Source organism: Castanea sativa, chromosome 12 (genome assembly GCF_040712315.1).
Source record: "Castanea sativa cultivar Marrone di Chiusa Pesio chromosome 12, ASM4071231v1".
NCBI lineage: Eukaryota > Viridiplantae > Streptophyta > Magnoliopsida > Fagales > Fagaceae > Castanea > Castanea sativa.
In genome coordinates, this window is record NC_134024.1 from 21,316,069 (window position 1) to 21,460,247 (window position 144,179).

A 144,179-nucleotide genomic window follows, 5' to 3' on the forward strand; every position below is an offset into this window, starting at 1 on the left:
CTTCAGCATAGCAAAAGCACAATATCAAAAGCTTAACATAATTGGGTATTTCTTTCTCTCCTTCGTATACCCATGCATGATTTGCTTAATAAAAAGAAAATATGCAAAGAAAATAAAAGCAAAAAGATCAAAAATGCCTTATATATGATTGCAAGCATGTTTTCTAGGAGATGTGTGAGTTATAGGATGTATCTCAAAGGTGATAGTCCCCATCAAACAGTTATGATTGTGTGTGAGTTAAAGTGATTTTCTCATATCTCAAATCGACACAACATAGAGACATTTATGCAATCTTGCGATGTTTTCACACACAACACGTAATATTCTTTTGCTATTTTTGATACATGTGCAGGTACAATGTGATTTGGCCATCACAAGGTTTACATGTGTTGATGTATACTCACTAAACTGTCTTGATTTGTTTTTTAAATATAAAATCGGTTAGACTTGTTTAGTGTGTAAGTGTGTTTGTTTTTGGTCCATGGGCTTAAGATTGTTGTTAAGAGATGATTTTGAGAGTCTAATATGTTGATTGGTTCATTGGTTGAGTTGCATGCGTGATTGCATTCATGTTTGTATTTTTCCCTTCTTGAAAAACTGTTTTGAAAAGCCATCTCGACACCTTCTTGACGCCTCTCGACACTTGGCTTATCTATCGAGCTCTTCTATTGCATCTTATCGTAATCTCGACACCTCTCGATAGCTAGGTGGATCAATCGAGAAAGTTTTTGTCCTCTCGATAGCTTCTCGATAGTTGTTCGATCCATCGAGGTCTGCTCGATACCTCTCAATCTATCGAAATCCTCTGCATGCATTTTTTTTCATGTTTTACATGTTTCTTTTATCTTGTTATCCATAGCATCTTGTTTCATTGCATTCATACATTTATATGGATTATTTGTCCCCCCCTTGATCATTCTTGATCATCTTTATATTTCTCGAGTGAAGCTTTCTAGCTTCTTGTACCCATTGTCAATCATGACAAAAAGGAGGAGAAATTGGAGAATTTGCAGTTTCTTTCTTTAAGATTCTACAAGTTAGGGGGAGAAATACATGCCTTTGTAAGGGGGAGATGTGTTTCATCTTGTTAAGGGGAGTGCTTACCTCCTTGTTGTTGTAGGAGCTACTTTTATCTTCTTGTTCTTGTACCTTAGGTCTTGTGACCATGTTTACATACATTGTGCTTATCTTTAATATATATGTGATGTTGTATGTTTCTTCACCTATCTCTACATGTGTTGTTTCTTTTCTCTCTTTATACACATGTTTCTTTATTTTGTATGCAATCTATTATTTCTACTTCACACAAAGATGCCTTGATATGTTTTATTTAAATTGTTTCAGAAATACAGGTTGTCAAAGTCTTCCATGCCATGAACTTTTTTCTTGCAAAGTTTTTCAAGAGTTTGTGTTAGGGTAGATTTTATTGTATTCAACAAGTGAGTATGAGTTGAGTGATTTATGACTTCTCTCATATGTTCATTTGTTTGTTGTGGTTTTTTTACGGATTGCCAAGGGGGGAGATTGTTAAGGACATATTTTATGTAATTGGCTAATCCTTTGACAAAACGCATTTTACTTGTATTTGGGTAGATCAAGGATGTGTTTAATACTCAAATAACATGTTGTTCAAGTTTAGTATTATAGCCATGAAGATTGGACCAAGAAACAAGTCAAGAAAAGGTGTTTAATAAAGCTGGACACCTCCTGGACAGCTGCTCGACAACTTCTCGACAGATAGCTATCTATCGAGGTTTAATGAAGCTCAACAAATGCTATCTATCGAGGTTACGAAAATTAGAATTTTTAGATCTGATTTTTGGGCTAGGCTTTTGTATTTGTGTAGGGTTTCTTTTCTCACAACCCTAAGCATATATAAGGCTTATTTTAGAGGCCATCACATAAGAGAATACAAGGAGAACAATTGCAAAAGGTGACCGAAGCCTTATTCTCTCTAAAAGAAGCTACTACGTCTTTGCGCCTTAGGGTTTTGTAACCAAGTGCTTCTTGATCTTCATTGTTGATGAAGTGAAGAACTTTGCAACCAACATCTTCTTCTCTAGTTGGTGATTAAAGTCGCGTACTGGGATCCGCGCAATTGGTTAGTCACGTACTGGGATTCGTGCATCAAAGGGTAGCGTTCATATATTGAAGAGTTCAGAGGTTCTGAAGCAGTAGAAGGTTTCTGCTGTGAGTTCATCTACGGGGATTGTAAAGTCTAGGGACAAAGGTTTTGTACTAGATCTGAAACTTCTCTTTACTATAGTGAATTGCTTTTCAGGAAGGTTTCCCCCCAGGTTTTTTACTGTGAAACTGGTTGGTTTCATTGGTTTTCCTAGGTCATCATATCTTGTCTTATTTATTTTTCCACTGTACTTAGTTTTAACATGATATTGATGTTTGTTTGTTTTAAAAAGTTTTATACATAATAAATCTAATTAACAATTTGGGTTTAAAACTTGTCAATTCTATCAACCGGGGTCTAAATTTCCCAACAGAAGGCTTGGTGGGTAATGATGTGTTCCACACAGTTATAGAAAGGAAGAACGTATGAAAAATATCAAGGAAAAAGCATGCTACCACCGCATTAAAGACCCTGCACCTACCTTTCTGGCCACATTATTGGGGAAATGACCTCTGAACAGTAATGTTCAACCTTCTAGCTATTGTTTGAAGACTTCAAGAAGGTGGTAGATGGGACAAGTATCTAATTGGGTGATCTGTGCTACACGTGGAAGATGAAAGCGAGAAGAAAAGGGATATAAGAAAGAAAAGAGGCATTAGGAAAGGGGGGATCGAAGAAAAAAGGGAGGAAGAGAGAAAGAAAGCACTGTACACATTATCTTCAATTTTAATCTTTGGTTTAAAGAAAGAAATGCAATACAAGTGATCCTCGACTTACATCCAAGGAGAATTTCCGTTATTTTCATCCATTGATTGCATAGGTAGTGGGGATCTAGCCCACCTATCTATTGTCCAATATCCATAAAACCTAGGTTTCAAGCCCACGCTCTACAAATTTCATTGTATAAGACTTTTTAGGCCTGAACCCATCACTCGGTTGAGTCCAGGTACAAATTGTGCACTTACATATGCCATGCTTTGGACTAGACCAGATATCTGTTATTCAGTTGGTATGGTCAGCCGATATCAATCAAATCCAGGACCAAAACATTGACAAGCTGTAAAGCATATTCTCAAGTATCTTAGGAGAACGAGAGATTATATTCTTATTTATCAGTGTGAGGATTTGATTCTCATTGGCTATACAAATTCAGATTTTCAATCGGATCTAGATTTCAGAAAATCCACGTCGAGTTGTGTATTCACCATGGAAGGTGGAGCCATAAGTTGGAGGAGTATTAAGCAATCCTGTATTGCAGACTCCACCATGGAAGCAGAATATGTTGCTGCTTCTGAAGCAGCAAAGGAAGCTGTTTGGCTCAAGAAATTCCTTTATGATCTTGGTGTTGTGAGAATGGAGTAAGTTCCTATCACATTGTTTTGTGACAATAGTGGAGCGGTTGCTCAATCCAAAAATTCAAGAAATCACAAGAAAGGAAAGTACATTGAGAGAAAGTACCACATCATCCGAGACATTGTTGCTCGTGGAGATGTAGTGGTAGCAAAGATTGAAAGTGCAAATAATCTAGCTGATTCTTTTACCAAAACCTTGCCTCAAAGGACTTTCGAATCACATTTGGAAGCAATGGGAGTTAGATTAGTGCACAATAGTCTTTAGGGCAAGTGGGAGATTGTTAGGATTAGTGTCCTTAAATCCTATTGTATGATGTTATGTATGATATTATGATGACATTATGTATGACTTAATATTGTGATTAATAAAGTCGTTTTATTATCATCTAAAATAATGGTAACATGAATATTGGGACATTATCATATAGCCCATGAGATACATAGTATGTGATTTATGTGATTTAGTCACAAAAGATATAAGTCACAAGTTCTTTGTAAACTCAGAATTTATAGTTTGTAATCGGCGATGAAATTGGGCATTTCATCTGCGAAGGCTATAACGTATCAACTAAGATGATTTGTCTTGATCGTGGAAGTGGAGACTTCTAGTTGATACGTTGATATGTTTTAAGAGTTAAGACATATTGAACTGGACCGCTGTGAGATTTATTGTTCTCCTAACGACTGTCAAATGAATAATAAATCTCACGACTTCTATTTACATGAACTCTTAATCCTGAGAGGATAATGGACCTGATCATGAAGTATAGGTTGCTTTAATATATCAAGAGTGAGATCTAAAGTAACAGTCAAAACGTTAGTATGTTGGGCAATCACATTTAGTGTTAATGGAACATATATTCTCAAGATGGAATTCATAGTCTCTTAACAGAGATATAAAATATTCCCTTGAGATAAGTTTAATGAGATCATTTATTCAGAGAGTTAGGCCTAACCACTTTGGTAAGAAATTACTAAAATATATATTTATGAAATTGGATTTCATAAATATATGATGAATAACCGTAAAGGATTAAACCGGGTACTCAAGGATTAAGATATAGTAATTTTCAAAGTGGCAGTCTATATTTATGACTTTGTATTACTACGAATATTTTATGAAAGGGTTGCATGTACAATAAAGTTTTGGGATATAATTTATTAATAAAGCCTAGAGTGCAATTATATTTATATAGTGGTATTAAATATAATTAATGGTAACTTTGGACTTGTCAAGAGTTGACGGAAAAACCTAAGGCCCATTGGAGCTAGTGTCTTATTGGTCCCTTTTGGTCCCACTCCAAGCCATACACTAAAGCCCAATTGGAAAGGCCCAATAGGCCAGCCCAATTAGATAATTAGTTAGTTATAAAGGGAGAAACATACAGAATTTTTTATTAAGAAAAAGAATTAGAGAGAGACATCATTGTGAAATGGTGTGTATGTAAGAGTGAGACACACTTTCATACTCCCTTTGGAAACTGATTGAGAGACCACACTTCTTAGGCGTAAAGTGGAATTGGAGTGAAAATTAAAAGTGTTCCCAAGTGCTTCTAATCTTTGTTTTAAATTTCTCCACACCAAGGTACGCTATCTTGTTCTTAAATTCTGAAATTTACATAATGTATGTTATCGATCATGAATGAAATAGATCATTATTTGTTGCTTCCACTATGTGTTTTGTATGAGATACAAAACCAGATTTTCCAACAATTGGTATCAGAGCCAGGTTTTCATATCATATTTGTATAATGTGTGATTGAATTTTAGAATTTAAGAAAACCGTCATCCTTGTGTAGACATAGTTTGATAATCATCGTTTTATGAATTTACGTTATTAGCATTGGAATTCATATGGCATGATTCATATATGTAATATATAGATTGAAGTTTATGAAACTTCAAGATGATTTATATATATATATATATATATATATATATATATATATATATAATAGCCATTACAATTCTGCACAGTAACATTCAATGTCTATGGCCGTGATATGCATTCGAAAGGGGTAGTTATTAATATAGGGGTAGTTATTTTCATTGTACCTATATATATAAATAACTACCTTTTTGCGTGTCTTCATTCCTTGCACCGTTTGGCTTGGAAGTGGGAATTGTTATATGGCCGTATATTATATGGCATGTAAGTTATAAAGAATTCATGCATTTATATGTGTTATTTGTTTCCTTCAATCAGTATATGTATGTATGTATGTGTATATATATATATATATATATATATATATGAGCCCATGTAAAGAAGTGTTATAAGGATTCAATGACTTGAATATTAATGCACTTCTTGGTTTATTCATTGCATGGCTTGAAAACTTATTACACTCTTGGACTTTGATGCATGGAGTGCATGGCTTGAAAATGGCTTGGCCATTTTGCATGTGTTAGTCATCTTGGTTTATAAGGATTCTTACAATCCGTATAGTATATATATAATGTAATAGAGAATCATATATTAGATATATATATATATATATATATCTATATATTATATTATATATAATGTAATATGGATTTTTAAATGTAATATGGGTTTACATTACGTTATATATATTTATATATATTAATGCTAGGATTATGAAATTTATTCCTAATGAGATTAGGATTATGTTTTCAAAGTGTCTAGCATTATTATGGTTCTTGATCTTAAAAACCTTTAATTTAAAATATCTAGTGGGAGAGAGATACAAGAGTTGAATCTCACGGTCTCCATTATCAGTTCATAGTAGTGTGGGTAAACATCTCGTCTTGGCGTATATGCCTCGCGATCCCAAAGGAGGGTTTTTATTTCATAGTACTACAAGATTGAACTTACCCATTTAAAGTAGTGGGGACAAATACCTCGTCTTGGCGTATATGCCTCGCAATCCCAAAGGAGGGTGTTTTGTTCCATGGTACTACAAGTTTAAACACTATAAAAAGGGAGAAGAAATGTGGCTACACATGACTCTAGATAATGATATACACTAGACTAAGTGTAATGTTAACCTCCCAAAGGAGCTATGTTATTATTACTTAGAGGCTAAAGGTAATACAGCATATTATTAATGTTTGATAAGAGTTATCATGATAGCACTAATAATGAGAATAGTTCTCAACCAATTAATGTGTTTATAATAAACTTGCTACCAAGGAATTATAAACATGGATTGGGTTGTCGTTGCATATATTATTTTATGGTTTTATTAAGGTTCCATATTATATGCTTATATGCTAAATTGATAATGTCTAGTTTACTTATTATATTCATGTTTATTATTTTCAGATTTATATCATGGCATCATTTAGCCCACTTGTTGCTATTCTTAACCAAAACAAACTGACTGGATCCAACTATGTTGACTGGAAAAGAAATTTGAACATTTTTCTTACTGCTGAAGAGAACAAATATGTCTTTACTCAATCATGTCCTAGCTTTCCTTCATTAGATGCTCCTCTTGAGGAAAAACAGCGATATGATCGTTGACAGAAATCTAATGAGATGGCTAAGGGCTATATCCTAGATCTATTTCAAATGTTTTACAGCATCAAATGCAGGATGTAGAACTTGCTTCGAATATAATGCTTAATCTGAAGGAGATGTTTGGTGAGCAAGGCCGTTCTACAAGACAAGAAACTATGAGGCAAATTTATAATACCAAAATGGCTGAAGGAAGTTCAATGAGGGAGCATTGTCTTAGGATGACTGCTAATCTGAACACATTAGAAGTTTTAGGTGCCGACATTGATGGAGAATCCCAAGTGGATATCATACTCCAGTCACTACCGGATTCATTCAAGGAATTCAGACTCAATTATAATATGAACAAAAAGATTTATTCTTTGTCTGAATTAATGAATGAGTTAGTGGCGGCAAAAGGCATCCTTGGTACTTCTAGTGTTAAAGCCAATGTGGGTGATGCTTCTACTTCTCAACCTAAGTTAAAAGGCAAGGGTAAGAAGAAGAAGAAGAACTCTCTAGAGAAGGAGTAGGAGACTCAATGAAGCCACCAAGGCGAGCTTGTTGTTGTGAAATACGACCGACACGAGTGTTCACGTGACACAACTCATCGCTAAGAGTGTCAAGGCAAGCATCCAAGTGCTGAAGCTGCACCATGATCTCATTAAGAGTAACACCGCCCGCAGAAGAAGGAGCGGATGTGGATGGAGCTGAAGAAGCTAGAGCTGTCACTGTCTCAGTCCGTGGCCGCTTCAATCGAAGCTGGGCCTCACTCCATCTGACAGTCGCCGCATTAATGGCACACATGACAAAGAAATTATCGAAAACAGGAAAGGAGACAGAAAAAAGGCATAGAATCCTCATGATAGTTGAAGGAAATATGAGCTTATCTTTAGACACAATCTTAAGACAATCACAACTGAGGTAGTCAGGATGCGCCACCCTTAGGACATGAAGCACCTCAAAACTAATATCCGAGGTGACTATAATGTGCGTACCTTAAACGCGAGTAGAAAAATGAGGTATTGAATAATCAAAATCATGCATATTAGAGTGAAAATCTTGTATGATCAAGGAAGGACAAGTGACCGGGATGCCACACAGTGACTCCCAACCCCTACTGTGAATGATAGTGGGTAGGTCAGTATCGGAGAAGTCTGATAAAAATGACTTAGCGTTTTGAATGAATGCCTCGTCGGGAAAACTTCTCCAAGAAGTCCTTGCAGGCTTTCTCATCACGGAACTGAAGATGAGAAGGGGTAGGATCAAAGGAAGATACCCTAGAACGAAGAGGGTTTCGAAACGGAGTGGATTTAAGCTTAGGTGCCATGATGCAGACTGAAAGAAGGAGAGAGAGGGAGACAAACAGAAGAGCACCAAAATAATTCAATATATGAATATAAAGAAATGAAGGTGCGTATGCATGAAAAATGCATAAACATGTGACATGCAAACTTAAAAGCATCATGGCCCCAGCCCAATCCAAACCTACCAGCACACAATTTGAAACAAGATAAACACACATCTAAAATGCATGAAATATTGTTATAATGCAAATGCGATGCGATGCATGATGATTTAAAACCATTTAAACAAGACCCATCCCAAAAATTTCACAAAAACTTCATCAATTTTGAAAAACCCCAAAAGTTTTCAAAAAACCTAAAAAGTTAGGTCAAAAGAGATGAGAAGATGAGAGAAATGAGATCATACCAGAGGAAGAAATCTCTCTTGAGACCGAAAAATGAGTGGGGAAGAAGTTTAGAGTGAGAGAGAGGTGTTTGGGAAGGTGAGAGGTCAGAAAGGATCGAGAGATATCGAGGTGAAATGAACTGAAATCGCGCTAACCCTTTAAATAGAAGTTCATAATTCTCGATGGATCGAGAGGTGTTGAAATCTGTCGAGAATTAAAAGGCAGGAAATAGCTATTGAGCTAGCTCTCGAGGATCTATCCAGAGGTTTCCATAGCAAAGAGGCTCGATGGATCAAGAAGCTATCGAGCATCTATCAAGGAGACACAAATTTTCTCAATGGATCGAGGAGCTATCAAGAAGCTATCAAGATTGCGATAAAGAGAAACTAAAAAGCTCGATAGATAGCCTAGCTGTCGAGAGGCATCGAGAAGCTATCAAGATTGCTTAAAAACAGTTTTTCAATGAAGAGAAAAACACAAATATGAATGCAATCAAGCATGCAACTCAACTAAAGATCCAAACAACAATTTTAGCTCTCAAAAACATCTCTTAATCAAGAAAAATGACATGCATTTAGATCCAAAATACACACACACACACACACACACACACTAAACACATCTAACCAATTTTATTTTTCAAAAACAAGTCAAGACAATTTAGTGGGCATACACTAACACAAGTATACCTCGTGATGGCCAAATCACATTGTACCTGCACATGTATCAAAAGTAGCAAAGAATATTGCGTGTTGTGTGTGAAAAATATCGCAAGATAGCATAAGTGTGCGATTTGAGATATGAGTAAATCAATTTAACTCACACATGATCATAACTACTTGATGGAGACTATTACCTTCGAGGTACATCCTATAATTCCCACATCTCCTAGAATACACGCTTGCAATCATATTTTAAAGCATTTTGATTCTTTTTGCTTTAATTTTTCTTTGCATATTTTCTTTTAAGCATATCATGCATAGGCATATAAGAGAGAGAAAAGAAATACCCAATTATATTAAGCTTTTGACATTACACTTTTGCTATGCTGAAGCATACCAATGTCATTTCATGATTGGCGGGCAACCGTGGTGAGATGGTTATATATATCTTTCTCTTAGGATTTTCTAATCTTACTCATCACAAACACGAGCCACAAAGCTCACTTGCTTAGTTGTGCATAGAGATGCTCATCTAAGTTACAGGCTCATTAGCCATTCAAGGTACACAAGTACCAATGTGCACAAACACACACTGTTTTTGTATTTTTTTATTTTTCAATTTTTTTATTTTTTATGAAAAAAAAAATAAAACAAAACTGAAAACAAATAAACAAAAACAAGTTAAACAAAACAATGCATAAAAATTAGACTGATTCAAAATAATAAAGCAAAACACACAAGTAATGCAAACACAAAAAATAAACAAAAAGAGAAAAGTGACTAAATCACTTCGAGCCTTTTTCCTTTCACACCTTGGAAGAACCTTTCCTTTCTGCGAATCCTTGAACCGGCGGAGAGGGGGAAGCATTGCAACCGTTCAAGTTTGAAAGGAACATGAGGGCTTTGAGGAGATCAAAAGAGGATGGAAACTGACTCAAGTTTCCCGATGAGACCATGCTATTGCTATGTTAAGTGACTAGCCACTTATAGCAATTAGGGCGAGTATGTCCAACGGCTCCACAATGATGACAAAGATGCTGCTTCTTCTCTTTAGACTTTTGAGCATTACTCTTCTTAGCCCTAGGGTTTTTGGTTTCTTTCTTAGCAAGCTTAAGGGGTGCTCCTAAGATAGATTTACCCTTGTCTATGTTCTCACTAGCTATCACAGTATTAACATCATTGTCCTTAGATTCAACATTGTTAGCAAGAGAAACAAAAACAATATTACTAGAAGAAGAAATATTAGGAGAAGAGAAGTCATACCCTAAACCAGTTCATTCAGAAGTAGACTTTTGCATACTGAGCATCTCATCAAGCTTTGCACTTGAAGTCCTCTCCAATAGAACTCTGACTTAAAACAACTCTGCTTCAAGCTTCTTGGTCTTCTCAACCAAGAAATTGTTTTCAAACCTCAATGCTCCTATAGTCTAATTGGCTTCATCAAACTTTGTGGAGATTTCTTCTTGTTCAAGCTCCACATCACTGAGCTTCTTGGTGGCTAACCTATACAACTTCTCATGCTTTTCAAAGACCTTGTATAACTTTGCATAGGCAGTATGGATGTCATCTTGTTCATCTATCTTCTCAAACTTTGACTCCACCAAGCCTTCTTCTTCATCCACGTCTTCTACAATCCCCTCAATAGGATTGATAGTGGTAGTGAAGGAATTTAGGATTCCGTCATCCTCATTTTCAGAATCATCCTTAGGTTCGATGTCGCTCAAAGTAGCAGCAAGTGCCTTACTCTTCCCGATGGACTTGAGATAAGTAAGGCACTCTTGTTTCATGTGACCAAATCCTTGACACCCAAAACACTTGAGTCCTGAGGGAACAATGTATTGACCGCCATCTCTAGCATTCTTCTTTCCTTTGTCTTGGCTCTTAGACTGAGAAGAAGTAGATTGCCTACGGTCCTTGTTAAAGTCCTTCGCATTGGCATTCTTCATGAATTAATTTCTTGAATTGTCTAGTGATGTAGGACTTCATTTTAGAATCTACATCATCTAAAGACTCATCTGTGTCACAGTTCTTGGCCTTCAGCACCATGCTCTTACCCTTACTTAATTTCTCAATCCTTGTCAAACTAAATTCATAGGTCTGTAGATTGCCAACCAGCTCAGTCAAAGGAATCTTGTCAATGTTCTTTGATTCCTCAATAGTGGTGATCTTGACCCCTTGTGAAGAATTAATTGATTAATTAACCAAGTTTATTAATTAATCAAATTAACATGCAATGTACGTGGCAGCACAAACAAATCACCAACTAAAATAACATGCAACGGAAAATAAATTTGACAAGGTGATTTATTTTCTAATGGGTAAAACCTTTAAGGCAAAAACCTCACCAGGAGATTTTAAAGTCACCATTCCCAAGAATTCACTACTATCACAACAAGCGGTTACAAGTAAAAGAATCTCAGTACCTTATACCAACCTACAGTTGAACTCTTACCCCAATACCCAATTGGACTTGTTCTATAGTGACAATCTCTCCTTTTAATGCACAGCTCCCAGTACGTGACTAACCAATAGATGTGTAGATCCCAGTACGCGTCTTGATCACCAACTTGAGAATGATGTTGGCTGCAAAATTCTTTAGTTCATCACACGATGAAGATCACGAAGTTGCTTGGTCACAAAACCCTACGATGTACAAACACAGCAGCTTCGTCAAGAGAAGGATGAACTAGGGCAAACTAGGTTTCCGATCACAATTTGCATGAATAACACTTTACTTCACACTTGTGCAATTGTGCTCACTATGACGACCCTTTAAAATAATCCTAATATATGTTGAGAGTTGTGAGAAAAGAAAGCCCAAACACATACTCACGGATTGGAATGAAATCAAAACTGAAAATCTGATTTTCATAATTCTCGATAGATACCCTATCTATCGAGCAGCTGTCGAGGTTCGAGCTTAGATAGCTTTTTAAATCTTGATAGATACTAGATTTAAAAACTAGCACTTTATTACTTGATTCTTGAACAAACTTACATGGCTTTAACACTTGAACTTGAAACCTTGTTCCTTGAAGTATTAAACACATCTTAGATCCACCCAATTACAAATAAAGTGCGTTTTGTCAAAGGATTAGTGAATACATGATGACATATATTCCTAACATAAATCACATATGTCCTAACAATAACCAATAAACCCACCACTAACATTACTTGCAAATTAATAGCCCACATTGTTGGTCGTGGATATTCTCTCCGCTAGAAAGTTGGAAGTGTGCAAGAACTATGTAGTGAAGAGTGAGGAGAGACAAAAGAATATGGGCAATGTATGTTTTAGTAAGTGTGGAGTCATGTGTATATTGAAGTTTAGATGTCATTCATATCTGCCAATCAATAATATAAAATAGGAATACAACTGGCCGAGAGTTATAAGAAACCCTTTAATAATTGTCATAGCCTCTGTACTTAGCTCACAAAAGCACACGATTATCACAATTCTAATTCATGGTTAGAGACATGTACTTAAAGACACTAGTTACCGTAATTATTGCTAACGGTAGATGATGGAGAAAAAAAAATAAGTTTATACATAGATTAACCCTTTAATAATTATCATAGCCTCGTTACTTGGCTCACAAGAGCACTCGATTACCACAATTCTAATTCATGGTTGGAGACATGTACTTGCAAACACTCTGTACCGTAATTCTTGCTAACAGTAGATGATGGAGAAAAAATGATAAGTTTTATATAAAAGTAATAGACGGTCAATCACAGTCTAACTATTACATAGGATAGTTAATAGAGTTTATATGAACCATGTACTTGCAGACACTCTTTACCGTAATTCTCACTAACGGTATATGATGGCTTGACCAATAAGCTCATATTTAACAACCAAAAAGACTACTGGGAAAGCCTTAGGCAAGAATATTTAATGAAATCAAATGAAGCATGATATCAGAACTAGCCTTAGCCCAATCACTAGCCATATTCTAAGTCTGCATAAGATCCCAACCAACTCCTACCTAGTTTAGCTGGTGCCAACACAAGATATATGCCCCCAATTACACATACTCTGGAGTATGGACAACACGCAAGAAGAAGATGGCCCAACCACTTGCCTTAGGAATAGAACCTACTAATAGTTGGGTTTAAGGCCTAATCTATTAATGTTTTTAATTTATTCGATTTACTTTATGAATTGACAAAATTTAGCAACAAAATTGGTTGTAGCCTAAGGCTATAACCTTACTCAATTAAATATTAAACGTTGTCTTAGGAATAGAGCCTACTAACCGTTGAATTGTATGCTCTTTACGCTCTTAATACACATGTCAAATTTTGTATCAATCAAATATTATTTACTATATGATTTCTAAGCTTATATTTTATGCATAATTTAAACTACCAAAACTTGCAATTTAAACAATTTATTGAAGACTATTGATCTTTAATTTTCTAGAAATTTTGCAAGCATGGAAGATATAAGAAGAAGATATGATCCAATGATGGGTTTGTCAAAATTCACCTCCAATAAAAAGATATTGAGTAAAATTGTAGTCTTAGGCTTCAACTAATTTTGTAACTAAACTTTATCCATATTTTAAATCTTATTTTATTTTCCGACTTGTTTTAGGGATTTAATTCATCTTCTTACTTCATTAGTAGAATTTTCATTGGTTAGAATTGTTTCCTTTTCTTGTTAGGATAATAAGTTTGGAACTCCATTTAAAGAACCTGGAATACTGAATTAATTCAGTATTGTATATATATAGTTTGCTTCAGTAATGAAATTGATTGTTGGAGTTTTTCCTTCAATAGCTTGGTGTTGATTCCTGATAACCCTAAGGGTTTTTTTTTTTTTTTTTTTTTTGTTCTTGTTGAAGCCGCAACATTAGCATTATTTGATTAGGCCCCAAGGCCTTAAAGACATCCCACACATGGCCTCCTGGCCATCAATATATAAGAACCAAGCCAAATAATAATGAACACGCCACATCTCTATGATGTGTTTTATTTATTAATAGTTTACAAACTTCTTAGTACTGATTACAGAAATTTATAGTGCATATATAAATAAAATTAACTTTTCCAATTGAAAGCGATATGGCAGGCAGCCTAAAGCCGGATCCTCAAGGATTACCATCTGATCTTTTCTGGGAAGTACTACAAAAAGAAAGAAAAAAATCCAATTTTAATAAAGAAAAAAAAGTGTTTAAAATTACCGAAGCACAGAATTTTGCACTGGTACACACCTTTTTAATGAGGGATTCATAGTATGGTTTAACTTTTTCAACATCAATGTGAACTTTGCTCTTACTGTAGAGATCATATTTGCTGTTATTTGTACAACACAATAAAATCAGTTTAGTTGTCACAATCAGCTGAACAAAAATTGAATAATTGGTGGGGAAAAACACTGATGCTCACAATCAGCTCAATGAGAAATGAATAATTGTTGGGGAAGAACACTGGTAAGAAAGAAAAAAAAAATGTACAAATTAAACAGCAAAATGGAAGCTTACCAGAATAATTTAGACCACTTCAGATTCTCTTTGTCCTCGTCATTCATTAGGTATTGATATCCTCCTTCCAGATGCATTGCTGCAAGATGAACAGATAAAACTCATTATTGTATAAAAACGATTCAAGAATGTTAACTATTTTTCAAATTTACAGGAAAAGATAAAGAATAATACTTACGGTGTAATGAGTGATATCGGATAATAAATAATGCAGCTGGAGGTAGAGTAGTTCCACTTGCCTTAAGCACCTAAGGATTTGGAAACAACATTATTAGTATTATGATTGTTATTTTGGAATAACATATTGTGGAAATTTGAATATGAAAATCTTATTAAAGATTTTTCATTAAAAATTCATTAAAGGTTCAGAGGATATACCAAGTACATGTAATCGTCATGCCCCCATGTCAACAGCACATTTTCAAGTCCACATCCTTCAGAGTAGACTCCAAGTTTAGTGTTGTAGGCAGGATTGTTGTAATCTGGATTTTCCTCGAGATACTGCAATGCAAAAGATTCGAAGAAATTTCTTTCAGTTGACTGACTACATGTAATCATGTCAAACATAATTAACTAATGTTTTTGAGAAGACCTTGCGATAAACAATCGATTTGTCATAAGCACAACCAACAATAAACGTATCTCCTGCAACATCAGAATTCATCATCGGATTGAAATGACTCAAAACAAGAGAAATATATTAACATTTATTTGGTCAAAGAACATTTGTTACCTACAACAGCCCACTGGGGAAGCGATCCAAATTGAGGAAAGTAAAGAACCTTTCCAACATCTGAAATCCATGCAAGAATCAATTATCAAGTTGTTTTATTTAAACTTGAATATATAGGGCCTAGTGTGGGTAGTTATTATCTGATATTATGAATAAGAGCATAGAGCCACTAAGTTAAACATATACAATTACACATTCAGAGAACTCATATTTTGCATGTTAGCCTTAGAACGGAAACTAGGAGTGTGCATGGGGTATTTACCATGAATAAGGGCAGTCAAGTGCAGCCAATCTTCATTAGGATAATCTTTTCTTATAGCTTCAGCCGTCTGCAGCATATGCTGAATCTGAGGTTCATCCAGGTCAGGGTCACTTTCATCCACAAAATCGTCAAGGAGTTCAATGGCTTCCCATATGGACATCTCTGCTTTGTTCAATTTTGCATACTCTTCCCTTGTCCTCTTTACCTGCATTTGCATTGAAAGTTTCATATATCAAATTGAAGCTATGAAGTCCTAAAGTTTAATATTTAAACATTAACTTATTGAAAGTGTACTTACAAAATCATATGTTTGGTTAATATGATGCAACCGATAGCAGTTCTCCACAATGCTTAGCCTCACACTTCCTTCATAATCCCTACCACACATTTTGACACAATTCATTGAATGAGAAACTACACCATTTATGAAGAACACCTGACCTTATAAACAAAGATTGTGGAAGAAAATGTCAAAACCTGAATGATTGGCCAAAGGCATTGGATTCTGGCACAGCAAATTCATCTGATGCATCTTTCGGTATTGCATTGTCTGACACTTAACAAAAGAACACAAAAGTTAGACTCCAATTGAACTAAGCTTATAGACTTATAATAAAATAAAAATTATGGACATTCATGGACAAAGGGAAGTAGGAAACAATAATCAAAGCAGTACCAACTGCCTGGCTCTCAACGGCAATCATCTTGTTCCCACTTAAAACCTCAAAAAAGGCAAACAAAGCAAAGACAAGTACCTTTGAAAGGCCCCAGTCAGATTTATAGGTAAAAAATAAGTCCTCAACTGAAAATAGACCAGGCTTGGACTCCTCAACTGCAAATTTTCATTATCCTAGTGCTAGTTTATCCAAACAAACTTTACCTTAAAATAACTTCTGTTTTGCCGCGTAAACATGACTGTGTGAGTTTCTATCTTGTATTGTATTTACCAGAAATAGCCAAGATATGTATGGGATGTATAATTAGGATATATTTGTTTAGAAAGTATAATTCATTTTTTCTGCCATTGAGGACCAAGTCAAGATATTGGTTTCAAGAGAAAATTATGGGATTGGTTAATAAATCAAGGGATTGATTGCTAAAGAAAATCATGGAATTAAAGCAATCAATATGTAATTTTTATTCAAATCCACTCCTTCCCAACTATTAAATTATTAAATTTTAAAAAAAAAATGATGAAGAATCTTTATATATATATATATATAAAGGTGGGAAAAAAAACCATGATTTAACAATTTCGTTCAAGCATGCAATGATGACAAATCGTATTCAAGACATTGATATCCAGCTACATAGGTCAATCCTAACCTAACTCATTTAATAATCATTTCAAAACCCTTCTACCCTAATAGAATCCATTTATTATGTGAGTGACACAACGTGACCCACATAGCTCGCTTAATATACACAAACACTACTCATTTCAAATGTTTGATAAACCCTTTTGGGCCTTTCCAATTGGCCTTAAGTGTGTGGCTTGGAGTGGGACTAAAAGGGACCGATAAGACACTAGCTCTAAAAGGCCTTGGGCTTTTCTATCAACTCTTAATAAGTCCAAAATTACAATTAACTATATTTAATATCACTATATAAATATAGTTACACTCTAAGCCTTATTTATAAATTATATCCCAAGACTTTATTGTACATGCAACCCCTTCATAAAATATTTGTAGTAATACAAAGTCATAAATATAGACTGCCACTTTGTAAATTACTACATCATAATTCCTTGAGTATCCGGTTTAATCCTTTAATGTTATTCATTATATATTTATGAAATCCAATTTCATAAGTATATACTTTAGTAGCTCCTTACTAAAGTGGTTAGGCCTAATTCTCTGATAACCAAACTCATTAAACTTATCTCAAGGAAATATTTTATATCTCCGTTAAAAAACTATGAATTCCATCTTGAGAATATATGTTCCATCAACACTAAATGTGGCTGTCCAACATACTAAGATTTTGATCATGACTTTAGATCTCACTCTTGATATATCAAAGCAACCTACATTTCATGATCAAGTCCATTATCCTTCATAAAATATTCGTAATAACACAAACTCATGAATGTAGACTGCCACTTTGTAAATTACTACATCTTAATTCCTTGAGTACCCGGTTTAATCCTTTATTGTTATTCATCATATATTAATGAAATCTAATTTCATAAATATATATACTTTAGTAACTCTTTACTAAAGTGATTAGACCTAACTCTCTGAATAACAAAACTCATTAAACTTATCTCAAGGGAATATTTTATATTTCCGTTAAGAGATTATGAATTTCATCTTGAGAATATATGTTCCATCAACACTAAATGTGGCTGCCCAACATACTAAGGTTTTGATCGTGACTTTAGATCTCACTCCTGATATATCAAAGCAACCTACACTTCATGATCAAGTCCATCATCCTTTCAGGATTAAGAGTTCATGTAAATAGAAGTCGTGAATTTATTATTCATTTGACAGTCGTTAGAAGAATAATAAATCTCACAGCGGTCTAACTCAATATGTTTTAACTCTTAAAACAGATCAACATACCAACCAGAAATCTCCATTTCCATGATTAAGACAAATCATCTTAGTTGATAATCTTCGTAGATGAAATGCCCAATTTCATCACCAACTACAAATTAAAATTCTGAGTTTGCAAAGAACTTGTGATCTATATCTTTTGTGACTAAATCACATAGATCACATTCAATGCATCTCATGGACTATATGATGATGTCTCAATATTCATATTACCATTATTTTATATAATAATAAAACAACTTTATTAATCACAACATTAATTCATACATAATGCCATATATAGCACCAAACAATAGGATTTAAGGGCACACATCCTAACATCTATATCTATATCTATATATCTATATCATATCATATACTATATATGATAGCAGAAGTCTTTTCCTACAATCAAGAACGCGTTGCCATTTGGAAAAATGACCATTTAAAATTCTGCCACGTATACAGCTTTTAAGTTAAACCAGCCACACATTGCACCATTTGGCCATTTAAAACTCTGTCACGCTTGCAATTAAAAAAGGATAAATTATATTGTTTCGTTAGGTTAACACACCATTTGATAGCATCTCAGTATAAAAGGAAAAATAACTGGTTAAAATACCTTGCAATACTCCAAAAAAAAAATGCAAGACAGAGAGAGGAAACTGTGTTCATAACCCGCCAATCGCCAGACTATAGCACCGCAACTGCAAGCACATGCATGGAGAAAGAAAAATATATGGGCATCAACACCGTTAGGCTATCTATCTGCCACCATCAGATCATCGAACCAACTCCGGTACATTTTTCTCCTTTTTTTTAGATTCAGATATGAAATATTACTTTATATTGAGTTTTTTTGTTGGATAGGTTTACATTTCATTTTGGATTCAATTCCTTTTTGTTTCGGGTTTTTGGGTTCTCCATGAAAATGTTTGTTTTCTCAATTTTTAGATATTTTTTTTTGTTTTTTTTTTTTTTTTTTCCTATTTTGGAGCACAGAAATCACTAAAAAAATTGATCTTAACAAAATTAAAATCTGGAAAGGTTGTGACTTTAAAACATCAAGAATTTCAATTTCATTCTCTAAATTTTATTTCATTTTTTTTCCTTTTCTTCCTTTTTTCTGTTATTTTCAATTCTTATATGATGGTTGCTATTGAAAGGTAGAGATAGAGTTATGTTATATTTTTTATTTTTGAAATTTAGGCATTAATTATGATTTACATGTGGGTATTATGGTTCAGTCGGTTATGATTTAGGTTTTTTGGTTAGGAATAGTTTTGTTTTGGGTTTTTTGGATGGGAATTGAATTTGCATATTTGGGTTGTTTTGATTTTGGATTTCACCTTCTAATTCAAAGAAAGATGAAGTTTTTCTCTCCACATATCATGCACAATCAGTTATGAACGTATTTTAGCATCACTTATTATTATGTTCGTGAGTTTTGTTTTGTTAATTTGCAAAATTTGTTTATTACTAAAAAAATATGTCTTTCTTATGTTATTTTCAGTCTATTCTATTTATTTATTAAGTCAATTTACCAAGAATATTATTTCATATAATTTAATATTTTACAACTAATTTGTAAACCTAATGTATCATATTTGCCTTTTGTTTTGAAGATATTGGGAGTGTCACCCTTGATTTTAATAGTCAAATCTGAAAGCTTAATTTTGACCGTGTAATTCTATTGAAATTACAAATTTGTTGAGATCTTTGTCAATTACAACACTTAGGTAATTTCCAAGAAGAGTTGCTGGAACATATTGATAGATTAGGATGGTCTAATTTCCCTGCTACTAATCTCATACTCCATATTAGATTTTGTCCATTTAGTGTATTTGTGTTTGAATTGGCTCTGATTTGCATGTTTTAGCAAGAATTTTTCTTTATTGATTGATATTATTAGCCAAATCTGAAGTTTAGAGTGAAGATTTTGTTTAACTCTGTATTAATGCATATTAAGGAATTATTTACCAGAGTTTTTGATCTTGATATTCATATTCAAGCTAATGAGGACAATGTAATCAATACTATCATGTAAGCTTCTTGAGCATCAATAACTATATAATATAAACCCTGTTTTGAAGTCTATAAAAATACTATCGAAAAATAATATTTTTTTTATTATTTTTAATGTTCTTTATATTAACTTTGACTAAGAAGATTAATGAAAAGGTTAGGCAATGGAGTTATTCTTAGAAAGAGGATGTAAATCAGCAGTTTATGTGTATATTTAGTTATCTGATTCCATGAAATTTCAAGTTAAATAAGTCAAATGTGAAGGGAAAAGATTTGAAAATATATCATAAATTTAAGAATCAAAGAAGAGAAGAAATATAGAAAATATACTTTTGCTTGGAAGAATTTCATTTTCACAGTTAAAATTAAAGTAGCAAATTTTTGAATATGACATTTTTTTTTCCTGAATTTGGGGATGAGATATGACTTTTCTTTGGTTATTTTAGTTGTATTAGTTTTGATTTCCATGTTTGAGTTAGATTTGTTTTTGTTGTGGGTTTTTGGTTCTCTCTCAAAATGTTTGTCTTTCTACAATAAACCTTCTCAATTTTACACATTTGCTTTTGTTATATGTTTATAGATTATAGAAATTACAAAAATAGATTGATTTTAGTCTTGGTTTTACATTATAAATAAATAGAGTCTAAATGAAATTTCTCTCAAATTTAACAAATAGATTGTTTCACTCCAATATATATCGTTTGCTTTAATGGGAGAACAACTCTCGCACTCTAATTTTGTTTGGTTTGGGAATTAAATAAGAAAGTTGATTGAAATCACTAACAAATACATAACTTGCATAATATGAATTAAATTTGGTTGATTTATAGTTGGATTAGTATTGATTAACGTGCTTGGTTAATTTTGCAGATACATATGCCGATTTTGGTCGTATAAATGTTTTGTATACTTTAGTCAATTTTTTTTTCTTCTAAAAAAAATGGTTGGATTCAATTAGTTTTTATTCTAAGTTCAATTGACCTATAAAATTGTTATGATTTCATTAACTTTTACCCACCTTTTCCCAGTAGCCAAATAAATTGTTAGAGTTCTTTTATTTTATTTTATTTTATTTTTAAAAATTTTAGGCTATGCTTTGTAATAAACTTGGCTTATTTGTGTTTGTGGGGTCTTACAATTCAGTATAGCTTAGTGACAACATTGTGTTGGGTTTTGAGAGATTTTAGTTTGTAATAGTGAGGGTTCTGAAATTGCTAATTTTAATTTCAAGCCATTAGTGTATTTGATTTGTGGTCTCTAGCATTTTTGTTTTTTAGTGTTTGTGGTTAAGCTTATGATTCATAAAACATTTCATGCACTGGAACTGTTGATTTTTGAGTTTTTATATATAATTTATGGTCTCCACTATTTTCCCCTACCGGTGTTTGTGAGTTTTGGTGTTTTGATTTTTAAGGTACGAATTCTAAATAAGTTGGATACCTGTCAAAATGATTGGATATGAAGTTTTATGTTTTTTCCCCCATAAATTAGTTCATTAATATAATGCTTAATTTCATTTTTATTATCCAAGTATATATATGCTCAATTTTGTGAATTCAGTATGCTACTATAATATGAATGGCCTTCATTATAACCACCATTTTCCATTTTATTAACCACTTATATTCTAGATGAAGTAGAAATATTAAATTGTTAAACTTGAGTTTGGTTTACTCAGCTTTCAAATGTTTTTATTTTTTACAATTCATTTATTTAAACCTACCATTTTTTATGGATTTTAGATAATTATACTTGACTAGCCAGCATACCGTAAATGAAACCCAAAACTTCTTCTTCTTTTTTCCCTGTAGTTCACCCTCCGCCTGGTGCCAAACATATCAATATATATATATATATATATGTGTGTGTGTGTGTGTGTGTGTGTGTGTGTGTGTGGTTTCTATAACAAATATTCAAGTTATCATGAACATTAATGCAATGATGATCCACCATGGGATCCTTGTCCTGAATGGGAACCTGATGAAGGATACTCTACTTAATTCACTTATGGCCGACACAATGGCTTCTGATGTTACAATATTCACTCAAGAGTAAAAGTATTCACTACTGCTGCCATGATTCCTTTGTTGACTACTTTTGGCGCTATCAGCCAAACTACTTTCGGTCTCAAAAGCCGACCTGATTCCCTCCAGATATTGTGCTTCTGTTGCCCCTCACGGGCGCTGATATGAATAGCAAAAAAGTCATTGTTCACTTTTCACTATTCACTGCTTTATTTACTTATTTAAGGGGGGTTGTCCCTTATTGTAAAACTCAGAATCTTTTCTAGGATTTCCCTTAGAACTCTCTCTAGGACTTCCTTAGATCAAGATATCTCACTGATTACACAAAGCTTGTAACTAGAACCAGGACTAGCTTTCAAGCCTTGTACTGTTTACCCTACCGATCCCTGTTGATCACTGTAATCTGTTGCTACTACTACTACTACTGTAAGTGTTTTGCTGTACATTCAATAAACACTTCTGTTTTCAATACTTTGAATTATTTTGATATACAACTGCTTGGCTGGTTTTACTGCCTCTTACTTTCAATTATCATTTACTTTGAAATATTCTATATATTCTGTTGTCTGTTGTGCTTCTGACTTCCGCACTGTCGTCCTTCCCCCTTTATGGTATCAGAGCCATTCTTTCCTTGGCCGATAGTGTTGTTATGTCTTTCATATTCTGTCCGTGTCTGCCTGACCTTGTGATACTTTGTTGTTGTGTCGATCTTGCCGTCGTTGGCGCCACCGCCATTGTAAAAAGTCCCAGTTCCGAACAATAAGGCCCGTGAAGCCAAGAGAGCGAGAAGGCGTGAGAGGAATAGGGTCGATGAACGATATGTGTTACGAAATGCAACGGCTGTGAGAAAAACATGATAATTGAGTGTTATAACTAAGTTAGATATTGATAGGATGTGGAGATCCGACTCCTCTGTTAGCTCTAGGACTGGTTGTCCTCCTGATATTGTGAATGAAGAAGACCTCACTGTTGGAGAAAGTGAGTACCCTGATTTCAAAAAATGGAATATCCCTAAGATTTCTACCAAATCTGTTTATGATCTCAATTGGACTGAAAAAAGTATTTTCTCTGAATATAGAGCTAGAACTGTTGAACAAACCTTTTCTATTTCCAAAAATCATGAAAAATGCTGTTTATTTTCCAAGAAAAATATTAATGAGTTTTTATCCAAGAAAAATCTTAAATATTTACACATTGGTTTGGTTCAAGTTGCTGTTAAACCTTTAACAAGAAAAGGAATTAATGCTTTTGTGCTTATGTGTTTACGTGATGCTAGATTTAAGAAATTTAATGATAGCATTCTTGGCATGATTACTGCTTCTTTGTATGATGGTCCTGTTTACTTTGATTGTTATCCTGATCTTGCTCTTGCTCTTGATGGTCCTAATATTATTAAAGCTTTAACTTTAAATATATTGACTTCTGGTTATGATATGGATGACGGTAGTAGACCCTTTACTCTTATTTACCGAATTTTTTATAGATTGCTTGATTCCCAGCTAACTCCTCGGTCTAGAGGACGTGATCCTACTAGAAAAACTATGTTGATTCAATGTTCCACCCCTGATGCTAAAATCCAAGTCCCTAAAATGATACAATGGCAAACTATTACTCTTCCCAGAGAATGGACTTTGGAACAAGTTGCACCTCCTGTTAAACCTGTTTTTTATGAACTTGATCTTATTAAAATTGCACAATATACTGATGGAACTGTTAAAATATTTTTTGATAATACCAAATGTTTTCCTACTAACAAACCTTTGAGAATCAATAAAGGAAGAAAGTCCTTTGCTGGATCTGAAAGCTTTGTTAAAAGAAATTTTGATGTTGTTAAGTTTTTAAAAAAGAATTTTGAACCAACTGATTTAAAGTTAAAAGGAGTTGCTAGCAACAATTCCCAAGTTAGCAATACCTATTATTAAACTAAACCTGAAAATGATCAAGAAGAAGAAGAAGATGCAAAATCTGATGCTCCTTCCGGATCTGATTTTCCACCTATTGAAACTCCTCCTCCTTTCAAACATCTGCATGTTATAAATTTGATGGATATGGATTTTGAAACTCCTGCTTTTCAAACTGATATGGTTGTTTTAAGTAATGAATTCTTTTCTAAAGCAAACTGTGATAAAAGAAAGTATTACCAAAGTACTTTTGCTCAGTCTGAAAAAGATAGAATCAAAAGGAAATGGAGAGAAAAAATGAATTTTTTAAAACAACATATTTTGTTTTTTGATTATCTTGAGAATTATTATATTTCAAGAAATGAGGTTCATACCAATTACTTGAACGTAATAAAAAAATCTGCTTTTGTTAAACATGATAAAACTATTGTTAAATCTAGTCATCCACCCCTGGAAACTATTTTGATTACTTGCAAAAATGATAAAGAAAGCATTGAGGTGAAAGCCTCTCCTTTCAAATTTGCTGATGATAAAACTCTTGTTTTTGCCATTATTGAACAAAATAATTTTCCTAATGAATCTTTGCATATTATTGGTCAACAGCTTGACCGTATTGAAGAAAAATTTGTTGAAAAAACTGCTGTTACAAAACCTTAGAAACCTTTGATTGATTTACCCAGTCAAAGAAAAACTATTGATTTTAAAACTTCTCAGAGTAAGACTTTTGATTTGGTTAACTCCCAAGGATCAACTGTTGAAAAGATTGAAAAAATGCTTGCTGATTTAAAAGTTAAAACCGAGCAAACTTCTACTTCTAGAAGCGCTGCTTGTGCTATTTCAAGAAATGAGAAAGAAATTGTTTCTGATGACAACACAAATTCTGACTCATTATTTTCTGATTCTTTAAAAAATGTTTTTAATGATGGTTTAAGTTTACCTGAAATTAAAAGAATTTTTGGAAAACTCAATCCTACTTCTTTTACAAAAAACTGGTATTCTAAACCTACTCCTCCGGATTTACAGTTTGAAGAAAGATCTTCTCAAACTCAATTTTCTGTTTCTGCTGATAAATTTTATGAATGGAATATTGATGGTCTGTCTGGACAAGAAATTATTAACAAAATGGCTCACATGTCTATGGTTGGTATTGCATACATAAACAATCATGACAATCTTGATCATCCTGATATTGTTGATTTGCTTGCATCTGGTTTTACTGGTTCTCTTCGAGGTTGGTGGGATTCACATCTCACAGAAGAATCCAAAGAGTCTATTAAACATGCTGTTAAAATAGATACTGATGGTATGCCTATTTTTGATGAAAATATTAACCGTGACGTTCCTGATGGTGTCAATACTTTGGTTTACACCTTTCTTAAACATTTTGTTGGTACTCCATCTAATATTTCGTCCTGAATTTTTGATTATTTGAATAATTTAAGATGTCCTACTATGTCTGATTACAGATGGTACCAAGATGTATTTACTTCCAGAGTCATGCTCAGAAAGGACTTTACGAAGACTTATTGGAAAGAGAGGTTTATTGACGGTCTACCTCCTATCTTTGCTCATAAGGTAAAAAATGAATTAATTGGTAAAAATGATTCTATTGATTTTGATAATTTAACTTATGGTGATATTTTCAGCACTATTAAAAAACTTGGAATTAATATGTGCAATGATGAAAAATGGTTAAAACAACAGTTAAAAGATAAAAAGAAAGCTAAATATGAAATGGGTAATTTTTGTGAACAATATGGTTTACCTCCTATTACCCCTTCTAGGCAAAAAGGAAAAAGTAAACATGATAAGGTTTACAAAAATTATTCCCATAAAAAATATAAAAGATACAGAATTCACAATACATTAATGGCTCATAAACAGAATCTCTTGTGAGAAATATTCTGGGGTCATCATGTTCTACCCATTGTAAATGTCGGACCGCAGAAGCATAAGGCTTGTTAACAAAAATAGAAATTCTATCTGTACAACCAAAGAAATGGTAATCTTTCCATAATTCTTTAGAGACGTCTAGAATTCAATTATTGAAATAACTTCTCCAACATTCAGCAAGAGCGTAAGGATGCTTTTGTGAAACATAAGCATTTCCTTCATACCACTGACTTTGGTGAGTATATCCATTAATGAGAACAAGATGCTTGGAAGGTTGAACATTCATCCAGTTATTCTTTTCCCATTTGGGCAAAGTACTCCAACATCGGATGGAAACATAAGGAGTTGCTGCAACATCTGCAACAGCCTTTTGGATAATATCATGAAATTGGTTAATTTGATCATGACTCGTTAATTCGATGAGTCTGACAAAACCAAATTCAAACAGTTGGGAAAGCGAGAAGGGGTTAATATCAGTACCATCTTCATAGTTAATTAAAAGGCCAGGGAATGGATGGGTCTTTTCATGTACTCTAAGACTACTCCTAAAGTATTTTCCCCATTTCTTTTTCATGCAGTTTTTATTGGGACCATCTAGTTCAACAATGGTAGGGGCAATAGAAACAAGGGTTTTGAAATTTTTAAGCCAAAGATCAAGATCTTTGGTCATAGCCTTGCTTTCAAAAATACAAGATTGTACTTCTGGAGGCAAGTTGGCAACAGCACTTTTAAGCAAAGATTGGTTTTTTAGACTCAATCTAGCAAAATCAGTACCCATTATAGTCATTCTATCCATTAAATGGATTTCCTCTTTGCCAAAGAGTTGACTAATCAGATTTGATTCATCATAATGGTTTTGAGAGTTAACAAGGTAATTAAAAAGTTGGTCAAGAGAGGAACCATTTTCAGTAGTGGGGTCAACAATTTGGGTGGTAAGGTTAACAAGGTGAATTTCAAGTGCTCTCACGGTTTTGTCAAGTAGTTTGTGGTGGTTTGAAGAATGGGAAGCTTGAAGGTTGTCAAGAATGAATTTTATGGAATCTGGTAATTCACTATAGATTCCATTATGGAATTGCAATTCTCTGTTTAGTACTTCCTGTAGAGTGAATATTATATCATCACTGGAATATGTCACCTCTGCCGGGACAAATTCCTGAAGGGATGTTGCATTTCTGGATTTTATTCCAAAAGATGCGCCTTCATGCAATACAAAAGGATGTCCCGCTGGGACCCTTTCGTCTTGAGAAAAGTCCTGTACGGGTGCTTTCCCCTTGTTCCTCTTCTCTGCCGAAGAAGTCATAACATTCCACTTAATAGTGGTAGTATTAAATCTTACTTTCTCCTGCCAAGTAAGGGAGGAAATGGTAAGCCAGTTAGCCATACTCAATAGTATAATGATAGAATGTTTTTTGAAAAAATGAGAGTAAATATTATCAGTAAAATTCTTTTGAAAAATATGTTTCAAAAGCCTGAGTATACTAGTAATATATCTTGGTTGTGCAGGACAATAGGTTTTAGGATGACAATAATCTTTTTTGGGAGTATTGGGGTAGAAGGAAGACTTGTTCCGAACAAGTTTGAACCGTGCTAAGGACTTGGGCAAAAGCCTAGTGTAAAGGATCCTTTTTTGAATTGTAGTATCCATAGGACATTCTTTGGTAAAGATATTTCTTTCACTAAAGTTCTTATCATTATGTAAATTAACAAAATTAGAAGCATTATCAATATGGGTTTCATACTTTGAGCAAAATTTGAATTTTACTTTCTGTCCAAAAAAATCAATAGTAATTCCATCATTTTCAATAAGAAAAGGATATAAAGAGTTAATAAAAGGCAAACCAAGAATCACCTTATCACTCATATTTTCAACAAGCACGGAAGGAATTTTAAAACAAACATTATCATGGCAAACATGAGCATTATTCAATTCATACTTGATTTTCATTTTAGTACCATTAGCAGAAACTAATCTCTTAGTAGATTTTTCAAAATATTTAGAAGGAATCAGTCCTTCTTGAATACAATTAACATCAGCACCAGAATCAATCATAGCAACAACCTCAAAAGCATAATCATGAGCAACAACAATTTTAACTTTAGTGTACCATTTAGGCAGCATATGTTTAACAAGGGACAACTGATTATTTATCAAATTAATCAAGACATGATTAGAAACATTACTAGAAGGAGAAGCTTGTTGATCGGATTCATCTCCGTCTTTTTGCTCGTCATCATCAGATTGGTGTTTATCCATGTTTTTATCAATCTTTAAAATTAACAGTTCTTGTTTAAGATGATCATTATCATGTTGAATAGTTTTAACATCATTTTTTAATTGAATTATTTCTTGTTTAACAGTTTTTATTTCATGTTGAAGACCATTAACAGTTATCTCTTTTAATTTATTTTTATTAAATCTTTTCAGAGTTTTTTCAAAACTTATCGTAGAATTAGGTCTTTTAACCTTATCTTCTTTTGTTAAGTTTTTCAAAAACTTGTCAAGATAATATTTTTGTAAATTAGGGTCTTCAATTATACTTATCACAGTTAATAGCAGATCATCATTTTCTTTGCTTTTGGTTAACATTTTAACAGATTTAATCATATTACAACAAGAATCTCTACAGCCAAGTTTAATATTAGGAGATTTAGAAATATCACTACGAGAGTGATAATCAGAATCAGATGAGGAGGAAAAATCCTCTTCGAAGGAATCAGTTGAAGTAGCAGATTCAAGAATCTGAAAGACTTCATTTTGATCATTATTGTCAATGTTTAACATGTTCAACTTCTTTTTCAATTTACCAGGTTGTTGGTTACAGTCTTTACTGAAATGACCAAATTTGCCACAGTTAAAACATTTACCTTTACCGGATCTTTGTTTATCATGTTTTCGAAAAGCAGGTTTGTTGGTTACCTAATATATATATATATATATATATATATATATATATATATATATATATATATAATCCAATATTAATAGCTTTTTCTTCTGTAAAATCTTCAAAGGTTAATGAGCCATGGTCTTTCCTCTCTTTGGGCATTCATTTATAAGTAAGCATTTATAATCACAAGTAGATTGTTTGCTTCCCACCAAGAGAGTTTTCTGAAATAAGTGAAAATTCTACCACATGCTAGTATAAATTAATTTTTTTGTAGTCTGACTCTTTTATATCCTTTTGTAGGGGACTTCATATAAAGTTGTTGATTGCTCCCATGGTAAGCAACTTTGGGAACTGTGTAAAGAGAAGAATGAACCACTATGGCTTAAAGGGGGAAACCGCTCAGATTGAGCACAAGATTCTTTCTTTAATATTTGTGCTTAATTTTGGTAGAATCTTACTTTAGCCACTTATAGTAAAGAATTAAGAAATCATTTCTGTAACTGCACATGCATTTGAATAGAAACTAAAAGTGTTCATGTATAATTTCTCAGCAAGATCTCAAAATTAGCATTATCTTTGCCCATTAACATATAGCTAAAAATTTGGTTTATAAACAATATGTTTTTTGTAGTTTTTTGGTTGGCAGGTATGTCATCTGTTAAAAAAATGCATATATGTTTAGACTTCAATAGGATTTTTTTTTTTTTTCCTTTTTTAGTTAGTATGGTTTAGCTGATGTTGAATCAGCATCTTCAAGTGCACTTGGTTGGATTGTTTTAGATTTAGATATTTGAGTTAGATTTGGTTTAAATTATGGTATTGGGTTTAAAAATAAATTTTGTATTACATTTGTATTACATTTGGTTTTGTTTTAAATAATTGGGTTAAATTAGTTTTTGGTATCTGCGTATTGTGTTTGTAAATTGTAATTAGATTTGTCAATGAAGATTTGTGTTGGGTGTTTAGTATGTGGTAGAAGTGTATTTAAATATTATTAAAAAAAATTATTTCTAATAAATGTAAATAAAAAGGTTCCCGTACATAGTGTGGGTTAAAAGCTATTATATATACTAATAAACAATGCTGATAGAAAATCCAATTAGATTGAAATTGGATTCTCAATTTTGCGCCACGTGTACTTTTTAATTTTGTGTCACATGAATTATCTAAGTTTTTTATTTTTGTGGCAAGTGAATTATTAGGTATAAAAACTGAAGAGTTTAAAACCAATTAAATTATAAATCACACACACACACACACACAAACACACACACACACACATATATATATATATATAATGAGAAACCGTTCCATATTTTAGAAATGTATTGTTTAAAAAAGTGTAAAATAATACCATGTATGATTTAAACATCCTCTAAAATTTTGGGGTACACACTAGTATATATTAATAGGTAAAGCTTAAAAAAGTCCAATTAGAATTTCAAATTAGAGTCCAATTTTATGTCATATGTCCTAAATTATTTATTTTTAGAGAGAGTTTTATTTCCTAATTTTAAAATCAAATGTAAGACCACATCATAAATATTTATCCGAGTTATTGAGTACAAAAACCAAAGAGTCTATAATAAATAAATCGTTAAAGAAAAAAGTTCTTCACAATAACAAAATTTAAGAAGCAATAAATAAAGAAACATGGACAATTTACATTTTATACTTTATAATATTCTTACAAGAATTTTAAAGAGTTAACAAAAAATAAGAATAACTATCAATAGTATTTAAATTTTATATATATATATATATATATCGTAATTATACTATCCATCTTTTTGTATATCTTTAAATGTATTCATGCATATGCATAGGGTTACAAAGCTACTCTCTCTCTCTCTCTCTCTCTCCATATATATATATATATATATTAATAGGTTACGCTGAGAGAAAATTCAATTGGAATTTAAGTTGGAATTCAATTAGAATCTAATTTTGCGTCATTTGTCTTATCTAATCCATGTTTTAAATTTTTGTACCAAGTGAGTTAATTTAGAGTAAAAATTGGATTTTAATTAGAGTTTATTCTTGTGTCACGTGTCCCATCTAATCTAAATTTTATAATTTTTGTGTCAAATGAGTTAATTTAGTGTAGAAAATGAGGAGTCCAATATAAATAAACTATAAAAAACCTAATCATATAACTAAAAACAATTTAAATTTATATGTCACTTATGTAAGGGCAAAACTTAAGTACAGTACTTAGGTGTTGTTCCTTAGATTCTCCTTTTAAAATTCTGCCATGTGAATTTTTCCTCATAAGATGGAAATGTAATTTTTTAGTTAAGTAGCCACATAACTAAATCTTAAGAGGGGAACCTAAGGAACAGCACCTAAGATACTGTACCTAAATTTTGTCCTCTATGTAATATATCATGATTATCTACAATCCATTACTAACTAGGTTATATATATATATATTAAACCATAGTTGAGAGAAAATTCAATTAGAATCAAAATTGGATTTTGCTTTTGTTAGCTTTCCATGCAAACTAAATTGTTTAGATTTTTTTTTTCTCTGAACTAATGAGTATATTTTTTGTACAGTTTCTATTTAGATATTTTTATGCGAAGATATTGTACGTAACAAACTGTAATTGAGCTAAACAATCTCATACAACTATCCCCATTCAATTGAAGAGATTATTTTACCAATTTATTATTTTATTTTGTGTTGTATTTAGTAGAATTTCACAGACAATAATTGTGAATTGATATTGTATATGTAGATTTAATAGTAATTTTCAAAATTATATGCGTAATAGCAATGTAATGAAAAACTTAGCATAACCAATATCATGAAAATTGCTAGAAAAAACTATATTAATACCTCCAAATGTACTGGCCAGACTATGTCCTATATGTTTAATAACCTAAGCTAATATCAATAGCAACACTACAATTCACCATTCCTATACATAAGCATGGATTGCATACTAGTTGTATATAATATATGGGAACCAACTTAGTCAAACCTTTGATTGAATATTGATACAAGGCTGCTAAGTTGTGCCAAGGTTGTTGAGTTGAGTCAGTTAGTATCGCTGATTAGTTAGTTACTGCATTGTTAATCATTGATTAGTTAGTTGGTAGTCACTAAATCATTGGTTGTAATCATTGATTAGTTGAGTATAGTGATAAGGCTTGCATATATATACCCGAGTATACTCACAAAAAGAGATAAGCAATAACATAGAAGTTCTTTGACTTTCTTGGATCTTATCAAAAATGGCCTAGATATATTAGTGGAGGCTAATCCATTCGGTCAAGCAAGTCTGGGTGCCTGCCTAACAAATTGGCAAACCCGTACCCTAACTCCAGACTCAAGTCTAGTTAAGTTGGACCTCTAAGTAAGGGCCAAGAGTGTTTCTTGGACCTAAAGGAAGTGGGGACTTCCATTCTTCACCTTAGCTCTAGATTCACTGGCGTATTCACTAATCCATGTGTAGGACAACTAGACGTGTCCACACCAAACAGCTCCCAAGAGAGTCATATACATGGCGGATATGGTAACATTCACAAGTCACACTTAAGAACTCTCACAACTCATAGGCAGGGCAAGACCTCTAGAAATCAATACAAACTGTACAACATGAGGCATTGCTAGATATTTTAGGACATTACTTTATCAAAATTAAATAATTTGTTTACATATTTAGCAATATTTCTCTAGCCTCAAATGGTGTCCACATTCAGTGGTCATGGATAGCAGCTTCCTCGCCAAATAATCCAATAAACTCAACAGCAACACTGAGAGCATTCACAGCTGTTAGTACATTTTAAATTAAATATGTAGAAACTCAAAATAACTGAAAATGAATAAAGATATAAGTTATAATAAAATTTGTTAAAGAAAGAGTTACTTGTATGTAAGTTAGATTAAACAAATTAAGAGAAGTTTTCTAAATTAATAAATAATATGTAGGTTATGTGAAGGGTTGGAAGACTACATATATGGATGTGCTATGGACTAATTTCATATGAAGAGTGAATGAAGAGAAATAGTTAAAAGCAAAGAGTATTGTGTGAAAGAGTGAATTCAATAATAATCCTAAATATTTGAGAGATTTCGGGCTAGATAAAGGTGTTCTCCTGGTGGAGCTTTGAGCTTGAACACTTGGTGCAGAAGTTGTTCTAGCCATACAACATTTGTTGGGCTATTGTATCTTGGGGGAGACAAGTCAGAGAATGTCTACACCGGTTACAAAGATTAGCCAACTAAGGGCTTGAATCTCCTTAAAGAGAGCGAGTGTCGCGCCTCAATCCAAATAGTGTTGTGTTCATCTCTTCAAATTAATAATATTCAGCGTATTATTTAGTTTCTCTTTGTGTTGTTTCCATTATTATTGTGTTTGCACCAACAACAGCAGCCAAATAAGAAAGGCTTGTTGATGATAGTAATCCCTCTCCGCCTACATAATCTGATACACCACGAAACACAATACAAGGCACTCCATTTGATAGAGATGTCTGCATAGAGAGCAACAACACCAAACATGTAAACAGACATTCTTTACAAAAACATTTGAATTATCATTAAGTGAATCTATTTTTTTAATTTTACTGCCCATTACAATTGCAACGTCACTTCATCAACAGTTGAGACATTAAATGCTTTGAAAAGAAATTCTCTATAAGCTACATTGTCAAGGTATATATCAGCAGTAGAACCACTAAATCCATATACAACCTTTGTTGTTTCAGGTAGACAATATATCTCATTGACACATTGTTGTAGCTTTACATCCTGTAATCAATTAAACATTTACATCATAATGAACAAAAAAAAAAAACCTTGAATGATATTTTCATCAGAACATATTAATCAACACACATAAGCTATAAAAGGAGATCGGGGGATGATTATACTATGAACCTGAAGTTCAGAAGCAATATTGAATAATTTTGGATCAATTGGAAGCCAAAAAACCTCTTCCATTGGTTTCCCAACATAGTAAAATTGTTACGGAGTGAAGTCTATCATTGCCAACAAGTTCTCTCCCTTCTCAGGGATGTTGAAATTGCCAAACTTCAATTCTATTATATTCTCCTCTACTGACCTGAATTCCTTTACAATGCAAATAAGAGGATGAAAAATGAATTAAGCATAGTGCCAATACTTAACCAGGTGCTTCAAACATAAGACCATTTCTGAACCAAAATATAAGTAGAGTGCATATTCTTTCTGGTAAATACTTTTATTCAATAAAGGCAAACATCATAATGTAGCAGTAAAATCAAACAAAGAAAAGATTAGTTTTTTCTTCTTCTTCTTCTTCATTTTAAAAGCAAGGATTGCAGTGAAAAAAAAAATTCTTTATTCTTTCATCAATTTAATACAAATTTAAACTTTTACCTTCCATGTCCAAGATCCTGTATAGGCAACATAATTTGGGACACTAACATCACCAAGGTACAATGAATCATTAGAACTTCCATCAGTCCCATAATGAACAATTCTTATTGTAACACCCAGTATTTTTTTTTATACCAATTTAATTATTATACTTAAATTATAATAATAATAAAAATGCCTATAATTAAATGGATTAAATTGATCTGGGCCTAAGATATTAAAAGTGAGATATATACTTTGGAATATGAAGCCCAAGTGAGGTGACATAAGTATATATATATATATGGGCCTTGTTAAGCCTTAAAAAAAAAAATAATTAAATAAATAAAACCCTAGCTTTCTTCCTCTTTAGTCACACATGTATTTTGCTGATGGTGCATCCTTTTGCTTCAGCCGACTGTTGAGCTTTGCTTTTCTTCACTGTAGCCGTGAGATTGGAGTGTACATGTATGGTTTGTTTCCACTCTTATAGGAGTCGTCTCTTACTGGTGTACCTGATAGAATCATAGGGCTACTCTATGGTTATTTTAAAATTGTATATAGCCTTGTTAATTCCTCCACCATCTGTCATGCACCTACACTCTTATCATTGTCCAATATATGCCTAGCAACGTCCTTTATGTCTTGCGGCATCAAGAGTTATGAGTCATTTATTAGATGAACTGAGATATGTAATATATGGCTAGAGAATCATCCCACATTTTCAGGGAGGAATAGTGCTTGAAATTGCTTTAGTAGCTAATAGGACAATAGGCATGACTTCATAAAATCTAACCTATCAATATATTAAATGTAGAAGGACTTTTAGGCATACATTCTGATCTCATCAACCCCCATTTATCCTTATATCATGGGAAAGGATGTCCTATGATTATTATTATATTAGACTAGGAGTGATGGATATAGCTACATGACAAGAAAGGATGTGAATTGTAGATTGATGAGATTTCCCTTATTCGGCCATTTTGAAGTCTTGAATATTTATGACTATATCAATGTAAAAAAAAAAAAAGTTTTGGCAGCAATATTTTTTTTAAGTGAATAAATGAAAATTTTTGGATATATTAGTATTGTCTAGGATAAAATTATTTAAGCGTAAGAATAGGTTTTTGAGAAGGAAATTGTGTATTGATAGACCTATCTTTGGTGTTGCTAGGTTCAAATTCTATTGATCTATTGTGATTCAAGGGAGGTTGATTTCTTTTATTGAGCAACTAAGAGGTACGTGGTGTTTGCTAATTTTAGGGGCTTTTCCAAAACAGTGTTTAATTATTAAACTATTCTATATTAAATAAATATGTTGATATTATATATAAATTGATACTTTATAAATGCTTGATGTGTACGTTGAATATTCATTTTATGAAAAACATGTAGGACAATCTAAATTTATTTAAACTTGTATGTGTGAATATATATTTATATTTTGGGAATTATGAATGGATTATTTATTTGGGCATCTTGAATATGTTTTGAAAACCTATGGCAAGTCGTGATTAAAAAGCTCAGTATTGTGTTAGTCCATAGTAAGGGACAATCATACTGCAGCTAGTCCTTAGCAAGGGACGGTCCCAAAAAAAGGGACAGTGCACATTTGGTAGCTCCTTAGTAAGGGAGTATACTATTGAGGATCCAAAAAGGAAGCTCCTTAGCAAGGGAGTGCACCTTTAGGTTCCAAAGGAACCATCCTTAAGAAAGGGAATGAAAATGAGGTTCTAGTCCCAAAAAGGGGATAGCACAACCCTGTCAACGGGGCGTAAACGTTGACCATGAGTAAAGCCTAGGAAATTGTGTTTGTGATGGTATTGATATATATATATATATATATATATATATATATATATATATATATATATATATATATACACTATGATGGCTCACTATGTAAAGATTATTATTTCTTTTATATGAAATATTTGATGATAAAATATTGATGAGCTATGAGTAATGAATTTTTTGTAAGAATTACTTCTTTAAGGTTGTTCCCACACCCCAATGTTAGTGATTTCCACTTATTGAGTTATCTCACCCCCCCCCCTTTATTTTTCCCTTACAGATACATTAGAGGGATTATTGGAGTAAAGATTACTGGGAGTAAACAGTTACGAAGTTTTTGTGGGACTGAAGATTTTATTTTATTTTTATGGTATTAAACATTGTACTGGAGAATTATTTTGAGGATGTTCTTAATTTTTGGTGGATTTAGAGCTCTGACATTTGTGATGAAATTTTAGGTTGCTGGCTTCTTTTATTTAATATTTTTATGGATTTTTTAGATTAAATAGAATTTTATTGCTTTCAATTTTGGGGCGTTACAATTGTAGTATCAGAGCTTAGGATATGATTTTGTAGACACTTGAAAACTGGGTTATGATTCTATAGACTTGAAAATTAGGATATGATTCTATAGACACTTGAAAACTAGGTTATGATCTTGATTTTTTTTTGTCAAAGCATTCGGTATCTAGGTTATGTTGATGAGATATTTTAAATAGTTTTGGCAATGTTACTTCTTATGTTTAATAGTAATAATTGTTGCACCATCTATATTTCTTGATTTCTTTGTTAACTAGGTATCATGCCACCCAAAAAGAAGAGAGTAGCTAATTTCAATAGTGAGGAACCTATCATTAATTTGCGAAGGCCAACCAAAGCAAGGGTTGGTACTGAGGCTGAAGTCACTCAAAACGTGAGAGGTAATGAACGTCCTAGGGTGACACGCATTGATCCTTTGGATGAAGCCGCTGCACGATTGTTGGACAGGTTGACCCAGGTTACTAGTAGAGGTGCAGGTAGGGTAGAGGCAAGGGCTGGTTGCTCTTTTGAGACTTTTATGAAGCAGAATCCCCCTTCCTTTGATAGGAAGCCAAATCCTACAGAAGATGAGAACTGGTTCTTGCAAATGGAGAAATTGTTAGAAGCTTTAGATTGCACTGACTCTCAGAAGGTGCGGTTTGCAACTTTCAAATTGACTGGAGAAGCTGAGCGTTGGTGGAGATCCACTAAAGCCATTTTGGAGGGAATGGACACTAAGAGAAACCCCATCACTTGGGAGAAATTTAAAGGGGTTTTCTATGATAACTACTTCCCTGAAGTGGTTCGAGAACGAAAAGAGAGGGAATTTGCTGATTTGGTGCAAGGAAGTATGACTGTTGAGCAATATGCAGCTAAATTCATTGAGTTATCTCGCTTTGGACCCCACTTAATCCTTACTAAGGCAAAGAAAGCAAGCAGATTTCAAAAGGGGTTGAATGAGAGACTTTGACACCATTTGATTGCATCAGGGGTTGATAATTATGGAAAGTCAGTTAAGAGAGCTATGAGACTAGAGGAAGATTTCAAGAACAATGTTAGGAATGAGAACCCACCTAGAAACACTGGATAGACAGGCTTTTGACAAGGCAATGCTCAAGGTCATTGGAACAAGAAATGATCTGTTGGGAGGTCTGGGAGTAATTCATCATCAAATAGGCCAGAAAATAAGAATCAACCCCAGAATGCTCAAGGTAGAAGTTCGACTTGCCCTACATGTGGAAGGTTCCATGGAGATAAGCCATGTTTCTTTGAAGGAAAGGCTTGCTATAATTGTGGGAAGACAGGACACTTAGCTAGAAGTTGTACATCTCCTCAACAAAACTCAATGGCACAACCTAGAAAGGATGATCAGAGGAGGAAGGTACAAGGGAGAGTGTTTGCACTCACACCACAGGATGTTCAAGCTTCAAATACTGTGGTTGCAGGTATCCTCCCATTATTCTCAAACTTTATTAAAACTCTATTTGATTCTGGATCTACACACTCTTTTATCTCCACTCAATATGCTAAGTTATGTGATAAGAAACCTGGACTTATGGATTATTTATGGATTATGACTTGTCTGTGGCCACACCTATGGGTGATTCCTTAGTGTGTAATTATATGCTTAAATCTTGTGTTATTCAAATTGAGGATAGGGAAATGTTAGCAAACTTGATTTTGATGGACATGTATGACTATGATGTAATTTTGGGAATGGACTGGTTGACAACTTATCATGCTAGTGTAGATTGCTTTAGAAAAGAGGTGGTGTTTCAGCCTCTAGGAAAGCAAGAATTTCGATTTAAGGGCTCTAGGATGCATGCCTTACCCTGGGTGATATCAGCCCTTCGGGCTCAGCATCTATTATGAAAAGGATGCCAAGGGAACCTAGCTCATGTGGTGGACACTAGGAAAGAGGAATTGAAGTTGGATGATATCCCTATTGTGAAGGAGTTTCCTGATGTCTTTCCTGAAGACTTACCAGGGATACCTATCGATAGAGAGATTGAATTCTCCATTGATTTGCTCCCTGGAACTTCTCCTATATCGAAGGCACCATATCGGATGGCACCCACTGAACTTAAGGAACTCAAGGAACAGTTACAAGAACTTCTAGACAAGGGGTTCATCAGACCAAGTACATCTCCTTGGGGTGCACCAGTTTTATTTGTGAAAAAGAAGGATGGGACTATGAGGTTGTGCATTGACTACCGTGAGTTAAACCAGGTTACTGTGAGAAACAAATACCCTCTCCCTCGTATTGATGACTTATTTGATCAATTGCAAGGGGCATAAGTATTCTCTAAGATTGACCTTCGTTCTGGGTATCACCAGTTGAAAATCAAGAGTGAAGACATATCCAAGACAGCTTTTAGGACGAGGTATGGGCACTATGAATTCTTGGTAATGCCTTTTGGTTTGACCAATGCTCCTGCTGCATTTATGGACTTGATGAATAGGGTGTTTCATGAGTACTTAGACCGCTTTGTTATTGTCTTTATTGATGACATTCTAATCTTCTCCAAAAGCATGGAAGAACATGAAGAGCACTTGAGAATTGTTTTTCAAATTTTGAGGGAGAAAATGTTATATGCAAAGTTTAAGAAGTGTGAATTTTGGCTTGATCAAGTTATATGCAAACGTTGACCACGAGTAAAGCCTAGGAAATTGTGTCTGTGATGGTATTGATATATATATACACTATGATGGCTCACTATGTAAAGATTATTATTTCTTTTATATGAAATATTTGATGATAAAATATTGATGAGCTATGAGTAATGAATTGTTTGTAAGAATTACTTCTTTAAGGTTGTTCCCACACCCCAATGTTAGTGATTTCCACTTATTGAGTTATCTCACCCCCCCCCCCTTTATTTTCCCCTTACAAATACATTAGAGGAATTATTGGAGTAGAGATTACTAGGAGTAAACAGTTACGAAGTATTTGTGGGACTGAAGATTTTATTTTATTTTTATGGTATTAAACATTGTACTGGAGAATTATTTTGAGGATGTTTTTAATTTTTGGTGGATTTAGAGCTCTGACATTTGTGATGAAATTTTAGGTTGCTGGATTTTTTTATTTAATATTTTTATAGATTTTTCAGATTAAATAGAATTTTATTGCTTTCGATTTTGGTGCATTACACCTATGATATCAAATGTATCGAATAGGATTTGAACAGTTATACCTACATTCACCTAATGGTGCCACAAAAAGGTCAAGTCTACCACTCATGAAAAATGCTTCACATCAAGTATATGTAGTATGTATTAATTGTAATGGTATTGAAAAAAACAATGGACGATAGATGGAATCTTACTGTTTGCTCTCTAGTCATCACATAAATTACATCTACACCTTTAATAGTCCCAATGTTGAACCTCCTTCCTAGATAATCAACAAAATAGACACATTGGCAAGAAGTTGTTCATTATGTGCAGGCATGACAAATAATCTAGTATGTCTAATAACTTTTTTTCATATTCCCTGAAGGCATTTGCTTATTGATTGTGTGTAACTACACAATTTTCTCAGTAAATCCAAACTCCATAGAAGAATACAGCAAAGCTGACAGTGCAACTAATGCCTTTGCCACAACAAAAAGGCACGTCTATAAAAATGAAATTTTTTTTATTTTTTTTATTTGACACATACAAAAATGAAAGTACTTGACTTTTTAGATTGACTCTTTCTTATGTTGTCACTTCAACTGTTTAAAAGCTTATATAATCATAATTTTTTTTTTTAATTTGGTATTTATTACATATTTACATGTAAATTAAACTCAACTAGAATTCATTGTTTGATTGGAATAAAATAACATTTTTCTTTTTTGATAATTTGATAATTTTTCTTTATGTTTTTTAATTAAATTAAGGTTATAGTTGATGAAATATTGTAGGAAACAAAAAGAAAATTATTCAAATATTAGGTTCTCAGGTAGTGCTATGTATGAAGTGCTATGTATTCTCTGCTCAAAAAGAAAGCTGGGATTTTTGAAGTGGGTTATGCTGAGGCAATGGGTTGCATGAACAGGGGTTTATGTGTGGTGGTCTGTATTGGGTTGGTGTTGATTTCACAACCACATTTTGTATTGGGCTCACTAACCCAACTAATGGTAAAGAGCAAAATCACATTTTTCTATTTTTATTTGTTCATAGTGTTCTTTTAGTTCTTATAAAGAGCTATTTTTAGCAATTTAGTGTAGCATGTCGCATAATTTTTGCCAAAATAGCACATGGGGTGGAGGTGTGATTTACCTAGTATATGCAATTTTAGCAATTTGAGGGGTTTTAGCACACCCAATACTAATGCTCATATAAACTATCCAAACAAAGTATTCCCAAATTACGCAATCTAAATGTAGTATTATCAATTGAATATTAAAAATTATCCAAACAAGGTATTCGCAAATCATGCAATTCAAACACAAGCCTCAAAATTGTCGTATAGTATTTTATACCACTGAACATTAGAGTAATGATGAAAGATTTCTCAAAATTATAGGTCAGTGCTTTTTAATGAACTAATAAAAATTACTTAAAGTAGTGATGAGAGGATGGATATTAGGATGAAGATTTGGATCCTTCTTAACTCATGATGGGGGCCACGTCTATCGTCCAAATCATCCCATTCTTAGCCAACTTTCTTATTAGGCTTTATCGTGCCCCTTGCTCTTTTTTGAATTTCACCATGTCGACTATGGTTTTTCATTGCATTTAGTGAGGATAATTTCATCATTATGCACAATTTGTCTCATTTACCCCACAGGGAACACATTAATACAAATTTGAGACAAATTTGTTACAAATCATTAGGTTTGTGGCGGCACCTCTATGTAATTATTGTATTTTAATGAGGTGTCACAGTCCCTAAACTTTCATTTACAGAAATATGACAAGGCACAGAATTATTTTAAGGGTGTAAAATAGTAAAAGTACCCCATATACCATAGGTCCATAGCCTTATTGAAAATATTTTAATTTTTATTTATTTAATAGGGCTTGATTGAAGCCCAACCCCAATGATAAATCTCTTTCACAATGTGATAAGACATGGGAGCAAATCTTTGTTTGGATATGTGCCCTCAAATCCTATTGCAATATGGACCCTCGGATTGGTGAGGAGCCAGAGATCGTGCACCCTGGTCCCATTGATGATTTAGTGCTAACAAAACAACCAAATCATCGATCAACCAACATTTGGAATGGCGAGGTGAAATATCTAGTTCTAACAACCACTTTAATTTTTACGTTCTCTTTGAATTTTAGCAAGTTCTTTCAAAGTTGTATATCTAGTTCTTTCAAAGTTCTTACAACCGCTATAATTTTTATCGATTTTGCAGGACCCAAGACCACTTGAGTGTCGTGATCGCTTTAAGGAGATGGCAAAGATATCGATGCAAGGCAATTGGGTGATAGACACTATCAAGTTGGTGGGGCAAAAAGGATTGTTTAGGGCCCTGTCCAGAGAGATAGATCATGCCCTAATATCACCCCTAGTTGAGCAATGGCAGCCCTAGTTGAGCAAAAGGTATGGCGACACCAGTGTAATGTCAACCTAAGTTTCGTTTCTCCCATGCTTAACTCAGTTTCACCAATGGGGTAATACTGTACTTTGTGTGTGTATTTCACTCCTATCAACCATGGTTGGAGGAGTTCGGTATATATATTGAGTTGAGCAAGGAAGACTAAATCATTTTTAGTTATTGAACTGGTGCCAATGAGCAAATCTTAGAAGTTATATAGGGAGATCCTCCCTTATTCTAGTGCCTTAGCTTAGGATTATAGTGATGGGAGGGAGTTTCTGAAGTCATTGCTTTTCATATCTGATCCAAAGGTCATCCATTTGGGAATTCATATATGGATGATCTTTATCTAACCCATCAATAACCATTGTTCTAGAGTCATCTCATATGTGGTCTCTGATTATCTCTATGATTACTGTAGGAATCTCCTAAGATAATCAAGATGGTAATTCTTAAAAGAGAATTTGATCGAACTTAGAAATTGTACATTGTAATTAAACTTATACCTTTTATTGATGTTAAAAATGGAAGAAAATTGAAGCCTCTTTGCGACATGGTTGTAGGTGGTGGTTGTGATAGTCGTTATGGTTGCAATCACAATATGCAATTTTCTCTCATTGCAACATTAGAGGGATTTCACATACAACCATTACACATAATATTACCTCGTGATAGTAGTGGTGGTGAAAATGCATTACATGAAGGTTAACATTCCTATACATTTAGTACTCTATGCATTCATTGTTTTGTGGAGTACTTTACAATTTTTATTTTCTAATTTATAGAAACTAGCTTGTCACTACATGCATAGTATGGATATACTTAAAAGATATATGATTATGTTTTTTATGATTTATTTATATTGGAATCCTTGTTTTCTACTCTAAATTAACTCATTTAGCACAAAAATTAAAAAACTTCGATTAGATGGAACATGTGCAGTAAAATTAGACTCTAATTGAAATCCAAATTTTACACTGAACTAACTAACTTGGTTCAAAATTTTAAAAATTTTGATGAAACTATTTAACAATTTGTTGATTAAATTAGAGATTTTACAATATTCCTATTGTTGGATTGGTAATATAGAAAGTCTATCATTGTCAAATCTAGCTTTGTTGTTTTGATGCATTGTATTGGAGTTCCAAGCAACTTTTATGAGGTTACAAATTGTGCTTGATTATTTCCTTTGCATTCTTCACCATTTAATGCATTACTTACGAAACCATAGTTGTTATTTTATAGTTAAAAATTTCATAGTTGTGGTAAATGTTGACAATGGGGGCAGTTATAAACTAGCTCAAACTTCTCTATCCAATGTGCCCTTTTGATATTAGACATAAGTACCTACACGTCTAATATCAAATTTTGTGATGTTTTTCTTTTTCGCTATAAAATCATTTTAATAAAAAATAGGGTAAATTAGAAAGTTGGTTCTTATTTTTACTATCATGTGTCAACTTATGACATTCAACTTATCAAATCTATTTTGTTTTACAAATTTTCTCAAAAAAAATTTACTTAATATGCTACCTTCTTTTCTATGTACAGTTGCCTTCCCCAGTGTTTTATTTTTGTTTTCGAAAACATATACCCCACTATAAATCACTAAGCAACAAAAAAAAACATTAGCTAAGAAAAAAAGCTCATATAAATAAGTGTATGGAAAAATTAACTAAAAAATTCCCAGTGGAACTCGAGTAAATGATTAGGACTGAATTTTATGGGAGCTTAGCTTGCCTTAAAAAAAAATAAATAAAACAATGGAACTCGAGTTCCAAACATTGTACTCAAGTTCTATAGTAGCGAGTACGCAAGCAGAGAGTTCAAAACTAATTACGAGGAATGCCACTCAAATGGAACTCGAGTCTTTGACACATGAGTTCCTGTACATATATTAACGAAATTGCCACTCAAACGGAAATCAAGTCTTTGAGACTCAATTTCCACTGGAAATTTTTTTTCCCCCTACAGAAACAATTCATAGCTCCCTGATATTCACAACCAAGCATGATAACTTTCCAAAAGGTATTTCCCTGTATATCCACTAGAAAAAATTCCCCCCCCCCCATGCAGGGAAACCAAAAACAAAAATGTAAGCCACAAACACTCATTGAGAGGCAGAGAAACTGAAAATGTAAATGCACTTAAATTACATCAAAAGGCGTTCTCAATAGGCATTAAACTATAGAAACTATTACGCTCTCTGCATAAACATAACTTTACAGTGTAAATGCACTTAAATTACAGCAAAAGGCATTCTCAATATATCAACATTCTAAATATGTCCAACCACACTTAATTTGCAGTTCTAATCGTACTATTCAAATCACAAACTTCAAACCAGTACATTGGATAGAGAATTACAAGTACATTCAACAAAAACCAAAAGGTTAATTGTGCTGATACGATGTAGTCAATTTTCCTAAGATCAGCGATCAGCACAACAAAAACTCGTCCATGGAAGCATGCCTAAAAAACATAGACTAATCACGTTAGGAGACAAGATAGTAAACATTAGGTAAACATAGAATGAACAATAATTATTTAACCGTTCTAAAACTTTTCGCCATCTTTCACCTACCTAGTTTGGAACATGACCGCTTGTCGAAGCGCCACGGGACTGCGGACATTTTCTGCTATTATGCCCGAAAGCATGACACTATCCACATGTCTGCTTGGGTTGACTCTCTATCAAATCTGCATCCTCCCTCAACCTTCTCGGTTCTCGATCCTTATTCCTCACTCTATCCATCTCATTCCTTATTCTTAACTTCACTGGTCGACCTTTAGCCCACAAAAATGCTGGATTAGGCAACCACTTTGGCCCCATGGGATCCCTCCACAATGACTCTGACTTAGGAACCACAAATGCATGTGAATAAGTATTAAGGGCATACTCCAAACTATAACATGGGTGAATATGTGGTCGAATCAATGTTTAGCACATCACATACTCTAATTGCATGTGAAAACATGACCTTAATGTTTTGTCATTTCCCACAACTACATGTTCTTTCTAGTAACCAAACTTCATAACTGTGGTTTCCCCCTCTAATGCTACACTAGTTGCTTGAAGTAACTACTTGATATATTGCATGTACATTGCTAAATGCCCTGACATAGTGTTTCTCATATTTACGTCTATTTTCCAACCACATGGACATGGCATATGTACTCCATTTCTTACCCTCCAACAAATCATGAGTAATTTCTTTATGCCTGTCTTGGAAATATTCAACAAGTTTGGACTAAATGAACTCAACCATTGCGGCAATAGGAAGGCCCCGTGCACCTTTCAATACACCATTGAAGCACTCTGATATATTGGTTATCATTGCTCCAAAACGTCTCCCACCATCATGTGACTAGGTCCACATATCCACAAACTCGCTCATTAGGTATGTGTATGGAAGATAATCTTTTTCCCTACCATCCTTCCCCGTCACCTTCTTGTTCTTCCTAATGGCTTCAATTTCCACCTGCTTAATGGACTCCATTATGGTATCAAATCTAATTGTCTGAGTAGCATATCTCGCTTTCAACGTCATTGACTTTAGAGTCGAGTTCTAAAAATGTGTGTTGAAGTTGCTGGCAACATGTCGAAGGCAATATCTATGAAATACCCGTGTTCTTCCATCTCTATCTCTAGGCCAGGCTACAATGGCATTTTTAGACCAAGATGTCGATCAGAAATTATGCAAATGCCTTTGTCAGGTATCACATTGCCAATCGTATCTCTGAGGCATTGTGAAAACCACCTCCAACTGGATCCTAACTCACAATCCACAACAACAAATGCGAGAGGGAATACTTTGTTGTTAGTTGATAGGCCAAAAATGTATTGACTCCTTTGGTAAAAATAATCAATTAATTAACCAAGTGAATTAATTAGATTCAATTACATGCAATAAGCGTGGTAGCAGAAACAAATCACCAACTAAAGTAAATGCAGCGGAAAATAAATTTGACACTAGTGATTTGTTTACAAATGGAGAAAACCACCAAGGCAAAACCCCACCGGGTGAATTTAAGGTCACCACTCTCGAGAATCCACTATAATCAAAACAAGCGGTTATAAGTAAAGGAATCCCAATACCTTATACCAACCTACAGTTGAACCCTTACCCCAATACTCAATTGAACTTGTAATGTAGTGACAATCTCTCATTTTCAATGCACGGCTCCAAGTACATGACTAACTAATTGATGCACGAATCCCAATACATGTTTGACACACCAACTTGAGAAAGATGATGGCTGTAAAGTTCTTCAGTTCATCCACACAATAAAGATCAAGAAGCTCATTGGTTACAAAATCCTTGGTGTACAAAACGCAGCAGCTTCTTCAAGAGAAAGATGAACTAGGACTAATTGTCTCTAGTCACAATTTGAGTGAATAATCACTTTGCATCAAGTTGCGTCACCTTAGACGGCCCTTAAAATAATTCTTATATATGTCTAGGGTTGTGAGAAAAGAAACCCTACACAAATAACTTGGATAGGCGTGAAAGACAGATGCAATCTAAATTTCGTAATTTTCGATAGATAGGTTATCTGTCGAGCTGTTGTTGATCATCAGGCTAAAGTTCCCTTTTAAACCTCAATAGATGCAATCTGTCGAGCTATCTGTCAAGTTTTAAAATACAACACTTCTTCACTTGTTTCTTGAATAGATTTGTATGGTTTTAACTCTTGACTTGACCAATATGTTGCTTGAAGTCTTAAACCATCCTAGATCTACCCAATTACAAGTAAAGTGCGTTTTGTCAAAAGATTAGCCAATTCAACATGACATATGTTCTACCAAGTTCCACATATGTACTAACAATCTCCCCCTTTGGACATTTGGGATAATCAGGATGCGATACCCTCGGAACATGTAGCACTTCGGAGATAAGCTCCGGAGTAACAACTATACATGTACCTTGTACATGAGTAACAAACTGAGGTACAGAAGAATCAAAACTGTGCATATTATAGTAGAACTCCTATATGATCATGGAGGGACAACTCACAGGTATCTCACATAAAGATTCCCAACCCCACCTGTGAATGATAGTTGGTAGAGTAGTGTTGAAAAAGTCCAATAGAATCACGTGGTGTTCCGAATGAATGCCATGTTTGGAGAAGTTCTCCAATAAGTCCTGACGGGCCTTCTCATCATGGAACTGGACATGAAGAGGAGTAGGATCAGAAGATGATACCTCGGAACAAAGAGAGTTCCGGGACAGAGTGGAAATGTGCTTGGGTACCACGCGTAGACCGCTTGAGAGAGAGAGAGAGAGAAACGAAAAAACACCATCACAAAGAGTACCAAAAGAAGGAATGAAAAGGTATATATGCATGAAATGTGCATGAGCATGTGACGTGCAAAGAAAATTGCATCATGGGTTCAACCCAATCCAATCCTAATAGCACACAGGTTTCAAGATATAAACACACATCTATAATGCATGAAATATTGTGAAAATGCAAATGTAATGCAATGCATGAGCATATAACATCATATAAGAAAAATCCAACCCAAAAATTTCACAAAATACTCAACAGTTTTCAAAAACCCCAAATTTTAAAAAAACCCAAAAACTAGGTATAAATGCCTAAAATGCATACCAGAGGAGAAATGCTCAAACAAGGCCGAAATCCAAGAGGGTAGGAGGTTTTGAGCGAGAAGAGGGTGTTTAGGAGGTGAAAAGACAGTTTCTGTCGAGAGAGAACGAGAGAAATGAGATCTGATTTTTGCGCTGAAGCTTTTTAAAGGAAAACGTGTCTCGATGGATCAAGGATCTATCGAGATTCTTTCGAGTACTAATTCTCGATAGATAAATCTGTCAAGGTGCTGTCGAGAATCTGTCAACAGCAAAAGTACCTTGATGGATCAAACAGCTGTTGTAAAGCTATCGACCAAACAGAAACTTTCTCGATGGATCGAGAATTTGTTAAGAAGTTATCGAGACAAATTCTAAATAGCTCAATGGATCGAAATTGCGAAAGAATCTGTCGAGAAAAGAAGTCCAAGGGTCTCGATAGATAGCTATCTGTCGAGGATCTGTCGAGATTGACAAAAAGCAGTTTTTCAAAGAGAGGAAAAACACAAAGAGATGAATGCAACCAAACAAGCTACTCAACATAGATCCAAACAACATATTAAGCTTCAAATACATCTCTCAACAAAAAAATGTAAAGCATTTATGATCCAATACTCACACACATACTAAACAAGTCTAACCAATTTTATGTTTCAAAAATAAGTCATGACAGTTTAGTGAGCATACATTAACACATGTATTTCTTATGATGGCCAAATCACATTGTACCTGCACATGTATCAAAAGTAGCAAAGAATTTGCATGTTGTGTGTGAAAACATCACAATATTACATAAGTGTCTAATGGTATGACAATTTGAGATATGAGAAAATCAATTTAACTCACACACAATCATAACTGCTTGATGTGGACTATCACCTTCGAGATACATCCTATAACTTCCACATCTCCTAGAAACACACTTGCAACCATATTCAAAAGTATTTTGATTCTTTTTGCTTTTAATTTTCTTTGCATAATTTTTTTTCTTTTGCACATATCATGCATGGGCATACAAGAGAGAGAAGAAATGCCCAATTATGTTAAGCTTTAAACATCACAATTTTGCTATACCGAAGCATACAAATGTTTTTCATGATTGGCGGGTTTTAGTGGTGAGATGGTTATTTATGCCTTTCTCTTAGGATTTTTAGTCCTTCCCATCAAAAAGAGTGATATGAGTGTTAAGTACAAGAGATTACTTAATCTTACTCATCACAAACATGAGCCACAAAGCTCACTTACTTAGTTGTATATTAAGATGCTCATCTAAGGTACAAAGGATACAAAGTTTAGAAAACTTTGTTTCAATGGCCATCCAAGGTACACAAGTACCAATGTACACAAAACACACATTGTTTTGTATTTTTTCGATTTTTCTTTTTTTTTTTGTTTTTTTTTTTTTTTACGAAAAACAAAATAAAGCAAAAACTGAAAATGAAGCAAAAACTGAAAATAAACAAACAAAAACATGTTAAACAAAGCATACCATAAAACTAGACTAACTCAAGGAACAAGAAAGCAAAACACACAAGTAATGCATAAACAAAAAGAGGGAGAGAGAGAGAGAAAAAGTGACTAAATCACTTTGAGCCTTTTTCCTTCCACACCTTGGAAGAACCTTTCCGTTTGGCAAAACCTTGATCCAGTGGTAAGGGGGAAGATTTGAAACCGTTCAAGTTTGAAAGGAACATGAGAGTCTTAAGAAGATCTTCAAGAGGAGCAGAAGAGGATGGAAATTGATTCTGGTTTCCAGACAAAATCATGTTGTTGCTTTGTTGAGTGGCTAACCACTTATAGCAATTAGGACGAGTATGCCTTGTAGCTCCATAGTGGTGACAGAGATGTTGCTTCTTCTATTTAGACTTTTGGTTATTTCTCTTCCTAGTCCTAGGGTTTCTAGTCTCTTTCTTATCTAGTTTAGGGGGTGCTCCTAAGATAGATTTTCCCTTGTCTATGTTCTCACTAGCTAAAACAGTTTTAACATCATTGTTCTTAAAATTAACATTATTAGCAAGTGAGACAAACACAGTAGTACTAGAAGAAGCAATATTAGGAGAAGAGAAATCATGCCCTAAATCGGTTCTATCAAAAGCAGATTTCTGAAGGCTAAAGGACTGTTTGGTTTTTTGAAAACAATCATGTTGGGATTTATGCCCTAAAATCTAATTTATTGGCATGTCATAAATAATTAAATTGTTTAATTATATAAGACTATTTATAAATGAACTTATGGGACATTATCTTAGTCCATAAGATGTATTGTATGTGATTTATGTGATTTAGTTACAAAAGATATAAATCACAAGTTCCTTGTAAACTCAAAATGTAATTCGTAGTCGGTGATGAAATTGGGCGTTTCCTTTGCGAAGACTATAATATATCAACTAAGATGATTTGTCTTGATCATGGAAATGGAGATTTCTAGTTGGTATATTGATATGTTTTAAGAGTTAAGACATATTAGTTACGGTCAAAACCTCAGTATGTTGGGCAGTCACATTTAGTGTTGATGGAACATTTATTCTCAAGATGGAATTCATAATCTCTTAACAGAGATACAAAATATTCTTTTGAGATAAGTTTAATGAGTTTGATTATTCAGAGAGTTAGGCCCAACCACTTTAGTAAGGAGTTACTAAAGTATATATTTATGGAATTGGATTTCATAAATATATAATGAATAACGTAAAGGATTAAACCGGGTACTTAAGGATAAGATGTAGTAATTTACAAAGTAGCAGTCTATATTCATGACTTTGTATTACTACGAATATTTTATGAAGGAGTTGCATGTATAATAAAGTCTTGGGATATAATTTATAGATAAGGCCTAGAGTGCAACTATATTTATATAGTGGTATTAAACATAGTCAATGGTAATTTTGGACTTATCAAGAGTTGACAGAAAAGCCCAAGGCCTATTAGAGCTAGTGTCTTATTGATCCCTTTTGGTCCCACTCCAAGCCACACACAAGCGCCCAATTGGAATGGCCCAAAAGGCTAGCCCAATTAGATAATCAGTTATATATAAGAAGAGAAACATACAGAATTTTGAGGTGGTGTGAGACATCATTTTGAAATGGTGAGTATGTGAGTGTTGGATACTCTCCTATTCTCTCCTTGGAAACTGATTGAGAGACCACACATCTTGAGTATTAAGTGAAATTGGAGTGAAGAATAAAAGTCTTTCCACGTACTTCTGATCTTCGGTTTTGAATTTCACCGCTTCAAGGTACGCTTTCTTGTTCTTTAATTCTAAAACTTACATAGTACATATTATCAATTGCGAGTGAAGTAGATCCGTTAATTTTTCCGCTGCACATGTTTGCATGAGATACAAAGACGTATTTTTCATGCATTTTTCCAACAAATCAATCATCAATCCTCACACAATTTTCGTCACTCATTACTCATCATTCATCACACATCACTTAAAATACCCCAATTTTCTATACCCCACCCATTTGGCTCATATTTTCAGCTTCTCATCACTAAATTCTTTTACTTTTTGTGGGACCCATACCTGAGCAATTGGTCAGAGCCTCACTTGTTTCTTGATTTTTTTTTTTTTATAGGTCTAAGATGAGAAAAGCGAAAAGGAAGAAAAAGAAAAGGAAAGAAAGAACTGATGCTTGCAGCGAAGAACAGAAAAAAGAAAAGTTTGTTTCTTGATTTTTTTATGGGTCTGAGATGAAAAAAAAAAAAAAAAGAACTGATACTTGTAGCGAAGAATAAAGAAAGAAAAGTTGAAAACAAATCCAAGCAAGAATAAAGAAAGATAAGTAAACTGGACATTATCAATTTAGCATATAAGCATATAATATGGAACCTTAATAAAACCATAAAATAATATATGCAACGACAATCCAATCTCATATTCAACATTCCTCAGCATAGAGTGAACATAAAATACTATGATTGATTGAGAACTATTCTCATTATTAGTGCTATCATGATAACTCTTATCAAACACTAATAATATGATGTTTTATATTTAGCCTCTAAGAGATAATAGCAAGAACTCAGCATAGAGGATACTATAATACTTAGTCTAGTGTATACCATTGTCTAGAATCATGTGTAACCACATTTCATCCCTTTAACAGGCTTATTTTGTAGTACCATGATAAAACACCCTCCGCATGGAATGCAAAGCTCGAAGCTAAGACAAGGTGTTTATCAAACCACTATAAACCAGGAAATTCAATCTTGTAGGATCATGAAATGAATACTCTCCGCATGGAATGCTAAGCTCAAGGCAAAGACAAAGTATATATTTCACACTACTATGAACCAACAATGGAGGCCGTGAGATCCAACCCTTGTATATTTCACTAATAAAAATTCTGTATGTTTCTCCGTTTATAACTAACTGATTATCTAATTGGGCTGGCCTATTGGGCCTTTCCAATTAGGCTTTAGTGTGTGGCTTGGAGTGGGACCAAAAGGGACCAATAAGACACTAGCTCCAATGAGCCTTGGGCTTTTCCGTCAACTCTTGACAAGTCCAAAGTTACCATTAATTATATTTAATACCACTATATAAATATAATTGCACTCTATGCCTTATTAATAAATTATATACCAAGACTTTATTATACATGCAACCCCTTCATAAAATATTCGTAGTAACACAAAGTCATAAATGTAGACTGCCACTTTGTAAATTACTACATCTTATCCTTGAGTACCCGGTTAATCCTTTTAAAGTTATTCATTATATATTTATGAAATCCAATTTCATAAATATATACTTTAGTAATTTCTTACTGAAGTGGTTAGGCCTAACTCTCTGAATAACTGAACCCATTAAACTTATCTCAAAGGAATATTTTATATCTCCATTAAGAGACTATAAATTCCATCAACACTAAATGTGGCTGCCCAACATACTGAGATTTTGACCATCACTTTATATCTCACTCCTGATATATCAAAGTAGCCTACACCTCATGATCAGGTCCATTATTCTCTCAGAATTAAGAGTTCATGCAAATAGAAGTCGTAAGATTTATTATTCATTTAACAGTCGTTAGGAGAATAATAAATCTCACAGCGGTCCAGTTCAATATGTCTTAACTCTGAAAACATATCAACATATCAACTAGAAGTCTCCACTTCCATGATCAAGAGAAATCATCTTAGTTGATATGTTATAGTCTTCGCAGATGAAATGCCTAATTTCATCACCAACTACAAACTATAAATTCTGAGTTTACAAAGAACTTGTGATTCACATCTTGTGTGACTTTTCACATAAATCACATACAATGCATCTCATGGACTATATGATAATGTCCCATATTCATGTTGTCATTATTTTAGATAATAATAAAATAACTTTATCAATCACAATATTAAGTCATACATCATGTCATACATAATGTCATACATAATATCATACATAGTATCATACAATAGGATTTAAGGGCACTAATCCTAACACTCTTCTTGATCAAGTTCTACTTCACTTAGCTTCTTGGCGGCCAGCCAATACAATTTCTCATGCTTTTCGGAGACCTTATACAACTTTGTGTAGGCTGTATGGATGTCATCCTGTTCATCCATTTTCTCAAATTTAGACTCCACCAAGTCTTCTTCTTCATCTACCTCTTCAACAATCCCCTCAGTAGGATTAATTGTGGTAATGAAGGCATTCAAGATTCCCTCATCATCACTATTATATGACTCAATCTCAAGTTCGGTGTCACTCAAGGTAGCAGCAAGGGCCTTGCTTTCCCCAATAGTCTTGAGATAAGTTGGACATTCTTGTTTCACGTGTCCAAACCCTTGACATCTGAAGCATTTTGGTACGGAGGGAATAGCGTACTGACCACCGTCTTTAGCATCCTTCTTTCCTTTGTCTTGGCTCTTGAACTGAGACAAACTACACTGCTTATGATCTTTATCAAATCCTTTTGCATTGGCATTCTTCATGAACTTTTTGAACTTCCTTGTAATGTAGGATTTCATCTTAGAATATTCACCATCAAAAGATTCGTCAGTATCACTACTTTTGGCCTTCAATGTCATGCTCTTTCTCTTGCTCGATTTCCCGATCCTAGTCAAATCCAACTCATAAGTCTGCAAGTTACCAACCAGCTCTCTCAAAAGAACTTTTTCAATGTCCTTTGCCAACCAGCTCTGAGCACCTTTCTTACAATCTTGGGTTCTGGAATGGTTTCCCCAACGTTAAATACAGAGTTTACTATGTCCTTCAGCTTGGCATAGAACTCATCAAATGACTCATCCTCCTCCATCTTAATTTCTTCAAAGCTCGTGGTAAGCCTTTAACGCTTTGAAACATTAACAACAATAGTCACTTCATAGGTTGTCTGAAGGATAGTCCATGATTCCTTAGCACTTTCAGTAGCGGATATCTTCTTGAATTCTCATTTGTGATTGCACTAAATAACGCGTTCAATGCTCTGCTGTTGAAGTTCGCCGCTTTGATCTTGGCGCCATCCCAATCCGCCGACACTTCCTTTGGCTTGGTCCAGCCAATTTCCACAGCTTACCACACCTTCTCATCTAAGGATAGGAAGAAAGCTCTCATGCGTACTTTCCAATATGCATAGTTAGTGCCATGAAATAAAGGAGGTACAATAAGAGATTATCCTCTATTCATGACAAACAGGAGTCAATGAATCACACAACAAAGATTATCCCTAATCAGAGTGTGCCCGCTCTGATACTACTTGATAGGCCAAAAATGTATTGACCCATTTGGTAAAAATAATCAATTAATTAACCAAGTGAATTAATTAGATTCAATTACACGTAATAAGCGTAGTAGCACAAACAAATCACCAACTAAAGTAAATAAAGCGGAAAATAAATTTGACACAGGTGATTTGTTTATGAATGAGGAAACCTGATGGTTAAATGCATGTTTGTATCGCATACAAAACATACGCAGCGAAAAATTAACGGATCTACTTCATTCACAATTGTTAACATGTACTATGCGAATTTCAGAATTTAAGAACAAGAGAGCGTACCTTGGTTCGATGAAATTCAAAACAAAAGATCAGAAGTACTTGGGAAAACTTTTAATCTTCACTCCAATTCCACTTTACGCCCCAAAAGTGTGGTCTCTCAATCAATTTTCAAAGGGAGAATAAGAGAGTGTCTCACACTCACATACACACCATTTTTCAATAGTGTCTCTCTCACACAATTCTGTATGTTTCTCTCCGTATAACTGATTATCTAATTGGGCTAGCTTTTTGGGCCTTTCCAATTGGGTTTTAGTATGTGGCTTGGAGTGAGACCAAAAAGGACCAATAAGACACTAGTCCCAATGGGCCTTGGGCTTTTCTGTCAACTCTTGACAAGTCCGAAGTTACCATTAACTATATTTATAATCACTATATAAATATAGTTGCACTCTAGGCCTTATTAATAAATTATATCCCAATACTTTATTATATATGCAACCCCTTCATAAAATATTTGTAGTAATGCAAAGTCATGAAAGTAGACTGCCACTTTGTAAATTACTACATCTTAATCCTTGAATACCCGATTTAATCCTTTAAATCTATTTATCATATATTTATGAAATCCAATTTCATAAATATATACTTTAGTAACCCCTTACTAAAGTGGTTAGGCCTAACACTCTGAATAACCAAACCCATTAAACTTATCTCAACGGAATATTTTGTATCTCCGTTAAGAGACTATGAATTTCATCTTGAGAATATATATTCCATCAACACTAAATGTGGCTACCCAACATATTGAGGTTTTGACCATTACTTTAAATCTCACTCCTGATATATCAAAGTAACCTACATTTCATGATCAGGTCCATTATCCTCTCAAGACTAAGAGTTCAGGTAAATAGAAGTCGTGAGATTTATTATTCATTTGACAGTCAGAAGAATAATAAATCTCTCAACAGTCCAGTTTAATATGTTTTAACTCTTAAAACATATCAACATACCAACTAGAAGTCTCCACTTCATTAATCAAGACAAATTATTTTAGTAGATATGTTATAGTCTTCGCAGATGAAATGCCCGATTTCATCACCAACCACGAACTAAAATTCTGAGTTTACAAAGAACTTGTGATTTATATCTTCTGTGACTTTTCACATAAATCACATACTATGCATTTCATAGACTATATGATAATGTCCAAATATTCATGTTACTATTATATTCAATAATAATAAAACAACTTTATTAATCACAATATTAAGTCATACATAATGTCATACTTAATATCATACATAGCATCATACAATAGGATTTAAGGGCACTAATCCTAACAAAATCACCGAGACAAAACCTCACCGGGTGAATTTAAGGTCACCACTCCCTAGAATCCACTATGATCAAAATAAGCGATTATAAGTAAAGGAATCACAGTACCTTATACCAACCTACAATTGAAAACTTACCCCAATACCCAATTGGACTTGTGCTGTAGTGACAATCTCTCCTTTTCAATGCACGGCTCCAACTACGTGAATAACCAATCGATGCACGGATCCCAGTACGTGACTGACACACCAACTTGAAAAAGATGTTGGCTGTAAAGTTCTTCAATTCATCCACACGATGAAGATCAAGAAGCTTCTTGGTTACAAAACCCTTGGCGTACAACACACAACACCTTCTTCAAAAGAAAGATGAACTAGGGCAAATTGTCTCCGGTCAAAATTTGAGTGAATAATCACTTTGCATCAAGTTGCATCACCTTAGACGCCCTTAAATAATCCTTATATATGTCTAGGGTTGTGAGAAAATAAATCCTATACAAATAACTTGGATATGCGTGAAAGACAGATCTGGAAATCTAAATTTCATAATTCTCGATAGATAGGTTATCTGTCAAGCATCGGGCTAAAGTTCCCTTTTAAATCTCAATAGATGCAATCTGTCGAGCTATCTCTAGAGTTTTGAAATATATTATTTCTTCACTTTTTTTCTTGAACAGATTTGCATGGCTTTAACTCTTGACTTGAACAATACGTTGCTTGAAGACTTAAACCATGCTAGATCTACCCAATTATAAGTAAAGTGTGTTTTGTCAAAGGATTAGCCAATTCTACATGACATATGTTCTAACAAGTTAAACATATATCCTAACATTAGTGTCGGTTGCCATTGCAACCAACAACTTTCCTTGATATTTACCATACAGATGAGTCCCATCAATACAGATAACCGGCTTGCAATATTTGAATCCATTAAGGCATGGACTGAATGACCAAAACACATAATGCAAAAATACGATGTCATGTACACTGGTGGGTGTGGTACGATAGGACACCTGGTGTTAAGGTTTATGCCCTAAAATCCAACTTATTGGCATGTAATAAATAATTAAATTGTTTAATTATATGAGACTATTTATAAATGAACTAATGAAACATTATCTTAGTCCATGAGATGCATTGTATGTGATTTATGTGATTTAGTCATAGAAGATGTAAATCACAAGTTCTTTGTAAACTCAAAAGTTTAGCTCGTAGTCGGTGATGAAATTGGGCGTTTCATCTACGAAAACTATAACATATCAACTAAGATGATTTGTCTTGATCATGAAAATGGAGATTTCTAGTTGGTATGTTGATATGTTTTAAGAGTTAAGACATATTGAACTGGACCACTGTGAGATTCATTATTCTCCTAACGACTGTCAAATGAATAATAAATTTCACGACTCCTATTTACATAAACTCTTAATCTTGAGAGAATAATGGACCTGATCATGAGATATAAGTTGCTTTGATATATTAGGAGTGAAATCTCAGTATGTTGGGCAGCCACATTTAGTGTTGATGGAACATGTATTCTTAAAATGGAATTCATAATCTCTTAACAGAGATACAAAATATTCCCTTAAGATAAATTTAATGGGTTTGGTTATTCAAAAAGTTGGATCCAACCACTTTAGTAAGAAGTTACTAAAGTATATATTTATGGAATTGGATTTCATAAATATATAATGAATAACATAAAGGATTAAACCGTGTACTCAAGGATTAAGATGTAGTAATCTTCAAAGTGGCAGTCTACATCCATGACTTTGTATTACTACAAATATTTTATGAAGGAGTTGCATGTACAATAAAGTCTTGGGATATAATTTATAAATAAGGCCTAAAGTGCAACTATATTTATATAGTGGTATTAAATATAGTTAATGATAACTTTGAACTTGTCAAGAGTTGACAGAAAAGCCCAAGGCCCATTGGAGCTAGTGTCTTTTTGGTCCCTTTTGGTCCCACTCCAAGCCACACACAAGAGCCCAATTAGAATGACACAAAAGGCTAACCCAATTAAATAATCAGTTATATATAAGGAGATAAACATACAAAATTTCATTAAGTTTTTCAGAAGAGTTTTCATGAGACCTTTTCATAAGTGTTTTCATAAAAGGAATGAAATGGTTTGTATGTGAGTGTTGGACACTCTCCTATTCTCTCCTTGGAAACTGATTGAGAGACCACACATCTTGGGCATTAAGTGGAATTGGAGTGAAGATTAAAAGTGTTCTCAAGTGCTTCTGATCTTCAGTTTTAAATTTCACCGCTTCAAGGTACGCTTTCTTGTTCTTTAATTCTGTAACTTACATAGTATATTTTATCAATTGCGAATGAAGTAGATCCGTTAATTTTTTCTGTTGCACATGTTTGCATGAGATATAAATACGTATTTTCCATGCATTTTTCCAACAAATGGTATTAGAGTGGTCTTCAATTCGAATTGTATAACATGTTTAGTGAGTTTTGGAGTAAGGGGCAATAGTTTCACGATGTTAGAAATTAATTTTCTGCATGGTTGTTGAATCTATGATTTGATGAAAACTGATTTTGATGTTATGATGTTGTTTAAAATTTGAGTTTAAGTATGCTAAATTGAATTTTAAGGCAATAGCATCAATGATATTCAGTTTAGACATCAATCTCTGTCTATTATGTTCATATGATGGTTGTTTTGTTCATAAAAACATTGAAAAACTGTCTTAGAAAAATTTTGGGAAATTTAAAATTCGCGATGCTCAATCGATCGAGCATTGATCCAGCTGACAAAATTATTCTCAATCAATCGAGGATCTGTCGAGCATCGATCGAGCTTTGTGGAATTTTTCTCGATCGATCGAGCATCTGTCGAGGATCGATCGATCGAGAACTGGGTATTCAGAATTTTTTCTAAATGTTTTTCGCATATATAAAGAACGAGGATGTGTGTGATGAAATTACACATGGTTCTAACTAAAAGACCTAATGAGATCAATGGCATTAGTTAAATAGAACTCTTAGTCCTAAATAGTTTGGGACTTGTCTTTTGACAAACATTCTGTTGGAAAATTTAGAGCCCAGTTGATAGAATTAACAAGTTTTAAATTCAAGTTGTTAATTAGATTTATTATGTATAAAACTTGTTAAACCAAACAAACATCAATATCATGTCAAAACTAAGTGCAGTGGAAAAATAAATAAAACAAGATATGATGACCCAGGAAAACCAATGAAACCAACTAGTTTCACAGTAAAAAACCTGGGGGGAAACCTTCCCGAAAAGCAATCCACTATAGTAAAGAGAAGTTTCAGATCTAGTACAAAACCTTTGTCCCTAGACTCTACAATCCCTGTAGATAAACTTACAGCAAAAACCTCCTACTGCTTCAGAACCTCTGAACTCTTCAATATATGAACGCCACCCTTTGATGCACAGATCCTAGTACGTGACTCACTCCTTTGCACGAATCCCAGTACGTGACTCACTCACCAACTAGAGAAGAAGATGTTGGTTGCAAAGTTCTTCACTTCATCAACAATGAAGATCAAGAAGCACTTGGTTACAAAATCCTAAGGCGCAAAGACGCAGTAGCTTCTTTCTAAGAGAATAAGGCTTCGGTCACCTTTTTCATATTTTCTCCTTGTATTCTCTTATGTGACGGCCTTTAAGATAAGCCTTATATATGTCTAGAATTGTGAGAAAAGAAATCCTACACAAATACAAAAGTCTGGCCCAAAAATCAGATCTGGAAATTCTGATTTTCGTAACCTCGATAGATAGCATCTGTCGAGTCTCATTAAACCTCGATAGATAGCTATCTATCAAGCACACCTTTTCTTCACTTGTTTCTTGGTCCAATATTCATGGCTTTAATACTAAACTTGAACAACATGTTCTTTGAAGTATTAAACACATCCTAGATCAATCCAAATACAAGTAAAGTGCGTTTTGTCAAAGGATTAGCCAATTACATAAATAATGAATAACATATGTTCTAAACAAGTGAAACACATATGTCCTAACACATTATAATGAGATTGGAATTGTTGTATGTTTAAAAGTCCTTAATTTATTTTAATCACAAGTTTTAATGAGATTAAAGCTTAATTAAAAGGTATATAGTTTCTAATGAGATTAGAACCTTTCATTTAGTAAATTAAGGATAGAGTTCTATATAACTAATTTTTGATTCATTAGTGTTTAAGGAATCCTAAATAGTTTAGGACTTCCATTTTAGTTAGTGATTCTAATGAGATTAGAGTCTTCATCAAGTGCAAGGTTATTAGTTGTGATGCGATCACAATTATCTAAGAAAAACCCAAATATCGAGTAGGAGTGCTTAAATAACCCTTTTGTTAAGTTTATTGTAATGTGAATAGATACCTCGTCTTGACATCGAGTCTTGCATTCCATGCGGAGGGTATTTATTTCACGGATTACAAGGTTAAACTTCTTTGTGATTGCGCGAATATTCGTTACACTATAGTGACGTGACTTAATAACATCACATCGAATTTAAAAAATTAAACACATATGATGTGTAGGGTTAAAATTCTGATGAGATCACAATGATTTTAGTACAATCTACTTTTTTCAAAATTTCTAGTAGGAGAGAGATTCAAGGGTTAATTCTCATGGCCTCCATTGCTAGTTTATAATAGTGTGATTAGGCACCTCGTCTTGGCGTATATGCCTTGCTCCCTTCGGAGGGTGTTTAATTCATGGTACTATAGATTAAACTTCTTAATGATAGATGAAGTGTGTTTTTACATTGAGAACGACCACGCTTCCATGGAATTACTTGATGACTCACATGGATTCTAGGTAATGGTGTACACTAGACTAAGTGTAAAGTTAACCTCCCTTTGGAGCTATGTCATTATTACTTAGAGGCTAAAGGGAAAACGGCAAATTATTTTTGTTTGGTAAGAGTTACCATGATAGCATTAATAATGAGAATAATTCTCGCCTGACCATAGTGATTGGTATGACCTCGCTTTCGAGGAATATTAATTGCGGGATTAGGTTGTCGTTGCACCTAGTATAGTATGTTTTTCGGGTTCCATACTATATGGTTATGGATGCATAATATAATATCCCTATAATTATGTTCATAGTCTCAAAATAAAGTTGTCATAAATTTTGTTCTCAAACTAAAATATCACAATAACGAAGAAATGATTTTTGGACATGGTGCATAAAAAGGAGCTAAAGTACATAAATATGTTTCGATTCAGCATTGTCATAATTTCCTTTGCATGATGCATTAATGGAAGATAGCTTATGATATGATCATAGTCTCCATTGAAATGCTATAATGTAACATTGGCTTCTATCCCAATTGTACTACAACATGAGATGCAAGAGTTAGTACTAAACTTAAACTTTATATTAAGTCTAAATGAGAAGTTTGGTATGAAATATCGTGCTACTAGACGATATTCAATATAAGTCATATTGAGTGCCAAGAAAAGCTTAAGGAGTTCCAATCATATATCATTTTAATGAAAATATTTTACTTTTAAAATGAATTGGAATTCTTGGATGTAGAGATTAAATGATAATCTCATATGGATATGATCCACAAGTCCTTGTTAGAATCATTTGATCAATTCAGATTGTTTTGAAAATGTTTTTCTTTTAAATTATCTAAATTGATAGGTGAGTTCTACGCAATGGAAGACATCCTAAAAGCTAAGGCTAGGATCAATATGATTTAATTCAAATTCTTAGCCTAGACCGAAAGGTAAAGGTGGTAAGAAAAGGAATTAAGATACCAAACAATTGGACAAGATAGTTGTCCTAGTAGTTGCCAAAAGGAAAGTGTTTCCGGTTTTGGTAAAGCTAAGCATTGTCCATGATTATTTTCTAGATGGAAATTCACATGTTTTACTTTTTAAAGAGAAAATTTTCGTCCTTTAGCAATGTATGTTTTGGCACTTGTGTCTAGATCTTATTAATCTAAATGATATTAAAGATTGGTGAAAGATGGACTTTTAGAACCATTATTTTATTGTATTCCCAGTCTATGAATTCTATTTAGAGGATAATATGATCTAGGGCTCCTTTTGTAATAATGTAGTTTCAATGAATTTTTTAAGTTAGTGCATATATGAAGGAGGAATAAGACTCTTTTAGAAATAGTAAAGTACATGATAAGTATTTCCATTTGCTTATTTGTTTTGGAGGTATACTACAATTATTACTATACATTTTTTAAAACTGATGACATTAGTCAAATTGTGGATTAGCTGAAAACCTAGTATATAATACTTCCACTTTTGGGGATGTCCAGCACTTGTGATAGAAAGGAAGTCTAACAAATTGAAATCAAAAGATAGAAAAATGTGTGTTTATGTTGGGTATCCAAAAGGAAATGCAGAAGATTGTTTTGGTAGTCATAAAGAAGATAACATGTTTGTAAAGTACAAATACAAAGTTTCTTGATGATGACTATGTGAATAATCTTAAAGCAAAACGAAGAATCTTTCTAGAACATAAATTTCAGAATTTGTTGTAAGACAACTATGAAATACATTTAGAAATGAGATGGTTGTATTGGATACACCACAAGGGATTATTCTAAATATATAACTAGTACACAGGTACAATATTGTAGTGGAAGGGTTGTTAATTACCAAATAAATTTGTACTTTTGGGATAGACTTTTGAAGTAATTCCACAAGAATATGAATTTTTATCCTCGGTCCTACGTAGAGGTAATAGATGATATGAATATGGATTATTGGATCAAGGTTATGTAAATAGAATTAGATTCTATTTAAAGTCTAGAACTTGTAGAGGCGCGCCTAGTGGCATTAAGCCTATTGTTCTCAAATAGGTCTACAAGAAAATGAGATTGATAGATTTGAAGGTGCAAACCTTCAAGGTCAAGACTAATGGCAAAAAGATCTATTCAGAAAGAAATGGTTCGACTATGAAAATATTTTTTCACCAATAGTCAAGTTTGACACTATCTAGATTCTCTTATCCATTATATTATATTTGGATGAAATATGGTAATGGATGTCAAGAAAGCTTCTTTTAGTAGCAATCTTGAGAAAGACATCTATATGATGTAACTAGACTTGTACATAACAAAGAACCGGTAATGTTTAGTATGCAAGTTGCTTAAATTCCATTTATGAACCAAAGAAAGCATATGAATCATAAAATATCATCTTTAATCAAGAAATCAAATTGTTTGATTTTGATCAAGTATTAAAAGGCCTTATGTGTGTAAAAGCTATATATAGAATAATAAATTTCTTAATGTATGTTGATGACATTCTAATCATTTAGAATGATGTAAAATTATTGTCATCAATGGAGTTTTTGGTTGTCTAGTCCAGTTTGATATAAAGTACTTGGAAAAGACTGATCACATCCTAAAAATTAAACTTATTTAAAATTCAGAATTTAGGATGTTTGGTCTATATCAAACTGCTTAAATAGATTAGATTCTAGCCAAAGTATAGCACGTAATACTTCAAGAAAGGATTCTTTCCTTTTAAGTTTGAAGTTCTTTTATATAGGATTGTGGTCCTAAGACATATAAAAGGAAGAGCACATTAAGACGATTCCTTATATCAAATAGATAGGAAGTTTCTATGCTATGTTACATGCTAGGCTAAATATCTATTTTGCGGTGGGCATGGTAAGAAAATATCAATTAATCAAAGATCACTTAATTTAGTGGGAGTAAAGCATATACTCAAATACCTTAGGAGAATGAGGGATTATATGCTTGTCCACAGAAGGGTTTTCATGAGACCTTTTCATAAGTGTTTTCATAAAAGGAATGAAATGGTTTGTATGTGAGTGTTGGACACTCTCCTATTCTCTTCTTGGAAACTGATTGAGAGACCACACATCTTGGGCATTAAGTCGAATTGGAGTGAAGATTAAAAGTGTTCCCAAGTGTTTCTGATCTTCGGTTTTGAATTTCACCGCTTCAAGGTACGCTTTCTTGTTCTTTAATTCTGTAACTTACATAGTACATGTTATCAATTGCGAATGAAGTAGATCCGTTAATTTTTTCGTTGTGCATGTTTGCATGAGATATAAATACGTATTTTCCATGCATTTTTTCAACACCTAGGTATTCGGATCCTGATCAATATATGACATTAGCAACTTTTGCAACCTTTGGTATGACTCTTCCCAATTTCCAAATATATTTCAAATCGCCTTTTGTTTTTCATCCCATACCTTATAGTAAGAAAGCTTACGGACATAATATTTCGACTCTATCATAGATCTGAGTTGCTTAATTGGGGTAGTATGATCCTCACATAACTTCTTAAGGATGTCTGATGCAATAAAATTACAATTTATCATTCTACCATCATTTCATAGCCTAGTCGGTATACACGTGTGAGGACCCACATACACGGTGACCATCCATAGTCCATGGAGATTGGGCTTCATGACTTCCACGACATACCACTTGCATGACCCATCCACGCATTTCGCACAAAATTTAACCTTCGTCGACCTACTGATCATAAAACGTTTGTTTTCCTTGAGGGCACAAATTTTTAATGCGCGCTTCACCTCCACTATTGGCAAATGTCAACTATTTGCACAAATTCATCCCCTCTCTCCAAGTAGACACAAATGGTATCTCAATATTTGAAGTATCAACCATATTTACCCAAGTATTTGCAGAAAATGACAAGACAGGAAGTGCGTAGGCAATTATTGTGTTCGTAATGTTTTGGACACTAATAACATTGTCTGCTTCAAGTTCACTACGGTCAAATGTCTCATCGTCATCAATGTCTCTCTCAATATCCCTCTCAAAGTCCCCTCATTCAATCCTTTCTTCATACTCATCTCTATCGACAAAATCTTCACCTTTAATGGCAATCTCATCAACATAGTCATCATCATCATCAGGTATTCTACACGCGGCTCCAACTTTATGTACAACTAAATACCACTTACTTCAAGTATTCTCTCCAACTTGTCAAACATGATCTTTACATGTTTGTCTACTTCTATAACCATATACTTGTAATTAATCTGATGCTTCAAGACTTCATGTGGCACACGATAAGTAATTTGTATGTTGTGCACAATAGGATTCACACAAAATTCTTCCATAACTATCCTCTTCAATTCATCAAATGTCTTCAACCAACGATCAATTTGGGTATAATAGCACTTTATATCCGACCCTTCGAATGGCAATCCCTTGTTCACATTGGCATTCTTAAGTGGACCACCGTGGTATAGGATTATATCAATTACAGTCATTGTGAACCTATTAGAGTCAAGTTACTATATTAGTTAAAAAAATATTTTATCTAATCAAACTACACAAAGTACAAATTCCAGTTCATTCAAAGGGCATGACTTTCATTACACATTTCATACCCAAATCCTTTTTCGATCATGCTAAGGCTACCCATTTTATACCCAATACCAACACACACAAAAAAAAGTCAAAATCCTTGTAAAAGTATACAACATTTTATCTAATTACATACCCATAACATTTACATACCCATTTCATACCCAATACAAAAAAGCCATTTCATGACACATTCAAAGGGCATGAATTGCATACTCATTTCATTACAATTCATTCGAAGGGCATGAAGTTCACTACCCATTTCGTACCCAATACAATGATGAATAAAGTCAAAATCCTTGTAAGATCATGATAAAGATAAGAGCCTAGAAATGATGAATAAATTTTGATAACAAAAACCATGCAAATAAATACTCAAAAAATTTACACCAACGAAACAAAGTTCTATAATTCACAATATTGGTATATTAACTAAGTTATGTTATTTATATACCAAATAAATAGTCAAACTCTTTTATTTATACCTAACAACAAATAATACCCAACTACAATGACAATCAAATCAAAACCCTTACCTAAGATGTAAATTTGTTAAGAGGGAAGAGCATTGATAGAGAGAGGCAATGTGGTGTGAGATCAGAGACAATGTGGTGTGAGAAGTGTGAGTGCTATGGGTGAGTGAGGCAGTGAGTTATAGGGGAGTGTGAGGCTGAGTGTTAGAGGCTGAGTGTTATGGGTGAGAGTTATGGGTGAGTGACTTACTAATGCGTATCTGTGTATTATAAGACTCGAGATCTAGCAAAAATCAAGTCTATAAGACTCGAGATCCAAGTATATTTTAATTAAATTTCGAGTCTTATAGACTCGAGATCTATGTGGCATAACCATATTTCCCAAAGAAAATCAAGTCTAAAAGACTCAGTTTGGCTTTGTAGAACTCGAGTCTTTAAGACTCGAGATCTATCTGGCATAATAGTGTCCAACTCATCAAGTACAAAGCGAGTCTTTAAACCTCGAGTTTTATATAGAACTCGAGTTTCTAATATTAGGATGTATGCCCTTAAATCCTATTGTTTGATGCTATGTATGACATTATCTATGACTTAATGTTGTGATTAATAAAATTGTTTTATTATTATCTAAAAATAATGGTAACATGAATATTGGGACATTATTATATAGTCCATGAGATGTATTGTATATGATATATGTGATATATGTGAAAAGTCACAGAAGACATAAATCACAAGTTCTTTGTCAACTCAGAATTTTAGTTCGTAGTCGGTGATGAAATTGGGCATTTCATCTACAAAGACTATAGCATATCAACTAAGATGATTTGTCTTGATCATGAAAATGGAGAATTCTAGTTGGTATGTTGGTATGTTTTAAGAGTTAAGACATGTTGAACTGGACCGCTGTGAGATTTATTATTCTCCTAACGACTGTCAAATGAATAATAAATCTTACGACTTCTATTTACATGAACTCTTAATCCTGAGAGGATAATGGACGTAATCATGAAATGTAGGATGCTTTGATTTATTAGGAGTGAAATCTAAAGTCATAATCAAAACCTCGGTATGTTAGGCAGCCACATGTAATGTTGATGGAACATATATTTTCAAGATAGAATTCATAGTCTCTTAACGAAAATATAAAAGATTTCCTTGAGATAAATTTAATGAGTTTGATTATTCAGAGAGTTAGGCCTAACCATTTTAGTAAAAAGTTACTAAAGTATAAATTTATTGAATTGGATTTCATAAATATATGATGAATAATATAAAGGATTAAACAAGGTACTCAAGGAATTAAGATGTAGTAATCTTCAAAGTGGCAGTTTACTTTCATAATTTTGTATTACTACAAATATTTTATGAATGGGTTGCATATACAATAAAGTCTTGGGATGTAATTTATAAATAAGGCCTACAGTGCAACTGTATTTATATAGTGATATTAAATATAGTTAATGGTAACTTTGGACTTATCATGAGTTGACAGAAAAGCCGAAGGCCCATTGGAGCTAGTGTCTTATTAGTCCCTTTTTGATCTCACTCGAAGCCACACACTTAAGCCCAATTTGGAAGGCCCAAAAGGCTAGCCCAATTAGATAATCAGTTAGATATAAGTTAAGAAACATACAGGTTATTACGATGAGACATCATTATGAAATAGTGTATATTTGTGAGAGAAAGTCATTCTCTTATTCTCTCTTGAACTGATTGAGAGACCACACTTCTTGGGCATTAGTGGAATTGAAGTGAAGATTAATAGTGTTCTCAAGTACTTCTAATCATTGGTTTTGAATTTCACCATACCAAGGTATGCTCTCTTGTTCTTAAATTCTGAAATTTACATAGTGCATGTTATCAATTGCGAATGAAATAGATTCATTAATTTTTCACTACGTATGTTTTGTATGAGATACAAACCATGTTTTTCCAACAATTGGTATCAGGGCCAGGTTTTCAATTTTGAATAGTATGACATGTTTTGTGAGTTTTGGAATCAAGATGATAGTTTCATGATGTTAGAAAGTTATGCAGTTGATTTTCTCCATGGTTAATTGAAATTTTGTTTTGATGAAAACTGATATTGATGTTATGATGTTCTTTAAGTTTGATATTAAGTGTGTTAATTTGAACTTTAAGGCTTTAACATCAATGGAATTCAGTTTTGATATCAATCTTTATCTATTATGTTCATATGATGGTTGTTTATTCATGAAAAACCGTTGAAAACTACCTTAGAAAAATTCTGGAAATTTGAAGTTCACGAGTTTCAATTGATCGAAAATTACTTTCAATCGATCAAGTGAAATAAGGACTAATCTGCTTGATTCGATTGTTATTCGATTGCTAGTCGATCGATCGAATTTTATTTTTTTGATCGATCAAGCAGCAATCGAGTATCGATCGAGCCAGGCAGATTGTCAGGTTCGAATTTTTAATTTTTTCGATCGATCAAGGGGCACATTCGATCAATCGAAAGAAAGAAAATTTTAAATTTTTCTAAGTGTTTTCAAGTTTAAAAGTGCAAGGTTGTGTGTGATTAGATTACACATGATTTCTAAATAAAAACCTTTATTTTAAAATATCTAGTGGGAGAAAGATACAAAAGTTGGATCTCACAGCTAGGGATGGCAATGGAGCGGGGCGGGGCCGAAGGATGGGATCTTCACCCCCGCCCCGTATAGATTTTTCTTGCCCCATCCCCGTCCTGCCCCGCATGACGGGGAAAATTTCTTGCCCCATCCCCACCCCTTAAAGCCCCGCGAAGCCCCGCCCTACACCGTAAAACTTTATTTCTTGTTAATTTTCCCTATAACTATTACCATTTTTTCAAATAAAATGACATGTTTCAATATTAAAAATATACTTGAAATTATAAATAAATTTATCCTATCAAATCAAACTAATTTTTAGCAAAAACTAAATAATATTATCTAAATGTTTAACAAGACAATGTTACAACAAAAATCTTATAGTATGACACAAAAATCTCATATTATGTTAATGATGAAAAGTAACTTGAGAAAGACATATGAATCATGAATGAAAATACAAAAAAAAGAGTTAATATTGGTACCTTATTTCCAACTTTGCTTGAGAGAAAAGAGAGGTAGAACCACGTTAGGTAGAATAAAATAAGCTAATGATATTTTTGTTTAAATAGTAGGATTTTAGAGTATGAAAAAATTACAACTTAATCCTTATTAACGCGGGATGGGCCGGGGTGGGTCTAAAAAGTGTAAACCCATCCCCGCCCCGCCCCGTGATGCGGGTCTAAAATCTCGCCTCATCCCCGCCCCATCACCTTTGTGGGGCGGGTAAAATCCGCACGGGGCGAAGCGGGGTGGGTAAAAATTGTCATCCCTACTCACAGCCTCCATTGTCGGTTTATAGTAATGTGATCAAACACCTCACCTTGGCATATATGCCTTGCTCCAATTGGAGGGAGTTTAAATCATGGGACTACAGATTAAACTTCTTAATGATGGATGATATGTGTTTTACATTAAGAACGACCACGCTACCGTGGAGTTACTTAATGACTCACATAGATTTCAAGCAATGGTATACACTAGACTAAGTTTAATGTTAACCTCCCTACGGAGCTAGGTCATTATTAATTAGAGGCTAAAGTGAATGCGGCATATTATTAGAGTTATCATAATAGCACTAATAATGAGAATAGTTCTCAATCAATCATAGTGTTTATAATTTACTTGCTACTAAGGAGTTTTAAACATGGGATTGGGTTGTCATTGCATATTTTATTTTATGGTTTTATTAAGGTTCCATACTATATGTTTGTATGCTAAATTGATCATATCCAGTTTACTTATTATATTCATGTTTATTATTTTCAGATTTAACTATGGCATCATTTAGCCCACTTGTTGCTATTCTTAACCAAAACAAACTGACTAGATCCAACTATGTTGACTGGAAAAGAAATTTGGGCATTGTTCTTACAGCTAAAGAGTACAAGTATTGCTTACTTAACCTTGTCCTAAATTTCCCACATTAGATGCTCCTCTTGAGGAAAAACAGTAATATGATCGTTGGCAGAAATTTAATGAAATGGCCAAATGCTATATCCTGGCATCTATTTCAAATATTCTACAGCATCATATGCAGGATGTAGAACTAGCTTCGGATATTATGCCAAGTTTGAAGAAGATGTTTAGTGAGCAAGGTCGTTCTGCAAGACAAGAAACTATGAGGCAAATTTACAATACCAAAATGGCTAAGGGCACCTCAGTGAGAGAGCATTGTCTTAAGATGATCTCTAATTTGAACACATTAGAAGTTTTAAGTGCCGACATTGATGGAGAATTCGAAGTGGGTATGATACTCCAGTCACTACCACAATCATTCAAAGAATTCAAACTTAATTATAACATGAATAAAAAGATTTATTCGTTGTCTGAATTAATGAATAAGTTAGTGGCAGCGAAAGGCCTTCTTGGTACTTCCAATGTTGAAGCCAATATGGTTGAAGCTTCTTTTTCTCAACCTAAGTCGAAAGACAAAGGTAAAAAGAAGAAGAAAAAAGACTTCACCAAGCAAGATGGTAAACAAATTGCCTTAAAAGTTGCCAATAAGGGAAAAACCAAAGGAAAGCGTTTCCATTGTGGTAAGAAAGGACATTGGAAGAGGAATTATCCAATTTTCAAAGCTGCCAAGAATAAGGGTATGAAAATTTCATTTCTTCTTGAAATTTTTTTAGTACAGAATCCCACGAATTCCTAGTGTGTGGATTCAGGATGTACTAATCATATTTGCAATTCTTTGCAAGGGTTCCAAGAGACCAAATGTTGAATGAGGGAGAACTATTTCTTACTTTGGCTGATGGGAGCAAGATTCCAGTTGTAGCTGTTGGAGTGTTTAATTTATACTTTAATTCTAGAGTTTTAATATTGGAAGACTGTCTGTATGTACCTAATGTTCGTAAGAATTTAATTTCTGCAACTTATTTAGGTAAGCATGGGTATTGTGTTATCCTAAAAGATAATGTTGTAATAAAGAAGGATAAAATGTTTATCTGTTCTGGCAATATTGTGGATGGTCTTTATATTTTAACTCTTGATAAGCATGAATTATACAATTCTGAATTAGATGATAACTCTCATGTAATATCATTAAAGAGAAAATTTCCTTCTACTAATGATGCATATCTTTGGCACTTGCGTTTGGGTCATATTAATCCAAACAGAATTCAAAGACTAATCAAAGATGGACTCTTAAAGCCATTGGACTTTGATGGATTTTCAGTTTGTGAATCTTGTTTAGAGAGTAATTGACCAAACGACCTTTTAATGCAAAAGGTAGAAGAGCCCAAGAATGGCTTGAATTAATTTATACAGATGTATATGGTCCTATATCAACCCAAGCAAAAGAAGGTTATGAGTGCTTCATCACTTTTACAGATGATTACTCAAGATATAGTTATGTGCACCTAATGAGACGGAAGTCCGAAACCTTTGAAAAGTTCAAAGAGTTTATGGCTGAAATTGATAATCAATTAGGTAGACGCATAAAGGTCATTCGATCTAATCGAGGTGGCAAATACCTTCTTGGAAATTTCAAGGATTACCTAATTCAGAATGGGATTGTATCCCAATTGACTGCACCTGGAACTCCTCAACAAAATGGTGTAGCGGAGAGAAGGAATAGGACTCTTTTGAAAATGATTAGGTCCATGATGAGGTACTCAACTTTACCAATTTCTTTTTGGGGGTATGCCTTAAATACATCAATACATCTTTTAAATTTAGTTCCATCAAAATCTATTTCTAAAACACCCATAGAATTATGGAGTGGACGTAAGCCTAGTATAAGATATCTCCACATTTAGGATTGTCCAGCACATGTGCTAAAGGGGAAGCCTAATAAGTTGGAACCAAAATCAAAAGTGTGTTTGCTTGTGGGTTATCCAAAAGAAACTAGGGGTTATTTATTCTATAGTCGTAATGATAACAAAGTTTTTGTTAGTAAAAATGCTAAATTTTTAAAAAATGACTATATGAATAATTTTACTCCTAGAAGTAGAGTTGTTTTGGCTGAAATGAATGAACTTATAGTTGAACAACCAATGGATGAAACTAGGGATGATGTGGCTGTATTGGATACACCACAAGATGCTACTCATGAGATGTCTAGTACACAGGTGCCTCATCATAGTGAAAGGAATGTAAGGCCACCTATAAGATTTATAGGTCTGGGAGAAATTTATGAAGCTATCTCAAAAGAGGCTGAAACTGATCCTTACACTTATGATGAAGCAATGAATGATATAGATGTTAATCATTGGGTCCAAGCTATGAAATCTGAATTAGATTCAATATATTCCAATCAAGTTTGGGATCTTGTAAAGGTGTCTAATGGCATTAAACTTGTTGGTTGCAAATGGGTTTACAAGAGGAAGAAAGGGATAGATGGAAAGGTTGAAACCTTTAAAGTAAGACTAGTGGCGAAAGGGTAGACACGGAAAGAAGGTATTGATTATAATGAAACCTTTTCACCAATAGCAATGCTTAAATATATTAGAATTCTCTTATCCATTGCTACTCATTATGATTATGAGATTTGGTAAATAGATGTCAATACTACATTCTTTAATGGCAATCTTGAAGAAGAAATATACATGATGCAATCTGAAGGTTTCATAGCAAAGAACCAAAAGCATATGGTATGCAAGTTGAAAATGTCCATTTATGGACTTAAGCAAGCATCTAGGCCATAGAACATTAGATTTGATCAAGCAATCAAGTCATTTGGTTTTTAGGAAAATCTAGATGAACCATATGTGTACAAAAGACATCAAGATAAAGTAGTAATGTTCCTAGTGCTTTATGTTGATGATATTCTACTCATTGGAAATGATGTAGGGGTAATGTCATCAGTAAAGGTTTGGTTGTCAAGTCAATTTGATATGAAAGACTTAGGCAAAGCTAACTATATTCTAGGGATCAAGCTTTGGCGAAATCGAAAGAATAGGATGTTAGGTTTGTCACAAGTTGGATATATAGATAAGGTTCTAGAACAGTTTAACATGCAAAACTCCAAGAAATGATTACTTCCTTTCAGACATGGAGTTCCTTTGTCTGATGACCAAAGGCCTAAGACTCTTGAGAAGAAAACTTGATGAGATAGATTCCTTATACTTATGTAGTGGGAAGTCTCATGTATGCCATGTTTTGTACTAGACTAGATATTTGTTATTCAGTTGGCATAGTCAGCCGATATAAATCAAATCCAGGACTTAAACATTGGCAAGCTGTAAAGCATATTCTAAAGTATCTAAGAAGAACGAGAGATTATATGATTGTTTACCATAGTGAGGATTTGATACCCATTGGCTATACAAATTTCGATTTTCAATCAAATCTTGATTTCAAAAAGTCCACTTCAAGTTGTGTGTTCACCTGGGAGGTAGAGCCATAAGTTGGAAGAGTGTTAAGCAATCTTGTATTGCCAACTCTACCATGGAAGCTGAATATGTTGCTGCTTGTGAAGCGGCAAAGGATGCTATTTACCTCAAGAAATTCCTTTCTGATCTTGGTGTTGTGAGAATTTAGCAAGTTCCTATCACATTTTTCTGCGACAATAGTGGAACAGTTGCACAATCCAAGGATTCAAGGAATCACAAGAAAGGAAAGCACATAGAAAGAAAGTACCACATCATTCGAGACATTGTTGCTCGTAGAGATGTAGTAGTAGCAGCAAAGATTGATAGTGCAAAGAATCTAGCGGATCCCTTTACCAAAGCATTGCCCCAAAGGACTTTCGAGTCACATTTGGAGGAAATGGGAGTTAGATTAGTGCACAATAGTCTTTAGGGCAAGTGGGAGATTGTTAGGATGTGTGCCCTTAAATCCTATTGTATGATACTATGTATGACTTAATGTTGTGACTAATATAGTTTTTTTTTTATTATCTAAAAATAATGGTAACATGAATATTAGGATATTATCATATAGTCCATGAGATGCATAGTATATGATTTATGTGAAAAGTTACAAAAGACATAAATTACAAGTTCTTTGTCAATTCAGAATTTTAGTTTGTAGTCGGTGATGAAATTGGGCATTTCATCTGCAAAGACTATTGCATATCAACTAAGTTGATTTGTCTTGATCATGGAAATGGAGAATTCTAGTCGGTATGTTTTAAGAGTTAAGACATATTGAACTGGACCGCTGTGAGATTTATTATTCTCCTAACAACTGTCAAGTGAATGATAAATCTCACGACTTCTATTTACATGAACTCTTAATCTGAGAGGATAATGGACCTAATCATTAAATGTAGGTTACTTTGATATATCAGGAGTGAGATATAAAGTAAAGATCAAAACCTCAGTATGTTGGGCAGCCACATTTAGTGTTGATGGAACATATATTCTCAAAATGGAATTCATAGTCTCTTAACGAGGATATAAGATATTCCCTTAAGATAAATTTAATGGGTTTGGTTATTCAGAAAGTTAGGCCTAACCACTTTAGTAAAAATTTACTAAAGTATATATTTATAGAATTGGATTTCATAAATATATAATGAATAACTTAAAGGATTAAACCAGGTACTAAAGAATTAAGATGTAGTAATCTTCAAAGTGGCAATCTACTTTCATGACTTTGTATTACTACAAATATTTTATGAAGGGGTTGTATGTACAATAAAGTCTTGGGATATAATTTATAAATAAGGCCTAAAGTACAACTATATTTATATAGTGGTATTAAATATAATTAATGGTAATTTTGGACTTATTAAGAGTTGACAGAAAAGCCCAGAGCCCATTGGAGCTAGTGTCTTATTGGGCCCTTTTTTGTCTTACTCCAAACCATACACTTAACCCCAATTGGGAAGGTTTAAAAGGCTAGCTCAATTAGATAATTAGTTAGATACAAGATAAGAAACATATAGAATATTACAATGACATTATAAAATAGTGTGTATATGTGAGAGAAAGTCATTCTCCTATTCTCCCTTAAACTAATTGAGAGACCACACTTCTTGGGCATTAGTAGAATTAGAGTAAAGATTAAAAGTGTTCTCAAGTACTTCTAATTGTTAGTTTTGAATTTCACCATACCAAGGTATGCTCTCTTGTTCTTAAATTCTGAAATTTACATAGTGCGTGTTATCAATTGAGAATGAAGTAAATCCGTTAATTTTCCACTGCGTATGTTTTGTATGAGGTACAAACCATGTTTTTTCAACATCTAAAACTCGAGATGCTAATTTACTAAAACCTTTCAAACGTGTGTTAACTTACTATATTCTATCCCCTTACTATGCTAGTCCCCAAATATCCCCAAAGACAATGAGAGAGATGGAGAGAAAGAGTACCAGCCAAGTCAACCTACAGGATCTCTGAGCTAGGAACAAAGAAAGTAGAGTCTATAAGTGCAAGTTCTTCGGTAGGAAAAGTCATCACTAGCCCAATATAAGGTCCTGCATTCTCATTGATCTTGACAACTCGAATTTGTGTGAAACACAAGAGCTTATTTAGACCCCCAAAAAAAGGTTACACCTAAATTGCTTTTACTCAAACTTAAACTAAATGCGGAATAAGAGTAAATGAGTGAAAACAACCAATAAAACTACTCTAAGCCATAATCAACCAATATCAACAATAAAAGATAAGCTTAAAGAGTAGGGAAGAGAGATGCAAACACAAGATAACACCAAGACATGTTATCGAAGAGGAAATCGAAAAACTCAGCGAAAAACCTCTCTGCGACCCTCCAAGTCAAAATCAATCCACTAGAGAATAAGTTGGAGTACACGAATAACAAAAGACCCTCCAAGCCTAGTCTATCCAATGTACTTGAGCCCTCCAAGCTCCTGCTACCAACGGACTTCTCGGAGTCATGTCTTCTCTAACTTTCCAAATCCCGCAATACTCCCAATTACATCCGTCAAGCCTCACTGGCTTCTTTTGGCGAATCCCCAAAGCTTCCCAAGCTTCAAAACACTCTCTATACTCTGAAAATGTGTGGATTGTGTTTGAGTACAAATCTCCTCTCAAGGTATGACAATGGGAGAGGGAAGAAGAAGAGGCTAGAATAATTTCTCACTAAGGATAAGTAGCTCTTTCTCTCATACATTTGTGGGTAATGAGGGTATATATAGTATGGGTGAAAGGTAAGAAAGTCGCACTTAAAAACCTCTAGGCAAAATGTTTCATGGGTATCTCGCGTATAGGCCCTTCTCGCGAGACACTAGCGAAACTGACAGCCTATCATGACTCTTTAGCTTCCAGCATATGCTTCTCACATGCCTTTTTCGTAGGTAAGCTTCTCGAAAGACACTAGCAAAATTACACTGATTCTTCATTTCATGCTTAATTCTTCACCAACTTAATACTAAGCCAATACAATAAAATCCCACAAAATACAAGGAACAAAATTAATGCAATTACAACACTTTTTGTCATGGAATAAAGCCAACATAAAACATAGTTGTAAATCACAACTTTACAGATCTTATCCACAACCCCATGCATTGGATGACTAGATCTCAGTTGCAAAGACTGTTGAACTTGTGACATAACCAATAAACCCACCACTGCCATGACTTGCAAATTAACAGCCCACATTGTTGGTCATGGATATTCTCTCCCCTGGAAAGTTGGAAGTGTGCAAGAAATGTGTAGTAAAGAGTGAGGAGAGACAAAAGAATATGGGCAATATATGTTTTATTAGGTGTGGAGTCATGTGCATATTGAAGTTTAGATGTCATTTGTATCTGCCAATCAATATTATAAAACAAGAACACAACTGGCCGAGAGTTATAATTCACATGGAGAAACCCTTTAATAATTGTCATAGTCTCAGTACTTAGCTCACAAAACCACATGGTTATCACAATTCTAATTCATGGTTAGAAACATGTACTTACAGACACTATTTACCGTAATTATCGCTAACAGTAGATGATGGAGAAAAAATAATAAGTTTATACATAGAGTAACCCATTAATAATTGTCATAGCCTCATTACTTGGCTCACAAGAGCACTCGATTACCACAATTCTAATTCATGGTTGGAAACATGTACTTGCAAACACTCTTTACCGTAATTCTCTCTAACAGTAAATGATGGAGAAAAAATGATAAGTTTATATGAAAGTGATAGATGGTCAATCACAGTCTAACTATTACATAGGATAGTTGCAATAGAGTTTATATGAACATGTACTTGCAGAAACTCTTTACCATAATTCTCGCTAACGGTAGATGATGGCTAGTCCAATAAGCTCATATTTAACAACCAAAAAGACTACTTGGAAAGCCTTAGGCAAGAATATTTAATGAAATCAAATGAAGAATGATATCAAAACTAGCCTTAGCCCAATCACTAGCCATATTCTAAGTCAGCATAAGATCCCAACTAGCTCCTGCCTAGTTTAGCTGGTGCCAACACAAGATATATGCCCCCAATTACACATACTCTAGAGTATGGACAACACACAAGAAGAAGATGGCCCAACCACTTGCCTTAAGAATAGAGCCTACAAATAGTTGGGTTTAAGGCCTAATCTATTAATGTTCTTAATTTATTCGATTTACTTTATGAAATGACAAAATTTAGTAACAAAATTGTGTATAGCCTAAGGCTATAACCTTACTTAATTAAAATATATTACTACATATTTTGAAAATCTAACCGTTGAATTGTATGCTCTTTACGCTCTTAATACACATGTCAAATTTTGTATCAATCAAATATTATTTACTATATGATCTCTAAACTTATATTTTATGCATAATTTAGACTACAAAAACTTGCAATTTAAACAATTTATTGATGACACAGCTATTGATCTTTAATTTTCTAGAAATTTATCAAGCATGAAAGATATAAGAAGAAGATATAATCCAATGATGGGTTTGTCAAAATTCACCTCCAATAAAAAGATATTGAGTAAAATTGTAGCCTTAGACTTCAACTAATTTTGTAACTAAACTTTATCCATTTTTGAAATCTTATTTTATTTTCCTACATGTTTTAGGGATTTAATTCATCTTCTTACTTCATTAGTAGAATTCTCATTGGTTAGAATGGTTTCGTCCTAAACTTTCTTAAAAACTAAATTCCCACAGACGGCGCCAATTGTAAGGACACAATTCAAGTTCCCAAACTACGACTGGGAGAAAAATGGGCTTGAAAGGCCTTTCTTCACAATGAATTTGTAGAGGATGGGTTTGTAATTTAGATTTCAAGGATGGTTTAGACAATTACAAAAAGAACGGGCTTTGGGCCCAATGGAACAAAACAAAGAATCGTTTGCAAAGAGTAAGACTGAGAAGTCGTCCTCGGATAGTGTCCGAGGATGGTTTATAATAATATTTCTCAAGTTTGGATACAAGTGTTGATTATCATTTACTATTGACTCTATCTCTTCTACTCCAAAAGTCCTCCTTTCTTCGTATGCCTTTCCTCCTATTTATATCTTTTTCTTTCCCTTCATCACCTTCCACTTTCCTGGTTGCAATCCTCATTTTTGGATACTTGTCCCATCCATTCTTCCCTAAAGCCCGCTGGGATTAGGGACCAAGTTCCAAGCTCGATGTTCAGGTCCCATCCTTCCATCTATACAGTCAGCGTATCAATTTACAGAGCTTTTAATGTATGGGCGGTGGTAGCAGCTTTATTTTTAGACATTCCACCGTTCTTTCTATCGCCCTCCACGTATACTGTGCATCCCCATAATTGTAGGACTCTTTATAATATAACCCAAGGATACTAAACTTCTCTTCCTATGTCCTCGGCTTTGTAATCCGAGGACAAATCTACTCCTCGGACGTATTTGGATATTTAAATAGTCCACGACCATTTTGATGTCTTCGGATTTTGGGTTTCCAGCCCAAAATACTTCGTTGGGCCATCCTTCATATACTATTGGGCCCAATACCCCTACAGTTTCCTTTTCTTGTTAGGATAATAAGTTTGGAACTCTATTTAAAGAACCTAGAATACTGAATTAATTCAATATTGTATATATACAGTTTGCTTCAGTAATGAAATTGATTGTTGGGGTTTTTCCTTCAATAGCTTAGTGTTGATTCCAGATAACCCTAGGTGTTGATTTCTAAGGGGGTTTTTTTTTTTTTTTTTTTGTTGCTTGATGCTGATACAAAGCAAGCCTAGGTATAATTCGTAGGTTTTTTTTTTTTTTTTTTGTTCTTGTTGAAGCCGCAACATTAGCATTATTTGATTAGGCCCCAAGGCCTCAAAGACATCCCACACATGGCCTCCTGGCCATCAATATATAAGAACCAAGCCAAATAATAATGAACACGCCACATCTCTATGATGTGTTTTATTTATTGATATTAATTAATATTTTACAAACTTCTTAGTACTGATTACAGAAATTTATAGTGCATATATAAATAAAATTAACTTTGCCAATTGAAAGCGAGCACAACTAAAAGTACGGCAGGCAGCCTAAAGCCGGATCCTCAAGGATTACCATCTGATCTTTTCTGGGAAGTACTACAAAAAGAAAGAAAAAAAATCCAATTTTAGTAAAGAAAAAAAAGTGTTTAAAATTACCAAAGCACAGAATTTTGCACTGGTACACACCTTTTTTATGAGGGATTCATAGTATGGTTTAACTTTTTCAACATCAATGTGAACTTTGCTCTTACTGTAGAGATCATATTTGCTGTTATTTTGTACAATACAATGAAATCAGTTTAGTTGTCACAATCAGCTGAACAAAAATTGAATAATTGGTGGGGAAAAACACTGATGCTCACAATCAGCTCAATGAGAAATGAATAATTGTTGGGGAAGAACACTGGTAAGAAAGAAAAAAAAAATGTACAAATTAAACAGCAAAATGGAAGCTTACCAGAATAATTTAGACCACTTCAGATTCTCTCTGTCCTCGTCATTCATTAGGTATTGATATCCTCCTTCCAGATGCATTGCTGCAAGATAAACAGATAAAACTCATTTTATTGTATAAAAACGATTCAAGAATATTAACTATTTTTCAAATTTACAGGAAAAGATAAAGAATAATACTTACGGTGTAATGAGTGATATCGGATAATAAATAATGCAGCTGGAGGTAGAGTAGTTTCACTTGCCTTAAGCACCTAAGGATTTGGAAACAACATTCTTAGTATTATGATTGTTATTTTGGAATAACATATTATGGAAATTTGAATATGAAAATCTTATTAAAGATTTTTCATTAAAAATTCATTGAAGATTCAGAGGATATACCAAGTACATGTAATCGTCATGCCCCCATGTCAACAGCACATTTTCAAGTCCACATCCTTCAGAGTAGACTCCAAGTTTAGTGTTGTAGGCAGGATTGTTGTAATCTGGATTTTCCTCGAGATACTGAAATGCAAAAGATTCGAAGAAATTTCTTTCAGTTGACTGACTACATATAATCATGTCAAACATAATTAACTAATGTTTTTGAGAAGACCTTGCGATAAACAATCGATTTGTCATAAGCACAACCAACAATAAACGTATCTCCTGCAACATCAGAATTCATCATCGGATTGAAATGACTCGAAACAAGAGAAATATATTAACATTTATTTGGTCAAAGAACATTTGTTACCTACAACAGCCCACTGGGGAAGCGATCCAAATTGAGGAAAGTAAAGAACCTTTCCAACATCTGAAATCCATGCAAGAATCAATTATCAAGCTGTTTTACTTAAACTTGAATTCAAAGAACTTATATTTTGCATGTTAGCCTTAGAACGGAAACTAGGAGTGTGCATGGGGTATTTACCATGAATGAGGGCAGTCAAGTGCAGCCAATCTTCATTAGGATAATCTTTTCTTATAGCTTCAGCCGTCTGCAGCATATGCTGAATCTGAGGTTCATCCAGGTCAGGGTCACTTTCATCCACAAAATCGTCAAGGAGTTCAATGGCTTCCCATATGGACATCTCTGCTTTGTTCAATTTTGCATACTCTTCCCTTGTCCTCTTTACCTGCATTTGCATTGAAAGTTTCATATATCAAATTGAATCTATGAAGTCCGAAAGTTTAATATTTAAACATTAACTTGTTGAAAGTGAACTTACAAAATCATAAGTTTGGTTAATATGATGCAACCGATAGCAATTCTCCACAATGCTTAGCCTCACACTTCCTTCATAATCCCTACCACACATTTTGACACAATTCATTGAATGAGAAACTACACCATTTATGAAAAACACCTGACCTTATAAACAAAGATTGTGGAAGAAAATGTCAAAACCTGAATGATTGGCCAAAGGCATTGGATTCTGGCACAGTAAATTCATCTGATGCGTCTTTTGGTATTGCATTCTCTGACACTTAACAAAAGAACACAAAAGTTAGACTCCAATTGAACTAAGCTTATAGACTTGGAAGAAAATAAAAATTATTGATATTCATGGACAAAAGGAAGTCGGAAACAATAATCAAAGCAGTAACGACTGCCTGGTTCTCAACAGCAATCATCTTGTTCCCACTAATTTAAACCTCAAAAAAAGGGAAACAAAGCAAAGACAAGTACCTTTGAAAGGCCCCAGTCAGATTTATAGGTAAAAAATAAGTCCTCAACTGAAAATAGACCAGGCTTGGACTCCTCAACTGCAAATTTTCATTATCCTAGAGCTAATTTATCCAAACGAACTTTACCTTAAAATAACTTGTTTCTGTAAGAGTATAGAATGGTCAATCATTATCTTCATTTTAGCCATGTAACCAAATTCCTAATGCTTTGGTTGTTTTGTTGTCAAAACATGCATCGTTGTCATTTACAAAGAAGAGGGGAAAAATAAATGTGACAACGCATTGAGTCAGCTTTGTGGATAATCACATCCTATTTTTCGTAATGCAAAAACTAGCCTAAGATATGGATGACAGGACAATCCAGTAAGGCCAACTCCGTGTTTTGCATTCTGTTAATAGGTAAAGCTCAGAGAAAGTCCAATTAGAATTTCAAATTAGAGTTTAATTTTATATCATATGTCCTAAATTATTTATTTTTAGAGAGAGTTTTATTTTCTAATTTTAAAATCAAATATGAGACCACATCATAAATATTTATCCAAGTGAGTTATTAAGTACAAAAACCAAAGAGTCTATAATAAATAAATCGTAAAAGAAAAAAGTGTTTCACAATAACAAAAATTAAGAAGTAATAAATAAATAAATGTGGACAATTTACTTTTTATACTTTATAATATTCGTACAAGAATTTTAAAGAGTTAACAAAATATAAGATTCTTACAAGGTTTTTTAAAGAGTTAACAAAATATAAGAATAACAATCAATAGTATTTAAAGGAATTCAATTATAGTCTAATTTTGCGTCATGTGTCTCATCTAATTTATGTTTTAAATTTTTATACCAAGTGAGTTAATTTATTATAGAAATTGGATTTTAATTAGAGTTTATTCTTGCGCCACGTGTCCCATCTAATCTAAATTTTATAATTTTTGTGTCAAATGAGTTAATTTAATGTAGAAAATGAGGAATCCAATATTAATAAACTATAAAAAACCTAATCATATAACTAAAAACAATTTAAATTTATAAGTCATTTATGTAAGGGCAAGACTTAGGTATAATACTTAGGCGTTGTTCCTTAGATTCCCCTTTTAAGATTCTGCCATGTATATTTTTCCTCATAAGATAGAAATGTATTTTTTAGTTAAGTAGCCACATAACTAAATCTTAAGAGGGGAACTGTGGGGAGTAAAAAGATCCTGATGGGAATGTGGGCCTTTTGGGCCGTGCTAAGGAAGGCCGACCTGCTCTTGGGTTTGGAATCTGTTAGTACTACGGGTCGGCCCATACGCCGAGGATCCGAGGATCCAGCCGAGGGTGAACTTCCCCTCGGACGGACACCGGAGAACCCGGGACTTCATGGTAAAGGTTAGGGAATGACACGGTCAAGACCAATGGTTAAAAGGGGTGAACCCTTGAATGTCCTGGAAGCGCCGATGTTAGAGAAATACCAAAGATAAAGGCTGCCACCTCCACATTAAAGACCATGCACCTACCACCCTGGCCGCATTAATGGGGAAGTGACACCTGAACAGTGGAAGGGAAACTTCTGGTTACTATTCAAAGGCACTGAGAAAAGAAATATCTAGGCTAAGGGGGAGTTGGGGCAACACGTGTACAAAGTATCAAAGAGAGGAGTATTTAAGGAGCAACCTAGAGCAGGAATAGAGATCCCTTTCTTGTAATCTAAAGGAAAAAGAAAAAAGAGAAAGAGATAATATAAGAACAGTTCTCGGCTTGCGTCCGAGCAGGTTGATTTACAATATTCCTTGTTGTTTTCAAGTGTTAGCAATCTTTGACTTGTCATTTAATCCTTAGACACTTCTAACCTGGGTTTCAAGCCCACACTCTACAAATTCGTATTGTTTAAGGCTCATTGGGCCTGAGCCCGTAACTGTTTTTGGGGCCAGGTGCAATTGTGCGCTTACAATTGGCGCCGTCTGTGGGAAATCTAGTCTAGAAGAGGTAGAGATATTATGGCAGGCTTAGGCTCTTACCATGCAGAGTCACAGGGATCACCACCGGAGGACCATTTCGAGCATCTTGAACATCGAAGGGATCGTGAGGGAAGCGTCCACACAGAGTACCCAGGCGCCAGCCATACTCATGATGGGGGTAGCACCACTCACGAGGAGGGTTCTAAATCCATGCAGAAGGAAATTAATCGTTTGAAGAGGAAGTTACGCCGTGCTAAACGCAGGTTTTCACCGTCCTCGTCTAATTCTTCCTCTGAAGAGGATAGGGGAGATGGCTACAACTCGAGGTCGCGCTCCCCCACCAGTGCAACGTCCTCCGGTGAGGAGAACGACCAGCCAACTCGCAGACGTAAGAAGCTTCATTCTAGGGGCTTAGGCAACGACGCTATGAGTAGGGCGTTGCACCAACTCTCTAAGTCTCCATTCACACAGAGGATTGAAAAAGGAAGGCTTCCCAGGAGGTTTACCCAGCCCACCTTTACCATCTACAATGGCCGGACTGATCCGGTGGAGCACGTGAGTCACTTCAACCAGAGGATGGCAGTGCACTCTCACAACGAGACTCTGATGTGTAAGGTTTTCCCCTCCAGCTTGGGACCTGTGGCTATGAGATGGTTTAACGGTCTCAAATCGGGTTCTGTAGGCTCATTCGGGGAGTTAACTAGGGCATTCGCTTCGCGGTTTATTACGTGTAGCAGAGTCCCTCGGCCATTGGACTCGCTGCTATCCATGGCCATGAAGGAAGGGGAGACGCTGAAAGCATACTCTGACCGATACTAAGAAATGTTTAATGAAATAGATGGTGACTTTGATGAGGTGGCACTTAATACCTTTAAGGTAGGTCTTCCTACTGACCACGACCTAAGAAAGTCTTTGACGAAAAAGCCCGTCCGCAGCGTACGCCGCCTTATGGATCGTATTGATGAGTACAAAAGGGTAGAGAAAGACCAGCAGCAGGGGAAGGGAAAGGAGAAGGTTATCCCGCTAGAGAGAAGGGATTTCAGGTCGGACAGATATCACAACAACAAGCCGATGAGGGATTACTTCGGGCAATCTGGCTCGGCAGCACCTCAGGCTGTAAATACTGTGTTCCGAGAACCAGTGCATCAGTTATTAGAGAAAGTTCGTAAAGAGCCCTTCTTCAGATGGCCCAGCAAGATGGCAAGGGACCCCGCGAAAAGAAATCAAAACCTCTTTTGTCAGTAGCATCAGGATGTGGGCCACACTACCGAGAACTGTCGGACCTTGTGGAACCATCTGGAGCAGCTCGTCAGTGAGGGAAAGTTGAAGCAGCACTTGTGTCAGCCCTCTGGGCAGGTCAGTCAAGTTGGCTCGAACAACCAGAGGAAAAATTCATCTCGGCCAGCATTAGGAACAATTAATGTTATCTTCGCTGCACCTGGTAGAACCGGCTCAGGTCCCACTAGAGTGATGGCGGTTTCCCATCCTCAGGCCGAGGACGTGGGTAGCAGGCCGAAGAGGTTGAAGGGCACTTTGCCCATCCTAGATTTCTCCGAGGAGGATAAGGTAGGAACCATCCAGCCCCATGACGATGCTCTTGTGGTCACCCTCAGGATAGGGAATTATGATGTGAGAAGGGTGATGATAGACCAGGGCAGCGGTGCAGATATCATGTACCCTGATCTATTCAAGGGGTTAAGGTTGAAGTTGGAAGATCTTACTCCTTATGATTCGCCGCTCATAAGTTTTGAAGGGAGAGCCGTTGTGCCGATGGGACAGATTTGTTTGCCCGTTCAATCCGGCTCAGAAACGGTTGAGGTGGACTTTATTGTGGTTGACGCGTACTCTCCATATACAGCCATCCTTGCTAGGCCATGGCTGCACGCTCTTGGAGCTTTCTCCTCTACCTTGCATGTTAAAGTTAAATTTCCCTCAGGGGAATGTGTTGAAGAGGTCCTAGGCAGCCAATCGGTGGCCAGACAATGCATATCGGCTGCTGTCCTGCATCAGACGGAGGCCGAATCTTCGGCTCCGACCACTAAAGGTTCATAGCAATTAACTGCTCCCGGTTCATCTGGGATGGCGACAGGGGAGGAGACATATTGTGAGGAGTTGGAGAAGTTTCTAGTAGCCGATGACCCAGAGAGGTTCTTCCAAGTCGGTGTACTTTTGCCACACCAAGAGAAGATGTAATTGTTAGGGTTCTTGAAGGACAATGTTGATGTTTTTGCGTGAGATCCTTATGAAGCTCCAGGCGTTGATCCAAGCTTCATCTGTCATCACTTATATGTCAATCCAGCTATCGTTCCGAGAAGGCAGCCACCTCGGTGATCTTCCAGGGAACATTTCGAGGCTGTGAAGGAAGAGGTTCTTAAACTTAAAAGGGCTGGTGCTATCAAAAAGGTTTTCTACCCTGAGTGGTTGGCCCATACGGTTGTTGTCAAAAAGAAAAATGGAACGTGAAGGGTATGTGTGGACTTCACTGATCTGAACAGGGCTTGTCCTAAAGATTCGTTCCCAATGCCACGTATTGATCAACTGGTGGATGCCACTGTCGGACATCCTCGGATGAGTTTTTTGGACGCCTTCCAGGGTTACCACTAGATTCCTTTGGCGTTAGAGGATCAGGAGAAGACTGCCTTCATTACACCGACGGGAAATTATCATTATAAGGTCATGCCATTCGGCTTGAAGAATGCTGGGGCTACTTATCAAATGATGATGACCAGAATGTTCGAACAGTAAATGTGGAAAACCATTGAGGTATATGTTGACGATATGGTGGTGAAAAGCAAAACAATATCCTCACACGTGATAGATTTGGCCGACACTTTTCAGATACTGAGAAAGTACAAGTTGCGCCTCAACGCCTCAAAGTGCTCTTTCGGCGTGGGATCTGGAAAGTTCTTGGGATATATGATTACTCATAGAGGCATAGAGGTAAATCCGGTGCAGGTCAAGGCTATTCAGGACTTGCAGTCTCCTCGAAACCCAAAAGAAATCCAGAGGCTAACGGGAATGATTGCTGCCTTGAATAGATTCATATCTGGGTCAGTTGACCGGTGTCGTCCTTTCTTCCAACTGTTGAATATGTGGAAAGGGTTTCAATGGACCGAGGACTGCGAGTTAGCTTTTCAACAGCTCAAGCGATATCTTTCTCGGCCACCCATTCTGTCTCATCCTGAGGCACATAAGATTTTGTTTGCTTATCTGGCAGTAGCCGTCCACGCGGTCAGCCTGGTCCTGATAAGAGATGATAACGGGGTGCAAAAACCGGTATATTACGTTAGTAAGTCTTTAGGTGATACCGAGGTGCGTTATCAACCCTTAGAGAAAGCGCTCCTGGCCGTGGTTCATGCCACGCGAAAGCTTCCCCATTATTTTCAGTCTCACATAGTGATTATTCTGACCCAATTGCCTCTCAAGGCAGTGCTGCATAGCGCCGACTACTCAGGAAGGATAGCAAAGTGGGGGACCATCCTGGGGGCTTTTGATGTTAAATACAAGCCTCGCACCTCGGTGAAGGGCCAGGTCCTCGCTGATCTGGTGGCGGAATTTGCCAAGCCATTGCTGGAAGAAACTCTGAAAGGGGCCCACATGGGTGAAAAATCAGTTTGGGTAATCACAGCTGCGATGTCTCCGATTTGGGAAGTGTATGTGGATGGGGCTGCTAATCAGAGAGGGTCTGGTATTGGACTTGTTATAATGTCCCCTGAAGGAATTGTCTTTGAAAAATCTTTAAGATTGGCCTTCTCGGCTACTAATAATGAGGCCGAGTATGAAGCAGTCTTGGTAGGCATGCAGATGGTACTAAGATGGGTGGAAAGGAAGTCCATGTCTTCTCGGACTCTCAACTGGTGGTCGGCCAGGTCATGGGGACCATGAAGGCTAGAGACCCCAGAATGCAGGAATATTTGGCCCAGATCAAGCGCCAGCAACCTGAATTTGACTCCTTCACCTTAACTCATATCTCTCGGAGCGGAAACACCCATGCAGACTCCTTAGCTACGCTGGCAATTACCTCGGCTCAAGGTTTACCTAGGGTCATCCTCGTTGAGGATTTACTAGAACCCTCTGTTGTCATTGCCAACGCGCCTCGCATCCATTTAATAAGGCCTGGACCTAGTTGGATTGACCCGATCATATCTTTTCTTAGGAATGATGTCCTTCCTGAAGATAAATCTGAAGCTGATAAGATACGCCGAAAGGCACCGCGTTTCTGGTTGTCCGAGGACCAGAAACTGTACAAACGATCCTTTTCAGGACCGTACTTGTTGTGTGTACACCCTGACTCAATGGAAGGGCTTCTGGAAGAACTGCATGAAGGGATTTGTGGCAGCCACACCGGGGGAAGATCCTTAGCCCACAGAGCTCTGACTCAGGGTTATTGGTGGCCCAATATGCAAAGGGAGGCTCAAGACTATGCCAGGAAATGCGATCAGTGTCAGAGGTTCGCCCCTAATATTCATCAACCTGGAGGAGTTCTTAACCCCCTTTCCAGTCCTTGGCCCTTCGCGCAGTAGGGACTAGACATAGTTGGGCCATTTCCGAGGGCAACAGGTAACAAAAGATGGCTTCTCATGGGAACAGACTATTTCACTAAATGGGTTGAGGCCGAGCCCTTAGCAAACATTAGAGATGTTGACTCCAAGAAGTTTGTCTGGAAAAACATCGTCACTAGATTCGGTATACCACACACACTCATCTCAGACAACGGTGTTCGATAGTAAGGCTTTTAGGAAGTATTGTGGTGACATGGGTATCATAAATAGATATTCTACTCCAGTTTATCCTCAAGGAAATGGGCAAGCCGAGGCCGTTAACAAGGTCATTGTCAGTGGGCTGAAGAAAAGGTTGGACGATGCGAAAGGCAGATGGGTAGAAGAGCTCCCTCACGTTCTGTGGATGTATCGGACCACACCGCGCAGGTCCACTGGAGAAACGCCATTCTCTATGACTTGTGGTGTCGAGGCGGTGATACCTCTGGAATCTGGTTTTCCTACCCTAAAGACAAGTTCTTTTAGCCCGAAGAATAACGATGGACTCCTGGAGAAAGGTCTTGATTTAATTAAGGAACGACGCGAGGCAGCTATGGTTCAAATGGCTTACTATCAACAGAAGCTAAAACGAGGATATGATGCCCACGTGAAGCTAAGGCCACTTGCACCTGGTGATCTTGTGCTAAGAAAAGTTGTTGGCACCTCTAAAAACCCAGCTTGGGGTAAGCTAGGACCCAACTGGGAAGGCCCTTATCGCATTGTTTCAGTAGCAGGCATAGGGTCATATAGGCTAGCTGACCTAGACAAAAGAATTGTACCACGCCCATGGAATGTAAATAATCTTAGAAGGTATTATTATTAATAAAATTCTCTTTTGTCAGTTAACATTTCGAAGTTATAAGTACCTCTGATGCATGAAGTTACTACTGTTCTAAATAATCAAATAGAAACTTGGTTAAGTGTAGTCCTCGGACCACAAACCTTGTGGAAATTGATGTCTTCTCATTTGTTAAACAGAACCTAAGTTATGCCGGGTCCTCAGACCTCCTACTTTGGGAAAATTAACATTTGAAGTTACTGTTCTAAAGAATCAAACAGAAACTTGGTTAAGTGTAGTCCTCGGACCACAAACCTTGTGGAAATTGATGTCTTCTCATTTGTTAAACAGAACCTAAGTTATGCCGGGTCCTCAGACCTCCTACTTTGGGAAAATTAACATTTGAAGTTACTGTTCTAAAGAATCAAACAGAAACTTGGTTAAGTGTAGTCCTCGGACTACAAACCTTGTGAAAATTGATGTCTTCTCATTTGTTAAACAGAACCTAAGTTATGCCGGGTCCTCGGACCTCCTACTTTGAGAAAATTAACATTTGAAATTACTGATCTAAATAATTAAACAGCAACTTGGATAAGTCTTGTTCTCGGACCACAAACTTGATTAAAGTTAATTCCTCATTGCGCCTGGAAATTAGTACCTTACTGTTTGTTAGATCGGATTTTAAAGTTCTATATCTTTAAGTGTTAAGTAAATTTATGTAAGGAATGGTCCTCGGATCTTACATCCTACTAAAAACAATGCTACACATTATAAGGTTTTAATCATTATATGAGGTCTCTCTTTTTTAATCAAGGCATTGTTTAAACATATTAGCCATATCACTTTTTATTAAGTTTTTAATAACACGCGAACGATTGCGTGGAGGTTATGATTGTGTAATACTTGAAGTTAGATTTGTTTGTTCTGTCCCTTTTTGACTATGTATTAATGGCAGTCTTTATGACAAATACAAAAAGAATAAAGTAAAATGGATGCAACATGGGTGAGAATCAAACGAAATACTTCTTCATTAATTACTTAAATGTACGTTACATATTTAAGGCAGATGTAGAAAAAGATAAGTCCTAAGGCTAGGTCCTAAGCTTTTGGAGGAGGGTCTTCCTGAGATATACTGGTGGCCTCGGTCTCTTTCAACTCCAGCTCAAAGAGAGTCATGACTTGCTTTCCTTTGCCTGCTGTCTTAGTTGGAAGGACGTTGGGTTCCACCTTTTGGCTCAAGTCCTTCTCTGCATCCTCGCCTCCTTCCTTTTCTTTTTTGGAACCTGAAGGTTCTGTAGGATCTGGAATTAGCTGTAGGACCATCGGAGGCAGAGCAGGGAGAGTTGAGTCAGGGGTAGGAGTAGCAGCAGGAGCCTCTTCAATCTCCTGTATCTCCAGGGGAAGCCAAACGCTCTTGGACTTCCTCAGATCCGAGGATAGAGGAACTCCAGCCACGTTTAGGGCTTCCCCCCAGACTTTCTGACAGTACTCCCGGCACAAAGCCGCGAAGGCCTCTGTCAGCTGCTCCTCGGTGGTTGCTACCCCTTCCTCGTAGCTCGTCTGCTTGGCAGCCTGTAAGGAGCGTTGGAACGAGCTGGCTTCTTCCTTCATCAGCGCAAGTTCTTTTTCCAAATCTGAGCGTTCCCTTTGGACTCGGGCGAGCTCATCATCTTTTTCGCGAAGGAGCTTGTGCTGCCCTTCTATCTGGGTCTTCATAGTCTTCAAGTTTGACTCGACCCCATTTTTCTCTCTCCTCAACTCAGCCACCTCCGAAGTAAGCTTCTCATTTTCAGCAAGGGCTGTGCCCAAGGACTTCTCAGTCTCCATCCTAACCTCCTGCTCAGTTCTGGCCTTCTTCTGAGTGTCTTCTATGAACTTCTCGGCTACAAAGACTTCCTGAATGGCCTGTAACAAAGTATAAGGGAATCAGGAATAGTAAAAAACTTATGAATATTGTTAAAAGTGGGATCTTCCTAAAAAGGGGTAAACTTACCAGCGCTAAGTCTCTTTTTAAAGAGAGGAATAGCTGTGGCTGGCTCATTTTTTCCAAGGTTTCCATGTCCTTGGGCAGCAAAAGAGGGCGCTCCAACACTTCGGCCAAGTGGTGGGCATGGCCTTGTTGAACCGCCCTTATACTGGATTGGCAGGAGATGGGTGCACCGTCCAATCTTAGGTCGGGGGACCATGTGGTCGGTGCTCGGCGCACTTCGGCCATATTCCTGATTTCCCCGCTTTCAACTGAGCGGGCCCTACCCTTGCCTTTATCCAGCTTCTGCTGCTGAGCCGCTGGAGGCTGTTGTCGTGGTTTTTTGGGGTCCTTGCTGATCGTCCCCTCGGCCTCCCCTTTTCTCTTCTTTTTGGGATCCTCGGCTGGAAGTTTTGGCTCGACTGGAGGAGGGGGAAGTGGCAAAGTTTGAAGAGCTTGGGACGCCCCCGTCTTTTTCTCGGCGACCTTCGCACCTCTCTTGATTAGGAGATCCTGCATCCTATCCATGTCTTCCTCGGCTTCGTCTTCTGGTCGGGCAACTACGAACCCTGCAATTCCAGAGGCCTCAGTGGCTTCTTCTTCCTCGTCAGAGAGTACAACGAACTGGTTCCCTCGTGGTCTTTCGGTGTCTTCAAATTGGAACTGTTCTATCTCCTCGTCTAGCGTGTTTGAAGAAGACACTTGCTCCTCTGGGACAGCAATTGCCTAGGAGTGTGTAGTTAGAGGGATTGCAGCAATCGGTTGTAGATGCAGTACGGTGTGAGGGGCGTCAGGGAGATCGTGGTCGTCCAAAAAATGGGGCCGGACTACGTTGATCTTCTTTCACCTTCGGTCACCCACTACTATGGCGTTTTCTATCTCTTGGAAGTCCGAGGAGATGAGATCGTATCCTAGAATCAGATGAGCAGCTCTGAGTTGTAGGTCCTCGCTGACGAACACCTCGGAGCGCAGTACTCGGTTGAGATCTGCAACGTTGCAGTGGCTTAAGCGTGGGCGCACGTGTTGCTTATCTGCAAGAGAAGACACCAAATCACACGAACATGGTTAGATGCACACAACATATAATAAACCTAAATAAATGTGAATACACATTTGTGTGAGTGTTAGAGGAGTTTGTGCGGGGGGGGAAAGGTTAATCCTAAGGTGTCGCACCTGGATCTCCCCACTCAACTGGGCAGTGGAGGCCGTCGTGCCAGTTCCCAGAAACGATCAGGTAGTCATCCTTCATGCCTTTGTTGGATTTGGGCAGACAGGAGATTAGCCTAACGACGCTGGAACGGGATTTAATATAGTAACCTACTTTGGAGAGTTTATGGGACTCGTACAGAAAGACAACGTCGTGCCAGGTGAGGTTTAGACCCATTTGCTCGTTTAGAGCATCGACACTACCCAAAACTCTAAAAACGTTTGGGAGGCACTGATAGAGACACAACCGGTGGTTGCGAAGGTATTCCCTAGTTACAGGTTTCATCGGGAGGGTCATCCCACCCTCTATAAAGGCTATCATTGGGATGATAACCTCTCCCTCTTTTCTAGAACCGGCCACGGCTTCTGCCGGGCAATACTTTAAACCCACATCGCCGGGAATGTGATACTTGGCTCTGAAGCCTTCCATTCCGGCGGCGGTATCAACTAGACACTTAAACCTACCCATCAGAAAGGAACGAAAGGCTAAACTCTAAAGGAGAAAATATTTACGTGGACAGCTGAGGACCCTATTTGAGGAGAAAAGGTTAAGAATAGAGAGAGCAAGAACTTACAAAGTTGAAGGTGTGCAAATTTCCACGGTTTTCTGCAGGTAAAGTATGATTGCTGATGTTTTGATGGGATTAGTCCCTGGGGAACTAAATGGAGGCGCAGGTTCCCGAAGCGTCACGATGTGCGAAAAAGCGGCCTCGAAATTATATTCGTCCCGCCCAAATTTTCGTGGAGTAACGAGGACCATTGGATACCCATCTCGCCGTTGAAAGTGGGGGACACGGTATAACTTACGGTAATAAATGCGCGCGTTTTGAAAATAAAACCGCCAAGTGGCATCTTCTGGGATGCGAAACGATTTCCACACGTGCAATTATTCACAAAGTGTGTGGAGTAGGTTCTAGTCGGATCAAAACCCTATTTTTCTCCTCGGACGTTGAAAATTAGAGTTTTGAGGGGCTATTGTGGGGAGTAAAAAGATCCTGATGAGAATGTGGGCCTTTTGGGCCGTGCTAAGGAAGGCCGACCTGCTCTTGGGTTTGGAATCTGTTAGTACTACGGGTCGGCCCATACGCCGAGGATCCGAGGATCCAGCTGAGGGTGAACTTCCTCTCGGACGGACACCGGAGAACCCGGGACTTCATGGTAAAGGTTAGGGAATGACACGGTCAAGACCAATGGTTAAAAGGGGTGAACCCTTGAATGTCCTGGAAGCGCCGATGTTAGAGAAATACCAAAGATAAAGGCTGCCACCTCCACATTAAAGACCCTGCACCTACCACCCTGGCCGCATTAATGGGGAAGTGACACCTGAACAGTGGAAGGGAAACTTCTGGTTACTATTCAAAGGCACTGAGAAAAGAAATATCTAGGCTAAGGGGGAGTTGGGGCAACACGTGTACAAAGTATCAAAGAGAGGAGTATTTAAGGAGCAACCTAGAACAGGAATAGAGATCCCTTTCTTGTAATCTAAAGGAAAAAGAAAAAAGAGAAAGAGATAATATAAGAACAGTTCTCGGCTTGCGTCCGAGCAGGTTGATTTACAATATTCCTTGTTGTTTTCAAGTGTTAGCAATCTTTGACTTGTCATTTAATCCTTAGACACTTCTAACCTGGGTTTCAAGCCCACACTCTACAAATTCGTATTGTTTAAGGCTCATTGGGCCTGAGCCCGTAACTGTTTTTGGGGCCAGGTGCAATTGTGCGCTTACAGGAACCTAAAGAACAACACTTAAGATACTATACCTAAGTTTTGTCATTTATGTAATATATCATGACTATCTACAATCCATTACTAACTAGGTTTTATATATATATACATATATATATATATACATATATATATATATATATATATATTAAACCATAGTTTAGAGAAAATTCAATTATAATCAAAATTGGATTTTGCTTTTGTTAGCTTTCCATACAAATTAAATTGTTTAGATTTTTGTTATTATTTTTTCTCTGAACTAATGAGTATTTTTTTTATACAGTTTCTATCCAAATATTTGTATTTGAAGATATTGTACGTAACAAACTGTAATTGAGCTGAACGATTTCATTCACCTATCCTCATTCAATTTAAGAGATATTATTTGACCAATGTATTATTTTATTTTGTGTTGTATTTAATAGAATTTCACAGACAATAATTGCGAATTGATATTGTATATGTAGATTTAACAGTAATTTTCAAAATTATATGCGTAATAGCAATGTAATGAAAAATTTAGCATAACCAATATCATGAAAATTGCAAGAAAAAACTATTGATACCTTCAAATGTACTGGTCAAACTATGTCCTATATGTTTAATAACCTAAGTTAATATCAATAGCAAAACTACAATTCACAATTCTTGTGCGTAAGTATGGATTACATACTAGTTGTATATAATAGATGGGAACCAACTTAGTCAAACCTTTGATTGAAAATTGATACAAGTCTGCTGAGTTGTGCCGAGGCTGTTGAGTTGAGTCAGTTAGTATCGCTGATTAGTTAGTTACTGCACTGTTAATCATTGATTAGTTAGTTGGTAGTTACTAAATCATTGGTTGTAATCATTGATTAGTTGAGTATAGTGATAAGGCTTGTATATATATATCCAAGTATACTCAGAAAAAGAGATAAGCAATGACAAAGAAGTTCTTTGACTTTCTTGGATCTTATCAAAAATGGCCTAGAAATATTAGTGGAGGCTAATCCATTCGGTCGAGCAAGTCTGGGTGCCTGCCTAACAAATTGGCAAACCCGTACCCTAACTCCAGACTCAAGTCTAGTTAAGTTGGACATCTAAGTAAGGGCCAAGAGTGTTTCTTAGACCTAAAGGAAGTGGGGACTTCCATTCTTCACCTTAGCTCTAGATTCAGTGGTGTATTCATTGATCCATGTGTAGGACAACTAGACTTGTCCACACCAGATAGCTCCCAAGAGAGTCATTCACATGGCGGATATGGTAACATTCACAAGTCACACTTAAGAACTCTCACACCTCGTAGGCAGGGCAAGACCTTCTAGAAATCAGTACGAACTGTACAACAAGAGGCATTGCTAAATATTTTAGGACATTACTTTATCAAAATTAAATAATTTGTTTACATATTTAGCAATATTTCTCTAGCCTCAAATGGTGTCCACTTTCAGTGGTCATGGATAGCAGCTTCCTCGCCAAATAATCCAATAAACTCAATAGCAACACTGAGAGCATTCACAGCAGCCAAATAAGTAAGGCTCGTTGATGACAGTAATCCCTCTCCGCCTACATAATCCGATACACCACGAAACACAATACAAGGCACTCCATTTGATAGACATGTCTGCATAGAGAGCAACAACACAAAACATGTAAACAAACATTCTTTACAAACACATTTGAATTATCATTAAGTGAATCTATTTTTTATTTTACTAACCATTACAATTGCAGCGCTCTCTTCATCAACAGTTGAGACATTAAATGCTTTGAAAAGAAATTCTCTATAAGCTGCATTGTCAAGGTATATATCTGCAGAAGAACCTCTCAATCCATATACAACCTTTGGTGTTTCAGGTAGACAATATGTCTCATTGACACATTGTTGTAGCTTTACATCCTGTAACCACTTAAAAATTTACATCATAATGAACTAAAAAATAAACCTTGAAAGATATTTTCATCAGAACATATTAATCAACCCACATAAGCAATAAAAAGAGATCGGGGGATGATTATAATATGAACCTGAAGTTCAGAAGCAATATTGAATAATTTTGGATCAATTGGAAGCCAAAAAAACCTCTTCCATTGGTTTTACAATAGAGTACAATTGCTGTGGAGTGAAGTCTATCATTGCCAACAAATTCTCTCCCTTCTCAGGGAAGTTGAAATTACCAAACTTCAATTCTATTATATTCTCCTCTGCTGACCTAAATTCCTTTACAATGCAAATAAGAGGATGAAAGATGAATTAAACATAGTGCCAATACTTAACCAGGTGCTTCAAACATAAGACCATTTCTAAACCAAAATATAAGTAGAGTGCATATTCTTTCTATTAAATACATTTATTCAATAAAGTCAAACATCATAATGTAGCAGTAAAATCAAAGTAAGAAAAGATTAGTTTTTTTTTTCTTCTTCTTCTTCTTCTTCATTTTAAAAGCAAGGATTTTAGTGAAAAAAAAATGCTTTATTCTTTCATCAATTTAATACAAATTTAAACTTGTACCTTCCATGTCCAAGATCCTGTATAGGCAACATAATTTGGGACACTAACGTCACCAATGTACAATGAATCATTAGAACTTCCAGCAATCCCATAATGAACAATTCCTATGATATCAAATGTATCAAGTAGGATTTGAACAGTTATACCTGCATTCACCTAAGAGTGCCACTAAAAGGTCAAGTCTACCACTCATGAAAAATGTTTCACATCAAGTATATGTAGTATGTATTAATTGTTGTGGTATTGAAAAAAGCAATGAAAGATAGATGAAATCTTATTGTTTGCTCTCAAGTCATCACATAAATTACATCTGCACCTTTAATAGTCCCAATGTTGAACCTCCTTCCTAGGCAATCAACAAAATAGACACATTGGCAAGAAGTTGTTCGTTATGTGCAAGCATGACAATGTGTATGTCTGATAACTTTTTTTTCATATTCCCTGTAGGCATTTGCTTATTGATTGTGTGTAACTACACGATTTTCTCAGCAAATCCAAACTCCATAGAAGAATACAGCAAAGCTGACAGTGCAACTAACGCCTTTGCCACCAAAAAAAAAAAAAAAAAGAGGCTCGCATATAAAAATGAAAGTTTTTTATTTTTTTATTTGACACATACAAAAATGAAAGTACTTGACTTTTTAGATTCACTCTTTCTTATGTTGTCACTTCAACTGTTTAAAAGCTTATATAATCATAATTTTTTATTTTTAAATTTGGTATTTATTACATATTTACATGTAAATTAAAACCAACTAGAATTCATTGTTTGATTGGAATAAAATAACATTTTTCTTTTTTGATAATTTGAAAATTGGGGAAGGATAGAAAGGGAATTTAAACTATTGATGACTCTTAGCAATTAGAATAAAAATAGCCTAAAATTAAACAAATTCTAATTATACTATATATGGTCCTTTTCTTAAATAAATCCTAATTTATTTTGGAATATTTTTAATTCATTTGACTTTTTATTTACCAAAATGTATTTAAAAATAAACCATTTATAAATATCTTTCCAACAACTAATGGTGAAGTGACATAACTTTTGGGCTAAATGGGCATAACTTTGGCCATCTCCCCCAAATTAAGACCTTTGAAATTACCCCATTATACCAAAAAAAAAATTCATTTTTCAACGAAAGCTATTCTAGTCAATATTCAACACCGACAAGTCCAAAAGAAGAAAGAAAACAAAGACAATAAGAGAGAGAGAGAGAGAGAAAGAGAGAGTACCAGCCAAGTCAACCCATGGGATCTCCGAGCTGGGAAAAAAGAAAGCAGAGTCTATAAGTGCAAGTTCTTCAGTAGGAAAAGTCATCACTAGCCCAATATAAGGTCCAGCATTCTCATTGATCTTATCCACAACCCCATGCATTGGATGACTAGATCTCAATTGCAAAGACTGTTGAACCTGTAACATAACCAATAAACCCACCACTAACATTACTTGCAAATCAACAGCCCACATTGTTGGTCGTGGATATTCTCTCCCCTGGAAAGTTGGAAGTGTGCAAGAATTATGTAGTGAAAAGTGAGGAGAGACAGAAGAATATGGGCAATATACGTTTTAGTAGGTGTAGAGTCATGTGCATATTGAAGTTTAGATGTCACTCGTATCTACCAATCAATATTATAAAACAGGAATACAACTGGCCAAGAGTTATAATTCACTTGGAGAAATCCTTTAATAATTGTCATAGCCTCGTTACTTGGCTCGCAAAAAAAATTTAATTCATGGTTAGAAACATGTACTTACAGATGCTCTTTACCGTAATGAGCAAGACTTAAATATAATACTTAGGTGTTATTTCTTAAGTTCCTCTTTTAAGATTTTGTTATATGGTTTTTTTCTCATAAATAATGTGTATTTTTTAAGTTAAGTAGCCACAGAGGTGAACCTAAGAAACAACACCTAAGGTACTGTACAAAAGTTTTGTCCTTACCGTAATTATCACTAAAGGTAGATGATTGAGAAAAAATAATAAATCTATACATGGAGAAACCCTTTAATAATTGCCATAGCCTCGTTGCTTGGCTCACAAGAGCACACGATTACCACAATTCTAATTCATGGTTGGAAACATGTACTTGCAAACGCTTTTACTGTAATTCTTGCTAACGGTAGATGATGGAGAAAAAATGATAAATCTACATGAAAGTGATAGATGGTCAATCACAGTCTAGCTATTACATAAGATAGTTACGATAGATTTTATATGAAAATGTGCGGTACTAGAATTATTTTTCTTTTTCTTTTTTTTAGAATTATTAGTATTTTTTAACACGCACACATGAGAAGAGGGGAGATATTTTTTAAAGAAACTTATAGCGGTATATCCAAAAAGACCTAACTCTTGGATACACACCACAGGCTTTAAACCTCTTTAACTCTTGGCGTATATCCGCTATAAGTTTCTTTAAAAAACTTTTTCCCCTCTCCCCGTGTGTGTGTTAAAAAATACTTAATATTCTCAAAAGAAAAAACAGTGAGTTAATCCCACATTGAAGAATTATTCTTCATGGTTGCCCATGATGAAGTTTATGTTTATATTATTCACCCAAATTTATGGTGAATAATAAGGGATATTATATACAACTGTTTTTTATAGAAATTAAATATATGATATTTGTTTTATAATAATTGTTATTTATCATCAAACCAAGACAGTAATTGATTTTTTTTTTTTTTTTTTTGCAGGATTTAAATTCATCCCTTACTTGACAACAACAAAAATAAAAGCTTTATCAATTGAGCTTACAAAAAACCTAAAACTTTTTTTTATCACATTTCATTCACAATTTATTAATGCACTATCTCTACAATATCAACATTTCTTATATGAACTTGATTTTTTTAATATAAAATATAATGTATCTAAGGAACTATATTTAAATAAAGAAAAATGTCACCTATGGTTGAACTTGCATAATGTGCATCCAAAGTTACAATGTTGCTTTATACCCATTTGCTTTTGCTTTCGTGGTTGAGGAAGAGACTTGGATGGACTTAAATTGTACGGCTTGGACTAATGAGGTTTGCTACCACTTTCATTGCAGTGGAAAGCATTCGACATCATAAGCATGACTTGTAGGCATTAGTGACTTGCAAGTATTTTGTGGACTCTAAATTGGCAAGAAAAGTAGTATCTATCATGTTGGATAATGGGTTTTGGAATGATAGTGTAAGGTTGAATTTAATCAACCATGTGTTTGCTTTATTCTGTGTCAACTTTGCTTGTAATTTAGCAATTAGATACCTTGTATTTAGGTGGGAATCATGTAAAGGTTATGTGTGAGAGAGTGTGAAGAAAACTCAAGATGTGTGCATTCAAAGGAGTCTTACGACTAGATCTCGCGACTAGCTCGCAACTGGCAAGTCACCAAAGTGGCACACATGTGAAGCATGCAAGGAGCTAAAGGGTCACGACAGCTGAAGCATTACAGGACAAAAAGTACAGTCTGTCCTGGAAGTTATTTTGCGACTCATTCCAATCGCGAGGTCAAGTCGCTAGAATGCCCTGTTTAGATGAAAACTGACTTTTCACATTCCATCTCATACCCTACTATAAATACCCTTATTTCCACGAAATGTAGGTGTGGCTATTCAGAAAGAAAAACTCTAAGAGAGGTTTCTACAACACACCCACCTCATTAGAGAGAGAACTACTCATTCTTAGAGAAAAATCTTTGTAGTCTCTTCTCATTCCCTCTCCCATTGTTATACCCATTGAGAGGAGATTTGTATTTAAATACTACCCACACACATTTAGAGTGTTAAGTGTTTTTGGAGCTTTGGGAAGCATTGGAAGATTCCAAGGATGGCGGATGCAATCGGATGCAATATGGAGCTTGTTGCAGGATCCGGTAAGCTAGAAAAGACAAGGTTTGGCATAACCGTGCTGGAGCAAGAAGCTTGGAGGGCTTAGGTGCATCGGGTAGATTAAGTTTGGAGAGTCTATTGCTATTCATGTATCTAAACTGATTTTCTAGTGGATCATTTACTGCTTGGAGAGCGGCGGAGAGGTTTTTCGCCGAGGTCTTCGGTTTCCTCTTCAATAACACATCTTCGTGTTATCCTTGTGTTTGTATCTCTCTTCCTTTACTCTTTACCTTTTATTTACTGTTGTGTTTATGATTAACTATGGTTTAGAGTGTTTTACCTATTTGGGTTTAGCTTATATTCATCATTCTGCACATATATTGTTTATGTATAAGCTAGTGTTGGTAATTTTGTATTTGGAGATCTAAACGTTCATTGGTGTTTTATACGCTGTTTGAACTTTCAGATAGTAATGTTATTTTTAAGATTGTGTCACTGCTAATTTGTTTGTTACAGATTGTTGATTTAATGAAAGGCCTGTAATAGGATATATCTATAAGGGTATATATAGAGAGAGAGCATGATTGGGAATTAAGATCTTTTGAATAAAGAAGAACTTGTACAAGGTATATAAGACAATTATAAAAAGCAATTGTAGAGATCTTTATGCTGTAGCTTATTGGTTGAATCATGCTTTTCAATATGATGAGTAGAATTTTTGTAAAAAGCCATCAATATCAATGACTATATTGGAGTACTTTGACAATAAATTTATTGGTAAAAAAGAAAAGGTATGTTTAAGCCAACTTTTTCATTTTTACTAATTTAATATATTTATTAATATTTTAATTAATTATGATATCATCATGATTTGACCTCAAAGAAAATGTATTTTTGAAGCCGACTCCAAGCTGGTTATCGAGGCTTTGTCAAAGGGGGTCTCATCTTTAGCTCCTTTTGGTCATTTTGTTAAAGACATTAAGTCTATTGTGAGTTCTCTAAGTTCTCATTCTTTCTCTCATGTTAGGCAACAAGACAATCTGTGGCTCATGCTTTAGCTAGGAGAGTAAGATCTTCTTTTCCTATGTTAGTCTGGATGAAGGATGTTACTCTAGATATTTTTGTTTTTGTATCTTCAAATTTTCCAATAATCTAACTTACAGGCCTAGGCCGAATTCTCAACAACAACAACAACAACAACAAAAAAAAAAAGTTTTCAAAACCATGCTAAATAAACTTTCTAATATGGTTTTCACTTTAATTTATTTTGGGTTTTGTGTTTTTTTTTTTTTTCCTTTAGCAATAATAATTACATTTTTTGTTAGAATTTTATTGGATATATAATGAGATAATTTACATAAGTTCTATTTGGTTGGTAGATTACAATATTTGACCTTTTCAAAAGAAAAAACTAAAATTATTCATAAGATAAATGTTTATTATGAATAACTTTTATTTTTTTTATAGATTATATTTTAAGGAATCCTTTGATTTTATAAATTAAAAGGAAAATTACCGTGAGATTTATTACAAAATCAATCATAAATGATTTTCAAGATAGATAATTGCATTGCAATTTAATAATAATAATAATAAATAATTTACTTTGTGCTTTTTCATTTGCTAATATTTTGCTACTATTAAGTAGATGTTAATTAGGATTTTGTAAAAACTCACGGTTCATGCTCCCCACTACCCCAACCCCTCCTGCCTTTGTCCCATGCCATTGTATGCGCAATCAAGTTTGGAAAAGGTTTAGACTATTTAGATGTAGCTATATTTTGTATATCAACTTTCAAAAGAATTTGTGGATTCCAGCTAGCTTAACTGGTAAAGTCTCTGATGGTTGAATAAGAGATCTGGGGTTCAATCTCCGCCTACACCAAAAACTGATTGGTGTCTTGGTCTGATGATAAAAAGCTATCATCGGGAGCAGAAGCCATAGGTTGAAACTCTCTCTCAAAAAAAAAAAACTTTCAAAAGAATTTAATCATTATAATCAATATATGAGAGTCAGTTATAATCTTATACATCAAGGTATTAGAAGTATATAATATCTACAATAATTTCTTTAAAATTTCACCCAAAGTAGAAAGGTAAAAAAAAAATATTCTCTCTCTCTCTCTCTCTCTCTCTCTCACACACACACACACACACACACACACACACATATATATATATATCACACTGTATTTTAACTAACCACTTTTCCAAACATACCTCCAGGAACCTCACTGCTCTTTCTCTATTTCATTAAACTATTATTTTCCTCTTGATTTGTTATTATTTTCTCCCCAAAATCAACTCCACCCTAGAGGGGGAACATAACATCCCCCTCATCTATGTGAAAGGCAAGAGTCAACCACCACATCCTCCCTGTCCCTCCATCGTCGTCGTGCCCTCATCCCTATCCACCTACCTTCGCTCTACCTTTGACCAAGTAGAGAAAAGGGCTGGTGAGAAAGACATTGAGAGAGTGAGTAAAGCTGAATATTTAATTCGGGTATCAATATTAGTCTCAAATTTTTGTTTGACATTACAGTTACTGATAAGTAGAAGAGGTATCCTAATAGAGAGGAATACAAATCCTGTGTACTATTTTTTTGTGTTCTACTTTGTATTCAATAGGGAGTGTTGGAACTAGGGGTGGCAATTTTTATCCATATCCATGAACCCGCCCATTACCCACCTTATTTGGATAAGTCTTAACTCAACCCATTTGAGTATTTGGGTTAAATGGATAAAGACCCATTTGGTTATTTAATTAGATGGGTCTAAATGGATAAATCTACTAATATCCACTAAACCCATCTAAATTTCAAAATTAAATAAACTCACTAATACCCAGTATAACCTCGAGATTTCTAAGCCCAAACATCCGGCTGTCAATCTCACTCTCCTTCAAATTTTCTCAATAGCCAAACACTTTCCCAAACACTTTAACCTCTAAATTTCTAAGCACGAACTCTTTCCCTCATCTCAGTAACCAAACAAAAGGAAATTCTAGAGGGAGAACAAGGATGGAATCAGGAAGAAATTATGTGCATCAAGAATCAAAAGAGAAATCCTGGTTATAAAGTTAGACGAATCCTTATTCTTCTACCGCTCAAACTCAAATCCAATCCAAAACGGCGTCGTCGTCCAATCCAAGCCCAAGCCCAAGCCCAAGCCCAAGCCCAATCCCAATCCCAATTGCAAGAAACGGATACACAAGCAAAAGAAACCGATCCACTCCGACTCCATTCGTGAAGATCCGATCGCCGAAACAACCCTCGATCCCGATACGAGCCACACCAATGGATTGGAATCGAACTGCATGCACAATTACAGCATCGAGAGTAATAGAGTGTGTACAGTGGTCACGGAGCCGAATTTTCAAAATGTGCGTGGCGAGGGGTTCAATTTCGAGGAGCTACAGCAGAGGAGCGTCAACATCAGCAGCCAGAATATTAAACTGGAAATCTGGGTATTGGTCTGAGTGAGGAGAAGTTCTATTTGGTTTGTGAGAAAGTTTAGGAAAATAAATGAAAATGAAGGGGTTGATGTTATAAAGCTAAAAGATTTTAATTCAATTTTCAAAAGTCCTGTTTGGTTTATGAGAAATTGTGTAGTTGCTAACTTAATGAGAAAATCTAGTAACAAGTTATTTATTTATTTGAGTCATATTGGGTTAAATGAGCGGGTTACTAATTAAATGAATTGGGCAAATAATGGATAATTAATTTATATATAAACGGGTCATAAATTGATAAATGAGTAATTACACACCCAACCCATTTATGACCCAGCTCGCCCATTTGCCACCCCTAGTTTGAACCCAACTTTACAGGTTCACCCGCCAAAATTTTAAAATTGGGTTTAGAGCACCTGTTGTTCTGTGGACAAATGTCTAGGCATCAATTGAGAATTCTTGAGGCTTGAATCCACCTAATTGTTTTTCCACTCATGCAGGCACCCAGTATATTTAACCCAGAGTCTCACGTTCCAAGCATTTTTGTGAGAGAATCAAACAGGTGTAATTTGAGATAGAGCTCATTGGCAATTTGGCATTAGTTTCTTTTGATAAGTAATTTGGCATTAGTTTCCATATCTAATGAAAGTTGAACTGCTGTAATGCGATCAATATTAACTCCATATCCTAATGAATCTATTACAAAGATTCGGTCGTCATTTTTCATCATCATCGCAATTGGTAATAAAGAAAGGTTAAATGTGAACATCTGGTTAAGGCCCTGCATAACATGGATCTTCAAAAAATGTAATTGGACTCACTTGCCGTCCAAGACATCTGATCAATGACTGGTATCCTCTAACTGCTCCACCATTGTGTGGGGCATACGATGAAGATCCACTTGAATGAAGAAACAACTATAATAGTTTTAGTCCACCAGTTACATCATCAACCACTTCAATAGGTCCTGCATTTTTTCAAATAAATCAATTGAATGATAACTTAGAATATAATATAAATTACACACGCGCATATAAATATAGGGAGGAGAGAGAGAGATATAAGCAAAAACCAAATGCTTTGTTGGTATGGAAGAGAGTACACATGTAAGCAATCTATCTTTTAGCATCAAAAGAATCTAGTAATCTGCAGTCAAGTTGGGAAGCTCCAAGGACACCATCATACCAACTGGTTAAAACTTACTACTATTTCTTGGGTCCTTAATAAAAATAAATAAATAAAGGTATTGGGAAGAGAACTTACCAAGAAGAGCCATCACCGTCCTTGAATCTGGAAGATCAAAGAATTAATAAGTTACTTCATAATATAAACTGCTTAAGCAGCCTCCAAAGCATGAAAGTTTATGACACAAATGTGAACTAGATAAGATCCATAGAACCAATTCAACTGTTTGGAACAGTGTTAACAAAAAAAAAAAAAAGTAATATATATCCAAACCACAATTACTGGAAGGACTATAGGCAGTGGGAACCACAGACTTTGGAACAGCATTTTGAAGAGAAAACGCATGCTATTTTACTTCATTTAAGCTTTCTTTTTCTTTTTTCTTTTTGATAAATACTTCATTCAAGCTTTCTTATTTCTTCATGCCTCCATGTATGATGTCACAAAGATGGTACTTAATTATAATTTACTGGCATGCAGCACATTGGGATTGCATTGTTTACATAAGACTCATCAGAGGTTCAACTTCACTTCATAAACCCTTGTCGTACAGTATCCAAGGGACCGAAGCCTGTTCCTTTCTGTGTTGCTACAGTGCAAAACACTGTGTCTTTCACCTTTTCTTAACTTGGAATCCAAGCTCAATTATACAAAAAGCACAAATTACTGATCTAAAAGGCTTCTTCAAGTAGCCAGCCCAACCAGCCTCTCCCCAGTCCCCATCTCTCTGTACCTACCAGACCCAATCATCTCTATTCCGATCTTTCTGCATTCAGTGCATTATTAGTGGATGGCTTTATTTGATGAAAAGAACACATACTACGGGTTAAATCATCAATTGTCTCAAAAACTTAAGCTAATAGAAAATAGTGAATTTAATCATTTAACCACTATTCTAAAATTACTCATCGTATGTGGGATTTTAATTTTTTAAATGCAAAGTAGAGGTGAGATAAGGTTCAAACTTTAGGGCAATCGGAAATAGCATGATAAATTACCGATTGTACCAAAAACTTACGCTAATAGGAAATAGCGAAGTTAATCACTTAACCATTAATCTAACATTGCACATGAAAGACTAGACATGTTTTTTATTTTCCCATCCACTGATTATATATATGTCCCAGATAACATCCAAAAATTCAAGTATGCTATCAGTAGAAAAATCAATCAAGTGTATGAACAACCAAAACCAAGATCAATCTACAAGAAAGAATTGTTTGCAACTCACTTGGTGCAATCTGTGTTCTCCCTGCATCAATTGTAATGTGGGTTGGTAATTTTAGTGATTTTGCTCGCTCCTGCCAAAGTAAAAAAGGTTTATAGAAAAAAAAAATCAAGTCCATAAAACAAACATGCACTACATAAAATATAAAAACCAGTTGAACTGGAGAATATAGTACAAAAAAAAAATCACTTTTTCTTTCCTTCAAGAAAAAAAAATAAAAGAAGGAGAAAGGGGGAGTAAAAACTAAAAACATCAGAGAATTGAAATTATACCAGCCAATGAAGTCCAAAAACTGAGAAGAATTATAAATTTAAAAAAAAAAAAAAAGGTCACGGTGAAAGTTTTGCCAATGGCTCAAAAAAAGCTAGGAATAAATAAATGAGGCTTTATCGAATCATCTCACAAACTTCCCAGTTTAAGTTCATGCAATATTTTTAAGTTAAAAAAAATAAAAATAAAAAGCTTATTATAAACCAGAAGGAGGAAAAAAGAACACCGGTAGACATCAGAAACCAAAGGAAGGGGAAGGAATCCAAAACTTCTTTTAGTAAAAAGTATTAGCTCAGAAGAAAAACAAAGAGATGATAAATGATAATGCAAGATTAAAAAATATTATTTGCATCCCTTCATCATTGGCTGCCATACTTTGTTACAAAAATGAAACATCATGCACCTACATTGGCGTCCTAATTACGGTTTATTCACTCACTTTTTGGGGAAAAAATACAGAAATAATCTAGATAGGAGTGTCAATCAATCAAATTAGGCCTCAACTATCTACTAACAACAAGCTAACAAAAGTAGCAAACCTTGAAAACTAGTTAAAGTAAGAAAGGGTTCCCTTTAACTAACCTGAGTCTAAAATCTTCATTTCAACTATAGCTACTTCTTTTTTTCATTTCTTTTTTTGATAAGTAAGAAAGATGTATATTGAAAAAGCAACTTCATGCAAATAGAGCACAAAGCAGTCCAAAAGTACAGGGAGAACTATAGCTACTTCTGTAACTAATCAATCATAAATATTAATTTAGCAGACTCAATTTAGATGCTATAATATTAATAACAAGAGTAAGCAAGAAAGAATAGGTCTGCGTTACACCACATAGCCTCAAAAAACCAAAAAGAACCACACACACACACACACACACAAAACACTTACTTGCAAAACTAGCATATCTTCCTCACTTTCTATTTTTACAACCACCTTAGGCTGCGCACACATCTCCCACCTGCATACAAACAAACTTAGTCACAAGACATAGAAAGATTAAGCAATATACTAGCAGATTTATGTGTGACCTTACCTGTTTAAAGCTTTTGGTGCCCGATGAAGAAGCTTCTTATAAAGACCCAAAGTTGCATGACTGATCAAACAAGACAAAGATTTGGATCGTGAATTAGATGAAAATGTATTTTAATTCTGGAAAAAATATGGCAAGCATGCAACAACTAACCACGGCATTGGATCATCAATGTCAATGTTTTGCTGAGTGGGTGGGCCAACCATTGTAGGGGGAAAAAGTAAATTAGTTACAACATAAACCATGTCAACCCAACTCTCAAGCACTTCACAATTATAAATATACTAAATCAATGAGTAATCCACAATTGTTATAAGTATACCATACACATAACATGAATACATAAGTGGTTTACTTAAAATTAAAAATAACAAAATAGATAAAATTGTCTATTCAAGACTAAGGTTTAACAATGGTCATTCAAAGAGTTAAGTCCAAGAATGTCCTTTACTTTTATATTCATGGTATCTGGAAATATATATTTAGCCTTCACAATTTATATAAGAGCTTAATGTCAAAGATCTGGATGAAAACAGCATCATTTCCTTGAAGCCAAAAAGAAATAAAGTATAAAAAGTTTTTTTTTTTTTAAGTAGATATAAGCAGTAATAAGCTTCTTCTAAAAATATAGACTGTAAAATAGACACATTTCGTATACCATACAAAATAAATGTTAAAATTTAGGACAAATTTCTCTAATGAAACCAACCTTTCTAAGAAGAGTAGAAGATCCACTTATCAAAAAGAAAAGATATCCAACCCAACTCAACAAAGTCTCAATGCCCAACTACAAGGTATTGGAAGAACTCCTTTTCAGAAGTTCTCTCTCTTATTGCCAGATCTATCCTGACCGCCTCTACCCTCTTTTTTTCGTACTCCTCAACTTTGTAATGCCCTCAACTAGTATCATTTAATCCTTGTTAATTCAGCCACTGATCTTCGGTGCACAAATTCAAATACATAAATGCTACATCTCCATATTAACTTTACTTGATGAAACATACTATGATCCTTAAAGAATCAAAGTTCAACATTCAAGAGGCTTCTGGCATATGTAAGTAGCAGAAGCAAGACTATGAACCTAAAAGGGACATACAATGACCTCAAAAGGGAAAAGGAGCCAAAATGCTAACCCACCCTCTGTGCTTATAAATTTCTAACCCAAATATGAAGAATCACCCCAAAATTCTGGCCGATGACTCTTTTAAGTCTCCATAATGCCATTTTTTCAATGGTAATTACATACACCCAGTGGGTCTTGACCCATTACCTTATCCCACTTTACTCTTACAAAGGGAAGAGGGTCAAATAGAGTTCATTGGCCCATAACTCCATTCTTTATAGGCTTTGTGCGAGTAGACAAAATTTTTTATTTATGATTTTAATCAAACGTTACAGCATCACTAAGCCACCAAAAAACGTTACCCAAAATTACTAATATGTCTTATATGCATCCATTATATTCAGAATTCTACTTGGCTGCCTCTTTTATTTGCTAAGACAGAATTGTTGATTGGTTTCAAAATGAAACATAACATCGCATGGAAAAGAATTCATCAACAGATAATTAATTAATCAATCAACATAACCTATAGTGTGTCTTGACTAAGGTTGATTTGCATCTATAAGAAGATATCTAAAAGAAGAGCAAAGAATACTACTTTTAAAGTCTACTAGTTATACATTCTTTAGTACATTTCCTATGTACGGGGCTGTGTTCTTCTCTTATATATATTTTTCGTTACTTATCAAAAAAAAAAAAAAGTCTACTAGTTATACATGTACATAACAAAATATACATTTAATATAAAATTTGAGGCTACCTGCACTGGGCAGCAATTTTGCCTTTACCCATCTTTAGATCATTCCTCACAACCAAAACCTGCAAAGGGGGGGGGAGGGCACGGAAGAATTTCAGTTCTTTTTCCCTGAAATTTTCTTTTTGTGTGTTTGAGAAGGAGAGAGCATACCATTTTGAAGTCTTCAAGAATGTTAGCCAGACTTTCAATCTCAAGGGGCTCTTTTTGCTTATCCTTCTTCTTCCCACTACCAACAACTTCACTATCTTTATTTAATCTGGCTGAGATAAAGATATGACCAGGATATCGGGCACCAATGTAGTACCCCAGAGCAAGGCAACCAGCCCCAACTAGAACGGCACTCAGAAACGTCAGGTCCATCCTATGTTATGCCCAAACAACGGCCCCTCAAACTTCCCTCTAGTCCCAGCCAGACTGAAGCTGGGAAACACAAAGCAAATCTTGATAGCAAACTGTCCAACTCTACCTAGACAAAGGCAGATCAACTAAAACTAAAAACCACTCCTTGTCAATAGATGAACAACAAACCTGCACCCAGAATATCAAATATTTGATCTTTAAAAACAAAACAAAAAAAATGCCCATTCTCCAAAACTCATGCAAAATAACTTTACGATGCTCCTATACAAAATTCAATCACTTCAAAACACATAATACCACACCATGAGCTTCAACTGCTCTGAATTTCGATCATTTCTGGTAATGTACACATATTATCATTACCAGAAATCAAATTCAAGGCATCAGTTCAATATCAGACAGTGCACATGCGAATCAGAAATACCGTTTGGTCATTTTCAGACAAGGTTCAAAATTTCAACCAACTAGAAATATGTCTGTCACATACAAAAGACAGACATCGATACTAAACTTGTGAAATTTGAAACAACCTTGTGGAACATAATCAGCAAAAATTCGAAACATCGAATTGGAATGATGTCTTCTCCGGCTATGCCAATTTTCAAAGTCTAAACAATAAAAATACAATTGCAGTATTTATCAAAACAAATTGAAATCTTCTAGAAGCTTTAAACTTGGATCAAGAAAAAAAATTTTAAATTTAAATTCCATTGATCTTAGAAGAAGATTTTCCGTCAACACAAACAGAATAAAAGTAATGGGTGAAGGAAGTGAATATTGGGAAAACAGGAGGGCATTTTGGGTAAAAAAGGTACCTGTAGTTTGATACTACTGGAACAGCATTGATCGGAGTGTGAAAAACCCTAGTAAGAAGCACTGGTTCTGTAGCAGAGACTTTTTAAGAGGAAGAAGGAAAAAAAGAGGAGAGAGAGTGTTCACCTGAGAATCCGGGCGGGTTCTGTAAAGAAAGCTTCCAATCTTGACCGCTCAAAGTGCTGATTCCTTTCAATCTTAACCGTTCTAACATTTTGAGTGGCCATATTCTTTTGGATAAAATTAAAAATGCTATAATACAAAAATACACTGTTTAGATCTGACCAAAATTCATTTCAAATTTCTAACTTTGCTTTCATTCAATTTTTTATAAAGAATAAACACACACACAAGGTAAAGAGAAGGGAAAATTCTTAGGTACTTTCGGAGTATAGTAAAATGGTTCTCCCTCCCCTCACATTCATGGTGGACCCCACCATGAATTTAATGAGCGGGCCCCATTATGAATGTGAGAGGAGGGAGCACCATTCTTCATGCTCCGGGAGTACCTAAGTATTACTCAAAGAGAAGGGGTTCTAATAAAGGAGAGGGAGGGAATCATTTAATTGAATCTTCAAATTTATTCAATTTAGGTTTTTTTGTCAACTTCGGTTAAGATTTTAAATATATATATATATATATATATATATATATCATGAAAATATTTTTCCATGATTAATTGGATTTTTTTAATTTAAAAAATTTAAAGAAAAATATAAATTTTGGGACACTTAACTACAACCATTAATGAAATTTGATATAAAAGTTTTACTTGAATGATCTTGAAACTTAGAGGACTTGATTGAATGAAAGTAAAATTAAAGAATTTAAATAAATTTTGGTTAAATTTATAGGATGTAATTGTATTTTTGCAAATATATATATATATATATATATATATATATATTTAAAAAGGTAAATTATTTTGTAATACTTTCATAATCTATTTTTTGGATGTTGGTGTTATTATTTTCAATATCTAATTATAAAAATTGGATTATTAGGACTTAGGAGTGTAGCATGCACACAGAGATAACATGTGTCCTTTGTCAAACACAATTACATTCATTTCTATTTTTCTTCTTTCTTTTTTCTTTTATAAGAAACAAATATACGTAAGGAGGAATAGATGGAGCTCTAACACAAAAACGCTTTACATTCTCCACTCAAAAGTTATGAGTTTGAGTTCTTATTGGGGGGAAGTTAAATGGTTAGGGTCTTATCCAAATGAATTAGTTTTCTATTTTTAAAACAAACAATATACTCCCCTCATCCCCTATGATTTGACGCAATAACAATATAGTTCTATAAATATTTACAATTATTATTGTAAGGACTTGATTTGGTTCCCAAGCTTAAAGTGAAAAGGATTTAGTCCCAAACAGCCTAATACAATGAATTTGTGGAGTGTAGACTAGAAAACTAGACTTTAATGAATCAAAAGATAACTATAGTGAGCCCAGATGAAAAGAAAACAAGAATACGATTGTTTTATACGAAGTAAATCGCCATCGGCATGGTCCAAAGAGACTAAATCTTATATATATGCTTCTTTTGATTTTGGTTACAAGTCATATTCCTGATGCTACAGTATTTTTCTCTCTCTTTTTTGATCCATTTGTCCTTAGAGGGTTCCTTACATTATATAGCTCCCCTTAGATGATCTTGGTCTTCCATTTGTTGATCATCCAAGCCACTACTTGAATGTCTATCCCATCAGACACATTCTCAATCCCCTTATGAGTTGTGGCAGCCAAGGTAGCACTGTTTAGGAGTTTTTTTCACATAAATGCAATCATGAGGTTTGGTGGGGTGCATTAAATGTAGTGGCAGCCACCAACTTTTCAGTCATGTCAGTGTTATCCCCCTCCCCGAAGCTCTTTATGTACAGTATAATCTCCTTTAATGACGTGCTACTAACGTGACCTTACAGTCCGAGGGAGTGGCCTCCTTGGCAGGACAATAATCCTTCTCGGCCATGGGTATGACATGTGAAGTAAATACCTTACTGGAATTCTTGTACCCCACAGTTATATTTTTAATCTTTAAAATTTGAAATAAAATGAAATCACAATCCTAACTATTTCAACTTAGAAGAATAAATGTAACAATTGAAAGTTTTTTAATGAACATTGTGCATCATTAGCATGATGGTCACTTCATAAGTATAAGTACTTGTAGGGTATAAGGAGGCAAGGGCCGAGATTCAAGTCTCTATGAGAGAGTTTCATACACATATACACTTAGATTAGGCTATAGTAGAATTTCTATTTTATATAAAATAAAATAAAAAAAAATTTAACCAAATTATGATAAAGCCAAATCAATGAGGTAAATTATAAATTTCTCTTTTTAATTCACAAGATAACACATGCATGTTGTATTTTGTGTATTTTTTTTCAAGACATTGTAGTCTATACTTAAAGCATGTTTATTATATTTTTTTCTTTTCAATATATCCTGTTTTCTCGTGTATAAATAGATTTAATCAAGTTGGTTCTCTATAAGTCAAGCTAGAAAATGGTAGTTATTATTTATTTGATTACAAAATACTTACAAACTGACATAATAGTAAATGTGATTTATGCCACCTCGTCGATATTGGTATTTTTATGGTGACACGCCTGCTTGTAAGGCTTACATAGTAAAATGTGTATTATTCTTAGTATCACTAATTTGAAGACAAATATTTTCTTTCATTTAGTCATGTGTTATTATCCTTCAAATTATATTTCTCATAAATTTATTTCTTTAAAAACAAATAAATTTTTTATTAAATTGTAAACAAATCAATTTGTGAGGGTAAAATGAGCCGAGCAGAAGTGTTGGATCGTGGGCCATGCCCGAGGGCCTATAGGAACCCAAGGATGGTCAAGAGATTTAACAAGTATCGAGGTCAATAGGCCGAGGAGAAAGAGAAATGATAGCGAGCTGGTGGTGTCTCCCGAGGAGCCAGGCTTCCTCGGGAAGGTATTTTGGAATGTTGGAACTTGGATGCTTAAAGGATACTGTGCAAGGAGTAACCATACTTCTAAAGATAAGCTTCAGAGAAAGGAGCCAATAGTAACCTAGGAAATATTTGAGAAGAAGACTACTACCACCACATTAAATATTCTGCACCTAACCAACTGGCCGCATTTATGTGGAAATGACCCCTGACTAAGGATATCTTAATTCACAACTACTCACAAAACTTCCAGGAGATCTCTAATGGGACAAGCATCCAGAAGATTTCCTATGTGATCAACAAGTGGAAGGCTAAGATTGAAAAAAGCAGAACTATATAAGGAAAAGGCCTCCGTGAGAAGGGGGCATGTAATGAGAGAAGGAAGAAAAAGAGAAAAGGAACATCTTGTATTGAAACAACTTGAGTAAATATAAGAACACTTCTTCCTCAGACGCAACCGAGGAAAGCTAACTTTAAATATTGTGTTTATCTTCCTAACTTAAATCTGAATAGTTAAAGCCCATACTTGATTTACAAAGCTACGCTCTTATTTAACCTATTCTCAGGGAAGTATGTTTCATACCTTACTAGCCAATATGACCGGTATTTACTGTTCTAGTACCTTGGTCGGTACAGAAACAAGGTTGTTTCGTACTGAAAAATATACCAGCCCATACTGGGTCATTTCGGCCATACTAGAAGAAATATCGGATTCTGGCCGGTAAATGCATACCGGACTGGAAAAAGAAAAATGTTTCTTTGTCACTCGCACCTTCCACCGGCGACGATCTCTACACTCTCGACCTCAAGTTGGGGTCGTGGGCTAATTTAGTTGCTTCTACATCTTCATCTTCTTCTTCCCCCCCCCCCTCTCTCTGTCTCTCTCTCTTTGGCCGTCTAACTTTCTCTTTCTCTCTCTCTTTCTCGGTTTTTTTTTTTTTTGAAACTTTTCTCAGTTTTTCAAACCTCTCTGCCCAAGATATAGACTTTCAGATGTAAATAGTAGCTTGCCTTTTGATTTTCTCAAAGCATCAGAAGATGATAGTTTGAATTGGTGTCACAATCTTTTAACACATGGGATTCGCATTTATTTTGTTTGGTGGGTGTTTGATTATTTAATAGTTTTTTTTTTTTTTTGGTTTCCCACTTTTATATATTTATGTTGATAACTCCATCAAAAAAAAAAAAAGTTGCCAAAGTGATATATTGAGTTATTAGAAATAATTTTGTATATTGTATAAAATAGTAAAATATAGTGGTAAACCTAAAATAGTATACCGGTATTGACCGATACCCAAAATATATCGTATCGCAGGCCAAACCGGTACGGTATTGACTTTCTTGCCCATTCTCTTACAAATATATTGTGTTGGGTTTATTGGGTCCTCTTCCACTATTAGTGCATAAGAGGTCAAATTCTAGTCCTTACACAATTAATTTCAAATAATTAAGTAACAAATGCCACTTTTATATTTATAAGCATATATAGTACGTTATGAATTTAAATTTCCCTATCATCGTAATCATCAAATTTGTCATGTAAGAACTCGATTTGAACCACGGCCCACCAAGAACAATGGATGACAACCCAAAGAGCCCAAAACAATATATTTATTAGAATGTAGGTTTAACAGGAAGGCAACTTAGCAAATTAAATAAGGACCATAGATGATTAGATTCATGTTAACAAGATCAAGGACACAATTTAGAGAAACTACACTCCTCGGTCAAGTCTAAGGATCAGGTATTCTTATAATAACTCAAGAATATATGAATACAATTTTCTTTTCTTTTTTCCCTCCTCCCCTTCAAATTACATGCCCCCTTTTTTTATGGAGGCATTTTTCTTATATAGTCCTACCATTCTTCATCCCAGCCTTCCACTTGTTGATCTTATAGGTGATCTCTTAGATGCTTGTCCCATCAAAAACCTCCTGGAAGCTTTATGAATAACTGTAAACTGAGATATCACTGTTCAGGTGTCATTTCCATATAAATATGGTCAGCTGATTAAGTACAGAACATTTAATGTAGCGGTAGCAGTCTTCTTCCAAGATATTTCTTCCTTTGTTGTTGGCTTCTTTCCCTAAAGCTTATCCTCAAAAAAATGGTTACGTCTTGCACAACATTCTCAAAATGGTCGGATTCCAACTTTCCACAATGCTTTCCCGAGGAAGCTTAGCTTCTCAGGAGCTTCCACCAGTTTGTCATTATCGTTCCTTGTCCTCGGCTCGTTGACCCTAAAACTTATCAAACTTTTTGACCATCCTCGGGCTCCTATATATCCTTGGGTATAGCCCATAAACCAACATTCCTGCTTGGCTCATTTATCCTCACATGTCATATATATTATCATTATTTAAAGTTTTTTTTTTTTTTAGAATGAATTTTTAAAGTTGTTTATATGACACTAGCCTCTGGGCATGCGTTCATGTGTATGCTCAGAGGCTGTTCTATTTTTTTGGGTAAAACTTGATAATTTGCATCTATTATAATTTAAAAATATTTTTTTTATTTTTTTCAAACAAATAAAAATGATTATTTTATAAATAAGCAATAAATGTATTTTTTTTTAACGTAAAGGGAAAAAAAATCCTAAATTTTAGGAGTTTTTTTTTAAATTCAAAATGAAATTTGTTATTTAACATTTATGACCCTATTTTTAAATGAAGTTACACTTCATTAATAATGACATTTTTAAACTACAAAAAAGTCCAGTTGAATGAGGGGAATAACTTATTTATCTATACTACTATTTAAGTGGCTGCACTTGTTTGGACCAGATTTTTTTTTAATTCCAGAATACCCCTACACCCCTAGGTTTAAGTAGAGACAAAACTAAAGGATAGTTTGATAAAAATGCATTTCTAACTTACACTAAAACATTGCCTACAAAATAGGAACACTCTTCCACTAACCCACTTCTTTAAAATAACTATACGTTTATTGTTTTTTTTTTTAAATAGAAAAATAAGTTAAACACCCAACGTTTATCCAAAAATAATTCTATATATATATATATATATATATATATATATATATATAAACTAAAGGACAATCCAGATTATTTTTGTTCTAAAATACCCTTACATTCTTATATTTAAGTAGAGATAAAATTAAAGGACAATCCGGTAAAAATAAAACCCTAACTTCCACTAAAATATTGCCTAAGAAATAGGGTCACTTTCCTATTGATTTTCAAATTTATTTATCTACTTATAACTTATATTCTCAAAATAAAAATTATATCTATACTACTATTTAAGGGGTTTTCCTTGTTTGGACTCCTCATTTTTTTAGTTCAAAAATGCCCCTACACTCTTAGGCTTAAGTAGAGACAAAACTAAAGGATAGTTTGGTAAAAATATATGTCTAACTTGCACTAAAATATTGTCTACAAAATAGGAACACTCTTCTACTAACCCACTTCTTCAAAGCAACTATACGTTTATTTATTTATTTATTTTAAATAGAAAAATAAGTCAAACACCCCACGTTTATCCAAGAACAAATATAAATATATAAAAAAAAAAAAACTAAAGGACAATCCGATTTTTTTGTTCTGAAATACCCTTACATTCTTATGTTTAAATAGAAACAAACTAAATGACAATCCAGTAAAAATACAACAATAACTTCCACTAAAACATTGCCTAAAAAATAGGATCACTTTCTTATTGGTTTTTAAATTTATTTATCCACTTATAAATTAGATTCTCAAAATAAAAATTATATCTATCTATACTATTATTTAAGGGGTTTTCCATGTTTGGATTCCTCATTTTTTAGTTCAAAATTGCCCCTATAACTATAAGCGCACAATTGCACCTGGACCCAAAGATAGACGTGGACTCAGGCCCAATGAACCTTAAACAATAAGATTTGTAGAGTATGGATTTAAAATCTAGTTTAGGGGTATTGGAAACTTGATAAGCAGGCTAGAATGCCACAATCTTTGCAAATGATAAACAAATATGACAAGGGAACCTCCTCGGATGATTTGTATATTGCTTCTCTTTTATTCCAAAAATTACAGTCCTTAGTTCCTTTTTTAGCTAACTGACAGATCCCCCGTTTTCTTTTCTCCCTTCTCTTCTTAAATATTCTTCTTCTTCCCTCTTACATCCACGTGTCACACAAATATTATCCTCAGGTGCTTGTCCCATCCACCACCTTCTTAAAGTCTTCAAATAATAGCAAGAATGCTGAATTCTACTGTTCAAAGGTCATTTCTCCATTAATGCGGCCAGGGATGTAGGTGCAGGGTCTTTAATGTGGAGGTAGCAGCCTTTTTCTCAGATATTTCTATCACGCCATTGCCTCTAGAGGGTACTTGGATCCCCCTCTTACCCAATAGTTTTTCCAGAACTCTGCCTTTAATCTTCTTGGCAAGTCCTAGGGTGTTCGCCTGGCCCATCCGAGGAGACATTCATCCCCGAATGGTTCCTCGGATGTCTGTAGTGTAGGCTGACTTGTGGGCTTAGGGGCCCAATGACGAAAACAAACGGGTACCAATTGATCAAGCCCACGACCCGTTTATTTATTTTATAAATCTTACCCCCCACAATAGCCCCTCAAAACTTTATTTTTCCCCCCATCCGAGGAGGGAAATAGAGTTTTGATCTGACCAGAATACCTCCCACACGCTTTGTACATCGCCACACGTGTGGGGGTCCTTTCGTTTTCCAGAAAATGTCATTTGGTGCTTCAAATCCCGGAACGCGCGCATTTATGACCGCAAGTTACACCATGTTCCCCACGTTCAACGGTGAGATGAACATCTAAGGGTCCAGGTCACCCCCTGAAAATTTGAGCGGGACAACTCTAATTTCGAGGCCACCTCCTGCACGTCAAAACGCTTGGAAACCTGCACCTCCATTCATTTCTTCAGAATTCAATCATATCAAAGCATCAGTCATAGCCTTTTCTCTCCAGAAACTCGTGAAGACTTGCATAGCCAAACCCCGTAAGTTCTTGCTTTCTTTGCTCCTCCCTTCTCGAATTCTGTCCTCGGCTCCACTCTTAACTTCTTTTCTTCTCAAAACTTGTATTTTCACCTCTCCTAAATGGGTAGGTTCAAGTGCCTAGTAGATACCGACGCTGGTATGGAATGATTTAGGGCTAAATACCAGATTCCTAATGACATAGGTCTAAAATACTACCCGATAGAAGCCGTAGGAGGCTCTAGAAAAACGGGGGAAGTCATCATTCCCATGATCGCCTTCATAGAAGGTGGAATGACTCTCCCTATGAGAAGTGTGACTAGGGAATACCTCCGTAACCATAGGTTATGCCCAGACCAGTGCATACCAAATGTGTTTAAGGTCTTAGGAAGTGTCGACGCTCTAAATGAGCAGATGGGCTTGAACCTCACATGGCACGATGTTGCCTTCATGTACGAATGCCACAAACTTAAAAACGTAAGTTATTACATTAAGTCGCGGTCTAGTGTAGTTAGGTTGATCTCATGTCTACCCAAATCCAACAAAGGCATGAAGGGCGACTACCTCATCGTCTCAGGGAACTGGTATAACGATTCCCACTACCCAGTCGAATGGGGAGATCCAGGTGTGACTTCTTAGGAATTAGATTTACTAACCCCTAATTCAATCCTACTACCTTTACCATTTTTCAACTTTTATGGCACATTGTTTCCTTTTGCTTTGATGTTTATCACCAGTCTGACCATGTCCTTCTTCTTGGACGTTTTTCCTTGCAGATAAATAACACATGCGCTCCCATCTCAGCTTCTGTAACATCGCCAACCTGAACTGTGTCCTCCGATCGGAAGTCTTTGTGAGTGAAGACTTACAAGTGAGAGCGGCACACTTGATATTAGGATACGACCCTATATCAACGGACTTCCAAGAGATAGAAAATGCGATTATCGCGGGGGACAGGCGACGCAGAAGGATAAACGTAGCAAGGCCGCACTTTCTCTCCAATCACGATATTCCCAACGAACCCAATACCATCCTGTACACGCACCCTATTGCGGCAGTTCCACTCTCAGTGCACTCCCAAAGGACTGCCGTCCTAAAAGAACAAGCCTCCTCGTCGCACTCGTTGGACAAAGAGATAGACCAGTTCCAACTTGAGGACGTTGAAAGGCCCCGTAGACACCCGTTTATCGTACTCTCGGACGAGGAGGACGAGCCCGCCGAGACTTCCGAGATCGTAGGTTTGGTAGTTGCCTGCCCCGACTCTAACTCCGAAGAGGAAGAGATGGATGTGATGAAAGGGCTAATGCACAAGAGGGGCGAAAGAGTCGCCAAAAAAGGAGCAGGGGGATCTCAAGTCCCTCCGTCCTTGCCACCACCCCCTCCTCCATCCGATCCTAAGCCTCCCGTCGAGGAGCCCAAGAAGAAGAGGAAGGGAGAGACCGAGGAGGCTGGTGGGGAAAGGCAGAAAAAGTTGAAACAACAGCAACAGCAACCCCAGCAGCGGAAACTGGACAAAGGCAAGGGACGTGCTCCTTCAGTAGAAAGCGGGGAGATAAGGGATCTTGCCGAAGTGCGTCGAGCACCGGCTACCTGGTCTCCCGAGCTAAAGCTGGACGGGGCACCAATCTCTTGCCAGTCCCATATTAGGGTATTCCAACAAGGCCATGCCCTCCACTTGGCCGATGCGTTGGAACGACCCCTTTTGTTGCCTAAGGACATGGAGGCCCTGGAAAAGATGAGCCAGCCCCATCTGTTCATTTCACTAAAAAGGGACTTGGCCCTGGTAAGTTTCAAACTTTATCTTTACTTCCTTTTTCATTGCATCTAACTATTAGTAGACATTTTTATGCATCTGACCTTCTGATACTCGGTCACAGGCCGTCCAGGAATTCTTTATTGTTGAGAAGTTCGTGGAGGATTCTCGGAAGAAAGCTGGACTGGAGCTGGAGCTTCGGTTGGAAACCGAGAAGTCCCTGGGCCAGGCCCTCGCGGAAAACAAGAAGCTCACTTCTCAGCTGGCGGGTCTAAAAAGAGAAAGAGACGATGCTGAGGCCAGCCTGAGGACCATGAAGACCCAAGTGGAGGGGCAGCGCAAGCTTCTTCATCAAAAGGATGAAGAGCTATCCAAAGCTCAGCAGGACCGCTCTTACTTTGAGAAGGAGCTTGCGAAGATGAAGGATGAGGCTCGTACCTTCAAGGGTTCGCTAGAGGCCGCGAAGAAGGCAGCTTACGACGAAGGGGTGGCGGCCACAGAAAACCAGCTGACAGAGGAGTTCGCGGCTCTGTGGCGAGAATACTGCCAACAGGTTTGGGGGGAAGCTTTAACTGCAACAGGGATCCCCTCAACTTCCGAGCTGAGGAGGCCCGAGAACATTTGGCTTCCCCTGGACATACAGGAGATAAAAGAGCCTCCTGCTGTCGCTCCTGCCCCTGAGACAGCTCCTTCTGCACCCCCTTCAGTGATCCCAGAGCCCATTCCAGCTCCTACAGAACTTACAAGTTCCAATAAAGAGAAGGAACAGGGTAAAGGTGCTGAGAAGGCCCCAAGTTAAAGTGTTGAGCCCATCGTCCCCCCACCAACTGCAGCGAACAAAGGAAAACAAGTCCTGTCTTCCTTTGAAATGGAACTAAAGAGTACTGAAGCCACTAGTACTTCCCAGCAAGACCCCCTCCTAAAGCTTAGGGCCGAACCTAGGACTTTTTTTTTTTTTTTTGTAATTAAGATTTTCTTTGTAATGTATATCAAGAACAATTAATGAAAATCTGTCTTGTTTGATCTTCATTTGAATTGTATTTACGTTATTTTTGTTTTTACCATAAGAGCTCTCATTAGCACACAAAGAAAGAATGAATGAGACAACTAACTCCAGTTCCAATAGTTGAACTATCGTAACTTTAAACAATAGTACACATGCTTAACTTGTGCTTTACAAATTACACCTTAAGAGTATAACATGTGCAACGCAATGATAACGCTTAACAAGCTAACTTAGAATTCAATTTGAGGCATGAAGTGATCAAAAATACTTCATCAAAATCTCAACATTAACATGACATGGATTTTTGCTAGCATTTCTAAAGCAAAGTGTTTAAGAACCAGACATAAACAAACTTTGTTTTGATAGTAAGTACGACATCAATTTGCACAAGGCATATGGGCCGAGAACCGCGCATATCAATGTGATACTTAGAATTTGTAACTTGAAACGTTAATTTTGCTGAAGTATGGGGTCCGAGGACCCTACATTACCAACTTTCTACTTGATGCTTAAGAATTTGTAACTCAAGATGTTAATTTCCCCAAAGTAGAAGGTCTGTGGACCCGGCATAACTAAGGTTCTGTTTAACAAATGATAAGATATCAATTTCCACAAGGTATGTGGTCCGAGGACCATGCATTGCCAAGTTTCTATTTGATACTTGATAATATATCAATTTTCACAAGGTATGTGGTCTGAGAACCATGCATTACCAAGTTTCTGTTTGATACTTGATAATATATCAATTTCCACAAGGTATGTGGTCCGAGGACCATACATTACCAAGTTTCTGTTTGATACATATCAATTTTCACAAGATATGTGGTCCGAGGACCATACATTACCAAGTTTCTGTTTGATACTTGAGAATTTGTAACTCAAGATGTTAATTTCCCCAAAATAGAAGGTCTGTGGACCTGGCATAACTAAGGTTCTGTTTAACGAATGATAAGATATCAATTTCCACAAGGTATGTGGTCCGAGAACTATGCATTACCAAGTTTCTGTTTGATACTTGAAAATTTGTAACTCAAGATGTTAATTTTTCCAAAGTAGAAGGTCTGTGGACCCGGCATAACTAAGGTTCTGTTTAACAAATGATAAGATATCAATTTCCACAAGGTATGTGGTCCGAGGACCATGCATTACCAAATTTCTGTTTGATACTTGATAAAATATCAATTTCCACAAGGTATGTGGTCCAAGGACCATGCATTACCAAGTTTCTGTTTGATACTTAATAATATATCAATTTCCACAAGGTATGTGGTCCGAGGACCATGCATAACCAAGTTTCTATTTGATACTTGAAAATTTGTAACTCAAGATGTTAATTTTCCCAAAGTAGAAGGTCTGTGGACCCGGCATAACTAAGGTTCTGTTTAACAAATGATAAGATATCAATTTTCACAAGGTATGTGGTCCGAGGACCATGCATTGCTAAGTTTCTGTTTGATACTTGATAATATATCAATTTCCACAAGGTATGTGGTCCGAGAACCATACATTACCAAGTTTTTGTTTGATACTTGATAATATATCAATTTCCACAAGGTATGTGGTCCGAGGACCATACATTACCAAGTTTCTGTTTGATACTTGAGAATTTGTAACTCAAGATGTTAATTTCCCCAAAGTAGAAGGTCTGTGGATCCAGCATAACTAAGGTTCTGTTTAACAAATGATAAGATATCAATTTCCACAAGGTATGTGGTCCAAGGACCATGCATTACCAAGTTTTTGTTTAATACTTGAGAATTTGTAACTTAAGATGTTAATTTCCCCAAAGTAGAAGGTCTGTGGACCCGGCATAACTAAGGTTCTGTTTAACAAATGATAAGATATCAATTTCCACAAGGTATGTGGTTCGAGGACCGTGCATTACCAAGTTTCTGTTTGATACTTGATAATAGTAAGCGATAAACCCAAACATATATTCATAAATTGAACCATGAATGATAAAAGTGTCTTTTATTAATAATAATACCTTCGAAGGTTGTTTACATTCCAGGGGCGTTGTACAATTTTTTCATCTAGATCAGCTAGCCGATATGATCCTATGCCCGCTACAGAGATGATCCGATAAGGTCCTTCCCAATTGGGTCCGAGCTTTCCCCATGCTGGGTTTTTGGCAGTACCCACAACTTTTCTCAACACCAGATCCCTAGGCGCTAGTGACCTTAGCTTTACGTGGGCGTCATACCCTCGTTTAAGCTTTTGCTGATAATAAGCCATTTGGACCATGGCGGCCTCTCGCCGTTCCTTAACTAAATCCAAGCCTTTCTCCAAGAGGTCACCATTACTTTCTGGACTGAAAGAGCTCGTCCTTAGGGTGGGGGAAACCAGATTCTAAGTGTATCAAGGCCTCGGCGCCGTAGGTCATAGAGAACGGTGTTTCTCTAGTGGACCTGTGCGGCGTAGTTCGATACATCCATAAAACGTGTGGTAGCTCCTCTACCCATCTGCCCTTCGCGTCGTCTAACCTTTTCTTGAGTCCACTGACTATGCCCTTGTTGACAGCCTCGGCCTGCCCATTTCCCTAAGGATAAGCCGGTGTGGAGTATCTGTTTATAATGCCCATGTCACTACAATACTTCCTAAAAGCTCTACTATCAAATTGAACACCATTGTCCGAAATGATTGTGTGTGGTACCCCAAATCTAGTGGTACCCCAAATAAACTTCTTGGAATCGACGTTCCTAATGTTTGTTAAGGGTTCAGCCTCGACCCATTTGGTGAAATAGTCGATTCCCATAAGTAGCCACCTTTTGTTTCCTATAGCCCTCGGAAAAAGATCTACTATGTCCAACCCCCATTGAGCGAAAGGCTAAGGACTGGATAGAGGATTAAGGGTTCCCCCAGGCTGATGAATGTTGGGAGCGAACCTTTGGCACTGGTCACATTTTCTTGCATAATCCTGAGCTTCCCTCTGCATATTGGGCCATCAATGTCCCTGAGTCAGAGCCCTATGGGCTAAGGACCTTCCCCCGGTATGGCTTCCACAAATTCCCTCATGCAATTCTTCCAAAAGCGCCTCTGTTTGCTCGGGGTGCACGTATAACAAGTATGGTTCAGAGAAGGAGCGTTTATACAGTTTCTGATCCCCGGATAGCCGGAAACGAGGGGCCTTTCGACGGATCTTATCTGCTTCAGAGTTGTCCTCGGGAAGAATGTCGTTTTTCAAAAAAGATACTACAGGGTCAATCCAACTAGGTCCAGGCCTTATCAGATGGACACGGGCTGCACTAACAGTGGTGAGAGTCGGCTCTAGCAAATCCTCGACTAGGATAATCCTAAGTAAACACAGAGCCGAGGATGTCGCCAAGGTAGCCCACGAGTCTGCATGTGTATTCCCACTCCTAGAAACGTGAGAAAGGATAAAGGAATCGAAACTAGATTGTAAGCGTTTGACCTGGGTCAAGTATTTTTGCATTCTTGGATCCCTAGGCTCCATGGTCCCTGTCACTTAGCCGACCACTAACTGAGAATCTGAGAACATATGAACTTCCTTTCCACCCATCCTATGCACCATGTTTATGCCGACCAAGACTGCTTCGTACTCGGCCTCGTTATTTGTCGCTGAGAACGCTAACCTCAATGATTTTTCAAAGACAATTCCCTCAGAGGATATCAAAATAAGTCTGATACTAGACCCTCTCTGGTTAGATGCGCCATCAATGGACACTTTCCAAATTGGAGGTCCTTTGTTCGTAATCATGCCAACTGATTTCTCATCCATGTGTGATTCCTTCATAGTTTCTTCCAACAATGGTTCAGCAAACTCTGCCACCAAATTTGCGAGAACCTGGCCCTTCACCAAGGTGCGTGGCATGTATTTGATATCAAAGGTTCCCAAAATAGTTCCCCATTTAGCCACCCTTCCAGAGTAGTCAGCACTGCGTAACACTGACTTAAGAGACAGTTGGGTCAAAACTACAACGGTGTGGGACTGGAAATAGTGAGGAAGCTTCCGCGTGGCATGAACTACGGCTAGAAGTGCCTTCTCCAAAAGTAGGTAACGCACCTTGACTTCATTCAAGGATTTACTAACGTAGTAGATCGGTCTTTGCATCCCACCATTGTCCCTTATGAGGACCAAGCTGACCGCATGGACGGCCACTGCTAGATACGCAAACAGGATCTCATCTACCTCAGGCCGAGACATAATGGATGGCCGGGAAAGATATTCCTTAAGTTGTTAGAAGGCTACAACGCAGTCCTCGGACCATTGGAACCCTTTCCATTTATTCAACAGTTGGAAGAAAGGCCTGCACCTGTCAGCTGACCGAGAGATAAACCTGCTGAGAGCAGCGATCATTCCGATCAACTTCTGAACTTCTTTTGGATTCTAAGGTGGCTGTAAACCTTGAATGGCTCTGACTTGTGCCGGGTTCACTTCTATCCCTCTATGAGTAACCATATAACTTAGGAACTTTCCGGAACCCACACCAAAAGAACACTTTGAGGCGTTAAGGCGCAGCTTGTACTTTCTAAGTACTTGAAAGGTGTCGTCCAAATCTTTCACGTGCGAAGGTATTGTCTTACTTTTCACTACCATATCGTCCACGTATACCTCAATGGTCTTTCCAAGTTGCAACTCAAACATTCTGGTCAACATTCTTTGGTAAGTAGCCCCAGCATTCTTCAATCCGAACGGCATAACCTTGTAGTGATAGTTTCTTGTTGGGGTAATAAACGCAGTCTTCTCCTGATCCTCCGCCGCCAATGGAATTTGATGATAACCCTGGAAGGCATCCAAAAAGCTCATCCGAGGATGTCCGACTGTGGCATCCACAAGCTGATCGATGCATGGCATAGGGAACGAGTCTTTTGGGCAGGCTTTATTTAAATCTGTAAAGTCCACACATACTCTCCACTTTCCGTTCTTCTTTTTCACCACGACCGTATGCACCAACCACTCTGGGTAGAAAACTTCTTTTATAGCCCCGGCCCTCTTGAGCTTGAGCACTTCCTCTTTAACAGCCTCGGAGTGCTCTTTAGAGGAACGCCGAGGTGGCTGCCTTCTAGGAACAATAGCAGGGTTGACGTTCAAATGGTGACAAATGAAGCTTGGGTCTACCCCCGAAGTCTCATAGGGATCCCAGGCAAAGACATCGATGTTGTCCTTCAAAAACTCCAACAACTCCATCTTCTCCTAGTATGGTAAACGTACGCTAACTTGAAAGAACCTTTCAGGATCATCGGCTATCAGAAATTTCTCCAAGTCTTCGCATGTGGCTTCCTCTGCTGTCACTGCGTCGGGCACATCTAGAGTCGTTAATTGCTATAAGTCCTTAACAACCGAGGCCGAGAACTCCGTTCTAGCCTGATGTAGTACTGCAGCCGATATGCATTGCCTGGCTACTGATTGGCTGCCCAAAATTTCTTCAATGTATTCCCCCGAAGGGACCTTTACCTTAACATGCAAGGTGGAGGAAACAGCACCCAAAGCGTGTAGCCAGGGCCTGACAAGGATGGCTGTGTATGGGGAATATGTGTCGACCATAATAAAATCTACCTCAACCGTTTTTGAGCCAGAATGTACGGGCAACCGAATCTGTCCCTTTGGTATAACGGTCTTCCCTTCAAAACTTATTAACGGCAAGTCGTAAGGGGTGAGATCCTCCAATTTCAACTTCAGCCCATTAAATAAGTCAGGGTACATAATATCTGCCCCGCTGCCCTAGTCAATCATCACCCTCCTGACGTCGTAATTCCTTATCCTCAAAGTGACTACCAAGGTGTCATCATGGGGTTAGATGGTCCCAGCCTTGTCCTCCTCTAAAAATCCCAAAACGGGCAGATTCACTCTCAGCCTCTTGAGTTTCGCGCCTGACTCCTCGGCCTGGGAGTGTGAAACTGCCATCACTCTGGTGGGACATGAACCGGTCCTGCCAGGTGCAGCGAAGATAACGTTTATCGTTCCCAAGGACGGCCGAGATGAATTATTCTTCTGATTATTCGAGCCAGACTGACTGCCTTGCCCGTTAGGTTGGTATAACTGCTGCTTCAACTCCCCCTCGCTAACAAGCTGCTCCAAGTGGTTCTAGAGGGTCTGACAATTCTCGGTGGTATGACCCACGTCCTGGTGGTACTGGCAAAAAAGATTCTGATTCTGCTTCGCAGGGTCCCCCACCATCTTACTAGGCCATCTGAAGTAGGGTTCCTTACGAACTTTCTCCAGCAACTGGTGCATTGGCTCTCGTAATACAGTATTAACAGCCTGAGGAGTTGCCGAGCCAAGCTGCCCGGAGTATTCTCTCCTCGGCTTATTGTTATGATATCTATCCGACCTGAAATCCCTTTTCTCCTGCGGGATAACCTTCGCCTTACTCTTACCCTACTGTTGGTCTTCTTCCACCCTCTTGTACTCGTCAATGCGGTCCATTAGGCAACGTACACTCCGTACGGGCTTTTTGGTCAAATATTTCCTTAAATCATGATCAGTGGGAAGACCCACTTTAAAAGTATTAATCGCCACCTCATCAAAATCTCCATCTATCTCATTGAACATCTCCCAATACCTGTCGGAGTATGCTTTCAACGTCTCACCCTCCCTCATGGCCATAAATAAAAGTGAATCCAACGGCCGAGGAACTCTACTGCATGTAATAAACTGTGACGCGAATGCTCTAGTAAGTTTCCCAAACGAATCAACAGACCCCGATTTTAGGCCATTGAACCATCTCATAGCAACAGGTTCCAAGCTAGAAGGGAAGACTTTGCACATCAAGGTCTCATTGTGATAATGCACCGCCATTCTCTAATTAAAGTGGCTCACATGTTCCACCAGGTCTGTCCGGCCGTTATAAATGGTGAAGGTGGGCTGAGTGAACCGCCTGGGAAGCCTCCCATTCTCAATCCTACGCGAGAATGGCGATTTGGAGAGTTGGTGTAGCGCCCGGCTCATAGCGTCATTCCCCAAGCCTCTGGAGGGGAGCTTTCTATGCCTGCGACCTAATAGGTCACCCTCTTCACAAAAGGAAGTTTTGCTGGGGGGTGACCACGACCTTGAACTGTAACTACTTCCTCGGGATTCCCCAGAAGAAGGATTAGATGGGGGTGAAGCACGCCTTCATCTGACGCAGCGCAGCTTCTTCTTGAGGTGGTTTATCTCCCTCTGCATGGCCTTAGCATCATCTTCATAGGTGGCACTGCCTCCACCGCGAGTATGACTCGCGCCAGGATATACAGTGTGAACGCTTCCCTCTCGATCCCTCTAGCGCTCAAGACGTTCGAAAAGATCTTCAGGTTGCGATCCCTGAGATTCTGCATGGTGTGAGCCTAAGCCTGCCATGGTGTTCCAGTTCCTTCAACACTAGATTCCCACAGACGGCGCCAATTGTAAGCGCACAATTGCACCTGGACCCAAAGATAGACGTGGGCTCAGGCCCAATGAGCCTTAAACAATAAGATTTGTAGAGTGTGGATCTGAAATCTAGTTTAGGGGTATTGGAAACTTGATAAGCAGGCTAGAATGCCACAATCTTTGCAAATGATAAACAAATATGACAAAGGAACCTCCTCGGACGTAAGCCGAGGACGATTTGTATATTGCTTCTCTTTTATGCCAAAAATTACTGTCCTTAGTTCCTATTTTAGCTAACTGACAGATCTCCTTTTTCTTTTCTCCCTTCTCTTCTTAAATATTCTTCTTCTTCCCTCTTACAACCACGTGTCACACAAATCTTATCCTTAGGTGCTTGTCCCATCCACCACCTTCTTAAAGTCTTCAAATAATAGCAAGAATGTTGAATTCTACTGTTCAGAGGTCATTTCTCCATTAATGCGGCCAGGGAGGTAGGTGCAGAGTCTTTAATGTGGAGGTAGCAACCTTTTTCTCAGATATTATTATCACGCCGTTGCCTCTAGAGGGTACTTGGATCCCCCTCTTACCCAATAGTTTTTCCAGAACTCTGCCTTTAATCTTCTTGGCAAGTCCCAGGGTGTTCGCTGGGCCCATCCGAGGAGATATTCATCCCCGGACGGTTCCTCGGATGTCTGTAGTGTAGGCTGACTTGTGGGCTTAAGGGCCCAATGACGAAAACAAACTGGTACCAATTGATCAAGCCCACGACCTGTTTGTTTATTTTATAAATCTTACCCCCCGCAATAACTCTATGTTCAAGTAGAGACAAAACTAAAGGACAATTTGAGACAAAACTAAAGGACAATTTGGTAAAAATGCAACTCTAACTCCTACTAAAACATTGCCTAAAAAATATGACAACTTTCATTTTTTTTAAATATATAAAATAAAAACACGTTTTTTTTTTCTACAAAATAAGACCATTAAAAAAAAAGTCTCATTGTACGAGGCTAGTACTACTATTTAAGGGGATTCCCCTGTTTGGATTCCTCATTTTTTTAGTTTAAAAATACCCATATACTCCTATGTTTAAGTAAAGACAAAACTAAAGGAAAATCAGGTAAAAATGCAGTTCTAACTCCCACTAAAATATTGCCTAAAAAATAGAACAATTCTCCTATTAATTTTAAAATTACTTTATCAACTTATAAATTAGATTGTCAAAATAAAAATTATATATATAAAATAAAAACACATAGTTTTTTTCTTTTTTGCTAAAAAAAAAGCCTCATCACATGCTCAAAGTGCGTGTGATAAGGCTAATATATAATAAAAAATATAAATTTTTTTTTGCTACTACCGCTAAAAAAAAAAAAAAAATCTCATCTCTTGACGAAGCGCATATAACAAGGCTAGTATATAGTACAGATTACTCACAAGTCACAATATAGTGAATTTACAGTAGCTGTCACTCACGGTCCCTTGGTGCATCCGAATGCGTGTCAATGGGGCAAGAAAATCGTATCCAACGGTGACCACCAAAAAAAGTCATCGCCCAACAACTCTGACTTTGACAAGTGTATAATTGTACGAACGAGAAAGTCTACGGCGTGTTGCTAACTTTAAAGCCCGTCCATCAATAATCAAACACCCTTGAAAAATGTAAATTCCTCAAAAATTTTTTTTTTTTAAATGTCATAATTCCCACAAACTAATTGCGTCTTTAACATGGTGACAATGAAATAGTTTACATAAATGATCATGGTTTCCTTGTTGACAATATTTGGCACTGTCCAATAAGAGAAGATTTGACACATTAATGAATTTGTGACTAATGGATTTAAATGTATCCTCTTGATTGTCCTTCTTCTTCTTTTCTTTTTTTTTTCTTTTTTTTTTTTTGAGAACCATGGCCTAAAACTATATTGGATAAATTAGGATAATCTCTATATAACATAGAATGAATGTCATAAATCTTATTTTCTCTATATATTAAGAGGATTCAGAAAGTTAGTTATGACTTTAAAAATTTTCAAAAATACTCATAATCTAATTAAACAATCTTTATTCTTAAAAAATAAAAAATGGGGTTAAAATTGCAATTCAACAAAATTTAAAAAAAAAAAACTGCTAGAAATTTTTTTTTTCTAAAAATTAGTACACTCTATATTTAAATATATTTCATACACGTTTTATAAATTTTTTCCTAGAAACAAGCACATACTAAACCCAACCATTTACTCCATTTTAAATCCTAAATTTTAGTTTTTTAAAAACTTCTTCATATGCAACCTCACTAACAATAGATAAATTCAAAATTCAAAATTACATTAAACTCAAAATAAATAAAAAAAGCCTCATCGTAATGTGTGGAGTGCATGTGATGAGGCTAATATATTTTATATAGGTCACTCATAACTTTTAATACGGTCATTACAAGTTGACTCAAAAATCAAAATACAAAACTTTTAAATGAGAATATAACTTACAAAGCCACATATTACACCTTTTATTGCAAGTAGGTTGCTTCAAATCAAATTCGACTCCTATATTGTTTTGTTTGAGGTATAACTTGTACTTTTTTTTTTAGAGAGTTTCAACCTATAACGTCCGCTTTTGATAATAACTCTTTATCGTTGACCAAAACATCAATTAGTTTTTGGTGTAGGCAGGGATTGAATCATAAATCTCTTATACAACCATCAGAGACATTACTAGTTGAGCTGACTTGAACCCACAACTTGTACTTATAATATCTATCTATAAAAGTATTGATATTCATATTATCATGGAGATATTTTGTTTGTTTAAGATTGGCTAATCTCTAGGAAAATAAAAAAATGTACTTTTTATTGCAAATTTTTTTTATAATAACAGGTAAGTGGTGTAATAAATAAATTTAAACTATAGCCTATTTGATGATAACATCTTTAGAAATAATCATATTTGAACCACGCATAACACCTGCAACAATAATTCATATTCAAATAAGACACCACTATTTTAGATGCCAAAGAATCGGCTTCTGCCTCATATGCATGGAGAAGCATTCTTATTGGGAGGGATGTAATATTAAAAAGGGCTTTGTGGAGGGTGGGAGATGGTAAACAAATTAAAATTTGGGGCGACAATTGGCTACCATCAAAATTTCAGCCAAAGGTTACTTCTCCAATGATATTTGGGTAACAAAATTCTTCAGTGGAGGTGTTGATAAATCAATCAGCCCGTAGGTGGAGGAATGAGGTGATTGACCACTGTTTTAGCTTGGCAGAGGCAGAGATGATCATGAGCATTCCTTTAAGCTCAACATCCCAGCCGGACAAACTCATATGGCCTTTCACTCACACGGGCCAATATTCTGTTAAGTCCGGATATAGATTCTTATTTGAAGGCAACAGTGCACAGCCACTCTCAAGCCCTTCCCCATCTCAGTCCAGGGGCTGGTAGAAAAAATTGTGGAAAATGGAGATCCCTAACAAAGTGAAAAACTTTGTGTGGCGCACTTGCAAAGAAGCTCTCCCAACCAAAGCTAATCTGAATAGACGAAAAATTGTCCCTGATGGGGTGTGCGACAGGTGCAAGAGGCACAGTGAAGACAGCTCACATGCTTTATTTTTTTTGTTCTGATGTGCAGGTGGTTTGGGCTTCGGATCCGCATTGGCAGTGGCTTTTAGCAATGCAAGGATAGACGACGAAAGAGATATTTAAGCGTGCTCTAGAGGAAGACAAGGATACTACTCTATTGGCATTCACGAGTTGGGCAATATGGAATAGAAGAAATCAGATTCGGACCGTCCAAACAGCATGCCCACTGAACCAGCTTTTGAATACCTCCAAGGAACGAAAAACTGAGTTTCAGCTCCTTCATCTAAGTAACCCAAAGCAACAACACAGAAAGCATACCAGATGGAAACCTCCAACGGAAGACATTCTCAAGGTGAACTATGTGAAGGAAAAATTCTGGTTTTGTATCTCATACAAAACCCACAGTGGAAGCAACGAACTAGGATCTATTTCATTCATGATTGATAACATGCACTATGTAAATTTCAGAATTTAAGAACAAGATGGCGTACCTTGGTGTGAGGAAATTCAAAACAAATATTAGAAGCACTTGGGAACACTCTTAATCTTCACTCCAATTCCACTTTACGTCCAAGATGTGTGGTCTCTCAATCAGTTTTTCAAAGGGAGAATGAAAGTGTGTCTCACACTCTCTCACACACCGTTTCTTATTTTTCTTTTCTGTATCTCATCTAATAAAAATTCTGTGTGTTTCTCCCTTTATAACTAATTGATTATCTAATTGGGTTGGCCTATTGGGCCTTTCCAATTGGGCTTTAGTGTATGGCTTGGAGTGGGACCAAAAGGGACCAATAAGACACTAGCTCCAATGGGCATTGAGCTTTTCCGTCAACTCTTGACAAGTCCAAAGTTACCATTAATTATATTTAATACCACTATATAAATATAATTGCACTCTAGGCCTTATTAATAAATTATATCCCAAGACTTTATTATACACGTAACCCCTTCATAAAATATTCGTAGTAACACAAAGTCATAAACGTAGACTGCCGCTTTGTAAATTACTACATCTTATCCTTGAGTATCCAGTTTAATTCTTTAAAGTTATTCATTATATATTTATGAAATCCAATTTCATAAATATATACTTTAGTAATTTCTTACTAAAGTGGTTAGGCCTAACTCTCGGAATAACTGAAACCATTAAACTTATCTCAAGGGAATATTTTATATCTCCATCAAGAGATTATGAATTCCATCTTGAGAATATATGTTCCATTAACACTAAATGTGGCTGCCCAACATACTGAGGTTTTGACCGTTATTTCAGATCTCACTCCTGATATATCAAAGCAACCTACACTTCATGATCAGGTCCATTATTCTCTCAGGATTAAGAGTTCATGCAAATAGAAGTCGTGAGATTTATTATTCATTTGACAGTCATTAGGAGAATAATAAATCTCACAGCGGTCCTGTTCAATATGTTTTAACTCTTAAAACATATCAACATATCAACTAGAAGCTTCCACTTCCATGATCAAGACAAATCATCTTAGTTGACACGTTATAGTCTTCGCAGATGAAATGCCCAATTTCATCACCGACTACGAACTACTAATTCTGAGTTTACAAAGAACTTGTGATTTACATCTTCTGTGACTTTTCACATAAATCACATACAATGCATCTCATGGACTATATGATAATGTCACATATTCACGTAACCACTATTTTAGATAATAATAAAATAACTTTATCAAATACAATATTAAGTCATACATCATGTCATACATAATGTCATACATAATATCATACATAGCATCATACAATAGGATTTAAGGGCACAAATCCTAACACTATGACGGCGCAATCTTTCAAGAATAGGGAAGAGCAGGTATAGGTGTGGTTGTACGCAACTCAGCTGGTGAAGTTATGGCGTCCCTCTCACAGCAAATACCTCTGCCAACTATGGTTGCCCAAGTCGAAGCTATGGTAGCGCGAAGAGCTGTGGAATTTGCGCAGGAGCTAGGCATTACTCGAGCCATTATAGAAGGCGACTCATAATCCATTTGCAAAGATCTCTTAAACCCGAGCCCCTCTTTAGCTCTTCATAGACTCTTGATTCGGGATGCTCAAGATCTAGCTATCTCTTTTATAAGCATTAGTTTTTCCCATGTCTGTCGTCAAGGAAACATTGTAGCTCATAGTCTGGCTAGGAGGGCAATTTTGCGCCCAAGTTTAAATGTCTGGATGGAAGATGTACCACCAGATATTCTCCAATTTGTAGAGGCTGATTTAAGAGCCTTGTCTGCTTAATAAAAAGTTGATGTCTTGACTCTAAAAAAAAAAAAAAAAAAAGACACCATGATCTCCTTTAAAAAAACACTATAATTCATGCAGTTACACAAATAATAAAGTGCTTGAAATAAATGAGGGTAGGATTTAAATCCAGATACTCTTAATCGAGAAAATTGGATAATATCGAACCATTGATTAAAACCATGTGCAACACACACGACAATAATTCATATGATCTTTTCAAGAAAACACTATAATTCACGTGGTTACACAAAAATAAAATGATATAAAAATTTGTAAGTGCTTGAAATTAATAAATGATGGTATGATTTAAATCCTGGTTCTATCTGTTTTTTTCAATGAAAATTGTTGTATGAAGATAGTTTTTCATGTTTTTTAATGCTTAGTAGTATTAGGAAAAATTGGTTAAATGAAAACTATCTTTAGTGAACAAAAATAAATAAATAAATAAAAACTTATTCTTTAGAGATTATTTTTCTACTAATTTGATTTTTAGAAAACAATTCCATATCATGGTAAGCTAAATAAGGGAAATTTAGACTTTAGAGATTGTTTTTCAATTCATTTAAAGTTGCTACAAAACATAAGAAAAATGAGATATTTTTATTACAAAATACTTTTTGAAAAATGTCTCTCTCTCTCTCTCTCTCTCTACATATACATATATATATATATGGGCAAACTACATATTTGGTCCCTATCCTATACACCATATTTTAATTTGATCCATAACTTTTCAATTGTTAATTTGGTCCTTAACCTTTCAGTATCATATCAATTTAGTCCTTACTGTTATTTTTTGGATAAAAATTGATAAAGTGTCTAATGGTCAAAATAAAAAATTAGTTTTCGTTGATGTGACAATACACTAAAATTTTATTTTGACTGTTTGACACGTCGTCAATTTTTTTCCAAGACATAACAATATGAACTAAATTGACACGACACTGAAAAGTTAAGGACTAAATTGATACAATTGAAAGGTTAAAGAACAAATTAAAATATGCTATAAAACATTGGATAATATCAGCTAACCATTGATTAGTTATAAAATCTAAATAAAATATTGAAAAAATTAGTGTAGACCAATTATAAGATATCAAGAATCACTCATTCCGCACACTACTTACCAAGTCCACCAAGAAATCAGACCCTTTTTCCCCTAAAAAATTCCATAACAAGAATTGACCGGAATATTATGAGATATGGTTTGTTCACAACAAATCATAAGTGACAGGTTATTACAAGTTGTTATTGGTGGGTAAAAAAGTAATTTCAATAGTATGTTCAAATTAGAGCTAATAACAACTTATCACATATAATCTATACTATTATTTAAGGGGTTTCTCCTGTTTGGACCAGATTTTTTTGTTCCAAAATACCCTTCCACCCCTAGATTTAAGTAGAGACAAAACTAAAAGATAGATATATACACGTTGCTGCTTTTTTTTCCTTAAAAAAAAAAAAAACATGTTTATCCAGAGAAAAAAAAAAAAAAAAAACTAAACTGAATAGATATGTACACTTTTTTTTTATATATAAGTAGATACATCTTTAACTCCTACTAAAATGTTGTCTACAAAACATGACCGCTCTTTTAATGGTTTTCAAATTGCTCTTCTATTTTTATTTTTTTGTAAAGATTAATAATTTGCATCTATTATAATTTAAAATTACTATATTTTTCAATTTCAAAAATTCTTAGGAGTGTGATTAGTGTTCTACATTTTGGATGAAATAATTTACTCCTCATACCTTTAAATTTTTTTGTAATTAAAAATTATAGTAATTTCAAATTATAATTGATTCAAATTATTAATTTTTATCAAAAAAAAAAATGTACGTAAAACTTGAAGAAATATACTATGATTTGTATACCTTAATTGGAGCTAAAAGCCTAAAAAACTCAACGACTTCCAGCGGGTCCATCATGAAAATCCACGCAAATAAAAATTTTATATAAAAAACCAAAGACAAAGCTTAGAATTGAATATTTCAATCTTCTAGGTAACGTGTAAAGAAAGATAAAAGACCCACAGAAGAAAAAAAAAAAAAAAAGAGAATGTGAAACTGAAACAAACAGACTCCAACAGACCAAACACAACTTAAAAAAAGAAAAAAAAAAAAAAAAAAAAAAAAACCAAAACTAAACTGTGTGCGTGAGAGAGAAAAAAACAGAGTCGTTGCGCTTGCTCTCAACCAATCCATTTCTCATTTCCAAAAAGGTACTGTATTTATGGTTTTACGATATGTTATAGTTATATTTGCGATCCGATCGATTGAGTTGACTCTGTTTGGTTTCCGAGAAAGTTTAACAGGAAAACTTGAAGGAAAAGCAAGCTTTCAATTTCAAATAAGAATATCGTGTGGGAGTTAGGTGCTGCCTTTCCCTCTTTGACCGTTAGGGTTTTTGTTGTGGAAATTTTTGTCTTCGTTAATCGTTTGTTCTGTAGCTGAGAAAGTTGTTTTAAGGGTTTAATTAATAGTTTTCGTTTTGGTTTTTGATATCTGCGAAATTTGCTTATGTTCAGTTAACTGTGGTGTTGTAGATGTTAAACTTTGTTAAATTCTTCTTCATGGCCTGTACTCGCTAATTAATGTCAAATTAGGGTTCCTAACAGTTTTTTTTTTAATAATGATTTTTAGGGATTTTATTAATAATTTTGCTAATTTGGGGGAAATTTTGGGTTTTGAAAAGTGTTGAATGTGTGAGAATTAGTGTTCAATACTATGCTATTTTTAAATTGGGCAAAGGAATTATAATATGGTTAATATGTGGCTCTTGAATGCTTTTGTTTGGTTTCTGGCAAATTTTGTATTTTGTATATTGTGTTGTTTTGTTGTTGCAGAAATACAAAATTCCTTCTTATATGAAAAACTTAGCACTAACAGAATTATTTAATTTTAGCACCATAGGGTGGGAGTGTTCTTTATTCTGACATATTGGAGCTTTGTGGGTTTTGCAGGTTAGTTTTTTGAAGATTTGGTTTTAGGGTCCTGAAGGGTTGCAAATATGAGTGACAATTTGATGGAGAAAGTTAGTGCCTTTGGTGAACGCCTCAAGATTGGAGGTGCTGAGGTGGGCCGAAAGATGACTGCAGGCATGAGTTCAATGAGCTTCAAGATGAAGGAGCTTTTCCAAGGCCCAAACCCGACTGATAAGATCGTTGATGATGCCACCTCGGAGAACCTTGATGAGCCTGACTGGGCCATGAATCTCGATATTTGTGACATGATCAATACTGAAAAGATTAACAGCATTGAATTGATCCGTGGAATTAAAAGGAGGATTATGTTGAAGAGTCCTAGGATTCAGTACCTAGCTTTGGTGTTGCTTGAAACATGTGTTAAGAATTGTGAGAAGGCTTTCTCGGAGGTGGCAGCTGAGAGAGTTCTTGATGAGATGGTGAAGTTGATTGAAGATCCTCAGACTGTAGTTAATAACCGTAACAAGGCGTTGATGCTAATTGAATCATGGGGAGAATCGACCAATGAGCTCCGCTATTTGCCTGTTTATGAAGAAACGTACAAGGTAAAGTTCTTGTTGCTTTTATATTTTAATACTAGCCTTTGTCCGGTTGCCAACCCCCCCCCCCCCCCCAACTCCCCCCCAAGTGGGTGGTCGTCTCATAAATGTAAATTTATGTCAACTACAGTGTAAATATTTTAATTTTTCTCTATTAGTGTTGTCTCCGACTGGCGTATGAAAAGTTAGTAGCAGTGGCTGATAGGATGTCAATGAGCTCAGGCTCAAATGGCTCTTCCTTCTCCCTTAATAATGGGATGGAGGGTAAGGTTGTGGGTTCTAGTCTTCTAGATCATGGAGTAATAAACTTTATTGAAAAAAGATGTAAGAAAATACAGAGGAATCTCATATTAATAAATAAATCGGAGTACGGGTGTAACTTACCAATACAAATTAAATTTTTTTTTTTTTAAATGAAGAAGATTAAAGAAGGATCTTGTTCTTGTAATAATATTACCAAATAGGTAAGAAGTTTTTGTTTTTTTTTTTTATCCATGTCCCACAGCTGAATTATTTTTTGTGAGCCAACAATTTGGTTCAAAGGGAGTTTATGTTTGAATAAATTTACAAAAAAAAAAAAAAAAAATGCCGGGAAGCAAATGCATTATGTACGTTTAGTATGATAAATAGATTTTAAAATATCTCCATGCAAGTTTTAAATATATATATATATATTTAATTTTCTGTTCTTGTCTTTCTATTTCAGAGTTTAAGATCAAGGGGCATTCGGTTCCCTGGTCGTGACAATGAAAGTTTGGCACCTATATTCACTCCTGCTCGTTCAGTATCAGAGTCAGAATTGAATGAGGCTCTTCCTCAGCGGATTGAGCGTGAACTTCCAGTGCAAAGCTTTACGGCTGAACAAACAAAGGAAGCATTTGATGTTGCAAGAAACAGTGTTGAGCTTCTCACAACGGTTTTATCCTCTTCACCCCAGCAAGATGCTTTGCAGGTATTTTTATCTTATTCAACTGGTTGTCATTAAGCCAGCCCCCCCCCCCCCCCCTTCCTCTCTCTCTTCTTACTCTAGATTTCATAATGTTAAATGATTTTAAATTCCTACAAGTTATAGTATTGACTTCTGTGCCATATCAACCTTGCTTATTATCATTGATCACATGGTTCACAAATGGCTTATTGCATTACCTCAGAAGCAGTATGCTCTAGTTGTTCCTTAATTGTTTGTGGTGAGATATGCCATTTCCATTAGACTGGCGAAAGTTTTGGATATGGAAATTATCCACAAGGTAATCCCCTACAAATGAATTCTTGGTTTAACTGGGATTTTTTCCCCCAAAAAATTTTGGTTGCAGTGTAATTTTTACTCTCTTACAGAATGTTGTGTCTTATATTTAAGCAATAGGACTGACTTAGAATAGAGTGCATTTCTGTACTTCTTATAGACTTCAAACATCTCGTGCATTCGTTTAATTTCTCCTTCACTGAAATTTCTTCTCTTGTCTTCTTTGTCAAAGTAAGTTGTCATTCATACTTCCTTTTTTCCCCCTTGGTATCAGGTCATTTTCCTTTGCCATCTTCTCTCTCCTAACTTTCTCTCTGAGTTAATTTGTCAGGTGACATTGTCAATTTGTTGGGTAGCCATTTAATTTGATTAGTTGTGAAATGATTTATATCCAAGTAGATCTAGCAGTTTCTGTTGGAACGGATGATGATTCATTTGCATTTTGCAAACATGCAAAGTTCCAATATAATCTATTTAGACAATTGACCTCTCTCTTATTGGCTTTCAACTTCTTCTTTTTTCCCCTTTCCTTTCTGGTTTTAATTTTTAATTAATTATTGAAATTTTTTTAAAAAAATAACTATAAATTATAATTGATGGAATGCAAAAAGTTAAGGAAAACTCACACTCTGCTTGTTTCAACTAAAAGTTTTTTTTTTTGGTGGGGGGGGAATTTTCTAGAATACATTTTCTGGAAAACTTACTCATTTTCCTGTGTTTGGTAGTGACAGAAATCATTACTATTGAGGGAATGCATATAGTTACGTTCCATTTTTTTCGATGGAAAACCTTGTGTAAAAATAGTTTTCCATGTTTTCCAATGTTTGGTAGCATAAACAAAGATGAGTCAGCGGAAAACTATCTTTAATTAACATAAAAAGTATGACTTATTTTTAGAGATTGTTTTCCATTAAATTTTTTTGGAAAACAACTATATCTAATAATAAGCTAATTAAGGGAAGTTAGGAGGCTGTTTTTCAACTCATTTAAAGTTGCTACCAAGCATTGGAAAATGAGATAGTTTTATAGAAAATACTTCTTAGAAAATGACTCATTTTCTAGAAAACATCATTGCTGAAACAAACAGAGCGTTAAGGAAGACTCATGCTCCATTTGTTTCAATGAAAAACTTTTTTTTTTTTGGAAAATGACTTGTTTTTAAGAAAACATTTTATGGTATACTGATTCATTTTCCTGTTTTTGGTAGACATTGAAAATGGGCTCACAACCCTCACCTTCTCTTTCTTCATAACACCAATTTCATTACTGCTTTCATGCATTTTATTTTTATCAAACAAGTCTCATATACTCACTTCAGACCCACCATTTCTCAACCTTCCAACCCTTTTCAGCTCATAACCTCAATGAACCCCATCTTCTTTTCCTTCCAAGTTCTATCACTAAACTCCTCCCCATTTTCAAGTCCGAGAATCAGCCTCTCAAAAAAAATTGGGGCTGATTGGTCTCTCTCTTTCTCTCTCTCGGTTGGTAGAGACTAGAGAGAGTGAGAGAGAAGAGAAAGCTTATTGCAGAGGGAAGAGAAGAAAGAGAGACCATACCCTTACATGTTTGAACAAGAGAGCCTTGGTTTGGAGAGAGCTTGTTTTCTTCTGGAAAATAATAGTGGAAAACAAGCCCAAGAAAACAAGGGTAATTATTATATGGCTTTTCCATTGACCAACTTGAGTTTTCCTTTGACCCACATTTTCTTATGCAATCATACAGAAATGTTTTTTTCGCTCAAGCAAATGCAGCATTAGAAATTTTCTGATTTCCAATAAATCTTTTCGAAAATCCACCTTTATTTTCAATTGAACATTCTGTCAAAACTTTGAATTCTTAACAATTAACAAATTTTGGTTCTTTTTGTCATTGGTTGTCATAAATAAAAAGTTGAATAAGTTGTTGAAAACTTTGAATTCCAATGAAGCGACTTCTTGTTCCTACCTTACATCTACCTTCCATCTAATGCTCCTGATTTTGAATTTTCTACCATTAATCCCTTTTCCTGTGTTTTTCCAAAGCAGCAGAGGGATGAAAAAATTCTGAGGGAGGAGAATAGGGAAAATATTAGGTAATTCACTGATGGAATTAGTGAAAGAATTAGAACATTTAGAATGGATTGGAGCCATGTTTAAGGTGACATCAAGAATCCTAGGTAAAGAGGATCAGTGAGTTATGCAAGCATCCAAACATCCAAATGCATCAACACCACAAATTCCAAGGGAAGTTTCTAGGGCTAATTGGTGTGATTTACTTTTTAGGCTAGGGTTTCACTAGGTTAAATTATAGATGAATATCCATTATATCCTCTCAATGATGACTGGTTGTGGGTCATTGAAAAGAAGCACTGATGCAGCAAAAACCAGAGTGTTGGACAGACGTGTTCGGGACATGGCTGCATTTGTGTTTGTGCAATGTCCGACAAAAAAAAAATTTAATTTTTTATTTCATACATGGTTGCAACACAAGGACAACTATTTCTTTTAGAAAAGAAAAAAGAATTTTGATTACTGGGCACAATTAGCTTTGTCAATTGACCCCATATTAGACTCTCTCTTGATCTGCTATATTTGCTGCTCAATTGATCATTCAGAGTTCTCCTGCCTCAGATCAACTCTTAGATTGGCCACTGCTCAAAGTGCATCAGTGATCTTTCTCTGTGTTTGTGCGTCTGTCTGCTGCCCAAAAGCTCATCTTGGTTTCAAGTTTTTGTTTTCTATTCACTTTTGAATTTTGGGTCTTTTGACTGATATTTACTATTATATTTTCTTTTATCTTCTTTTTGCAACTTTATTATCAAAAATTATAAAATATTTTTCCAAAGAGAAAGAAATATATCAAAATGTATCTATTATAACTTTGACGTAAGACAAATTCGTAGGTTGTGGGTTGAAAGGAGTTGGCCAATGCCATATTGTAACTTAAGTTAAGGTTGAGCCTCTCACCAACACTCACCTAGATCTTGGTTTAGATGCAATTTGGTGTCCATAATGGTTTGTTGGTAATTTGGAGGCTAATCATGATTCACAATCTTTTCACTTCATATACACCCTAGAACATTGATAGGCATTAGAAAATGTTTGCCTGGCAGTTACCTATCTAATTCTTATCTTGGTGTATGGATCCCACTCCGCTAATTAGTATATTGTTAGGGATTGCTAACATTTGAACAATGGTAGCAAAAAATTAGCTATTATTGATGGTATATTTTGGATTCTTGTACTAGAGAGTGACCTTTTAAACCACATGTGAGAGTACTAGAAATTTCCTTTCAAATGAATCCTTTTGGTCATGTGTAATTGAAATATTGAATACATGTGGGTGTTCATGGATGCGTTGGCCATCTTATTTTAGAAATCTTGGAGCATTTTCTATTTGTGGTTATTGTGTCAATCCATCCCTTCTTCTCTGAACCTAATTATGTTTTCCCACCCAATCTTTTTCTAATGAAAGAAACTTGACCAATTTGTTCCTTTATTAACCCAAGCTCTCGCTCTCTCTCTCTCTCTTGTTGGGTGTGATTAAGGCAATAGGGAAGCAAAATTTCCCCAAGTAAATAAAAATTCACTTCATGGATACTTGGTGGAATGAAAACAATCACCAATGTAGCTACCATTCAGAATTTCCTGCACCTCCAAAATTCTGAGATCTTGCAACCTTTTGTGGTGAAAGCTTAATTTTTTTAAACCCTAAACCTTTTTTCCATGGCAACCCTTGTCCTTTTGATTGCGTGTTTGTTTAAAATTCATCAATTTGATTTATAGCATGCATTTGATTGAATCGAATGTAACCATTTCAAAAATGGTGTGTGAAATGAGAACAAGGTAATATGAAACTCACCTCAGTGATAGCTTGTTAAGTTATGCAGTGTCTCATTAAAAAAAAAAGGTTTAGAACTGTCTATCTGATCATCTGGTGAAGCAGTTGAGTTTGGATATATTGACCATATAATTTAAATGTCCATGAAAAATCATTCAGAAGGATAACTTACACCTTTAGCTTAATACTGTGACATTCTGGTGTATCTCTATTGCATGATGCGTTGCAGTTTTCCCATGAACCCATAATGTTTAATAGCAATGAACGTGTTAAATTTGCTTATTTTATTATAGTTGAACAAACGCCAAATAATTTTCTGTCATGTAAGATCAAGTGTCTGATCTAGATACATTTGGTGGGTTAAATTTGGGGGGGGGGTTGTTATCCTTAATAACAATGACTGGTTTTTTTTTTTTTTTTTTGGATTAGTGAAATTGGTTTTATTTAAAAGAGGAAATGCCTCACATGCACAACAATGACTGGTATTGGATGTCCTAATTCTTGGCAGTCAATCAACCTTGCAGGTCTGGGCATGGGCACAGTTCACTTAAATGTTATATTATTCCCTATTATAAGTTCAGTCCAAAAAAAGGAAAAGAAAGAAAGCGTAGCGCAATGACAACCACCTAGTACAGTGCAGATGCTGTTTTATGTCATTTGCATGTAATGACATTTTTGTAATGATGATGAGATCGAGACTTGATTGTTCTGTGTTCGAGCAGTTCAAAATCACTAATCATTTGAATTCTTTTTTAGATTTTATTGATTCGCTCTTTCTATGCATGTAATGATTTATGTTTTGTATTGTTTAAGAGTACTGCATACCCTGTGTTTGCATAAATTATCTCCTCTTTCTCAACACAATCTTATTACTTATAAAAAAAGAGACTTAGCTGTTTTGTGCCTTCTTGGATGAATGGTTTCAGCTATGTGAGGAATTTTATTGTCAATTTTAGTTTTGTTACATATTTTCCTGATTTTTGCAACTAGTATTTCAGTTTATATATTAGGCAGTCATTGTTGGCATGCACAAAGTAACATGAATGGAATGTTTTCTTCCCATTGTCAGGATGACTTGACAACCACACTGGTCCAACAGTGTCGCCAGGCACAATTTACTGTCCAGAGAATTATTGAGACAGCTGGAGATAATGAGGCCCTGCTTTTTGAAGCCTTGAATGTGAATGATGAGATCCAGAAAGTTCTCTCCAAGTTTGAAGAGCTGAAGAAGCCTTCAGTTCCACCTGAGCCAGAACCAGCTATGATACCCGTTGCTGTTGAGCCTGATGAGTCACCCCGTCATGCAAAAGAAGATGCCCTGATTAGAAAACCAGCTGGTTCTCGAGGTGGAGGCCAGGGGGGAAGTACCGACGAAATGATGGATGATCTTGATGAAATGATATTTGGTAAGAAAGGTGGGGGTACGTCTGAAAGTGGGCATGATTCCAAGAAGCAACCACCAAAGGGTGATCTCATCAGCCTTTGAGCTGCTTCACATAGCCGATTATTATGTGGTTTTGGGACAGAGCATGCCTGGATGTTGTTGATACTGGATTTTTTAGTTGTTGAAGACAATTTATGTTTGATGTTTAAAAAAACTTGTGATCTTCATAAACATGGTTGTGGACTTCTTCTCTTGGGAACTTCTTCAATTATTTCTGCACATT

The 144,179-nt window shown here is 35.6% G+C and overlaps 4 protein-coding genes and 2 pseudogenes across 7 annotated transcripts in view; 1 reads left to right on the forward strand and 5 right to left on the reverse strand.

The window, feature by feature from the left end:
* Positions 1 to 14,342: 14,342 nt before the first annotated feature.
* LOC142621183 (inositol oxygenase 4-like) lies at positions 14,343 to 16,498 on the reverse strand. The gene is made up of 11 exons (XM_075794503.1): positions 16,459 to 16,498; positions 16,260 to 16,338; positions 16,081 to 16,159; positions 15,783 to 15,987; positions 15,521 to 15,580; positions 15,380 to 15,432; positions 15,166 to 15,288; positions 14,966 to 15,035; positions 14,788 to 14,866; positions 14,518 to 14,599; positions 14,343 to 14,428 (listed from the first exon to the last, which is right to left on the reverse strand). The coding sequence occupies exons 1-11, from the start codon at positions 16,484 to 16,486 to the stop codon at positions 14,402 to 14,404; spliced, it is 885 nt and encodes a 294-aa protein (XP_075650618.1). The 5' UTR covers positions 16,487 to 16,498; the 3' UTR covers positions 14,343 to 14,401.
* A 16,262-nt stretch (positions 16,499 to 32,760) lies between these two features.
* On the reverse strand, positions 32,761 to 76,554 carry LOC142620353 (bark storage protein A-like; annotated as a pseudogene).
* Positions 76,555 to 79,261: 2,707 nt separating this feature from the next.
* Positions 79,262 to 81,473, reverse strand: LOC142620940 (inositol oxygenase 4-like). Its single transcript, XM_075794261.1, has 11 exons — positions 81,405 to 81,473; positions 81,207 to 81,284; positions 81,028 to 81,106; positions 80,730 to 80,934; positions 80,553 to 80,612; positions 80,412 to 80,464; positions 80,198 to 80,320; positions 79,998 to 80,067; positions 79,818 to 79,896; positions 79,547 to 79,628; positions 79,262 to 79,456 (listed from the first exon to the last, which is right to left on the reverse strand). Exons 1-11 carry the CDS (start codon positions 81,431 to 81,433, stop codon positions 79,430 to 79,432), a joined length of 885 nt encoding a protein of 294 aa, XP_075650376.1. The 5' UTR covers positions 81,434 to 81,473; the 3' UTR covers positions 79,262 to 79,429.
* A 13,062-nt stretch (positions 81,474 to 94,535) lies between these two features.
* LOC142620996 (bark storage protein A-like) lies at positions 94,536 to 97,702 on the reverse strand (annotated as a pseudogene).
* A 6,265-nt stretch (positions 97,703 to 103,967) lies between these two features.
* LOC142621316 (uncharacterized) lies at positions 103,968 to 110,271 on the reverse strand. 2 transcript variants are annotated; one of them, XM_075794634.1, is made up of 8 exons: positions 110,116 to 110,271; positions 109,091 to 109,468; positions 108,944 to 109,002; positions 107,124 to 107,183; positions 106,979 to 107,048; positions 105,823 to 105,892; positions 104,670 to 104,696; positions 103,968 to 104,373 (listed from the first exon to the last, which is right to left on the reverse strand). In XM_075794634.1, the coding sequence occupies exons 2-8, from the start codon at positions 109,298 to 109,300 to the stop codon at positions 104,324 to 104,326; spliced, it is 546 nt and encodes a 181-aa protein (XP_075650749.1). In that variant the 5' UTR covers positions 109,301 to 109,468; positions 110,116 to 110,271; the 3' UTR covers positions 103,968 to 104,323. The 2 variants fall into 2 exon arrangements, with proteins under 2 accessions (XP_075650749.1, XP_075650750.1); XM_075794635.1 differs by lacking the exons at positions 103,968 to 104,373; positions 104,670 to 104,696 and adding an exon at positions 104,721 to 105,357.
* A 25,638-nt stretch (positions 110,272 to 135,909) lies between these two features.
* The window catches only part of LOC142619645 (TOM1-like protein 1), an 8,473-nt gene continuing 203 nt past the window's right edge, over positions 135,910 to 144,179 (forward strand). Inside the window, exons 1-4 of one of the 3 annotated variants that reach the window (XM_075792844.1) lie at positions 135,910 to 136,146; positions 136,888 to 137,453; positions 138,154 to 138,399; positions 143,582 to 144,179. The exon at positions 143,582 to 144,179 is cut by the window's right edge and continues 203 nt beyond it. In XM_075792844.1, coding sequence (XP_075648959.1) covers positions 136,935 to 137,453; positions 138,154 to 138,399; positions 143,582 to 143,998 — 1,182 coding nt within the window. In that variant the 5' untranslated portion in view covers positions 135,910 to 136,146; positions 136,888 to 136,934 and the 3' untranslated portion in view covers positions 143,999 to 144,179. The other 2 variants (XM_075792846.1, XM_075792845.1) reach the window with 2 other exon arrangements.

What these genes read in the sequence shown, in the direction of transcription:
- LOC142621183 (XM_075794503.1), bottom strand. Translation starts at nt 16,486, where the DNA reads ATGATTGCCGTTGAGAGCCAGGCAGTTG. An exon ending in TTAACCAAACATATGATTTT is followed by an intron (nt 15,988 to 16,080) that starts GTAAGTACACTT and finishes ATGCAAATGCAG; the next exon opens with GTAAAGAGGACAAGGGAAGA. An exon ending in ATGAATCCCTCATTAAAAAG is followed by an intron (nt 14,429 to 14,517) that starts GTGTGTACCAGT and finishes TTCTTTTTGTAG; the next exon opens with TACTTCCCAGAAAAGATCAG.
- LOC142620940 (XM_075794261.1), bottom strand. Translation starts at nt 81,433, where the DNA reads ATGATTGCTGTTGAGAACCAGGCAGTCGT. An exon ending in GCCTTTGGCCAATCATTCAG is followed by an intron (nt 81,107 to 81,206) that starts GTTTTGACATTT and finishes AATGTGTGGTAG; the next exon opens with GGATTATGAAGGAAGTGTGA. An exon ending in AAGTGGTCTAAATTATTCTG is followed by an intron (nt 79,629 to 79,817) that starts GTAAGCTTCCAT and finishes ACAAAATAACAG; the next exon opens with CAAATATGATCTCTACAGTA.
- LOC142621316 (XM_075794634.1), bottom strand. Translation starts at nt 109,300, where the DNA reads ATGGACCTGACGTTTCTGAGTGCCGTTCTAGTTGGGGCTGGTTGCCTT. An exon ending in GAGAACACAGATTGCACCAA is followed by an intron (nt 104,697 to 105,822) that starts GTGAGTTGCAAA and finishes TTGATCTTCCAG; the next exon opens with ATTCAAGGACGGTGATGGCT. An exon ending in GACGGTGATGGCTCTTCTTG is followed by an intron (nt 104,374 to 104,669) that starts GTAAGTTCTCTT and finishes GAAAAAATGCAG; the next exon opens with GACCTATTGAAGTGGTTGAT.